Consider the following 123,790-nt stretch of genomic DNA (forward strand, 5'->3'; position numbering starts at 1 on the left):
TCGCTTAATGGGCTGAGCCACCCAGGCACCCCTTAGTTTTATTTTTATCTAAATAATAGGTGCATACAACATAAAAAGTCAAATAGTGCTACTAGGTTTATGATGAAAACAGCACCCCTTGTCTCATCTCTTCTGAAATCCAGTTCCTAGAGGCAATGGCATTCGACTAACTCCCTTGGCCATTTCTTCTGGGATTTACTTCCATATTTTTAGGTTACATGACTGTATTGCTATTTCTTACTTGCAATCTTAATATTGGCTGTTGAATTCTATATTAGGATGAATTCTGCAAGTAATGAGAATTCTGACTAGTAGTGACCAGAGCAATAATGACATTTTAATTATCTCATAAGATAAGCAGACTAGAGGTTTCAGAGTGGGTCCCATGGCTCATGGTGTCAGGACACTACATCATCCTGAACTGTGGTTTCTCTTAGCACCCCTCTCCTTTTTGGTTGCATGGCTAATCCTCCCTTTCTCACATGCTAACACATGACAAGGTCAAGGTGGATAGCAGGAAGGAAGGAGGTGAAAAGGGAAAAGCTCTTGCCCTTTATCAGGGAGGAACATCTATGGAACATCGTGTATGTCCATGCTGTGAAAATGACTTCATCCATGTTGTTAAGAAAATATAATTTATGACTATTAGCTTCCTGTGGCTACTGTAGCAAATTACCACAAATTGGGTGGCTTAAGACAACAGAACTTCGTCCTCTCACAGTTCTTGAGGTCAAAAGCTCAAAATTACTATCGCTGAGCTGAAATCAGGGTGTCGGTTGGGCCATAGTCTCTCCAGAGAGAGACTGTATATTCCTTGTCTCTTCCAATTTATGGTGATGGCTGGCATTCCTTGGCTTGTGGCCACACCACTCCAATTTTCAAGGCCCAGATCTTCAGATCTCTGTCTGTTCTGTCTTCCCAACACCTTCTCCTCTATTTATCTGTGCCAATTCTCCCTCTGCTTCCCTCTTATAAGGATACATGTGCTTGTATTTAGGGCCTACTCAAATAATCCAGGATAATCTGCCCATCTCAAGATCCTTAACTTAATCTGCAAAGACCCCTTTTCCAAATAAGGTAGTATTTCCAGATGCCAGTGATGAAGACCTGAAACCTTTGGCTTGTTATCATGACCTATTAAACCAAAGAACTTTTGGGTTGTTAATATAATTAACTGAGGCAAATGTCATAAATAAACTTGGGCTCTCTTCCCTCCATTAGAGGACAGAATTTCTAACATTTCCTTCTATTCACTGTAAAGAGATAAGGACTTTTCCTATCAGATTGCTTTCTTAAGGACATGAATGTTTACCCAAACTTAGCTCTTTTGAGACTTTTGAGAGTTTGTGAGGGAGATTTTTCTGGCTGTGACAATGCTGAGTGTGTGTGTGTGTGTGTGTGTGTGTTGGGGGGGTGTTCCTGGCATTTAGTGGGGTAAGGCTAGGGGTCCTTGCCAACCTGCTGTGTGCAAGGTCGTCTGGCCTGCGCAACTTTCAAATGTCCTACCAGATATCCTTATAGGTGAAGAACATGTTTATAATTAGAACCCAATTTATTTAATGTATTATTGTATTTATAAACACAGTATTTTTGGTGCAGTTTTAATATACACTGGCTTATCTTGTTCTTTGTTTGGTTTAGAATATTACTAAGTTGTTCACCATTTTGGAGAATGATATGGCCAGTGGTAGCAGTGTTAGTACCATCTGAGTTGCCAATGCAATAGCTCTGTATCAGTCTACATTTATGGCTGACCAGCAGACGTATTTTGCTATAAATATTTCATATGATATGTACTATTTTACTAGAAATGTCTTTATTTTTTTAAAGATTTTATTTATTCATTTGAGAGAGAGAGAGAGAGAGAGAGCACACAAGCGGGCTTCTCCTGCTTCTCCCTCTCCCACTCCCCCTGCTTGTGTTCCCTCTCTTGCTGTGTCACTCTGTCAAATAAATAAAATCTTAAAAAAAAAAAAAAAAAGAACACCTGGCAGATGGTAGGTGCTTAGTAAAATTCTAGTCGGGATACTACAGGTTCTTTTTATTTGACTTATAATAGAATTCTATGGCAAACTCTTCTAATTGCTCCATTTATTGAACTTACTATATGCCTTACAGGGTGCTAAACACTATTGTACCTCATTTAATGCTCAGAACGACCTGTGGTTCATAGCTTTTTACCAAGAGAAATTAAAACTTTTGTTTGCACAAATACCTGTGTGCCAGCTTTAGTCATAATTTCCAAAAATTGGAAGCAGTCGGGGCACCTGGGTGGCTCAGTTGGTTAAGCGGCTGCCTTCGGCTCAGGTCATGATCCCAGCGTCCTGGGATTGAGCCCCACATTGGACTCTCTGCTCCACGGGAAGCCTGCTTCTCCCTCTCCCACTCCCCCTGCTTGTGTTCCCTCTCTCGCTATGTCTCTCTCTGTCAAATAAATAAATAAAATCTTAAAAAAAGAAACTGGAAGCAATCTAGATGTCCTTCAACTTGGGAATGGAAAAACAAACTGAGGTACATCCAGACAATGTCAATCGTTGATAAAAAGGAACTAACTACTGAAATAGGCAAGGACATTGATGAATATCAGATACATTATGCTAAGTGAAAGAAGCTAGACTCAAAAAGCTAAATACCCTATGACACCATTTGTATAACATTTTGGAAAAGACAAAACTAGAATGAAAGATAACAGATCATTGTTTTCCAGGGCCTAGGGTTTGAGGGGAGGTTGACTGTAAAGGAACAGCATAAGAAAACTTCAGGGTGATGGACCTGTCTTTATCTGAATTGCGGTGGTGATTCTGTATGTGTTGTCAAAACTCAAGGAACATAAAAGAAGAGAGATTGTTGTATGTAAATTATACTTTAATTAAAAACAAAATCCAGCAATTTCACTTGAGTATATACTCAAAAGAAGTGAAAGCAGGGACTCAAATATATACTTGTACACCTGTTTTCATAGCAGCATTATTCACAGCAGCCAAAAGGTGGAAGCAACCCAAATGTCCACCGCCAGATGAATGGATAAACAAAATGTAGTATATACGTACAATGGAACGGTATTCAGCTATGGGGCGCCTGGGTGGCTTAGTCAGTTAGGCATCTGCCTTCAGCTTAGGTCATGGTCCCAGGGTCCTGGGATCCAGTCCCACATCGGACTCCCTGCTCCTATCTCTGCCTGCCATTCCCCCTGCTTGTGCTTGCTCTCTCTCTCAACTTCTCTGACAAATAAATAAATAAAATCTTAAAAAAAGTAAAAAAAAATAAAAAGGAAGTTCTGACATATGGTATAGCATAGATGAACCTTAAGATATTATGCTAAGTGAAGTACGCCAGTCACAAAAGGACACATATTTGTATGATTTCACTTATATGAGGAACTTAGGGTAGTCACATTCATATGGGCAGAAGGAGAATGGTGGTTGCTGGGGGCTGAGGGGAGGAGGGAATGGGGAATTAGAGTTTAATGGGTACAGATTTTCACTTGGAAAAGATGAAAAAGTTCTGGATATAGAGTGTGGCAGTGGTTGCACAACAATGTGAATGAATGTACTTTATGCCCCTGAACTCTGTCCTTAAAAGTAGTTATAATGGGGGGGCTCCTGGGTGACTCAGTTAAGCTTCTGCCTTCAGCTCAGGTCATGATCCCAGGGGTCCTGGGATCAAGCCCCACGTTGGGCTCCCTGCTCGGGTGGGGAGCCTGCTTCTCCCTCTCCCTCTGCCGCTTCCCCTGCTTGTGCTTTCTCTCTGTGTCAAATAAATAAATAAAATATTTAAGAAATAGTTATAATGGTAGATTTGATGTCATGTATATTTTTACTGCATACACACACAAAACTTGTTAAAAGAGAAAACAAGGGGCGCCGAGTGGCTCAGTCGGTTAAGCATCTGAGTCTTGATCTCGGCTCAGCTCTTAATCTCTGTGTAGTGAGTTCAAGCCCCAGCATGGGCTCCATGCTGGGTGTGGAGCCTACTGAATGAATGAATGAATGAATGAATGAATGAATGAATGAATGAAATAAAGAGAAAACAAAACCCAAAAATCCTTGTAGGAGGGCCAGTTGTTTTGCAAGGAGGTGATCCTCATAGATGTGAAGAATCTTGCTCAAGTTTTCACAAGGCAAATTGTGATTTGAATGAGGATCTAACTCTTTGATGTGGCATAATGGAAAGAATATCGAATTAGCTCCAGTTATCACCACCAGCTTGATGGTGGGCTATTTTAAAAAATCAGATACATCACCAATGTTGAAGTTCTGCTTTTCCAAAGGATCTTTTCAGGATCTGAAGGCCATTTCAGGAGGAAGGCTCAACCTGCAGTAGCTAATACAGCAGACACTGGCCACATGTGGCTACTCAATACTTGAAATGTAGTTAGTTAATCCAAACTGAGATGTTAGTATACAATACACAATGAATTTCAAAGACTTACTACAAGGAAAATAATGTAAAATATTAGTAATTTTTATATATTGATTACATGATGATAGTTTTTTTAGATATATTAGGTTAAAATATATTGTTAAAATTAATTTTGCTTGTTTCTTTTTCTTTTGAAAGTGGATAGCAGAAAAATTAAAAGCACATATGGGTTTTACATTATATTTCTGTTTCACAGTATTCTGACTCTCTACACCCTACCAGCATTATAGGAACAAACATAGAACTGCCCCACAATACCCTTAAAATGGCTGTGCTTGCTTGGGTGGCCAGGGGCCTGCTGCTACCCAGTCTGGGAATACTGCCGGCAGTTAGGATTTGCAAAGACACCACAGTGGTATCAAAATGGTACTTTTCTTATTGTAAAAGAATTAGAAGTTTTAAAGAAGAAGAATTAAAAGTCCAATGATACAGAAAAGTGTAAAAAAAATTAAACCCCATTTCATCCATAACCAATGTTATTTCTCTGCTGAAAAATCATATGCACCTGCATGGAGGATTTTCCCCCCTATAGCTTAGAAAGATATAACATTATACAATTACATTGTATTTTTCTCTCTTAAATTATGGTCATCCTTCCTTGTCAATAAATTCTGAACTACTTTTAGTAGCAACATAATATTCCATCTTTTTTTAAGGTTTTATTTTTAAGTAATGTCTACACCCAACATAGGGCTCAAACCCACAACCCCGAGATCAAGAGTTGCATGTTCTACTGACTGAGCCAGCCAGGCATGCCCATAATAGTCTATCTTAAGGCAATACCTTATTCCCTTATTTACAGACATTCAAGTTGCTTCCATTGTTTGCTACTAAACAATGCTACAATAAATTTATACCAATATTCTTATTGATGAGTTTTTTTGTAGACTAGATTTCCAAAGCAGGATTACTATGATAAAGAATCACCACGTTGATTGGGGCGCCTGGGTGGCTCAGTTGGTTAAGCGTCTGCCTTTGTCTCAGGTCATGATCTCCAGGTCCTGGGATCAAGCCCCACGTTGGGCTCCTTGCTCAGTGGTGTCTGCTTCTCCCTCTCCCTCTGTGATCTCTCTTGCTCTCACTTCTCTCTAGTAAATAAATAAAAAAAAATATTAAAGAATTACCACATTGAAAGTTTTGATATTGCCAGAATAGTTCCCAAGAAGGATGTAGAGTTTACACCATCATCAGCAATATGCATGTACTTTTCTCACACCCTTACCAGCAATAGATATCTTTTTTTTCCCATTTTTTTCAGATTCGAGGGTGAAAAATGTTCTCATTTTCTGAGGAAACTGCATTTCCTTGGCTACCAATGAAGTTTCTTGTTTATTAGCCACTTGCACTTCCTTTCCTATAAAATGGCCAGTTTATATCCTTGGTCCATTTATCTAATCTTTATTTTTTCTTATCAATTTGTAGGAGTTCTTTGTACAGTACAGATATTAACTCTTTAGACTCCCAAATTTATATATTCAGCTCAGACCTCTGCCTTGAACTCCATACATATATCTAATTGCTCATTGCATCTCCACTTGGGTGAGTTAGAGGCATCTCAAACTTATCATGTCTCAAACTGAATTTCTGGTCTTTCACAGAAAATCTGCTTCTCCCACAATGTCCCCCATCTCGGTAAATGACAATTTTATGCTCCCAAGTTGCTCATTGTCATCTTTGACTCCTTTCTCTCACAGTTGCATATTGTGTTAGCTCCGCTGTCCAAGTACATCCAAATCTGACCACTTCCTCCGAATTCTACTGGAGCCACCCGGATCCATGTCACTATCATCTTTCTCTTGGATTCTAGCAATAGTGTTCTGAACAAACAACTGTTTTCCGCTTTTCGCTCATTTCAATAGCAGCCAAAAAAGATATTTATAAAACTATGGAAGATAAGCCGTATCAGATGAACCCCCCTGCCCTCTGCCCTCCACAGACTTCCAGCCTCACTTAGAAGTAAAACCCAGGGTTTTTATCATGAATGGATGTTGTACTTTGTTAAATACTTTTTCTGTGTCTATTGATATGATCATATGGTTCTTATCCTTTCTCTTATTGAAGTGATGTATCACATTAATTTGTGAATAGTGAACCACTCTTGCAATCCAGGAATAGAAAATCCAGAAATAAACCCACAATTATATAGTGAATTAATCTTTGACAAAGCAGGGAAGAATACCCAATGGGGAAAAGTCTCTTCAACAAATGGTATTGGGAAAACTGGACCACTTTCTTATACCATATACAACAATAAATTCAAAATGGATTAAAGATCTCAAAGTGAGACCTGAAGCCATAAAAATCCTAGAAGAGAGCACAGGCAGCAGCTTCCCTGACATCAGCCAGAACAACGTTTTACTAGATAGGTCTCCTGAGGCAAGGGATACAAAAGCAAAAATAAACTATTGGGACTACATCAAAGTAAAAAGCTTCTAAAAGGCAACCTATGGAATGGGAGAAGATATTTGCAAATGACATATCTGAAAGAGGAGTCAAAGATGACAATGAGCAACTTATAAGTTGTATAAGTTATAATTGTATAAGTTACAATGTTATAATTGTATAACTTATACAACTTATAAGTTGTATGAGTTATATAGCAACTTATACAACTCAACATCCCAAAAAACACCTAATTAAAAAATGGACAGGAGGGCGCCTGGATGGCTCAGTCGGTAAGCGTCTGCCTTCGGCTCAGGTCATGATCCCACGGTCCTGGGACCAAGCCCCGCATTGGGCTCCCACTACCCTTGCTTGTGTTCCCTCTCTCGCTATGTCTCTGTCAAATAAATAAATAAAATCTTAAAAATGGGCAGGAGACATAAACAGACATTTCTCCAAAGACAACATACAGATGGCCAATAGGCACATGAAAAGATACTCATCATCACTTATCATCAGGGAAATGCAAATCAAAACCACTCTGAGATATCCCCTCACACCTGTCAGAATGGCTAAAATCAACAATACAAGAAACAACAGGTGTTGGCAAGAATGTGAGAAAGGGGAACCCACTTGCACTGTTAGTGGGAATATAAAGTGGTGCAGCCACTGTGGAAAACAGTATGGAGTTTCCTCAAAAAGTTAAAAATAGAACTAACCTATGATCCAGCAATTGCACTACTGGGTATTTACCCAAGGAATACAAAACACTAATTCAAAGGGATACATGCACCCTTAAGTTTATAGCAGCATTATTTACATTAGCCAAGATGATGGAAGCAGCCCAAGTGTCCATCGATTGCTGAGGGATAAAGAAGCTGTGAGATATATAGATCGATCGATCGATTGATCTATCTATCTATCTATCATCTATCATCTACCCATCCAGCCATACTGGCACTTTGCTATTATAGCATATATATATAATAGCATATATATATTTATAGCATATATATATATATATATACATAAAACTCAGAATGAAATCTTGCCATTTGCAACAACATAGGTGGATCTAGAGAGTATAACGCTAAGCAAAATAAGCCAGTCAGAGGAAGACAAATACCATATGATTTATTCATATGTTGGATTTAAGAAAAAAAAAAGGAGCAAAGGGAAAAAAGAGAGAGACAAACCAAGAAACACTGTCTCTCTCTTTTTTTTTTTTAGAGGGAGAAAGAGAGAGGGAGGTGGGGAGGGGCAGAATCTTAAGCAGGCTCCACGCCTAGTATTGAGCCTGATATGGGGCTCCACCTCACAACCCTGAGATCATGACCTGAGCTGAAATCGAGTTGGACGCTTAATTGACTGAGCCACCCAGGCCCCCCAAGAAACAAACTCTTAACTATAGAGAACAAACTGGTGGTTACCCAAGAGGGGAGGTGGGTGGGGGATTGGTTAAATAGGTGATGGGAATTTAGGAGTGCACTTGTGATGCACACCTGGTGAGGTATAGAATTGCTGAATAAAATAAACAAAAAAAAAAAAGAAGTGAAAACCAGTCATTTCACTGGCCCCCAGGATGCTACAACCTCCCCTTACATCCTCATGCTCTATTATTTACTCCGTTAGTCTCCAGCCATACTGGCACTTTGCTATTCCTTGAACAGGCAGACATAGTCTTGCCCCAGGACTTTTTGACTTGTACTTTCTGGCTGGAATGATTCCCCTTCGGATGGCTTGCTCTGTCTTTCAAATCTTTAGCACCATTTTTTTTTTTTTTTTTTTTTTTTTTTACTTTTTGCTTTTTTAAAGTAGGCTCCACACCCATCACAGAGCTCAACGCTGGGCTGGAACTCACAACCCTGAGATCAAGACCTGAGCTGCAATCAAGAGTGGGTCGCCCATCCGAATGATCCACCCAGGCGCCCCTAATACCATCTAATAGTCTGTACGTTTTACTTAATTGTTTATTATGTTTCTCTCCACCATAGTATAAACGCCAAGGTCAGGATTTTTGTCACTTTTTTGTTCACTGCTATATCCTTGGTACTAACCATTTGGTAGGTGCTCAGTATAATGAGTAGAATGAACATGTAGGTAGATATTTTCCTGAGTTTGTCACATGTATTTATGTTTTTGATGTCTTCTGCCATGCAAAATATTTTTATTTACATACATCTATTGGTTTTGAAATTTTTTTTTTTTTAAGGCTCAACTTTTCTTCCCTCGGGGACTGTTCTCACCTAATATTGTTTCATTAAACTTTTTATTGTGGAAAACTTCAAACGCACACAAGAGAGATACATCTCATTATTCCTCTTTTGGAAATTCCATAAGGGCAGAGACGAAACTCCGATTTTCAGTCTCCGTCTTCTGCCACGACTTCAGCAACATCAGGGAATGTGTTTCCAAAGAATGAATTAACAGCACGAGGGCTTTCCGGGGCAGATGCCTCTCAGGCCCCTCAGACAGCCCAGCACAGTCCTGGAGGCGGCAGTTTGCTGACTGAAGGCGGCTGTCCTGATTTCTTCCGCCAGGCCTGACCCTCTCGTAGACACGCTCGCTGCCACCTCCAGGTTTGGCGTAGGGTGCCAGAATGGGAGGAGCTCTGACTTCCGACTGAACAAAGTTTTTCCTTCGGCCCGCCGATCCCGGCCCCACCCGGGCCAGAGGCCCCGTCTCACCGACTAGGCCTCTCCGCCGCCGACGTTCCCCGCGCGCGTTCCCCCTTCTCCAACCCTTCTTTTCCCCCTCCCCCCGGCAGTGGCGGTTGGTCGCGCGCCGTCGTCCCTTTCCCGCCCCCTCCGCTAACGAGCGGGCTCCAGACCCTCTGGGATTGGCTGCACCTGAGCGCATCTTCTTTCAGCCTCTCTGATTGGATGTGGGACGCGCGGGATGTCGGCCCCGATTGGCTAGGTCAGAGCGCCTGCGCGGCGGGGTTCTCGGTCGCCAGCCATTCCTGGGGAGGACTGCCGGCCGGTCGGACGTCTCGCCTGTCGCTGGAGGAGAGGTCCCGGCTCTCCGGGAAGGCGGCTGCGGCGGCAAAATGAAGATATTCGTGGGAAACGTCGATGGGGCGGATACAACGCCAGAGGAGCTAGCAGCCCTCTTCGCGCCCTACGGCACGGTCATGAGCTGCGCCGTCATGAAACAGTTCGCCTTCGTGCACATGCGCGAGAACGCAGGCGCGCTGCGCGCCATCGAGGCCCTGCACGGCCACGAGCTGCGGCCGGGGCGCGCGCTTGTGGTGGAGATGTCGCGCCCACGGCCTCTTAACACTTGGAAGATTTTCGTGGGCAATGTGTCGGCTGCGTGCACGAGCCAGGAATTGCGCAGCCTTTTCGAGCGCCGCGGACGCGTCATCGAGTGTGACGTGGTGAAAGGTAACGCGGGGGCGCGCGGGGGCGGGGGCGCGGGCGCGCTCTGGGCACTCTGCTTGTTAGCCACGCCCCTTTCCCGGGGGTCGGTCACCGCGCGGTTGGGGAGGGTGGGGAAGTCCGCGGGAGCGAGGCCTGAGGTGTTGGGGGAGCGTTGGGTAGAGCCACCCTCCTCCCCTGCGGTCCAAGCACCATTCTCCAGATGGGAGGAAGCGGCTCTGGGTGGGTTCGGCGGCCAATGTGAGCCGAGCTACGGGGCCGGGGACGCGCCTGAGAGACTTGGGAGTGTACCGGGGGCGCGCCTTCCACTGGTCTCCTGGGCCTGGCACCGAGCGGAAATTGGGAAGTGACGGGCACAAGCCGGATCATGGAGCGGGGAAGATTTCGCCACTTCCCCACTTTCTCTCCAGACGTCGGTCAGAGAGCAAGGGAAGAGGGAAAAGGTGGGGGCTGACGCCCCAAGGCCACCCTCGTGTTCCCTCCCGATGAATGCTCCCGAGCGGAAGGTAACGGGGCCCTTGGACGTTTCTCGGGCTGGGATCTTACAGCTTTGTGTGGCGTGGGTCTCCTCATGGGTGTAGTTACTCGTAGGTACAGGAGGGGCCCCTTCCGAATCAATTTGGCCTTTCAGTATTGTTAGGTGGGTTAAGCGTGGCAACGCTGTTTTCCAAGTCCCTCAAACTTGGGTTTTTTTCCTTTGGGCTCGATTTTACATCTATAGACTGGAAACCCGGACCTTTTGAATGTGGAAGGAGGGTTGTTTTATCAAGGCCTCTTCCTTAGCTTCTATTTGCCAGCCCATGCCCTCGGGGCAGTGTTCTTTTTATAAGGTCGGTGATTTTGCGAGGGGTCATACTCTGTGGCTGAGGGGGACATGGAGAGGGGTGCGTGAGAGGTCTTCTTAAACAACGGCAAAACAGATTTACTTGCTGTTCGTCTTTGCTGGAGTAGTCTAATCCTTAGGGTAGATCCCTAGTTTGTCTTCGAGAAGAATGTATCGCTGTAATTTAGGCCTGACTTCCTTTTTGGGACCCAGTTGACTTTTGTAGTCTAGGTTCCTATCCTGTAAGTTCTTTTTCTTTTATGTTGGCAGGGTTTGGTGGGATAGCCCTTGTGGTTGTGGTCAGTTTCTTTTCCTCTGGGAACAGATCAGAGTTAACTTTGCTTTGCCATCTTGAAGGATGCAACCTGGGGGAGCATCTGATGCCCTACTCCTGGTGTTGGATTCATACCTTGCCTTATCCTGTGTGAAAAGTTTTGGGGATAGGAAATAAATGAGTGCAGGTGCTTATTTCCACCAAGACACTTCATTTGCTTTCCTGGAAAGGCTTATCTTTTGGGCCATTCTTTGTTCTTTTTATAACTGGGAGAGTGTAAAGGGTCATGGTCTCCACTGCTAGGAGCAATTCCTTGCTCTGCATTAATATTGCACTCTTTCCCTCAGCTCAGGTTATGCAAGTCTACGAATACCCGGAATCAGGCTTTCCTGCTCGGTGCTCTAAGGCAGGCTGTATGGTGCACTGATTTTTGCTTTTGTTTAGAGTTAGAGTAGGAAGGGCATCTGGCCAGGAAATGGATGGGGGTACATGACTCATTATGAGAGTTTTGTGTTTAATTGATCTACTAAGTTTCTTTTGTGCTTAGGCAAGATGACTACTAGATTGGGAATCTAGAAACTAGCATCTGAGGGGACGGTCTCCATGGAACTCATTGGTCAAGAAGCTTGCTTTCAGATGGTAGAGAAACCAGAAATTTGTCTGGATTCGCTCTGGACTGAAACCAAGTGACAGTGGTGGGGAGGGTGAAGTGGATCACTGCATGTGGTTTATAGAACTCCTGGCTCACTCTTAGTGAAAAGTGAAAGTTTTGTCTATTTTATCCTTTTGTAAACATTGAGCTAGGAGAAATGTGTTAACTGCATCAGGGAGTAGTGGTTAGCTGTTATTTGTAGTTATCCTGGTACATAACAGAGGTCCTGATATACTTTGCTGTAAGAGGCTCTGGGAAAAATTTGACTTATCATATTCTCCACTGAGGCTTTTCTGTCTCTCTGCGGTGAAAGAAAGTGAAGTTTTTAAGTTGGGAATGTAGCAGAAGAGACTGGTTCTGGCTTTATAAAAACTAATTTCTTGGGTTGGGAATAGGCATTCGATGATCGAGTCTTCAGGTGTTGGGCTGTGAGGTCTTTGAAAAGCACAGAAGCTTGAGGTTGCACAGGACAATCAGTTCTGTTTTATTTCACAGAGGAAAAACATAGTTGCTTGGTTACCCCTGAAGCTTAGATATGATTTGATTTATAGAGCAAGAATCTCCATAGCAACAGTGGATTGTAACTACTGTCCATGGGTTACATTCTGTTGGGTGTTCAAAGATGAAGTATGTAAGTTGCTGACAGCTTTAGGAACCATTTAGGCTTCAGGGGAGGTCTGAAAGGCAGAAGAGGAAACGGTTTCCTTTTTTTTTTTTTTTTGTAGGTGGCCATTTTACCCTCTTGTACACAAATCTGTAGTTTAAAGTTAGGAGATTTCTACTCTTCTCAGGATAGGAAAATTCATTTTTCTGGATTCTCTTAACTTTGATGCTAGAGGAATTGTGATGCCACCAGATCAATAGATGATCTGTGTAAAACATTGTTTGCTAGTGCCTTTAAATGCAGTGGATTTCTTTCAGTGGTTACTAGCCGCTGAACTAGCTCTTCAGGCAGGTGGGTTCCTGGAGTTCTCTAGATTTCTGGTTTTTCATCGTCCTAGGATTAAGTGGGTTCCTGGGCATTTTTGATAGGGCTAGGTCTTGGTTTGGCTGTTGGCTGTGATGGGGTTAGCCCCGATGTGATTGAATCAGCTGGACAACCCAAGTCACACTTCTCTTTATAACGTCTGGCTTAGGAACTTTTTGATGTAAATTGATTATAATTCTGTCTGATGGTTTTTTTAAAAACCAGTGACAAAAATCAATGATATAACTCATCTGGGTGGTCAGTTGAATTTTACCTGTGAAATCTCAGTTTTCAAATTTCAATTTGGTCCGTTTCTTAACAAAACCCAGCTAAATAGGGAGTAGACAGTGGGATGTCCTGTTGCTCTTGTAAACTGTTTGAAGTTTTTGTTTTTGGGTGTTTTTCCCTAGCTTGTTACAGTCTCAGGAATCTGTGGGTAGGTTAGCCAGGACTGTAATACTGTTCGTTAGTATTCTCTCATTGCCTGGAGATTTTTTTCCATTTCCCTTAATCTGCCTACAAGCTCCCATTTTCTGTTTGCCATTGCATTCTCTGGAGGGTGACGCCCAGCCTCTGCTTTTAACCAGATCTCTGACCACCAGTATCTATTTTTAGCTACCTTTACCCAAAGTGGAGGTGAGAGACCACAGGAGAGTTCTAGTACCCTGTGGCTAAGCCAAAAGGAACACGTTTGCCTTAATTGGTAGGTAAGAAATAAGGTTCTGACCATGGGGGTGTGAGGACTGAGAGTTGTGATGGTTCATTTTGTTTTTTTATCATCTCCGGCAGTTGTAAGTTTGCATATACAAACGGTATGGTAGCTTTTGTTTTTTGTTATTACAAATGAAGGATAATGTTCTGTAGGGAGAGAAGCTTATGGTTAAATAATCATCATAATCAGCCTTTAAATAATCATAATTTTTTACCATTATATAGCTATTTATATTTTGCAAGTCACTTTTATTTTCTTATTTGAATCTCCTAACTCTTGAGGTGGGTAGAACAGATTTGGCAAGTCAGTGATATCAGGATCTATAACTGAGGCTTTTAAGTGCCTAACTCAGGATTCCTTGTGCTATACCATACTTCTGACTTGTTGATTATATTTTTATTTTCATTTGTAAGAGACGCAGGTTGGTGGCATTGCCTCACATTGAGAAAAATGACTTTCTCGGAACAGCTAGAGAGGGCATCCTGGTATGAAAATTTCTAGACATTAGAGGATACTTATTTCAAGGCTATTTAAAAGGATTTCTTATCTTCAAGAATGGAATTTTAGTGATTTCATTCAGGTAGTTCTTCATTTCCTAAACTGATGTGAGAGAGATGGGGTCCTGGTACTTGGTACTAAGTAGCCACAGATTCAGATGGGTTTAAGTGCATGGCCTTATTTCCCATGAGCATGATCTTGTCATTGTTTTTCATATCCTACTGGCACCATTGTGGTTTGTGAGTTTGGACATAAATAAGAATTTCTTCCCACTCCTCCCCCTTCTAATCTAATACTGTCTTCTTCTGTGTGGTAGATGAGTAGGACATTGAGAGTAGCATCCTGTCTTAAGTCTATATCCCACCACAGCTCATTCAGATCCTGAATGAGGACCTCAAGGGTAACCTGCTTAGCAGAGCCTGCAAGCTGCAGTAATTGCAGCTTCTCACCTTGAAGCTAGGAAACCAGATCTTTCCTGTAAACAGTCGCTCTGTGAACAGGAGTGCAAGGGGTAAGGTATATTTCTGTCCTTCGAAGAGGAACAAGTAGAGGATATGATGTAGCCTGGGGGAGGGGGCTTGAGCCTGAACTCAGCCAGGAGGCTTGGTTTCCATTCCCACACCTCATTGGCTTAAATGTGTTCCAGCTTTTCCTGTTCTAAGTTTAAAATTTCTAGTCCTGTTGCACGGTCCTGCCTTACACAGGACTTCTCAGGGATAGACTGGTATAGCAAAGGGGCACGAAAGAACTGAGATTTTGTTCCTGGCTCTGATTTTGATTTAGGGCAAGCCATATAAATTCTCTGAGCATGTTTGCCCACCTGTAAAATGGAGATAATGATCTTTTGCTCTTCCTGCCTCACAGGATTGTTGTGAGGCCCAAATGAAGGCCTGTGCATGGAAATACTTTGAAAACAGAAGTACTCTGAGAAAAGGGGAGATCACATTGGAGGAATTTAATGAACTGTGTGTTGCAGTCTAGCTCTCTCGCTTTAATTGGACCCTGGGCTGAGACATGGGTCATGCATGCTAAGACATAGTGGTCATTTCTAGTGTTTCAGAGTTAAGCTTCAAAGGTGAGCAGTAGTGTTTGGTGACTTGGGTTAGAGAACACTGAATAATTGAGTGATCCAGGAACCTTTTCTGTGTTTTGTTAGGTGGTTTACACTTAGAGGAGCTGGAAAGGTTTTTCTCCTGTGTTCGTCTTCGCTCTTTCTTCTCTCGTCAGAAAGTTGGGTGAGGTAGCAGGGGGAAAGGGAAGAGTGGGGAGAAGGCCATAGGGAAAGGTGACTGCTTGGGACAGTCTGGAAGCTTTGTTATGTGGGAGCCATGTTTTATGACATACTCCTGGAGAGGAGGGTTTGGAGGCCTGGAGGTAGCTGGCAACAGCTGGGTGCTGTTGTGTGTCCAGTTTGGGACCCATCAGGTAGCATGCCCTGCCCCCCTAATTGCTAACCCTCTGTCTGCTGCTTTATCAGACTACGCGTTTGTTCACATGGAGAAGGAAGCAGATGCCAAAGCCGCCATCGCGCAGCTCAACGGCAAAGAAGTGAAGGGCAAGCGCATCAACGTGGAACTCTCAACCAAGGGTCAGAAGAAGGGGCCCGGCCTGGCTATCCAGTCTGGGGACAAGACCAAGAAACCAGGGGCTGGGGATGCGGCATTCCCTGGAACTGGTGGCTTCTCTGCCACCTTCGACTACCAGCAGGCTTTTGGCAACAGCACTGGTGGCTTTGATGGGCAAGCCCGTCAGCCCACACCACCCTTCTTTGGTCGCGACCGCAGCCCCCTGCGCCGTTCACCTCCCCGAGCCTCCTACGTGGCTCCTCTGACGGCCCAGCCTGCCACCTACCGGGCCCAGCCCTCAGTGTCGCTGGGAGCTGCCTACAGGGCCCAGCCTTCTGCCTCTTTGGGTGTCGGCTATCGGACTCAGCCCATGACCGCACAGGCAGCCTCTTACCGCGCTCAGCCCTCTGTCTCCCTTGGGGCCCCATACAGGGGCCAGCTGGCTAGCCCTAGCTCCCAGTCTGCTGCAGCTTCCTCGCTTGGCCCATATGGTGGAGCCCAGCCCTCGGCCTCGGCCCTCTCCTCCTACGGGGGTCAGCCAGCTGCGGCTTCCTCGCTCAACTCCTATGGGGCTCAGGGTTCCTCCCTTGCCTCCTATGGTAACCAGCCATCCTCTTACGGCGCACAGGCTGCCTCTTCCTACGGGGTTCGCGCGGCTGCCTCCTCCTACAACACCCAGGGAGCAGCTTCCTCCCTAGGCTCGTATGGGGCCCAGGCAGCCTCCTATGGGGCCCAGTCTGCAGCCTCCTCACTAGCTTATGGGGCCCAGGCAGCTTCTTACAATGCCCAGCCCTCGGCCTCTTACAATGCCCAGTCCGCCCCGTATGCTGCACAACAGGCTGCTTCCTACTCTTCCCAGCCGGCTGCCTATGTGGCACAGCCAGCTACAGCTGCTGCCTATGCCAGCCAACCAGCTGCCTACGCTGCACAAGCCACTACCCCAATGGCTGGCTCCTATGGGGCCCAGCCGGTTGTTCAGACCCAGCTGAATAGTTATGGGGCTCAAGCATCAATGGGCCTGTCTGGCTCCTATGGGGCTCAGTCAGCTGCTGCAGCCACTGGCTCCTATGGTGCTGCAGCTGCCTACGGGGCCCAGCCTTCTGCCACCCTGGCAGCTCCGTACCGCACTCAGTCGTCAGCCTCTTTGGCTGCTTCCTATGCTGCCCAGCAGCATCCCCAGGCTGCTGCCTCCTACCGTGGCCAGCCGGGCAATGCCTACGATGGGGCAGGTCAGCCGTCTGCAGCCTACCTGTCCATGTCCCAGGGGGCCGTTGCCAACGCCAACAGCACCCCGCCGCCCTATGAGCGTACCCGCCTCTCCCCACCCCGGGCCAGCTACGACGATCCCTACAAAAAGGCTGTCGCCATGTCGAAAAGGTACTGTATGCCCCCCCGCCTCTGCCCCCAGCTGGGGCTTAGGGCAAGGGGCTGAGGTTGGCATGGGAGGGAAACTGGAGCCATTGGCCCCTCCCTTGGTCTTCTCTCCTCTACTCCCGTGGGATGTCCAAAGGCTGAGGGGGTTGATGTCTGTGAACTTCTCTGGTCACCAGGGTTCAGGTGGAGCGTTAGTGCTCAGCCTGGGGTGGTACCAGCTAGTCAGGCTGGGATAAGTGTCACCTGTCTAGGCTAGCCCAAGTGCCATTGGAGCTACTGCCTGCAGGATTGTGGCCCCTTTCCCACCGTCTCAAGGATCCTTAAGCCTGTTATGTGGTTGTCCTGGCTTTGGTGGGGTGGGTTTGAAAGAGTAGTCCCTTTGGCACTCACTGGCTGAAGGCAAGGTGTATGAGGTGCGTCCACTCTTTGGGAAGTTGGGGACCTTGCTTTTGTCCGCCGTTCTGTTGATAAACAACCAAGGTCTTTCTGTGCAGGGCCCGGGGGGATAGTTTGTTTGTGGTTTGGGAATGTAGACCAAATCCACCTTGGCCAGTTGAGAAGGGAGGGCTTCAGTGGTGGGCTTGGTTTCCCACTGAGTTGAACCAGGCTTGATTTCTTGCCCTGGATAGGGTGATGAGCCTTCTGACAAAATCTTGTTTGTTGGAGACCAATCTGATCACACCCTCCCTATCCCCATTGGCATCTCCCCCATGCCCACCTGGAGCCCTCCCCTCAATTGTCTCATTCACCAACTGTCTTCTTCTCTCGACTAGGTATGGTTCCGACCGGCGTTTAGCCGAGCTCTCTGATTACCGCCGTTTATCAGAGTCGCAGCTTTCGTTCCGCCGCTCGCCGACAAAGTCCTCGCTGGATTACCGTCGCCTGCCCGATGCCCATTCCGATTACGCACGCTATTCGGGCTCCTATAATGATTACCTGCGGGCAGCTCAGATGCACTCTGGCTACCAGCGCCGCATGTAGGGCCGTCCTGGGATGGGACACCACAGGGAGGGAAGGAGAGGAAAGGTGGGGTAGGGTGCAGACCCAGGTTATTACCACTGGCCCATACCTCTCCTGTTTGCGGTTTTTCATCCCCTCTCCCCTGTGGGCCTTCCCCAGGAGATGGTCCTTTTGAGTGTTCGGCAGTAACCTACTTTGTTCCTTCGCCTCAGCAGCAAATCTTGCTACTGGCTCTAGATCTGCGGTTTCCCCTCTCCCCTGCCTCCCATCTCCCAGGATGGGAATTTCTTTTATGTTTTTATTTTTTCCTGGCTCCCTTTTATTTTTCTGCGCGATATTTAAGGTCGTCTGGATGGGGAAGCAACCTGCAGCTGAGGTCGGCGGCGCCTTTTTCTTTTTAGATGTGAGGGAGGCCAGGAAAGGGTTAGCTTAACCATTTCCTATGCGCCAAGCTGTGCCAGCAGTCCAGGGGACCCTGACTTTGTCCCTCTATAGACTGTGTTGAGACTGAGTTCCTGTCGGGACAGTCGGTTGGTATATGTCCAAATCCCTACTGACCCCCCGATGTTCTAGCTGATGCTGAGTGGCACAGTCCCACATCCCCATCTCCCCAAGTAGGTGGTGTTAGAAAACCTTGATTTTTTTTTTCCCTTTTGTATGGACTACAAATAAAACTTGGGGCAATTTGCAGTTTGGAAACCTGGTTGTCATTGTCTTGATTGCACTCAGTTTCAGAGGAGCCAGTTTGACATCCAGGAAGACATGATAGCTAAAGGAAAGGCAGCTGGAGAACCCAGGGCAGTTACGGAAAGGGGTTTGAATGTGGGAATTAGTGATTTTCCTGCTGCCCAGAGGGATTTAGGTCATCATTGTCCTGCTAGTCTGCCATCTTTAGGACTGGAGAGTCCAGACCAAGTTGCTTGGACTTTTCTCAGCCCTTAACTTGAATTGATCACACCAAGATGCAGTATATTTACTGCCCATTTTCTCCTAACTTGTCTCCAGTTCAGAAACAACCTGTGCTCCAGCAGGGTGGTTCTGGGGTGTGGCTTCTCAAGTGAGAAGTGAGGAAATGGGCTGCTTTGGTGCTTACAAGTCTAGTGGATCCTCCAGGGGGTGGACTTGAGTGAATGCTGGAGCTGGGACCCAGAAGGGAGCCAGTGGTGGGGTAGGGGTGATGTCAGTGTCTGGTACTTCCCTGTGGTTAGAGAAAGGAGCAGGGACAATTGGAAGCAGGTATGGGGGATCTGGCCATAGCCCTGGTATTCCGCCTGTTGAACCATCACCATGGAGCGTCCTTCCTGCGTCCTGCCAACTTCTGCCATAATGGTGCCCTGAGACTCACCCTGTCTCCATTTGTTAGGGTTTCCAGATGTTTTCTTGCTGGGTTTATAGTTGAAGGTATCCTCACAGTTTGGGAAGGGGGTGAGGTACAAGCATAACCCAAGTAGGGATCCTGGGTTAGAGTGAGGAATTGAAGATTCTTTTTATACTTTTATTCTGGGATGGGGGGCGAGGGGCTGTTGGGAGGGCCTGGCCAAAAAAAAAAAAAAAAAAAGTTCCAGCCAGGGACAAGATGGAGGCTTGGGCTTACTAATAATGAGCGAATAGAAGAAGACTGGCTGGGGATGAACCTATCGACGTTCCTTTTGGAAAGGGGGCTTTAGAGATTCGATTTGGGAGCCTGCTGGGGCGAGGCAATTTTGGGGACTTGTGTGTGTCAATCAAGTGGAGTTCAGGTGGGTTCTTTTCTGCCTCTCACTGGTTTCTTGTGAATTTGCCTGTGACAGAGTAGCTTGCCCCCAGATGTTCTCTTCCCTCTGCCCAGCGGGCAAAAGTATATGATCTTTATAACCATGAGCTCTTGTGGATGCTAACTGGGGTAATTTCAGGGGTTACTGGGGCCATAGTTCCTTTCCTTCTCTTTCTGCTCACTGCTTTGCTTCCAGGTGCTTTGCTGTTCCTTTTCATTTCTTTACAGGACTGGGAGGGGGAGTTCATAGGTTTCTTGTCACTTTTCTGCAGGGAGGGTGGGGTAATCTGAGGGCCAAGCTGACAAGCTTAGCTCTGGTTATTACTCTGGAAAATAGAGGGTTGGTTACAGGGCTGTGATTGTGGCCTGTGTATTTGTAATATTTCTTTGTCATGTGGCTTTCTGTCTCTCTTTTTCTCCAGTGAGGGTTCTGCCATTACCCCAGTCCCAGGGTTCCTGTGAAAAACAGCTTAATGTGCTCTTGGGGCCAGTGTTCTTTATTGCAGCCCAAATTCTTCAGAGTGACCTGGCCTAGATGATCACTCTTAACTGCCTGTCATCTTTAGATCCTGATGCCCTTGCTGTCTCAGCCCTCAGGTTTTTCGTTAAGTAGAAGAGACTACAAAGCTAAAACATTTGTCATTCTCTTCTTTCTTGCAGATTGTTTTAAAATTCGCTTTTCCCTCTTTTATTTAAATTATGCCACCTGTGTTAATCCTATAGCCCACTCCTCATACTTTGCTTTTGTGGATTTCTGAGTTCCTGGGTCCTATAACTTGGAGATGGTTGGGTTGAGTGAATGGGAGGACAGACATTTAATGTGTGTTTTGGGGTAAGAGGTGGGGAATATGGGCTCCCAGTGTCCCTTCAGATTTTTGCACTTCTGCACTATTACCTCTACAACTTGGCCTTCGTTGGAGAAGTTTAAGATGATTTATTCCTGGAACAAGATTAAATAGAGGCTTCTAACCTTGTCAGTCTGCTCTCTTCTGAGGTTTGGACTTTGTTTCAAATTCTGTCTGGGGTAGGCCTGGGGCCCCATCCCTTGTACTGGAGGTAATGGGACTGTCCCTGAGAGGTCAGCCTCTGGGTAGGCTGCTTTTCTAGTCATGCCCATCAGTTAAGCTCTACCAGTGTTTGCACACACTGTTGGTTCTCCAGTCATTTTGTCCTATCAAGCCAAGTAAGCTGACCGTAATAGGGGATGACTGAGGTCATAATGAAAATAAATTTCCTAGGTTTATGGACTGTATGTAATAGAAGGTTTGGGTAATAGATAAGATGGAGAGCAGGTGAGGGCCGCCTGGGTGGCTCAGTCGGTAAAGCGTCTGCCATCGGCTTAGGTCGTGATCCCAGGATCCTGGGATCGAGCCTCCTGCGTCGGGCTCCCTGCTCAGCGGGGAGTCTGCTTCTCCTCCTCTCTCTGCCTTCCCCCGTGCTTGTGCTCTCGCTCTCTCAAATAAATAAAATCTTAAAAAAAGGCAGGTGAAAAATTTATATTCACCTAAATTTTATATTTATCTTGAGAGATCATAAAGGGTAGAATCTAGAGTATTCCAAGAAAAAAAAAAAAGACGTTCTTAAAATTATTTCAAGTACGGCTCTAAATCATTTGAAATATTGTGTGTCAATAGTAGTGGAAATACAGTGTTCACGTAGCTGAGCCCTTGGGCTGACCTTGAATTTATAATCTGGGGAGGCAGGACCTACCTCAATCAACTAGTTACAGTTAAACAATACTAGGGTAGTGGAAGATGAGGAAGAGGCAGTTCCACTAGTTAAAACTTTCTGGAAATGGGATTTGTTTGGTTGGAAAATTGACTTGGCCCAGAGAGAATGACTAAGGGTGTTGGCTCTAAAATCAGGTTTCCTGAGTTTGAATCATGTTTCTATCACTTAGCTGTGTGATCTTGGACATGTCAGGAACTCTGCCTCAGTTTTTTCATCTATAAAATGAAGGTAATAGCTAACATTGAACACTTGCTAAGCACCGTTAAAAGTGCATTTCCTACAGGAATTTCATTTGATCTTCATTGCAATCCAAATGCCATTAAGTATTTTTAAACCTCTTTTATAAATGAGAAGTTGAGGCTGTAGGTTAAATAACTTTTCTTGAGATCACATAGTTGGAAAGTAGATAAAGGGATTGAACCAGTATTTTTAATTAACTCTCCAGGACTTTGCTTGTAATCATAGTATTGTAGAAGGATCAAATGAGAACATGTGTCAAGTGTAGGACCTCACTGCTCTTTAAATGCTAGCTGTCTCACAGACATGAGTGAGAACATTTTGGGGAGTTTGGGGTGGCCTAGTGGAGCACACATCTGAGCAAAGGACTTTGGATGTAGGTGTGAGTGCAGCACATATGAGTAACAGTGAAGCATTGGATTTTTTTAAATGAGTGGTACCTAGGAGTGAAGTAGGACATGGACTACACCATTTTTTGTCACTTCCAGTCTCAGGCAACACTTCAGTGTCCTGAGATCAGATTCTCCTTGGGTATGGAAAAGAAAGGCATGGGGTAGGGAACCTGCAAAGACAGTAAGGGGAGGATAAGAGAGTGTAGCTGCCAGTGGAATCAGAGGCTTAGGAAGCTTGCTTGACTGGCCTACTCAAGGAAGGCCAGTCTGGACATCCCTGGAGAATACTGGTTTTTAATTTAAGCTCTTAACTAAACCAATAACTCATTTCTGGACAGGAGCCAGAGTTATTAACATGTATAAATAATATATATTCACCCCTAAGGGTGTGAAAGTAATAGATTATTCACACTTGAATGGTTTTCACTGACATCAGTGTCGTCCCCCCCCCCCAAGTTTGGATTTTTCCCTTATTTCTCTTCAAGAGTCCAGGCTCCACGCACTTTTGTCTTTTTCAAGGTCTGCAGTGAGAATAATGTATATTTATGCTTGGCTATGACAGATAACAGCTTTCTAGATGACTTTGGACAAGTCACTTTACCTTTTAGGTGCTTGGTAACTTGATCAGCAAATTAAAAATCACCCAAATGGCATCTAAAGTGTTCTGGACACGGTGCTTTTAAAACTCTGCATTCAATTGTTTTGCATAGTTGGGTTGGTAAGGTAGAGGATTTGGACCAGATGTTTTTAATTTATAAACCTTAATGGTTTTTAAGGGATGAATATTAAGCTTCTTTAGTACTCAGTAAAATAGAGTTGGATAGGTCAACATTAGTATGGAGATGCTTGAACTACAAACAGATCTTTCTACGCAAAGCTTCAATTTTTAGCATTTGTCAGGCTGGTCATCCTGATGATCAAAAGCTATAGCATAGGTTACCCCCTGGCTTTTGGGCATCCTGCTTTTTCTGTTTGAGGGAGACTGGAAAGCATACTGGGTAATAAGGATAAAAGTGCTTGTTTTTAGAACTAAGGGTCCATGGTCTTAAGCTGATACTGACTGGAAATCCAAAGTACTTCTCCTTTTGGTTTCCAAAAGAAGTCTTGCATTCATTCACCCTTGTGTTAACTTAGTCAACAAATAATTGAGTGTCTACCATGTTCCAGGTGCAGTTAACATTGAGGATAGAATAGGGAAGAAGAAAAAGTTCCTGCCTTGAACAAGTATTTGATGGGGGAGGGAGGAGAAATAAATGGAATGAACAAATAGGATTTCAAGTGGTGGTAAGTATTTGGAAAAATAACATGAAGTCATGGCATGGAGTTCTAAGGTAGGGTTGGAGTAGGGGGACGTCTTTAGATGGGGTGGCCATCGAAGGACCTTGGGGAAAGAACATTCCAGTCTGAATGAACTTGGAACAAAAAAGGCCAGTGTACTGGAGCATATTTGGGGTTTGGGGTGTGTGGGGTGGAGCGTAGTGTGTGTGGGGGGGTGGGGGGGGTGTTTGTTAAAGAGATTGGGAGATTCTGGCAAGAACCAGGGTGAGTTTGAAAATTTTCAAGTTGCAGTGGGTTTTAAGAATCAGGTGATAATTTAATGTGCTTTTACTCAGTTGGATGAGCTTGCAAAATGAAACCTATTACTCCACCTTAAAGGCTTTCAGAAGGTAAATTAGATTGAGAGTGTTGGGGGCGGGAGGGGGGAGGCTGTGGTCTGCAAACTGGCATGGATTGTGATCCTGAGATTTATATTCCCAGTCCTCTCCCCTTTGGGCTTGGAGAGATTGATTCTTAGTTTATAGAGTGAGTGGATCTCATCTGCTTTGGTATTTTGGGAGAAAGTTTATCTCCAGGGCTGTTGGAGGACACAAAATTTGGAAGATCAAACTGAAAGGAGCTGAGAGAATTTCTATACCAGATGCGTTGCCCTGCAGATTGAGTGGTGACCCTCATTTGATGGCTGGCCTCCTTAAAAGGGCACACACACAGCTGACTAACATGGAGTTGATTTTCTTCATCACGGATTATAAGGCCTTTACTCAGTTTCAGTATCAAAATCCACAATGAAAACGGACCACGATGAGTGACCACCATCTGTAAATATTTTGATGTTTTTAGGTCTTTTGCTCTTCCCACCCTAGAGTAAGTCTTGACCAGATTTCCACCATTTGATTCCTGAGTCATGTCCGGTTTTAAAACTCATTTCCACAACTTTGACTCCTTTCTTTTTATGGCCCCCACCCCCCTTTCTGGGGCCGCTTTGGACGGTTGTATGTTATGTCATCTCCACTCATGATCCCTTTCCTCATAGATAACCTTTTAAGTTCTTTCATCCAGCACCTTTCCCACTCCCGCTTTTAACTCTCTTCAAAAGCTGCCTCGCAAAGGGTCATTGCTTGCTCAAAGAATACGGGATTATGTGAAGAAGCCAAAGGATGAGAAAGAAAATGTGATGAGGGAGCCGGACGCTCTGGAGAATGCTATTTTGATTGTATTTTGCTTATAGCTGGATGTGATTAGGCTCCTAAGGTCGGTTCTAGGAGTTTAAACCTACAGCTCTGGCTGATGGCGCCCAATAAAATAAAACAAAAAATTTTCGCTGCTCCAGTTTTTTCTCAGGGCGGGGTGGGGGCGTTTTCAATCTCCAAGGTCGCACAGAGAAGCCGTTTCTTCATCTTGGACCCACACCGGGAGGCTGGTTCCTCGCGGGAACTGGTCTCAGCGCCTCCTGAGTAACGCAGCCTCCAACCGGGCCAACTTCGAGGCCGTTATAACCTAATTGAAGCCGCGCCCATTAACCGTTTCCAGAATTCCTTTCACCATCTATGACAGTAGTTTTGATGCGAGGGGAGCTCCGGGACTCCTAGGGCTACAGTGTGGATTCTTGGGCAAAGGAGGAGGTTGGTTCTTCAGGTGGGGAAGCTTCGTTATTTTTCTTACCTGGCGTTTGGGTCTAACCTATCGTATAGCATCTTGGCTGCGAGGGGTTGGTGGTTGGGAGTGTAGAAGGACAAATTCGGAGAAGGCAGAATGGAGCGGGGGATACCGTCAGGATGTGCACGTGTCGGTGGCAAAACGTGGAAGCTTCACAAAATTGGCGCCACGAAGCTAAAGACCGCCACACCGGGGCCTTAGCTCGCTCCGCCTAATGGCGGGCCGCACCCCGCCGGTGAAGCCCACGTTTGTAGTTCCTCCCCCACGCCTACCTCTTGCCCAATCAGTGACTTCGGCTTCGCGAGATAGGCGTTCATTGGCATTCGCATAAAAGCTCCGGGGTTACTGACGTCTCCACCTCTTCCCGGCCTCTCAGGTAATTGGCGTTGGTGGTAACCAATCAGGAAGAGGATCTATGGGGACGCCTGCCTTTAACTTAACTGAGCAGCCAATCCGGTGGTACACTCACCTCCCCTTCTACCCAGAGTCACTGCTGCGGCCGCCGCCATTTTAGCGTTTTGTCAGAAGCGTCTGCGCCGCGAGGAAGAGCCCCTGCTGATTTCCGTGCGGGTGAGAGACTCCAAGCCCCTCCGCTGTCTTTTTTTTTTTTTCCCCTGTTAAATCTTACCTCACTCCTTTGGGCTGCAGGGGTATCGTAGTGGGGTCTTGGCCTGCGCACCCGTCTCTGAGAGCCGACCTCGGTGCTGGGCATTGCGCGGTAAGCCTGAAGCAGCCCTTCCCCCACGACCTCCCCCGAGAATACCCTGCTTTCTCCCCACCTTGCCTTCTGCCCGACTTGGCTCGGTTTCCTGCCCTGAGGTTTCCATATAGATAACCGCATTTTCCTTAGACTCAGGAAATTGAAACCCTTTTCGAGAATTTCTTGGGCCCTGTGACATTGTTGTCTGGCTGATGAGTCTAAAGCCCCCTTCTCTGGCCACGCATTTCCCCATTCTGCAGGAGCTCGTTAGGATGGCACCTCGGGAGAGGCGTTCCCCAGTCCTGCACTTCCTGTACTCTCCTCATGCCTTGCTCTCTGGCCCGGGTCGCCGGTTGACTTCTTCCAAAGGAAACCCGAAAACGTAGCTGTTAAAAGGCCCAGTTTTCCGGAAATGGTGACCACTCGCTCGGTTGCGAGAGGAAGAACTAATTCATAATTTCAGTAGTCAGTTCAGCTAGCCAGTAGACTTTCGTTTTCTGACCTCACAGTGGATAGAAAAGCCCAGTACCTCTAGCCCTGCATGTATTGCCCTCATTTTCATATCCATTTTGGTTAGAAGCTTCCAGCTCTTTTCAAATCCTTTGTCTACTAAGGACCTTTCTATTACAGACATTTTCTCATTCTTACGGGTTTGTACTGTAGCAGGCCTCCATATTCCCACTTTCCTTTGATTGTTCTGTGGAGGTGGGCATGTAAGAGAAAGGGAAAACTGGAAATATTTCCTAGAGTTTTTGTTTTTAATTGACGCGAGCCTTAGGTCTTTTGTTAGAAATTTTGTTTCTTCCCATGCAGGCTGTGTCGAGATGGTGAAGCTGTTCATTGGAAACCTGCCCCGGGAGGCCACAGAGCAGGAGATCCGCTCACTCTTTGAGCAGTATGGGAAGGTGCTGGAATGTGACATCATTAAGAACTACGGCTTTGTGCACATAGAGGACAAGACGGCGGCTGAGGATGCCATACGCAACCTGCACCACTACAAGCTGCACGGGGTGAACATCAACGTGGAAGCCAGCAAGAATAAGAGCAAAACCTCCACAAAGTTGCATGTGGGCAATATCAGCCCCACCTGTACCAACAAAGAGCTTCGGGCCAAGTTTGAGGAGTATGGTCCAGTCATCGAATGTGACATCGTGAAAGATTATGCCTTCGTACACATGGAGCGGGCAGAGGATGCAGTGGAGGCCATCAGGGGCCTTGACAACACAGAGTTTCAAGGTGAACCACCCTCTTTGGGAAGAGGGCTGAACAGAGGCTGTATGCAGAAAATAGGTTGGATAAGTAAAGGGAGGGGTTTGGGGTAGAGATACAGCTGTTGGTGTTGATGGTGAAGCATTATGGGTGATGGAGTTAAAATGGAGAATACATGGGATTTAGAGGCTTTACCTTAGTTAGATCAGTGTCTACCACATGGCTTTAGTTTGGAACTCCTAAGACTTTTATGCCTGTTAGCACAGAAATCCTTTCCTTTGATATCCCCAATTATCTTGTCTTTTTAATTTTTTTCCCTTTTCTTGGTAGAGCATATATCATTGGTTCACTCTGAATTTATTGCCTCAGCCCAGTATCAGCATTATACCTCATTTTACGTAAAAAGAATCTGGCAAGAGCATCCTAAGCAACATTTTGGGGAGCAGAATCCCCGTTAAACCACCCCCCCATCCCAACTCATCATTTCCCATTAAAGATAAGTAATCATTAAATAACTAGTTTTTAGATGACTGGTGTCTTTAAAGGGCTATCGTTCTTGTTGGTTTTCTGTTAATGCTTTTACCAAGAGATTCTGTTTGTGGAGGATGAGGCCCCTCCAGAATAAAAGCCTGATTTTTAGAAGTTTCTGAGGAGGAGATATTGGGGTTTGGGGGGCAATAATGGCAATGCTTTTTCACTGTACTGGAGGGTGGACTCTTAACATCCTTGGTGAATAGAGCATTTAGATGGGGGTTAACCTTAGAGCATTGGCTAGATTGTTAGTGTGCCTGGAGGGCAGCGTGAGTAATGGTATGGATTGTCCCTTTATATGGAAGGTTTTATCTTTTCTTGGTTTAAAATCTGAGCTCCTATGGCTAGAGTGGCAGTCGGGAAGGGTGAGTGTGGGTTACCACGTGGTGAGTTGCTGACTCTTCTCCCACCCCTCCACCCCTCCCTTTTGTGTCCCCAGTATCAAAAAAGAGCCTTTTCCCTTTGGTTGTAACTACTTCCAAGTTAACGGGATACTCCCTCAACTCCTTGTATGTTTTTAAAGTATATTCCAACCTTTTTAGCCCAGATAAGGTAGTTACGGCTTCCTTTCCTGAGTACTCCTTTTGTTAAGAGTCATTGCTGCTGTTTTGGGTGTTTATTTCCCTTAAATTGGACCTTTCTTAGAGCTGGAGGTCCGATCATCATTCCCCCAAGTAATGGGTGCACTGTGTCGTGGGTATTGCTGTGCATTATTAAAGAAAAGTGTCCCTGGTCTCTCAGGTCTAGTTTGTTTTTCTTTTTTAATTGGTAAGTTGAGAATTATTTGCTGTCAACTTAATTGGGGTCAAGGCTGCTTTTGTGGAGGGTTTGTGATATGATACCTAATTTTTGGACACTTTTCTTCACTTAACCCAGTTATAGAATGGGAGGCTGTGTCTGCTTGTAGTAGTTACATGTGTAAGGGGAGGCCAGTGTGTACTGATACAGGACAACTTGTCCTTATGGCATAACTCTTAGCATATGAACTGAAGGCCCTCTGGTGCTACCTGTGCTTATTTATATTTTCACTGCTTTTCTTAATATTAGTTATTTTCCTTAGTACTGTTCAGTAGAGTTCTTTGCGTACAAGGAGTAGCAGTGTTGATGAAGGTGGTCTTTTAACCCTTTTAGTGTTTCAGTGTTGGGTGTATTCTCTCTTGTTTGCTCATTTAAGAGACATCAATTGTAGATATTTTTAAAGACTTACTTTCTTTTTCTGGCTTTGGAATTGACACATCCTTAGATCAGGGCGTTAGTTAATGACCTTTATGTCATGAATGTGCAAGGTTAGTTCCTTGGTTGCTCTTGTTTTCTTAGGTGCCAGAATGGCCCCATGGGCAAATGCCAGAGGGACATAGGTGAGCACTTTAAAACAGTTAAGTACTTAATTGCTTATCTTAGCTCCTAACTTGCAGTCTATCTACACTGTAATGTTTACAGCAGGATTTTTTGGGGTAGTTTGATCCTTCCACCTCCTTTTCCCTTTTCCAGCTTCCCAGGACTTTAATTTTGCATGTGAAATTGTCTGTTTACCAATTTCTGTATTGTTAAGGTGAGTAGAAGACCTGTCTGTTGACTCTTCCTTGCTTCTAACCGTTCACTTCTCATATCTGCATGTTTGGGTACATCATAGCCAATTGCATTGGAAGTTTTTGGTGGAATTTTGCTTACCAATAAATTGGTAGATCACGTTAGCTGGAAACTTTCTGTGAAAAGATTTAACCCTTAAACTTCTTAAAAAGTTTCTTTTGTTAAGTTTTCCAGAAGTAATATTCTTTATTTCCAGAATATAAATTGTAATTTTCATCAAAAGATAGTATTATTGTGTATTCTTAGAATCTCTCTGATCCCTAGTTTAAGTAGAAAAAGTATTTTAATCTTGTAAAAATGAACTCTTTGATCCGTTATATTACTGGTTATTCTCCATTTTTCTCACCTACTTTCCCCTTTTTCTTCCATGTTTTTCAAAATCTTTTTAAAAATTCAGGCATCTTGTGAATTGTCTGTCCTGTTTCCTTAGGTCACTAAAGTTTAGCTATCAGATTTTAAAGAATCTTCGGTGGAATGACTGTCAGAACCAGCAATTTAAAGGATTCCGTTAAGGGGGAAGACAGTCCTTCAGTGTGTATTTATTGTCCCTTTCCCCCCAATTCATAAGTGTTTTCCCAGAAATCTTGAAACTTGCCTATCACGTTCAGCCACTGATCATGTTTGGGTCATATTCTCTATCGGTGGTAACTTTAGGGTCTTACTCTCTGATTTTTGGGGTGGGGAGCTAGGGGACTAGCCTTTGCATTGTGCTGCTTAATGAAATCAGTCTTGGTAGTGAAGATGGGAAATGTCAGAATCTTGTGGAGGAGTGTTACTGTAGTTTCTTTTGACAGTAGGCTATTGTTCAGGGTAGTTTTTGTCTACAGTTACTTGGCAAAGGATGAAAGTGCTTTTTTTTGGGCACAAGCATTAAACTGGTGTTAGAGCTGAAACATTTCTTCATCTAATTGATCTTTGCCTGAAATCAGGTCATTATATTGAATTTATATAGTGGACTCTTTTTTTTGTTTTTGTTTTGTTTAACTCTTTTGGCAACGAATCCTGCATTAGAGTTGTCTAGGTAAAGCCATTGCTATGACCGGTGTCTGGGGTAGGGGCGCGGGCTATGACTAAGAGTGATAGCAACCCTTCTTGCGTCTGTTTCTTCAAGGCAAACGAATGCACGTGCAGTTGTCCACCAGCCGGCTTAGGACTGCGCCCGGGATGGGAGACCAGAGCGGCTGCTATCGGTGCGGGAAAGAGGGGCACTGGTCCAAAGAGTGTCCGATAGATCGTTCGGGCCGAGTGGCAGACTTTACCGAGCAATATAATGAGCAATATGGAGCAGTGCGTACACCTTACACCATGAGCTATGGGGATTCGTTGTATTACAACAACGCGTACGGAGCGCTCGATGCCTACTACAAGCGCTGCCGTGCTGCCCGGTCCTATGAGGCAGTGGCGGCTGCAGCTGCCTCTGCGTATAATTACGCAGAGCAGACCCTGTCCCAGCTGCCACAAGTCCAGAACACAGCCATGGCCAGTCACCTCACCTCCACCTCTCTTGATCCCTACGATAGACACCTGTTGCCGACCTCAGGAGCTGCTGCTGCTACAGCTGCTGCTGCTGCAGCAGCCGCTGCTGCTGTTACTGCAGCTTCCACTTCATATTACGGGCGGGATCGGAGCCCCCTGCGTCGCGCTACAGCCCCAGTCCCCACTGTTGGAGAGGGCTACGGTTACGGGCATGAGAGTGAGTTGTCCCAAGCTTCGGCGGCCGCGCGGAATTCCCTGTACGACATGGCCCGGTATGAGCGGGAGCAGTATGCGGATCGGGCGCGGTATTCAGCCTTTTAAGGCTTGAGGTGAGAGCGGTGGGGTGTCCCCTGTTCTGGTTTTGCCATTCCTCCTGCAGCCTAAAGGCTCCACTTAGGCTGCCCTGCTTGCTTGCTTTTGCTGGGTTAGGGTAAGGTTACTAGCATGGTTCAGAGGCTAGGGAGAAGTCCTTAACTACCTAACTTTTTGAAATAAATAAATAAACATCCTTAGCCCTCATGGCTATTTTTCCAGGGCTCCTAGTAGTGGGAGTCAGTGTGATGCTATTTGTGCCTGGAAAAACAAAGAATGGTGTGATGAATCTTGGGTCACACCTCTGTGCTGTAATTGAACTGAACCTGGGACCCATATATTCAGACTGAGGTGTGCCGTTTCTCAGAGCCTTTGTTGAAATTCCTAGGTGTGCAACATTATTAAGGTTTGCAAGTTTCCTGTTCTGTTTCGTGCTATGTGAAAGGTCGGATATGACCTATAGTAATACAAAATTGATAACTAGTTACCTAGTCATCACTGCTCGGGTCCCAGTTACTATGAAGACTACCCAGGTGGCATCATCTTAATCTTGAAGCAGCATTTTTCTGACATTCCTGAACGGTTCACTCCCTATGAGCTTTACAGAAAAAACTTCTTTGATGGTAAGTTGGGGCAGAGAGCAGAAAAGGTAGCTTAATTTTTATAAAGCTTTCAACAAGGAGTCTGGGGCATAGACTCAAATCCAACTTCTCCACTCAGCTCAGATTCATTCCCTGAATAGAGTGCCCACTCCATTGCTCTATCTTTGAATCTGTCCTATAAGAGCCTATTTACTTCGTTCATTTTTTTTTTTTTTTTTTTTTAAAAACAGTCCCACAGTTGGACATCTCTACTCCACTTCTTCAAGGTATATACTAATACAAATCTGCATGAACACCAGGGTTGGGAGCTTTGCCTTAAGCAGATCACTCCCTTCATCTTCCCACTAGTTATGGGCATTTAATACTCTTGAACTACCAGCTCTACCTTGAGTCCTCTGGCTTTTTCCTCTGCTATACATTTTGAGCCTCATGATCCATTTGGCTCTACTTGAGTATATTCTTTCTGATGCTTGCCAGCTTTGGGCTCTAGGTGTTTGAGATTGCTGTTGTATTAAAGGGTGGTTCTCAACACCCTTTGTTTTGGGTACCCCCTAGTGTATCCCAGACATTACCTTCAGTCCGTAATTTTGTAATGACAGGCTGAGTGATATTCTCTCATCTTTCAGTTAAGGCAGAAGATATATGACTTACCTAGGATTATTGGATAAGAAATCACTGATAGGGCTGGAAAAGAAAGAATGACTTAATAGGTAGCTTACACATGCCCTCCACTACATTCTTTTAGTTTCTTCACTAGGCAGAATTGGATGCCCTCAGGTCTTAAAGTTTGTTCAGTTGATGCTACTTTTGCCTAGACCTTGAATGATTTTTAATTTGGAGGTTGGTAGTAAACCCAGATTCAAACGTACTTTTGACTTTTACCCCAGAGAGCTAATTGAAACCTTTCTTTTTTTCCTGCCCTCTAGTGATAATTTGTGATGTGGACATGACCTTTTCTGAGGAATGCTAATGTTAACATCAAGAGAAACGCACTGTCTTTGCTTACTGTCATGAAAAAGTATTTGCTATTTAATTTAGAGAAAGGCCCCAGCCTGGGATTGCTTGACCTTCCCAGTTACTCTCTGGGCATCAAGCTCTTTTCACTTTTAGAGGTTATTGTGGTACTGGGTATGGGTACAAGTAAACTTAAAAGGAGTGTCAAGTTATCAGACTTGATAAAGATGTTCTTTGAAGTTTTAAGTAGGAAAGCCCTTTTGAGCTTTGCTGTAAAGCCCCTGTATTGTGCTCTCTTTCAGGTGGGATGTGTGTGGGCTGAAATTCCGAGCTGCGGTTGTGCATGAGAATACACCCTTCGTGGTACCCCATCTCCGGGACGTTCTCGGCTCTGTACGTTCAGTCCCTCAGGAACCGTGGACCTTAATTTACCTTGCTAAGTTCAGACCACCTCTTCCTTTCCTCCTTCCTGCCCATTTTCCCGTTCTTCCTGTTCTTCAGTACTTCTGTAGTTTCCCATTTATGTTCTATTCTCCCAGCAGGCCTCATTGTGTGCAGAAACTGTGGTGGGGGTTGTGCTGTCTCCCCGCCTCCTGCTTCCAGTGGGTGTTGGACTTGGGAATGACCTTGATGAGAGTGTCACTGTTCCTGAGTCTTTTTGGCCCAAAGGCTTGTGGCGGGTAGACACATAGAGTTGGATAACTTTTTTTTTTCCGTGAAATAAATGGTTTTTCAACTTAGGGTATGTGTGCTTTGAGAGAGTTCTTGCTTGGGCTTGTGTCTGGATTCTTTTATTCTGGAAGAGAAGGGGAGGGTATAAAGTTTGACATTGAGCTCTGGGTGAACATCATTGCAGTTACTTTATTGTAGGTAGGACTTACAGGTGCCAAAGGAAAAAGAGGTCGTGTGCAGAAGAACCCTGGCAGGTAGCCTTATTCCAGTAAAGACTTCTTCCCACTAGTCCACCTTTGTAATAAAACCAACTACTTAATAGTAGTTTTGAGATACACGTCTTTCCCTGCTTGCAAAGCAGTCATCATGTGCCTCTTACTACCATTCTAACCACCCAGTCAGTCAGTACATCTAGCCTGATTTATTGCCAAGATAAGAGTTCTAGGAAAAGGAAGAGTTTGAAGGAATAGGTCAGCTTTCATTTTTCATGCCATATGGAAAAATAAAGTTGTGGTTCTGTCAGCATTCTGCTGCTTCTCTAGGCCAGTAAGTAACATTTTTTTGATGCCTTTCACCATCTGTTTTTATAGCTCTGCCAAAATCCAAAGAATACCTGAATGGTACCACTAGCACCTCATTAACTTGTACTTCACAGAAAAAGGACCCAACAGTGAGCTTCAGAGTATTTAATAATGTGCCTGGGGATGAGTGCAAGAACGAGCCACTGCCTCTTAGTTCCATGCTTCTATCAAAACAGAATGTCTTCCAGATTTTTTTTCTTGTCTGTACCTTGGTTCCAGTTTTAACATTATAAATAGTAAGGCTTCATGTAGGGTATTTTCTAGAACCATTCATTCAATAAATATTGAGCACCTACTGTATGCCTTTAGGAAAGGTGGGTTGTGATGGGAGTTGAAAAGGATCTGGTCATTAGTTGGGTGATTCCTCAATTTTTCTACTTAAGGCTTCTACCTGACTGGTTCTGATTCATAGATGGCCAAGATGGAAATAACTCTGTATGTATATAACTTGTAACTTACTGAATGTTTGCTCTCTATGAAACCCCGTGATTGGTCATTTATGTGTTCTCTCATTTAACACTCCCAGCGACCATTTTTCTGAATATTACGTTTTACTCCTCTAATCCTCAAAATATAAATAATTGCTGAACACAAGCTGTCTATGATTGGGGGGGTCTAGTGATTAAGATAACGGTTCCAGGAAAACTTGGTGGAGTTAAGGGGATTAAGGTTGAAAAGAGTTATTAGCTTCTACAGATAAGAAGTGGTCAATAACGGGAAGATTATGAGTAAAGTCTATAGTTACTTTACTTGCATTTGTCTCTTTTATCTTCCTTGGCTGGGTCTGCCATTCCCACTTCTTGGAGGGTGGTGCCTACTTTGATTCCCTTTTTTCTGAAAAGCTGGACCCATCACTCTTCGGCACTTTCATTGGTACACTCCTTGGTCTGATAGGTGGAATTCGCAAGTTTCAGAAGGTGGAGATTAACAGTATTCATTGCTTCAACAAATAATTTGAGTGATATTTTGCAAAGTATTGTTGTAGATGCTGGCTATAGTTTGGAGCTTATGGTGTAAGGGGGGGACAAAATGTCAAATAAGGAATTTTACTTAGATGTGAGTAGTGGGAGAAAGTTTTTCTGTGGTAATGGCATGTCATAGATTAGATATGGAGGTAATATATTTTTGCTCTATAAAACAGTGTCTGGTTAAAATTTTAAAGGGAGTCGTTCTTTTTCCTTTGAGAGCATGGTCTCCCTGTAACAGACAACCTAAGAGCAGTTTTTCATGACTGTCAAAATCTGGGCTGGTTTAATGCTTCATTCCTGCTGTGCTCTGTGATTACTGTTAAAAGGCAAAACACAATTAAGCACAGTGGAAATGAATTCTAAAACTTAATGTTGGGGAAATATCAACAAGTCCAATTTAAATAAAGTTTTTTTAAATTAGTGTTTAAGCTTCCAGTCAGGTGTACCTCTGAGTTGAGGCTACGTAGTCTGCTCTGTGTAATAGACAAAATTATACTATCACTTAGCTCAGGAGTCCTACAGTAGTTTAAGAGTAATGCTTTCATCCATGGATTTTCTGTAGCCTTCCACCATTCCTTCTGTTGAGTAAAGTGTGCTTAGCATCCACCTGAGAGCTGGCTTTGTAGTTCATGAAATACTTAACTGGTCACCTACTTTGTGTAAATACACTTGTGGAGACTACAAAGTAGCTGTCCTCACCTTGCCTCTGCAAGTAGCTTTCTGTCTAGGTCTTGGGTGTGCAGATAATTGTATCACTGGAAGTCAGGTGGGGATGGGAATGGTCACACTATTCTGTAGCGTTGGCATCTGGCCCAGATATGACCCATCTGATTCTGGATGGGTCCTAGGACTTAGGAGAGCTGTTTTCAGGGTGATACTGGGGTTTGATTTGGTGTTAGGCCTTAGCTTTGACGTAAAAGAGTCTTCCAGGCATCAAAATTGGGGTTGACTTGGGTGAATGCCAAATTAAACCAGGCTCCTTAGCCCAGAGCTACCTCAGCACTAAACTAGACTGTTAGGGGGATAGAATCCTGAGAGAGGTAGAGCATTAGCATTGTGTTCTTTTTTTTCCCTTAGATTTTATTTGACAGAAAAAGTACAAGCAGGGGGAGCAGCAGAGAGAGGGAGAAGCAGGCTCCCCGCTGAGCAGGAAGTCTGATGTAGGGCTTGATCTCAGGACCCTGGGATCATCATCCGAGCTGAAAGCAGACCCTTAACCAGCTGAGCCACCTAGGCGCCCCACCATGCTGGTATTAAGTGCTGTTGCAAACTACTGGAGTAAAGTTTGCTCAGTACTGCTGTTTTCCATGTGGTCTCATGCTGAGGCAAAAAAGAATTCCCAGAATAATGACAGTGGGAAGTCCCGGGAGTCCTTTGCTTTGAGCTTGGAGAACAGTATAGTCTTGCTTGAAGCAGGGCAAAGTAGAGTTACAGAAGGGAATTCCAAGACAGAATTTAAAAGTTCCTGGATTTTAATATTTTGAGGAAATTTTTGGTTCATTTGAAGAGTGTAGAGCTTGCATTACTGATAAGTACATAGAAAATAAATGAAAAAACAAGTGTTTTACCAAAACTTGTAAAATAGAATTATGGGTCTCAACCTAGTCATCACGGCAGCACTGTTCATCAAATAATTGTCAGCTAACTAAATTGGGAGAACGGGGAAGTGTGGATGGGTGAGTTATGAGATGTGTAAGAGCAAAACTCATTCAATAATAGAAATTAACATAATTTTAAAAAGTAAATGGAGAATAATGACAATTTTATTGAGTCCCATAAAGGTAAGAACAGCTAAAAAATTGTTTCTGGGGAGGATGAAGCAAGAGACTTGAAAACCTTGTACTCTTTGTTAAACCATGTTTATGGATTACTATGATAAAAGTAAATTTTTGTCATGCTAACAGTTCTTTTCTCTTAAGCCTGAGGTGATGGCTAAACACTCCATGAACCTTTTCAACTGACAGGAGCAGGGACTTGTATTACTTTATTGACAAGTAAATAGCATTTCTGAGATAACGGGGCAGGGATGGTGCTAGCAGTCTATCACAGAGATAAGACACCAAAGAAGGAAGTGCTTTAGCTAGTGGCAAGTAAACCTTAAAAACTGAATTGAGCATTTTATTACTGCTCCTGTTTTGTCTAACTTCTCAAGGCCAACAGAGGGAAATGGTACTTTTTTTCTTTGTCCACCAGGGCTGGTTCTTCCTTTAAGGGCTGAGCCTGCTGGTTTCATTCAGTACCTCTATCCAACAAACTGAGTTGTTCCTACTCCACCTATGCAATAAGATGGGACCTCTCTCAATTTCACTATGTAAGAAGTGTTAAAACCAGCTGTGAGGGTCTGGACCTTCCTTAGTATAGACTAGAACTTCCAGTCTTACGTATATCATCCACGCTTTTGCAAAAGGAGGAAGGTAGTTTTTATCCACTGGCTTGAGCTGGTGTAGGACCCTTCGGATTTATTTATAGACTTGAAATGGTTTGAAGAACAGGCTTGAGTAGTGAACAAAGAAGTTTTTCCTGGAAAGCCTGGAAGCTAAGGTGCCAAAAAACGTTTCCTATAGAGTTTGACCATGGTGCCATCTATAAAAATGCAGAAGACCTGGCAAAGATGGGGAACCAGATTTTGAATATATGCTTCAATTTAAAAGAAAAAAGCTTTATGGAATGAAATGAACTTCATATGAAGTTAGAGGATTACATATTTAATCAGTTCTTACATTTTCCTCACGTTTTTTAGTATCTCTGAAATTTGAGTGTATTTTGATATCCATCGTTTAATTAGCAGTGCCTTGGTTTTAGTGGTATGTAAAATAATGATGCACCTTAAAAATCGACATTTTGTATTAAATGAAATATGGTTATGTTGCATGAGTGCAAGTGTATCTGTAAGCTGTATTCATAGAGGTGGAATGGCATTTTACATTTTGGTACATGTGAGATTCTCCTCAGAAGCTATACAACTTAGGGGCGCCTGGGTGGCTCAGTCCATTAGGCATCTGACTCTTGGTTTCGGCTCAGGTTATGATCTCAAGGTCGTGGGATCGAGCTCGGCATTGGACTCCATGCTCTGCTCGAAGATTCTCTCCTCTCCCCTTTAGTCCCTCCTCCCCTCTCTAAGTAAAACCGGGCTCCCTGCTTGGTGGGAAGGGAAGCCTGCTTCTCCCTCTCCTACTCCCCTGCTTGTGTTCTCTGTCAAGTAAATAAAATTCTAAAAAAAAAACTCTTTACCAAAAAAAAGTTATTACAGTTTATATTCCCACCAGCAAGGTAATGACAATGTTTCTTAAACTCTAATCTCTAGTGCATTGTTGATCTTTTCCAACTTAATAGATGCTGTTTTTTTAAATTTATTTTTTTTTAAAGATTTTATTTATTTGATAGCACAAGCAGGGGGAGCAGCGGAGGGAGAGGGAGAAGCAGACTCCCCGCGAAGCAGGGAGCCTGATGCGGGGCTCGATCCCAGGACCCTGGGGTCACGACCCAAGCCGAAGGCAGATGCTTAACCGACTGAGCCACCCAGGCGCCCTGCTAACTTTTTATGAGTGCGGTAGATCGTCTATATTTTTAACAACCATTTGTATTTCTTTTTTGTCTTCATATCCTTAGTCCTTAACCTTTTTAAAAGCACGGTATTGGTTTTATTAATTTGTGGAAGCAATACATAAGTTTAGGAACCTAACTTTGTGATCTGAGTTGCTAGTGTTTTTTTTCCAGTTTGTCACTTCATGATGTTTTTGTCTTGTAGAAAAATTAAATGTGTAGTAGTTGAATTTCCAGCCTTTTCTTAGGATTTGAGGTTTTTGCATTATGCTTGGGATTTCTGCATTTGAAAAAGTAAGAAAATTCTTAACTTTTTTTCCTGGTACTTTTATGGTTTCGTTTTTTAAGTTTAGAATTTTAATCTTTGCATTTATTTGTATAAAGTGTGATGTAGATCTCTAACCTTTTTTTCTGGATGGCCGCTCAGTTGGGGAACAAATTGAAACAAATCTCAAGCAGTGGAACGAAGGGATGAAAATAATGCTATTTAGAACATCATATCTCCTTTTCTGATTGTAAGAAGGAAGAAATTTTAGCACCCTTTTTGACGAAAGACTGGAATGAACAGGACATGGCTGCCTCCTACCTTCTCTGACAAACCCTGCTTATCCAGGGAGGAACCACTGCCTTAGACGAATTATTAAATCATAGCCTCTAGAGGTTGGCCTGGCACCAAAATCAACCCTTGTGAATCTGTACCTAGAGTGCTTAAAATAAAGTACTTAGGCTTTACTTTATGGAGTGTTAATCAGATTTGTTGGGGTTGGCATGCCTGTCTGTAGGATTCAGCCTACAGAACTTGATGAAGAACTGGTGGTGCTCCCCAATCCGTTTGTGGCAATGCCCAGGACTTCCCTATCAGGATTGGGCCTACAGGGACCCATCTTGGCTCTTAGTCAAGATGGATGAGACTGATTTTTCTCTCCTCACCTGTTTCTTCTCTATGTTATAACACTGTTTCTAGCTCTGGTGGAAAGCATGCATACCAACTTGGGGGCAGACACGTAAGTTTTAACCCCTTAACTTTTGAAATTTTCTTTGGCAAATTACACTCATTGGCAATCTAAGACAAAACTTACTTGCTTATATTTAGTGAAAGGGCTCATTTTACTTGATTTGGCTGCTCCTGTTCCATCTGTGCATTGGCCTATTTGGTCTGTTCTTACATTCGCTCTCTTAGGAGTTATTCTTTACCCAGGTCTTACGGCCCTTTCCTTGAAGTAGGCCTTTTACAATATGTAAGTTATCTGACTGCAAAATATATCTTAGACTTGGCCCAAGTTTTTGCGTCATTATGTTGGCCTGAGTGGAGATTTTAATCTCCCAGGTTTTCAACTTAAGTGGTAGACTTGCTGAACCTTTACCCAAGTGGCTTTTCCATACTGGTTGTAGGTCAAGTTATAGATCATAGTGCTATATTAGCAAATGTCTTAATTTCTTGGGTGTCTAGAGCCATGGGTTTTTTGTTTTGTTTTTATTTTCCCTTCTTGGCATCTAGTTCTTGTACATTCTTAAGCTACAGCAGAAACAGCCCCCCTCCCTTCCTGATTTCACTAAACTAAACTATTTGACAGACTACATGGCATGATCTATTATGTAGACCAGCATTCCTATTGGTGGGTGGTTTTTCATCAGAAACTAATTTCTTATGTAGTTCATATAACTGGATTTAGAAAGTTATGTTAGAACCATAATGATGGGCTTTTATCAAACTGAATAATGGAAATGGTAGCTGGACATCATCAAAAATCAAGTTAGTCATAAAAATGTTTCTTGAAACAAATTTCCTTTAGGTTTTAGTGTTGGGTATCTTTTAAGATAGGAAGTGGGTAAATCTGGCATTATTTTCCCCCTTCACCAATGGGTAAATCACATCAGTGGTGCACCAACTGATACGGAAGGGTGTCTTGGGGGTTTTTTTGGTTTGGAAACAGTCCTTCCAAAACGTCAGCCTCTTAATTTTTTAAAGTTTACTTCCTGTTGTTATGTCAGCCATCTTGTGTCTTTCCAGATTGCTTTCTTCAATATTTCAACCCTTAGATCCCATTGGAACTTCTAATTCATTGGTCCAACTTTTCATTTTCCTCACCCTCTTATATTCTCACTTCCGTACCCAACTTGAAATACATGCCAGTCGTTATCATTTCTTTGCTTACATCCTTTTCCTTGCAAGCCCTGGGGCTACCCAGTCCCCCAGCTTCGTCATACATACTTGGCAGAACCACATCCCAGATTAAATGCAGTTCATCTGTTCACAGTCACTTGATTGATGAGGCTGAAGGTGATGGAGAAAAACAGTCTCAGTGACTGGTCTCACTTGGAAGAATGTTCACAAACCTTGTCTTGTGTAGACCCGTGGTTCTGCCAGGCAATCAGGAGCACAGGTCCCTAGTCCGTTCTTGGTCTCTTTCACGTCCTCTCTTAGGCTTACTCAGCTACTGGCCTACTTTACTGAGAAAATAAGCAATCGGAAGGGAATTTTAGTCTTCTCATCACAGTTGGGCCCCTCCAGCATCTTCAGCCACATCACATCACATTCCCTCTGGTTAGCTTGCTGCCAGTGCCCCCACTTAATACCTTAGGGCCCAACTCGCTGCTGCTGTTCTTTCCCTCCCCTATCATCCAGTTTTCCTCTTTACTGGGTCAGTCTTACTAGCATTACAAATAGTGTTATTCCCATTAAAAACATTTCTTGACTATTTTCTCTTGCTTGTTACCACCACTTCGTTTCTTCACTCCTTTTTGTAGCAAAACTCCTCAAAAGCATTTTCTATGGTTTTGTCTCTAATCATTGCCTTCCATTTTCTCTTAAACCCTCTTTATTTTTTAAAGATTTTATTTATTTGAGATGGAGAAGGAAGCTCCCCCCAGAATCATGACCTGAGCCAAAGGCAAATGCTCCCGACTGAACCACCAAGGCACCCACTCTTAAACCCTCTTTATTTCTTACTTTATTTTTTTTTAAAGATTTTATTTGTCAGAGAGCGAGCACAAGCAGGGGGAGCGGCAGGTAGAGGGAGAAGCAGACTCCCCGCTGAGCAGGGGCCGGATGCGGGACTTGATCGTAGGACCCTGGGATCATGACCTGAGCTGAAGGCAGGTGCTTAACTGGCTGAGCCACCCAGGCATCCCCTTAAACCCTCTTTAATCAGACTTTCACCCTTACCATTCCACAGGAACACTGCTTGTGATTTTATGTTGCTAAGTCATGTGGTCACTTTTTTTTTTTTTAACTGAAAAGATCGAGGCTTACTTCTTGCTCATGACTCAAGGAAACAGTGAACATAGGAAATTGTGTGTTAGGAAATAGCTTTGTATTAATTTTTTCTTTTTAAAGATTTATTTATTTGACAGCGAGAGACGGAACACAAGTAGGGGTAGGGGGCGCAGTGGGAGAGGGAGAAGCAGGCTTCCTGTGAGCAGGGAGCTCCATGCAGTGCTCCATCCCAGAGTCCTGGGATCATGACCTGAGCTGAAGGCAGATGCTTAACGACTGAGCCACCCACGCGCCCCAGGAAATAGCTTTGTATTAAACAGGGAAGAGTTGAGTATGGAGTGTTAGAGTGAGAGCAGTGTATGTGTGCAGATTATAGTGATAAATCGGGGGCCAAGCCTCACTGAGAAACTGAGATTTGAGCAGATTTGAATGAGGTAAGGGTTAGCCAAATAGACTTCTAGTATTCTTAAGTGGAGAGAACAGCTTGAACAAGGGCCCAAGGTAGGATTGTAGCAGGCCTTTTTTAGTAGTAAGGCTCGTAGGGGCAAGAGTGGAGTGACAGGGAGAGAGTAGTAGAGGAGGTTAGATCCTTAAATGATGGGGCAGATCATCTAAGACCTGTTAGGTCTTTACTTTTTTTTTTTTTTAAGATTTTATTTATTTGTCAGAGAACAAGCAGGGAGAGCGGCAGGCAGAGGGAGAGGGAGAAGCAGGCTCTCCTTGGAGCAAGGACCCCGATGCAGGACTCAATCCCAGGAGAGATCTTAACTGACTGAGCCACCCAGGTGCCCCTGGCCTTTACTCTTGAGTGAAATAGTCTTGTATTGTTTTTAAGGGTGACACACCTTTTATAAAGAAAAGAAAAAGGATTTATTGAGGTGTTCTTTCCATGAAGTAAAATAACACTGGTTTTAGGAATACAGTTTGACACATTGATAAATTACAAGATGAACATTTTTGTCACCTCAAAAGGCCCTAGTGCTGCTTTGTAGTTAATCCCCTCAGCCCCTGGTCAATTTTTAGTTCTCATCTACCTACTTGTATTTTTGGTATGAGTATTTGACATAGTTGATTAGTTTCTGTTCCTTAACACTTAATTCATTTGACTTCCAGGACACAACACCTGGTTTTTCTACCTTTTCAATTTCTTCTGCTGGTTCCTCTCTCTCTCTGATCTCTTGATGTTAGAGCCTCCATAGTTCAACTCTTGGGTCTTTGGTGATCCTGTCGATTCAAATGCCATCTATATATCAGCATTCCTAAGTCAAGTCTCTGGTCCAGATCTTCCAAATTTCAGATTCATATCCTACTTGCCCGTTTGATATTTTTGCTTGAGCGTCTGGTATTTTTCAAAACTTGTGTAAATTTGATCTTCTGATAAGTATCCCCTTCTATCACCACTCCTGTTGTACCCTTCCCTCATCCCAGTTGATGGAGACTCCATCTTTCAGTTATTCTGGCCAAGTACTTGGTTACACCCACATTCAATCCATTAGGAATCTTGCTGGTTTTACTTCTCACAGTCTTCTAGACTGTTGGCCCTCTGGTAAGAGCCACTGTTCTCTCACTTGGATTTCATAAGTTCTTTCCCAGTTGATGTCGCTGCTTCTACATTATCTGTCTGTTCACGATATAGCAACCAGAGGATCCTTTATCTACCATCTGTTCACAGTGTAGCAACCAGAGTGATCCTTTTTTAAATTTTATTATTATCATTATTATTTAATTTATTTAAGTAGGCTCCACGCCTAAAATGGGGCTTGAACTCAGGACCCGGAGATAGAATTCCATGCTCTACAACTGAGCTATCCAGGTGCCCCCCAAAGTGATGCTTTTAAAATGCAAATCAGATAATGTCAAACACCCCACCCCTTAATCCCTCTCCTCCCATCTAGGGGCTCTTCCTTTCATTCAGTCAGGGTCAGAATCCAGTGAACGGCTTGTAAAGCCCTGCATGATCTGTCCCACTTCGCAGCTCTGTCCTCCTTTGCTCACGGGGCTTCAGCCGAACAATATCCTGGACTTTAGACAGCCAGGCCCCTTCTCCCTTAGCATTTACACTGGCTCTAGATGTTCCGTAAAATCCGCCCCCTTTTTTTAAAATGGCAGGTTTGGGTTTTCAAGGTGAAAAGGAAGCTGATACGATTTCAGGGCAGTGAAAGTGAAGCTGGGGCTCTCTTTTCTCTTTTCTCTATGCTCCTCATTTTAATGGTATCACCAATTCCCTTGGCTTTACCTATCATCTGTATTCTGAAGATTCCCAGATGTGCATCTCCAGCCCCCGACTTTTCTTCTCTATGCTCAAGCAGACAGTCTGTGTCAAAAAGGCAGTGGAAGGCACTGCTGGAATGCCGTCCATTTCTGTATCAGGGAGGACGTTAGGTTTGAGGTTAGTGTTGAGAATAACTACCATGACTTCAGTGCTTTGACGAAGCCTCAGATGCGAGGCCTTCTGGCCAAGTGTCTGCGATTTCATATTGTTGGAGCGTTTGCTGTGTCCCTGGGGGTTGCAGCTTTTCGATAAGTTTGCTGTGGCCGAACCAAGAAAGAAGGCATATCCAGATTTCTACAGAAATTAGGATTCCATGAAAGATTTTGAGGTGAAGAAGGCTGGTATCTTTCAGAGTGCAAAGTGATTTTGGAATGTAAAGAATTTCTTTGGGTTGAGTTCCATTGAAGTCTGTCACTGACCTGTGTTCCTGAGCTATGAAACACGAATATTGGGTTATGGAATAGTTTGTCTTGATAAATAAACAGCTAACAACAACAACAACAAAAGGGGCAATGGAAGTTTGAAATTTGAATTTGTTCCCATGGTTTCCTCTAATTTGGATAACTGCCACTCTCTTCCAAAAAGGTATATGGAATTTTTCTTTGAGGACAGTCAGTGGTCTTCGGTATATGCTTTTGAAACTTCATGGGTATTCCTTGGTCTAGAAGGAAAGGGTCAGAAAAGAGAAACTTACTTCTTACAAGTGATGGTGGGGAGACTTCTTGATGTAGCTGTTACAGACATTGGTTGGTTTTTTTTTGATGTGCTAGAAACTGGATCTCTCAGATCTTAAAGTGAAATCACCATACCCCTTCCTTCCTTTTTGTTCCTTTTAATTCCCCTATGTATACTACCTCAGGTGGATGCTAAGTCTGGACGTTCCCAGAGTTCTCCTGGACCCTCTTCTATCTACAGTCTCTCTCTGGGTCCGTAGTTCTCAATCGCTGGTGATTTCCCCTCTTCCGCTCCCCACCATCTACTGGGACATTTGGCAATGTGAAGTTTTTAATTGTCAAAACTGGGGGGATGCTACTGGCATCTAGTGGGTGGAGTCCAAGAATACTTCCAAGCATCCTGCAATGCACAGGGACAAATTCCTCCCCCCAAAGAATTACCTAGCCCCAGATCTCAATAGTGCTAGGGTTGAAACCCTGTTCTAGGCAATTTTATTAATTCCTTTGGTTTTGTATAGCAACTGAAGTTGTGCTGACCAATAGGATAGCCACACACCTATAGGGTGCTGTGAGTGTAAAATACTCATGGGGTTTCAGAAGCTTAGTATGAAAAATAATGTAAGAAATTCATTTTTAAGTGCTCATTATATCAAATTACATGAAATACATTGAATATATATCATTTATTTATAAAATTTATAAAATTATTAAATAGTTAATTTCACCTGTTTCTTTTTACTTTTCTAAATGTGGCTGTTAGAAGTGTTCAAATTACAGTTGACCCTTGAACAATATGCATTTGAACTGTGTGGGTTCACTTATCTGTGGGTTTTTTCCAGTAAAATGCGGTATAGTACCGTAAATGTGTTTTCTCGTCCTTACAGATTTTCTTAGTGTTTTTCTAGCTTTATCGTAGGATACAATATATAATATATAAAGCATACAGAATTCATGTTAATCAACTGTTTAATGTTATCAGTAAGGCTTCTAGTCAACAGTAGGCTTATTAGTAGTTAAACTTTTTGGGAATCAAGGGTTGTATGTGGATTTTTGGCTACACAGAGGGTCAAGGGTCAACTACATATGTAGCTTGCATTTGTGGCTCACGTTCTATTTCTGTTGGATTACACTGATCTGGATGCTGAAAAATTTACTTCTCTTGTCCTAAACCTCTCCTCTGTGCTCAGAGTTCAGGGATCCAGAGACCTACAGAGGGTTCTCTTTGGTTGTCTTTTTTTTTTTTTTTTTTAAAGACTTATTTTTTAAGATTCTTTTATTTGAGAAAGAAAGAGAATGAATGGAGGGAGAGGGAGAAGCAGAGGGAGAAGCAGACTCCCTGCTGAGTGCTTGGAGCCTGACGGGCTCGATCCCAGGACCCTGGGATCATGACCTGAGCTGAAGTCAGATGCTTAACTGACTGTGCCACCCAGGCACCCCCAAAGATTTATTTTAGTGAGGGTGCACGAGTGGGGGCGCAGGGCAGAGGGAGAGGGATAAAGAGAATCTCAAACAGACTGTGCTGATTGTGGAGCCTGACCTGGGGCTCTCGTCATGAGCCTGAGATGACCTGAGCCAAAACCAAGAGTTGGATGCTTAACCAACTGAGCCACCCAGGCGCCCCTCCGTGGTTGTCAGTACACTCAGACTTGATATGTCTGAAATAGAATTCCTGAGTCTTCCCACTCCAAAATGATTTCGCCTCCAGTCTTTCCCATATCTTTATCTCTTAATTTTTAAATTTTTTTAAAAGATTTTTATTTATTTTTTGACAGAGCACAATCAGGGGAAGCCAGCAGGCAGTGGGAGAGGGAGAAGCAGGCTCCACATGGAGTAGGGAGCCCGATGCGGGGCTCGATCCCAGGACTCTCGGGGTCATGACCTGAGCCAAAGACAGACGCTTAACCAACTGAGCCACCCAGGCACCCCTCCCATATTTTTAAATAGTGTTTCCATCCACGAAATTGCTCCAAGGAGATTGCTGGTAATCATCCTTGATTCTTCCCTCATTTCTTATCAGTTCTTTTGTTCATTTTATATCAAATATTGCCACTTGTGTCCATGTCTGTGCCACAGTGATAGTCAAGACCATATACTCATCTCCCACCCAGGACTACTACATACAGTAGTAGCCTTCTCCTGGCCTGTTTTCTATCTTCCTGTTTTTCCTCTTCAATTTATCTCCATTCAGTAGCTGGGATGATCTTGTTAAATACAAATCTGATTGTTATTCCATAACTTAGAACCTTTCAGCAATTTTCCAGTTTTTTTTAAGAACAATGCCAGTCCTCTACTTTAGCCTAAAATGCTTTGAAATGTCTGGTCTCAACCCCACTCCAATCTCAGGACCTTTCCCCCTCACCCATCTTTTTTTCTTCCTTCCTTTTTTATTTTTTATTAGATTTATTTTTAGAGCGTGTGCAAGTCGGGGGTGGGGCGGAAGGGGAGAAAATCTTGCTCAAGCGGACTCCCCACTGAGCGTGGAGCCCAAAGAGGACAGCTTAATCCAGGACCAAGATCATGACCTGAGCTGAAATCAAGAGCTGGCCGTTCAACTGCCTGAGTCACCCAGGCGCCCCCCACCCATCGTTTTCTAACCACACTGGTCTTCCTTTCAGGTCCTAGTTCATGAAACATTTTTCCTCCCTCAGGGCCGCCTTTCTGTCTGGAAAGATTTTCCGCTTAACCACCTTAGGGCTAATTTCTTATCCATAAGATCTTAGCTTCAGGATCAAGCATCAGAGTCCTCCCTGGCAACCTCTAAGTAGATGCCTCCTTCCATTTTTCCCTACCATTGTGTTCAGTTTATGTGTTTTGTACTTAACCCACTTTCTTTGGTTATTTATTGGAACATTTTCCTCACAAAATTATAAGGCAGGGGAACAGGGATTTGCCCCCTGTGCCAGGCAACAGTGCCTGATGCATAACAGACAATAGTTAATGGACATATGTAAGCTATCATTTGAATTATGTGCTCCTCTTGAGAACATAATACCTTCTGCCCTTGTCCCCATCCATTCATTGCCTTAGCAGTCACAGTCTTTCAAGAAATGAGTGCCAGCATAGAACCAGGCCCTGGGGTAAGACCAGAGGATGGGTGGATAGCCACTTTTAGGGCTGGAGTTGTGCCCTATGCCATAAGAGTTCAGTCAGTAAAAAGCAGAGAAGGTAGAACTGTTTGATACCCTAGGCGGGCCCTTTTGCTTTGAGATTTGATGATCCCTAAGAGCTGAGCAAGTGGGTTTGTCTTCAGGTCTCATAACTGGGTAAGAAATGGAAGGACGGGGAGCTGGAATCCTTGAAGGACTAGAGAGAGCGTGATATCAGCTCTCCTTCCTCTATCTTTCTGCACGCATAGCCCTCTTGATAGTTTGTCATTATAGATTTGTGTCTTTTGAGAGTACACCTACTCCACTAACTGGTGAGCCTCCAGAAGGGGTGGAACCTTCTCTTTTGCTTGCCCACATCATAGTTCATTTGTGATAGGAATGGCCAGTTGAGCGCTTTGCATTTACTCCAAACGGCTTTTTTTTTTTTTTTTTTTAGATTTTATTTATTTATTTGACAAAGTGCACAAGCAGGGTGAGCGGCAGGGGAGAGGGAGAAGCAGGCTCCCCACTGAGCAGAGAGCCCGATTCGGGGTTCAATCCTAGGACCCCATGATCATGACCTGAGCTGAAGGCAGACACTTAACCCACTGAGCCACCCAGGTGCCCCCTCTGAACAGCTTTTTTTTTTTTTTAAGATTTTATTTATTTGACAGAGCACAAGCAGAGGGAAAGAGAGGGAGAAGCAGGCTCCCTGCCGAGCAAGGAGCCCGATGCGGGACTCGATCCCAGGACTCTGGGATCATGACCCAGGTCAAAGGCAGCCGGTTAACCGACTGAGCCACCCAGGCGTCCCTGAACAGCTCTTAACAGGAAGGTTATTCCCATTTTATGACGAAACAGGCTCAGAGGGGCACCTGGGTGGCTCAGTGGGTTGAGTGTCTGCCTTCAGCTCAGGCCGTGATTCCAGGGGCCTGGGATCGAGCCCTGCTTCAGGCTCCCTGCTTCCTGGGGAGCCCGCTTCTCCCTCTCCTCCCCACTCGTGTGTGCTCTCGCTCTCTCTCAAATAACAATTAAAAAAAAAAAGGTTAAGTAACATGCCTAAGGCACAGAGAGGGGTTGTATTTCAGTTCTGGCCCTCCAGTTCCAGAGCCCAAATTTTAGCCTTTAGTTCAGTGAGAGTGCTGAGGCTGGTGGCAGTGCAAGCTCTGCTCTTGCGTATGAGCTCCGTTGTGAGTTGCGCCCAGGATTCTGGCTTCCTTGTGGGGCCCGGGGCTTTGTGCCTGTCTGATGCCAGCCTGGCTCACCCAGCCTTCTCCAGTGCAGTGTGATTCCAGGTGGGGACACATACCAGCACCAATGTGGTCCCTGAGGTGTTGGCCAGTTGCCCAACTTAAATGATCTTGCCTAGAATTCTTCATTGTGTCTGTATGGAGAGGTGGGGTACAGTTCACACAGCCACTGAAGCACGCCACACCCCAAGATGGAGGGAATGTAATGGTACCTGCGGTGGAGAGAACTATTTCCCCAACCACTCACTTTCCTAATTCTCATGGCCACTGTCCTGCTTCAGAGATACCAGAGCCAAGGGCAGTCCAGGTCCACCATCGCTGGCAGTCTGGTTCACCTTGCCAAATGAAGAGGCTTAAAAAACTCCCCTTGTATCTCCTTCATGTGGATAGGATCTACCCCTAAGACTGCTGGGTCCCTTTGTCAACTGCTCCTCTCCAGTAGCTTCTTACTGTGGCTTTCTGCTATAGAGAGCAAGCACTAGGAATCAGAAGTTTTTCCCTCAGTACTGTGTTGGGGGAGGGGAGCCAAGTCATTTAACCTTTTAAACCTCTGTTGCTTTAATTACCAGGGCAGCCAAGGATGTTACCTCATTGGGTTTTTATGGACTAGCAGCGATGATGGATAAGTCATCAAATCTGTAGGGCCATTGTGCAGTTTGAATTTGGCTGGGATCTTCAAAGGGCCTGCAAAACTAAGGCACTACTGATTAAAATCATCTCACTGGACCATAACCTCTTCCCTTGTAGGTTCCTGGGGCTATTCTTTCATTTCTGGTACTTCAGTTCTCCTCAGCAGTAGAACATAGCCGAGATCTTAAAGTCCTGACATCAGTTATTCTGACAAGTTGACAGCTTTTCCTAGGAATGCGTTTTGATCTCTGCTTTCCTCCTCCCAGATCTCCTAGGGCAGGAGACTCTTCAAGAACCAGATTTGTGAGCCAAATTCTGACAAGCCATGAAGCCAATCATGGGCAAGTTGCTTCCCTTTCCTGGGCTGTCTTGCAGCCTGCCAACCCTTTTTTGCCCTTCAGACAAGCTCTGTGCAGTGCATTGAGTGCTGAGGGCCTGGTATCTTTTTGTGCTCCACTGTCTAGCTCTACAAGGCTGTGGCTGGTCTAAAAGGTGGAGCGGGGCTTGGGCTACAGTAGGACTTTTGTCAAGTAGAAGCTGTGGCAGGTCTGTGTCTCTCCTACCACCCCAGGAAAGGTGGTGTGGAACTCGGGGAGTTCTCAAATACCATCTAGGGGAATCTGGATGCCTTTCTTCTGGGCAGCAATATTTAAATCAGGCTAGGATTGGTTTTGCTTTGTACTTGAAGTGCCTTACAGTGCTGCTGCAATGGCTGGGCTTTGCGTGGGTGGATGCTCGGAATCCCCTCTCAAATCGTGGACTGTTTAGGAAGAAATTCATGGAGATGGAAGACCTGAGATAGTCTTCATTCCCATCCCCCACCCCCAGGTTGGGTCAGGGATATCCCCTTGGCCTTCATTATCCCTCCATTTTCACTGTCTCTGTAAACTGCTAAGTTTGTTTCAAAGGAGAGGGGTCTTAAGGCACAAAGAATAAGCAGTGGAGTTTTGGTAGGATTGCAGAAATAATCGCCCTTCTCTGAACTCCACACGATGCTTTTACATTTCTCCTAGCAATTAACATTTTCATCATACCATCCTCTCAGCTGAGACCTTATCTCATCTCCCCTGACCCTCAGCGGTGCCTTGTGCAAAGCCTTTGGGGCCTGGCCAACAACAGGTGCTCAGCAAATGTTAGAGTGGGGAGAGGCACAGCTCATTCTGTTATTTATGGGTTGATTAACCTCAGGGATTTAAACCCTACCCCTTTGAGTGCCCCTTGAATCGCATGCCCTTATGAATGGTTCTTTTCCTGTCTATAGGGTATTTTTTCTCCCTTTAAAATGTCACCTTTGGCTTCATGATTAGGGGAGAGAGACCTCTGTTATATACCACATAAATTTCACATTTATAATGCTATTCATTTTTTTTCCTTTCCAGAGTGATCTTTTAAAAAAAACTAATCTGGTCCTGTTAACCCCAAATTTAAAACCCTTTAATGGCTTCCAGTTAGTCTTTTAGGGTGAAGATGAAATTCCTAACAGCCTGTAAGGCTCTAATGAACTCTGCCTGTAACTTACCTCTTCAGATGCCTACTGCAGTTTCTTCTTTATGGTTCCTAATGGGTACCACGGTCTCCCTGATCAGGGGCCTCACATGTGCTGCTTCCTCACTTGGACTAGTAACTGCCCCACTCCCCCATCCACCAAAATTAGTCACTATTGTTTTCATAGCATCCTGTACTTGACCCTCCACAGTACTTGTCAGAGATGTAATTAAGGTTTGCCTCTCTGCTAGGAACCACATAGGCTGCCTTCATCACCCAAATCTTGACTCAGAGTAGGAATTCAGTCACTGATAAATGGAATTCATGGGAGCTTTTAGTGTGGAGATGCCTCATGGGACTCTGAAATGGTCTACAGTGAGAAACCTGGTCTTGGTGAATAAAAGGGGATTTATGTCCACAGCATGCAATTTCTCATGGTAATAACGGAGATTTAGAAATAAACACATTTGTTCCTACTCAGCAGTCCTCTTATATTGGCTGAAAACTAACCCTTTTCCCAGTGTTACCTATTTTGGGAGGAATTAAAGGATTTTTAAATTTTATTTACCTACTTTAAAGATTTTATTTGAGAGAGAGCACAAGCAGAGCAGAGGAAGAGGGAGAAGCTGACTTCCTGCTGAGCGGGGAGCCGGATGCGGGGTTCAGTCCCAAGACCCTGGGATCATGACCTGAGCCAAAGGCAGACACTTAACCAACTGAGCCACCCACGCACGCCGTGAAAGTTTTGTTTTTTTTTAAGATTTTGACAGAGACACAGCAATTTTATTTATCAGAGCACAAACAGGGGCAGAGGCAGGCAGAGGGAGAAGCAGGCTCCTGCTGAGCAAGAAACCCATGCAGGACTCGATCCCAGAACCCTGGGATCATGACCTGAGCCGAAGGCAGGCACTTAACCGACTGAGCCACCCAGGCATCCCATGAAAGATTTCTTCCTAATTTTTAAAAAATTTACTTTTCTTAAAGATTTTATTTGACAGCAACACAGGGAGAGAGGGAACACAAGCAGGGGGAGTGGGAGAGGGAGAAGCAGGCTTCCCGCTGAGCAGGGTGCCTGGTGTGGGACTCAATCCCAGGACCCTGGGATCATGACCTGAGCTGAAGGCAGACGCTTAATGACTGAGCCACCCAGGCATCCCGAAAGATTCTTTTTAAGGGAAAAATATTTTGTAGGATTCTACAAAGCTTTTTTTCTCCCCTCCTCATACAAGGAACTTACTTTACCATCTAAACTGTGCTGTCCAGTATAGTAGCCACTAGGCACATGTAGCTAACGGCTATAAATTGAGGACAGCACAAACCTAGAACACTTCCAACACTTGACAAGTTTTATTGGACAGAGCTGATGTAGAACTGTTTTGCAGACTCTCATTTTTTTGTCTTGCCAGTAAAGTATGTTAAACTTAAAAGTTAGTGCTCGGGGCGCCTGGGTGGCTCAGTTGGTTAGGCGACTGCCTTCGGCTCAGGTCATGATCCTGGGGTCCTGAGATCGAGTCCCACATTGGGCTCCCTGCTCAGCGGGGAGCCTGCTTCTCCCTCTAACCCTCCCCCCTTTCATGTACTCTCTCATTCTCGATCTCTCAAATAAATCTTTAAAAAAAAAAAAAAAGTTAGTGCTCGGGCGCCTGGGTGGTTCAGTCGTTAAGCATCTGACTTCGGCTCAGGTCATGATCCCAGGGTCCTGGGATTGAGTCCCATGCCAGGCGCCCTGCTCAGCGGGAAGTCTGCTGCTCCCTCTCCCACTCCCCCTGCTTGTGTTCCCTCTCTTGCTGTGTCTCAGATAAATAAAATCTTAAAAAAAAAAAGCTCATGCATACACACACAAAAACCACAGAAGAGGTACCTGAGATTTTGATGAGGCCAACAAAACCTGTACATATTTCTCTTTGTTCTGCCTGGTGACTTGTATATCAGTTACAAGGAAATCCCAGTACCTCTGCCTTTTTTTCCTTAAAACAGCCCTGCCTCTTTAGGGAATGCTGAAGCCAACATGGGCCTTGTGCACTTTTACCACTTGTTGCAAGGGTGTGTGGACAGGTTAACCTCTACAGACTACTGTATCCTACCCCCAGAACGGGGAAATTTTGCTTTTTTTTTTTTTTTAAGTAGCCTCCACACCCAGCATGGAGCCCAATGCCAAGCTTGAACTCATGACCCTGAGATCAAGATGAGCTGAGATGGAGAGTTGGATGCTTAACTGACTGAGCCACCCAGGCACCCCTATGTCAGAATTTTTTTAAGCATAAAACATGTGGGGAAATGCTATAAAATCAGATTAAAATTCACAGTCAGAATTTACACCTTAGCATTTCCATATAGGTTTCAGTAAATAAGTCCTTAAGTAGGACTGAGTCCATCACTAAACTTGTTTTTATGGGGACCTAAGCAATGATAAAATATGTCCATAAATCTTTTAAAAAATTCTATAGACACATTTAATTGCAGAATGTTGTCACTGCTAATCATTAATACCCTAGTTTTCTGTTAAAAATGTGACCTGTTCTCCTCTTTGACCTCTTATAACAATTCTTCATTTTACCTATAGTCTAAACCTAGCAGAATATTAACACCACAGGAGACCTCTTTAAGTAGCCTGGAAGTGAATTCAATTGAATATATACTATGAAGTCAAATTGAGTCAACCTGATAGGTCCTTGGTAATATTCTGGCTTAACTTTTTCCTGATACTAGGGGTTCTAACCTGGGTTTGCTAGCCTGAAAAGTGGAAGGAGTAGCTCTGGTTATTATTTATTTAAAGATTTTGTCAGAGAGAGAGACTGAGAGCACAAGCAGGGGGAGTGGCAGGCAGAGGGAGAAGCAGACTCCCTGCTGAGCACGAGCCCAATGCGGGACTTGATCCCAGGATCCTGGGATCATGACCTGAACCGAAGGCAGATGCTTAGCCGACTGAGCCACCCAGGTGTCCTAGCTCTGGTTATTTAGAAAGAAGGACCCTGCCCATGAGCAGTAGCATACTTACCAGTGTCTCAAGATGTTGGATAACTTTTCTCTATCCATTGTTGAGGCCTATTACTTAGACCTCCCTAAATCCTTCCTTCTACATCTAAATTCCCGGCATCTACTCATTCAAATTTTAGAGTTTCAGCACAACTAAGAATGAACCAGAAGATACTGGTGGTAAATAACAATCAACACAAAAAGGTACTTAAGTGTTAGAAACGTTTATTTGTCAAAATATTAAAAAAAAAAAAATGGGAGGAGTGGAGTAAAACAAGGCTAAATTTCAGCTAATGCTGTACCACGATCACAGGTCAGACATAAAAAAAACAAAACAAACAAACAAAACAACCCCACCCCCAAAACCCCAATGGTCCTAGCAGTTTCAAAAGATTAGCTTCAATGTTAGAGTCCAGAGCTAACAGAGAAGAGTAAAAGGTCGCTTGCCACTACATGGTCATTTTAAAGGGAAAGGAGATGTTGCAGGTAGACAGGGAGAAGGGTTCAACTCCTAAGGAAAGCAAGATAAGAGGGGTTCCCCTGTACAGGAAAAAGGGGATGCCAGCATAATCCTTACCTAGGGCTGCTCAGAGGCTGAGAATATAAGGAATAGAGTGAAAGGCTACAGAGACTAGTATCAGGAGGAAAGAAAAGTCAACTTAGAAGAATTAAATTAAGAAAGAAAACATAGTTGGTCACAAACTCCTTTGTTTACTGAAACATGAAGCAATGGAAACATCCCGGCAAAGGGGACCGCGCGGAGCAAGTTCTCATATATGACCGCAGCCCGAGGGTTCAGTCCGCAATTATCCTACCTGAAAGAGAGCACAACACAAGAGGCTTACACAATGCCTGGAGAGCAGCTTGGCTCCGAGTACAAGGGCCCTGGTCCCGTCCTGTATTCCAGGGGGAAAAGAACAAAGAACAAAACAAAACCAAGTCAGACTGGATCAAACTTACATCCTGTGTAATTACCAAGGAGTCTACTTATAGCTATATATAGAATAAGCAATCTATCTGGAAGACTGCTGTGTTGGTGATAAAAGGCTACTGTCACTGCCACAAAGGGCACAGAAAGATACTATCAAAAACCATAATTTAGTTTTTAAGTCCAGAAAAAGTAGATGTCAAGATCTCAAATATGGCCAATTGTACTACTCTACATTTGTTTCATTTTATTCTTTCATAGTAAACAAGTTTTCAGAAATGACAATCACAAAGGGTATCAAGGAACAGTTCATTCACCCTCCGACATACCTATATGTCATACTGTCACAGATTTAGAGCCATAACTCCAGTAGTTCCCCTACTTGGTCAAATCTCCCTTACCAAATCAAAAGAAGAAATCCTAAAATTCTCTATTCTTCCATTGATGATGGGAACTCCAGACACCAATGACTGGGGGAAAAAAGTTAACTCACACCAAGTTCCTCTACTTATTACAGACAAAGGGCCAAATCTTGGTCTTGATCTGTACCAACCGACTTCAAAAGTTGTGACGTTCTTGAATCAGTTCTGCTAGGGTGAGACCCAAATTCAGATCCCCAACAGTTCTGGAGTATTTCATCCTGGCAGCCTCATTAACATCAGGCTCCTGGGACTGCAACCAACTCAGGGTTATTCAGTCCATTTGAGGTTCACACCTGGAAGGTAAGTTTCTTTAAAAGTCATCACTAAAAAGAGGATAGTTGAACAACCACTGCTTGCAGTCAAAATTCACTTTAAAATACTTTAGCTATACCCTTCTAAAGACTACAATAAACTAATTTAACTATAAAACACATTCGAGGAAAACAGAAGTTATCTGGTAGATGATACCACGAGAAATATCCCACTTCGTGGCAGATCCAGCTGCATTAAAAGTAAAAATTAAGGCAAACTACACAAGCTGTAAGAGTATGTATGCACATGAAGACAGATCCCAGTCTTGTCATGGTCATATAGGATATAATGTATCACAGGTTCAAACCATTATTTGCTTCCCACTACATAAAAGGACAAATTCCTATTGCTTTTTCTTCTTCTACACGTATATACCAAAGGGATAACTTAGGAAGTGTGGAAACTCCCGTTTAACTTGAGTACACCTCCTATTCAAGTGATGCTCAATTTCAAGGTACAAGGAAAAACCATGAGAACAGAAAGTTGTCATGATGCCATTTCCACTCAGATGAAATTTATCTAGATAATCCTACTAATTATTCTTGCCATTCCAACATCTTTGGTATACATTTTCTGAAGTAGGAAAAATTAAATTTTCCAGGGTCATCACCAGTGGGATTTTATACACACTCAGAAATTACCTGTTTTATCTAGTCCCTTATGTGTTCCTCTTGAACAAAAGCCAAAACAAAAATTGCTGGAAAAAATGAGAAGTGCTGGGGCTCTAAATGATAGTAACAGGCCATGCAGATATATGGCTTCAAGTGCTCATGCAGAATAAGGTGCTCTGGATTATTAATAAGGAAAGGACTCCATGGGAAGGAAGTGGCACCAAAACACTGTTTTCAAGGGCCTTAGAACTAAACACCTAAAGCTTACAGGACTTTATCTGGCTTACAGATTTAGGATTAGGATATTAGAAGAGTTTCCTCTGATAAAAACTAATGACCTAAGGAGTAGTTCTACTAGCAAGTGAGAAGTCTAAACTTGTAGTTAAAATTCTCACTGTGACATTCATTACTAACTCCTTAACGTGTACTCTTCTGCTTACACAATGATTTTTCTAGTGGGAAGAGAGTGGGGTTTTGAGTTTGAATTCTGACTACCTCTCAATTATCAGATGACTTTAGGCAAAGTACTTAATCTCTCTGAGCCTTCGTTCCCTTCTCTGTAGAAGAGAAAATATCTTAGAGGCTTTTTGTGTAGATTAAATGACATAAAGTACAAAAAGGGCACTCAACAAATGTTCTTTTAACTATGTTTCTGTAACCCAGATTGCTTACACTTGATTAAATAATATTCTCACTGAGTTTGCTGTTGTTCTCTCCGAAGGAAACAAGTTGGTTGGAGTCATACACTAAAAAACCTCAACAGGCCAAATGAACCTCTGGCCTAAGACTAATACATAAATTTCTCTCTCTTGGTTACTGTCCTGACAGCAAACAAACAGGTGGCTTTAGCCTCCTCTATGCAGCACAGATCCCTTTCAAGGAAACTACATCCTCTTAACCACACCGGCCCCACTCTCACCTCCAGTTTTTAAAAGGCTGAGTACCGCGCTCGGTCCACATACTGCTCCCGCTCATACCGGGCCATGTCGTACAGGGAATTCCGCGCGGCCGCCGAAGCCTGAGACAGCTCACTCTCTGGCCCATAACCGTAGCCCTCTCCAACTGTGGGGAGCACAGCTGTGGCTCGACGCAGGGGGCTCCTGTCCCTTCCGTAATAGGAGGAAGTGTTGGCAGCGGCCGCGGCCATAGCAGCCGAGGTGGCAGCAGCACCTGAGTTCGGCAACAGGTGTCTGTCGTAGGGATCAACAGAAGTGGAGTTGAGGTGACTGGTCACAGCTGTGCTCTGGACTTGAGGCAGATGGGACATGGTCTGCTCCGCGTAGTTGTATGCAGAAGCCGCCGCCGCCGCCGCCACTGCCTCGTAAGAGCGGACCCGGTAACGCTTATAGTAGTCGAGCGCTCCGTATGCATCGTTGTAATACATGGATTCCCCGTAGCCCATGGTGTAAGGCGTGCGCACCGCTCCATACTGTTCATTGTACTGCTCGGTAAAGTCCGCCACACGACCTGTACGATCTACTGGACACTCTTTGGACCAGTGCCCCTCTTTCCCGCACCGATAGCAGCCACTCTGGTCTCCCATCCCAGGGGCAGTCCGAAGCCGGCTGGTGGACAACTGTACGTGCATTCGTTTGCCTTGAGGGAATAGATGTAAGAAGACGTTATTATAACTCACCGACATTCTTCAATCCTCACCCAAATGAAAGTAAACTAGTTGGCCTAAGACACACATACATACACACGCTCCTACAACCCTTTTTCAGCAATCCCCTCCAAAAGAAGTGAAGTTTTAATACAGATGAGAGCTAGAAAATGTGAGTCCTCGGAGACCAGTCAATACTTTCTACTTACATCAAGTAGCCGGATTCCCTACTTCTGTGTCTGCAACTTTCCCTTCCTTTCCCTTGGCCCCCAACACAGAAACTGAAAAATGTTCCACTTACCACCGCTAAGACTTGATTATACCTGTAACGATTTAAGACCTGCCAATTCTTCCAAATCAAATAGCCAACAAAACCTCAGTTATGCCAGATTTGAAAAGCATCTTACCAACCTCTCACTGATTTACTCAGGGCAATATAAGGCCTCAGCATTTACTGTAGCTTAAAAACCACGGCAATCTTCGCTCCATCTCGTTTCCTCCAGGCATTTTTGCAGGTGTCACCAGGAGGCTATGTTGGATACACAAACCACACCTGGGCTCATCATCTGCTTCACCTCAGTACCTCTAGGAGTTATGCGACCCTTCAGATTTCAACCCCACCCCCATGTTTTTCAGCAAGGGTGAATCCATGCCTACTGCGGAAAAGAAAACTTGACCAAGGTCTCTCAACAGCAAGAATTAGAAAGATACTGAAGCAGTACTGGTTTCTTAGGGACCGTGTGTTCCCATGTAATTCAGCACTTCATCCTGCCACGTAGCTTACAGTTCTTCATAGGCGATTATCTACTTGTTAGAAAAATGCAGCATTTGCCTAAAAACCTTTGGGCACCCATACAAACGAGCAACATCCATTCTTCTGGGAAATGGCGAGCACTACGAACAGCTAAGAAACAATCTTTGCTGATGAAAGCATCCAAGGTCTTGAAGAGCAGTTTGAGGAATACTGTTGGCAGCATTTAGTCCCAAACTGCCTAAGACTTTGGAGATCAAGTCAGTATTTCTCAAATTGCAGCCAAAAGGCAGCCACTACAGATGCAGAGAACAGGGGCTTTATGTCACTCTTAAGGGCTGCTCAGAACAAATCCCCCCTCCACGATCAGCAAGTTGCTCTCTCTTTAACAGACCTTGTTCTGGATGCAGCTATGCGATAGGAGGCCTCGTGCTCCACCATCCTGTTGGAAACAGCCCGACTTAGGACGGCAGCCAGAACAGCGCCATGCACTGACCCTGAGAGGGGAGCGGGTTAGTGCAGCAGTGTCACTTTAGCCACACGCAGTTCTGCCCAATGTCTAAGATTCCTACCACCCCAGCTGCAAGTAGTTGCCACCTCCAACTTAAAACCCCTTCTTTAGCAGAAACAAAAGTGCTCAGGTTTTTACTTCTAGCTGCTAGCAGAGACGCAGCATCCACACCATCACCACTGACAGCCGACAGATACCAAATGGCAGTAATTCTCTGAATGGAGCATTTAGCCACCATTGTTTTCAGAGATTTAAATACTCCCATTCTAATTCTTAGGGCCACATGCTAACTATGCTTAGAACAGAAACACAGATTTTTTTGCCCCAATTTATATGCCCAATGTAAAGTTCCCTATGATTTAGACTGGAAGACTAAAAGTTACTTGGTTTTCACACATGAATGGTGACATTAACCTGTGTGATAGACACAAGCTGTTCCCATTCTGAAGTCGGAGTAACCATGCCAATCTAAAAAGCAGCCAATTCAGAGACCTAGAAGTACATTAAAAAAAAAAAAATTCAAGGGTGCCTGGGTGGCTCAGTCGTTAAGCGGCTGCCTTCAGCTCAGGTCATGATCCCAGGGTCCTGGGATCGAGCCCCACATTGGGCTCCCTGCTGGTTGGGGAGCCTGCTTTCTCCCTCTCCCTGCTGCTCTGCCTACTTGTGCTCTGCCAAATAAATAAATAAAATCTTTAAAAAAAATTTTTTTTAAATTTCAATTTGCTTTTTACTTTTATAGATTCTGGCCCTGTTATTGGATTTTTTTTTTTTTTGAGAAACAAAACCCAGTGATTTTTCCTTGATATTTGTTACTACATCCAATCTTCATTCCTGTACTGACAGAACTCCAAAGTTTATAAACATCTGTGTTTATAATCTACCTCTGTAGCAGCTGTGAAAAGGATTCAGGTAAAAATTTTTTTTAGGGGCGCCCGGGTGGCTCAGATGGTTAAGCGTCTGCCTTCGGCTCAGGTCATGATCCCAGGGTCCTGGGATCGAGCCCCATATCGAGCCCCATATCGGGCTCCTGGCTCAGCGGGGAGCCTGCTTCTCCCTTTCCCTCTGCCTCTACCCCCACTCATGCTCTCTCTCTCTCTGTATATCTGTGTCTCAAATGAATAAATAAAAATAAATTTTTAACTAGAACTAAAAAAATCTGTAATAGAAGTGATAGTTGTTTTTTTCCTAGGCTTTCCAAAGGTGGTAACTAGGCTTTTTTTTTCTTTTAAAGATTTTATTTATTTGACAGAGAGAGAGACACGGCGAGAAAGGGAACACAAGCAGGGGGAGTGGGAGAGGGAGAAGCAGGCTCTCCGTGGAGCAGGGAGCCCGATGCGGGGCTTGATCCCAGGACCCCGGGATCATGACCTGCGCCGAAAGCAGATGCTTAACGACTGAGCCACCCAGGCACCCCTGTAACTAGGTTTTTAATTTAGTTCTTACAATTAAAAAATACTGTGCTTCTATTTATTACCTTAAGGAACCAGGGCAAAGAAAATTTAAAGATTAAATTCTGCCACTCTGCTACACTTGGAGGGGCCAAAAGTTTTTAAAGTTCTGAGAACTCCAAAAGTTAGTGAAATATGCTGCCGACATTTCCCAGAAAGCCAGCCTAATAGAAGTGTTTTCTTTTGAAAGCTGGAACAGAAAAGATTATTAAAATGCTGAGAGATGGGCAACCTGGGGTCCTAAGTGCTGAGCAGCTATCATGTGCCAGGAGCCGGAGAAGACTGGGGGTGTAGCTGATCCACAACAGCACTCCAGTTTAGTGCTTGTTTACATTTGGGGATAAACAAGACACCTAACCTCTTATACATCATTCCCAATTCAGTTGCTTGAACTGTTACTTGGGAACAGCTTTTTTATTTAGTGTCTTCCAATGCAAGCTGCCAACTCAACAGTGGTTCAGTTCACTGCTGCTTGTGGAGAGGAAACAGGTCTTGAAAGACCCAGGTTAACTCAGGTTCTGCTGCTTCCTTTTATAAGTCATAAATGCAGAAGCCTAAATAGCAACTATTGGTAAAGGTTCAAAAGATGTTCAAAGTGGCATTTTTTTTTTTAAGATTTTATTTATTTATTTGACACAGAGAACGCACAAGCAGGCAGAGCGGCAGGCAGATGGAGAAGGGGCAGCAGACTTCCCGCTGAGCAAGGAGCCCGATGCGGGGCTCGATCCCAGGACCCTGGGATCATGACCCGAGCTGAAAGCACATGCTCAACCAGCTAAGCCACCCAGGCGTCCCTTGTGTCCTACTCTTGATCTCAGCTCAAGTTTGACCTTAGGGTTGTGAGTTCAAGCCCCATGTTGGGCTCCATGTCCAGCTTAACCGACTGAGCCACCCAGGTGCCCTCAAAATGGCACTCTTAAGAGGCCACCTTCGTTACGAGCTGACTAAAAAGGCTTTATAGACAAATGTGACAATCTGGTATCTGGATTATATTTTCTGTAAAACTGCAACGTATTATCCCATGCTAAACTTTCTCTGGTCATCTGGAAAAAAACAGAGCTGGTGGGGTTGCCTGCATGGCTCAGTTCGTTAAGCGTCTGCCATCAGCTCAGGTTATGATCCCGGGGTCCTGGGATGGGAGTCCCGCGTTGGGCTCCCTGCACACGCTTCTCCCTCTGCCTGCCACTCCCCCTGCCTGTGCTCTCCCTGTCAAATAAATAAATAAATACTTTTTTTTAAATTAAAAAACAAAACAGAGCTGGTTATAAAAAATGTCTGTATGTATAACTCAGAGTAAGTGCTTTCTCCAGAGTGGACAGGCTAAGAACATCAAAGCCAAATAAAGGATTCTTCTTTTCCAATGATGTTTTTCAAACATTCACTTCCTAGAATAAACCTGCTTTATTAAAACACACTCTTCCCAAGCCAACTCCCTCCCAACTAATTGACTTCTGTATGCATACTTTTCCCCTTATCCTTTTATTCAATTGTATATTAAAAAAATAAGGACATGCGTATCACATTACTAGAACATCTTTGCAGAGTTTGGACCCGACCTAAATTGCATTCTCTTTACATTTTGTTACCTGTCAAGAGAGAACCCCTATTTTTCCCCCACACTGTCCATTTATGATCCCATCTCCATCAAGTGAAATATAATTAAGAATATTCTTAAAGCTGTCTGAAGTGCAACAGCTTTCCAAATTAATAAAAGAAAAATATAAATAAGATAGGTAAGTGAGGAAAGTGAACTATCACATTTTAAATAAGCTTCTAACCATAATGGAAACACACTCGTTGCAAACAACACTCACCTTTCATCATATAGTGTTTGCCGTCAATACACTTTCACATCTATTACCTCATTCTAGCCTCACTACCATCATGTGAGGGAGGTACTGCAGGGATCACTAATTCTATTTTATAAGTAGGGAAAATGAAGCACAGATTAAAAACACTTGTCCAAAGTCACACAACTCGTTAATGGTATCAAGTTATCTATGACTTTTGCCCTATGCTTTAGAGAGGAGCAGGACACCACTGGCTGAGCCCAGAGAGATCTGACGCAGTATTTGCAATCTACACTATTTGCAAACTTTCTTACCCTTTTCTGGTCAACTTTTCCTCTTCTGCCATTTCTTTTCTCACTGTTTTCTAGGTTTAGCAGAAGACACTTAAGTCCTTTTCAACAAACCTTTTAGTGGCACTCAGAAAAAATGATGTTAAGTGGCTGTAAATGTGTGGCTCAAGATGACACTGTCAACGAACTATTTACACTAGTACAGTCACGAATAGCCTCATGTGACTTCTGAGTGCTTCAAATGTGTACAGTACAACTGAAAAACTGAAATTTAAATTTTATTTAATAGCCACATGTGCCTAGGGGCTACCATATTAGCACAGTTGCAGTCTTCAGACATCCTTGGGGTATTAATGATAACCTATGTAGCTTTATAATTGGTAAAATTATACAATATGCTCCATGACACCCTTATTGGAACCTTTCAGAACAGGACCAACGTTTCATTCAACCTACTATTTAAAAAAAATTTTTTTTTCCCATTAGGGTTAAATAATAGTCAGTGGAAGAGAATAGTCCAGTGGCATGGGTCTGGGCCCTGCTTGTGCAGTTGACAGACTGAACACATTTGAGCACTCAAAAGATACTTCCCCAAATCCAGCTTCATCATCCAGAATTATAATATAGGGATCCCTCTAGATGTCTGTTCTTCTTTCCCACAACAACCTATCACCCCAGGCCGTAAAGAGTATAAACCCTAAGCATTTAAACTCAAATATAAAGCTTTCTGATCATAACAAAAGAAGCAGGGGGCGCCTGGGTGGCTCAGATGGTTTAAGCGACTGCCTTCAGCTGGGGTCACGATCCCAGGATCCTGGGATCGAGTCCCGCGTTGGGCTCCCTGCTCAGCGGGGAGCCTGCTTCTCCCTCTGCCCCTCTCTCTCATGAATCAATAAATAAAATCTTTTTTTTTTTTTAAGATTTATTTTGAGAGAGTGAGAATGAGAGAGAGAGTACATGAGAGTGGGGAGGGTCAGAGGGAGAAGCAGGCCCCTCGCGGAGCAGGGAGCCTGATGCGGGACTCGATCCCGGGACTCCAGGATCATGACCTGAGCCGAAGGCAGTTGCTTAACCAACTGAGCCACTCAGGTGACCCTAAATAAATAAAATCTTAAAAAAAAAAAAAAAGGTAATGCACAGACTTTTCTCCTCCCTCCTCCCATGACGTACTCATTTGCCAAGGCATATTAACTTCCAACAGCACTCAAATGAAGACTGTGTGATAAAGTAACCCAGTTTGTGACTCTACACAGTTGTTATTATATCCAGCTAAAATAGAACGGAAGACATCACCCTGCCAGCCGCCTGGTCCTGTGTTCTTGTCTCTGTCTTGACCTAGACTCCACTACTCAGTTCTGCCACCCAGACCCCAGAGCAGTTCACCTTGAAACTCTGTGTTGTCAAGGCCCCTGATGGCCTCCACTGCATCCTCTGCCCGCTCCATGTGTACGAAGGCATAATCTTTCACGATGTCACATTCGATGACTGGACCATACTCCTCAAACTTGGCCCGAAGCTCCTGGTTGGTACAAGTAGGACTGATGTTGCCCACATGTAACTTGGTTGAGGCTTTGCTCTTATTCTTGCTGGCTTCCACGTTGATGTTCACCCCGTGCAGCTTGTAGTGGTGCAGGTTGCGTATGGCATCCTCAGCCGCCGTCTTGTCCTCTATGTGCACAAAGCCGTAGTTCTTAATGATGTCACATTCCAGCACCTTCCCATACTGCTCAAAGAGTGAGCGGATCTCCTGCTCTGTGGCCTCCCGGGGCAGGTTTCCAATGAACAGCTTCACCATCCTGACAAGAGCCTGGGAGGGAAGAAATAAGATTTCCAAAAGTTAGGGGAGGAGTGGGAAATTTCAGTGCATTGCATTTGGTTTAATCCTCCAAAGAAGTTCTTGGCACCTTCAAGATTCAAGACCCTCATATAAACGTTTTATCATTTTCTTAATAGAGAGCAAAGGTTTGTACGTAAGAGTGTGAGATGCGTGTGACACCCCAACAGGAGGTCGGGGTCAGCATGCATTGCACCGTCTATCATGTTCGTGAAATGAGGCGCATTTAAGTAACAGGGTTGGCTGTTTTATGTCTTAAAATACTCTCTTGGGGGGGCAGGAAAGAGAAGAACTCAAGGGGGCAAGAAGCATATATCTCGAGTGTCCCTGGTAACGAGGTTTTGGAGGGAAATCGGTGTACCTCTCCTTCGTGCAGTATTACCGTCAAAGATACTCGAAGAATAAAGAGGCTTCCTTGGCCCCAATCCGGGACCCCCCCCAGCGACCTAACCTTCAGCTCTTTCGACCCAACAAAGACTCGACCCGACCCCTGCCCCGCCCCCTCCGGAGACCCGGCCCCGCCTCCTCCCGTTGTCTTCCCCGGACTTCCCGCAGCAAGAGAAACCCAAACCGTGGGCTGGTCCCCTCCGCCAGAGGCGCAGCCCGGCCCGCCCTCAGGCTCCCCACACACCCACAAAACCCCCTCGCACCTCCGGGTGGCGGCGGCGGTGGCGGCGGCTCCCGCGTCAGAGAGAACCCTACAAAATGGCGACGGCCGCTCGAGCCTCGGCGCGACCGGGCCCTTTCTCGCGCGCCAGCTCACGCACGCGCGAGTGCGCGCTGCCTCCTTCCCCTCCCCCTCGCGGGAGCCGGGCGACCAATCCCGCGGCCGCATACAAATGGCTGCCCCAGGCTAGGCTCCCAGTCGCCCCGGCACGGGGGCGGGGCCAGCTGGTGACGACGCTGCAGAGCGAAGGTCAGCCCGCCCCCAGCCCCGGCTAGCCAATCAGCACCCTGGAAGCGGGGGTTCGGCGCTCAAGCGTCAGAAGGGCTCCGGACGCAACCACTACCTGGGTGTAATCAGAAGTCCGGGGAGTCGCTAACCATCACAATGGGTCGTGCTATTGGGCCAGTTGGGGCGGGGGTGGGGGTAGGTAGCTGATGACAAAGGGTTACCTCACTGGGTCCTCTAAACGGGGGCTTCCTTAGCGGGCTGGTCAGCCACTTTGGTAGCTTGGGTCAACATGTTAGAGACACGGAAGAGCCACATTTTAAGCAAACGTAGTCAATTTTTGTAGAGCTTTAAATATAACTTAATATTTTTCATTGCAAGCATCTTATTCACTGGCGAGGAAACAGAACCAAAGATGGCAGAGCTGGGATAGCTCTAAGAGGCATTGTATCCAGCCTACATTTATCGGTCACATTTTGTTTGCTCATGCGTATATGTGGGCTGTTTTTCTCTCTCTAATTACAGTATTGGCTCTAATTGTGTGTCCTTCACAGTTCCTGGTCCGTGGTGAATACACCAAAGGGATACTTAGTGCAGAGGCCCAGAGAAGTTCCTTGTTTGGGGCGGGGCGGAGGGACAGGGGTGAGAAAGGGTCTCCAAGTCCACACGAGCTGCTGGAGGTCTAGGCAGCTGGGACTCCGGGCACTTTCCAGCATTCAAAATTCAGCTGTGGTGCAAGGGCGCCTCCTGGTGGTAAAAGAGAAGCTATTCGGTGGATTACTCACTGTCACTCTTGAACAAAGAATAGACGTTTGTAGAGATTGATGGATCCAGCTTATCTCTGAGTGCAGCACGCTACGGTGGTTGTCAGTCACCATTCTTCATTGTGGTGGCTCCATAGAAGCTTTTCTGATACCATCAGGCACAAATTCCCCAGGCTTCTCTCCTCCTCCCCAGCGACTTTGATATGTTTCTTTCACTGAATTCTTTTTGTTTCCCAGCCGGCTCTTTCAGAAGAGGCACTGTCCTTCCAATTTTAATACAACTCATGATTTCTCCCAGCTAATTCTATCTACCTCTCCCCTTCCCTCCTCCTCTTGGTCATTTCCTGTTTCTCTCTACATTCAGACTTTTTAAGCATGTATGGGGACCTCCTCACCCGTTTCTGAAATAGCTTCCACTCATCTTCACTATTAATGTTTTCTATCTTGGGTCCCTTCCCTGTGTTCCAGGCCAGGCTGCTGTGCAAATGGAGAGTCTGAACCTGCTATTACCAATTTGCCAATTCCCCAAATTTTCTGAGGTCACCAAAACTAATGTTCTAAGTTTTCACCCTTCTAAGGTTTTCATTTCATTCACCATCCTTTTCTCCCGTTTTTATACTGTTCCTTCTCATAGCTCTGACTGCACCGTTCCATCTCCCTCCATTTCCCTACTCTTTATTCCCTTTTATCTCCCTTCCCCTTCCCTCATAGGCAACCATTCTAGTGAGTTTAATGTGTATTATTTTGTTTGTGTTCTTGCCAGACATGTCTTTTCAGTGAGCATTTGCTTTATCCATTTTAAAAAATGTTTTGTTGTGGACATTTTCAAAAAGGCACAGATAGAGGATATTATGATGAACTCTTTTGGACCGTTTCTTGACCCAGCTTTGACAGTTATCAACATTCTGCTGACTTTATCTATCCCCTGTACTTTTTTTTTTTTTTAAGATTTATTTGTCAGAGAGAGAGAGAGAACACAAGCAGGGGGAGCAGCAGGCAGAGGGAGAAGCAGACTCCTTACTGAGCAAGGAGCCTGATGCGGGACTCCATCCCAGGACCTTGAGATCATGACCTGAGCCGAAGGCAGGCGCTTAACCGACTGAGCCACCCAGGCATCCCTGTACTTTGTTTTTGGACTGGAGTTTTTAAAAGCAAATCCTATGCAGAGAAAGGAGAACCCTCCTACACTCTTGGTGCAAAAACATGCTGGTGCAGCCACTCTGGAAAACAGTATGGAGGTTTCTCAGAAAGTTGAAAATAGAGCTACCCTACGACCCAGCAATTGCACTACTGGGTGTTTACCCCAAAAATACAAATGTAGTGATCCGAAGGGGCACGTGCACCTTAATGTTTATAGCAGCAATGTCCACAATAGCCAAACTATGGAAAGAGCCTAGATGTCCATCAACAGATGAATGGATAAAGAAGATGTGGTACACACACACACACACACACACACACACACACACACACACACACACACACACACACACGGAATATTATGTAGCCATCAAAAAAAAGAAATTTGCCATTTGCAATGATGTGGATGGAACCAGAGGGTATTATGCTAAGCAAAATAAGTCAGAGAAAGACAATTATCATATGATCTCACTGATATGAGGAATTTGAGAAATAAGGCAGAAGATCATAGGGGAAGGGAGAGAAAAATGAAAAAAGATGAAACCAGAGAGGGAGACAAACCATAAGAGACTCCTAATCTCAGGAAACAGACTGAGGGTTGCTGGAGTGGAGGGGTGTGGGAGGGATGGGGTGGCTGCGTGATGGACATTGGGGAGGGTGTGTGCTATGGTGAGCACTGTGAATTGTGTAAGACTGATGAATCACAGTCCTGTACCCCTGAAACAGATAATACATTATATGTTAATAAAAAGAAAAAAAAGCAAATCCCAGACATAATGTTATTTCACCTATAAGGACTTCACTATCTACCTCTAATTAGATCAGGACTATGCTAATATTATCTAATCTTTATATTAAAATTTCCCCTAGATTGTTGCAAATGTCTTTTTGCAATTGGTTTCTTCTAATGTGGATCTAAATAAGGTCCATCGATTGTGCATTTGGGTAAATTATGTAGATGTTTATGTAAATTGTGTTGCATGGCTCATTGTTTTAGTTTTTTCACTAAGCACCTGTGTTGCTGTGTGCTATCTAACCACTGGGTAATACTCCCTAATGTGCAACCACCATGTTTTACCTATCCGTCTCTGTGTGTAGGACACTCATGTTGCCTCCAATGCCCCACTTTTATAAACAAGGTTACAATTATTAGCATCATTACAGTAATTATGTGTGCCCTATTGGATCCCTGTGAGAATTTGAGGGGATATAAACCCAGGGTGGAATTGCTAGGTTGCTGGGTCATTGGGTATACATGGAACTAACTTGTCTAAGTAGTGCCAGGTTGTTCTCTGGAGAAACTGTACCAGTCTACCCTGTCACCTGCAGCACGTGAGGGACCCTGTATATCAATGACTCTGCCAATGTTGGACACTGTCCAGTTTTCTAATTTCTGCTAGTCTAATAGGTATAAACTGATATAGCACTGTTGTTTAAATTTGCATTTCTCTGATCACTGATGATTTTAGGGATCTCCTCTTTTTAGTTTTTTTGTTTGCTCTTCTGTAAATTTCCTGTTCATGTTTTGCCCAACTTTCTTAGTGGTTGCAATCTCCTCTTTGTTGTTGATTTGCAGGATTTTCTTGTATATTCTAGACATTGATCTCTAAATATTTTCTGTCATTCCACTAAATGATTAACTTTGTCCATGGTGCCCTTCATTGAACAGAAATTCTTAGTTTTTTATGGAATCTAATTAATTTTTGTCTTAAAGTTTGTGCTTTTGCAGTTTTGTATAAGCTGTCCTTTTCTACCCCCCCAAGTCACAAATATATTCTCCTACATTTTCCTCTATTAACAGTAATGTTTTTTACTATTTACACTTAGGTCTGTAGTCAATTTAAAGTGGTACCATCCTGGGGCTCCTGGCTGGCTCGGTAGGTGGAACGTGTGACTCTTGATCTCAGGGTCATGAGTTCAAGCCCCACGTTGGGTGCAGAGTTGACTTAAAAATAAAATGTTAAAAAGAAAAACAAAAGTAGGGCTGTCCAAACAGAAATATACGGTCAGCCATCTATGTAATTTAAAATTTTCCAGTAAAGACATTTAAAAAGTGAAATGAAACAGCTGAAGTTCATTTTAATACTTTTGAAACGCAATAAAGCTAAAATATTTCAACATATAATCAATATAAAAAGTATTTAATGAAATATTTTAAATTCTTCTTTTCCTCTTCAGTTTTGAAGTTGGTGAGCATTTTACACTTACAGGACATTTCACTTTGGCTTAGCCACATTTCAGGTGCTCAGTAGCCACATGTGGCTCATGGCTACTGTCTTGGACAGTGCAGATCTAGAGTTTGCCCTTGGAGGCCATGTTTGGTGAGAAGGCAAATCCATTTTTCTCCAAATAATCCATGTTTAGCTGTTCATGTTTCTCAGACCCGCACGTACTGTATTTTTGTGCTCTAATCTTTCTCATAGCCCTCACTGCTCCATTTCATTTGGTCTCTTTCTGGAACTTTCCTTGTCTTCCACTCATATCTGAAGGTGTCTCTCAAGACTTACTTCCTGACCTTATGTTTATTCTCTTCTATGTCCTGCCACCTAGGTGATGCTCAAAGCACATCTTCATGACTTCTCCATTCCCAGTGACTGACTGCATCCTGTAAGACTGCTGTACTTGGCTGCCCAATTTCCACATTTTACATGCTAAAATGAACATTTCTTCATTAATTTCTCACTCCCATGTACATTTCCTTCTAAAATTTCCCATTATTGCTTCCCCTCCTAACTCCCAGGCTTGCCACGTTGCAGTGGAAAAACGCTGTTTCCCTGAGCACTCTACAATGTATGACTTTTTCTTCCTTTGCACAGCTGTACCTGAAGAACAAGAGAAGGTTGTAGTGCTGATGTATTATTCCATTTAGTCCCCCAACAGATTGTTCCAGTCACATTTATCCAACATGTTGACTGTGGAATACTTCTGAATCTGCTTTTCTTAAGAGAAAGGGAGAATTATTTTGTGGGCTGTCTGGTCTACTAGATGTCATGTTTGGAGACCATTCTGGGGCTGTGTTGTGCAAGTCCCGGGCCTGCACACACCTGACCCTTAGTCATGGCTGATGATGGTCAGGGGTCTACTCAGCCAGGGCCCTTGGCCAATTATGCTAAAGATATGGCTGCTTAGGGGCGGGGGTGGGGGGATGGGTGAAATAGGTAATTGGGATTAAGGTGTATATCTGTCCTGAGGAGCACTGGGTGATGCATAGAAGTGTTGAATCACTATATTGTATGCCCAAAACTAATGTAACACTGTATGCTGACTATACTGGAATTTAAAATTTTAAAAATTTACAGATAGGGCTGCTTCTCTGAGCCCCCAAAAGAAATGGTTGTTTGTTTATGGGAAACAGTGAAAGAACAAAGCTTTTCCTGTAGGAGACCACCAAGGCAATACTGTTGCCCTGAAACTTCAACTGCCAAGCCAGAGACAAGGTAGAAAGCTACCTACTTTTTTTTTTATACTTCACCAGATCTAGAATATATTCTGTGTTTGTGTGTGTTTACACACTTTGGATGTACCTCGTGGCTTCCCAGAGTGATGTCATCTTATCAGTCAGTGGATTGGAAACTTGCCACTTATCTGACCCCTGTCTGAACTCCCTTGATCCTCTCTACTGGGGAGGAGACGGAAGATGGGGTCAGTAATCACCCCCACGTGCTCCATTCTCCACTGTCGGGCTGAGCCGTGGCTGAGACTTGCTTGGGCAATTCAGTCTTTCATTTTTGGAAAACAGTCAAGAGAGTCATGAGTAAAGAAAGTTGTGTACCAGGGAAGGAGTTGATCACTGCCTTTTAACATTAGTAGTGCTTGGTTACCATCACCCTGACCCATGGTGAACTTCTTGGGTCTAAAAAGAGGCTTGTCATTGGTCAGCCCAGCAAACTGGAGGTCATGATCATGGGGAAATGAGACCAGGGTAGGGAGGCTCTCAAAATAATGTGGTTCTTTGAGGGCTGGGAGGCTGGGGGCAAAGTGGAAACCTGACATACAGGAGACCAGAGCCAGAGGCAGGGAGGCTTGTGGTCAGGAAAGCAAAGACACCCGGAAGCAGAAAGAGAAGCTGAGCTGTTTAATCACCTCCTTGGCCAGACTCAAGGCTGTGGCTGCCCCCAAACCACTCACACCTGGAAGCCACTGAGTGTCACTGGAGATGGAGTAGCCGCTTGAGTCAGAGGGTAAGTTAGGATGGGAAGGGGGAACTTCGGCGTCTCTGACTCGGTCATCTGGCAATCTTGCCCCCAGGTCCTGCTTCAGCTCTGAGAGGTTCCTGGCTGGTCCCCAGGGGCAAGGAACTGAGGGGCATGCCCTTGCTGCAGTGGGAGAATGACCTGAGGCAGGGGCAGCCGTGCCCACATGGCCTCTGTGGAGGGTGCTGCGCTCTCTGCACCCAGGTCGGGGTTGGGGTGTAGGGCCGGGGGCAGATGGAGGACGTTGGGAGGTGGGAGTGGAATTGGGGGTCGCCTGGGTCCCACCACCAGTCTGGAATTAAATAGCGGAAGAGGAGCGTTGCCCTTGGGAACACTGACTTGTCCTCCGAGACAGTTCCTGGTGATGCGCTGACCTTGGCAACAGACCCTAGCAGCAGGCAGTTGTCCTGACAAGAGGGTGGTCCCTGTTGACGGTCCCTGGCAGTTTCCTGAATCGAGGGAAGAAGCTGGCCCAGGAGTCTTGCCCCACCCCCCCCCCCAACTACTTGCTCTTCTTGAAGAAGCTGAAGCGTTTTTCCCTCTCTCGTTCTCGGCCATCCTTGCTGCGAAGTACGACAGGCCCCTCGGCCCCAGCTGGTGACACTGGGGGCATGGTCATGGCCCGGGTCATGCCTCGGGCAGCACTGGGCACCGCTGGCTCTTCAGGCTCTCCGGAGGCGGAGGACGCCGTGGCAATGGCGGCGCTCACCACCCGCAGCCAGGAGCTCATCTCTGCCTGCACAGGGCACAGAGGGGCGGGTGCTCAGCCACAGGGCAGCCGGAAGCTGGGCCCGCGGGCAGCCAGCGCACCTCCGAGAGCTGGCAGAGAAGCGATAGGGCGATTTCATCTCACTGGAGAAAAAGACCCCTTTAAGACGGGGAAGAGGTTTTTGTGCGGCTTTCACCGACATCCAGGTGGCCTGATCGCAAAGGAGACCCTTACTCGAGGAAAAAGGGAGGAGAGGGAAGAAAGGGGAAGCTGCAACTGGAATGTTCTGAGAGTGGCGCAGAGAGACGGGGGCGTGGGAGAAGGGGCCAGCTCACCTCATCCTTGGCCTGGAATAAATACTCTTTTCCATCCTGTAAGCTGTTGGGAGAAAAGAGAAACGTCAGGGCAGAGTGAGAATGTGGGGCGGCTGCATGAGAGCTGGGGGGGAGCTCGGTTAGCAGGCCGACGCCAGGCTGGGGAACACGCGGCTACAGCCCTCAGCACCAGACCAGACACGTCCTGCACATTCTTCAGATTCCCGGGACTGTGCAGAAGCAAACCCTTCCCGTTCGGCTGCTGAGGATCATGGTGAGCTCCATCTGCACCCCAGGCCATGCCTCCTGCTCTGGCTGCTTGCTGGCAGGCGGGGGCAGGCCCTGGGAGGCCCTGGCAGCCGAGGAGCACCAGCACCCTCCCTTCAGATTTCCCATCCGGCATCATTATCTTGCTTGCCATCATCAGCAGTCAGGCCTGCATCTTGGGGCCCCTGCTCCCCTTAGGGTGGAATACAACCAGAATCCCCCACCTTTCCCTCATCTACATGGCTGGCCCCAAACGCCCAGCCCTATAACTATTCCCTCTGCTCCTAGCTTGTGGCCCCCCTTTCCTTTGTATCGCCCCCAGCTCCCCGCCGCCCCATCCCCAGGGCACCTGCCACTCCTACCCCAGCTTGAAGACATGTTTGCGCTTTCGATAATCAAAGGCGACGCTGCCCTGGGCCCTGGCCAGGCTGACAGGCACTTCTCCGTGGTATGGCACTCCCGTGCTGGCTGCCTTTGCGTCCTTATAAAAGCCGAGACTCCCACGCCGCAGGACGCAGTACACGTTTTGCCATGACCTGGGCGGGACCGTGGTGCGGGTGACACGGGTGACCAGTCTCGGCGGGGGCCTAGAACCCTGGGACTAGCTCGGATGTCTGAGGACTGCCAGTGCCACTCCTACCTTTGAGCTCCTCGTCTTTCCCCCCGCCCCGAACCCTCACCTGAGGCCCCACTCTTCTCCTGGGTCCTCCCCCTGTCCCAGAGGGCCCTCCTCCTACAGGGCACCTCCTCCCTGTCTGTGGAGGAGGAGGTTGCAGGGAAGGCCAGGCCCAGTACCTGTTGGCAGCCTTCTTGCCGAAGGCTTCCATCTCCTGTTTGCGACACAGCATCCCCTCCATCTGTTCCTGGGCAGAGAGCTCGGGGCCTCGAGGGGGCAGAGTGGCAACCCGGGCTGACTCGGATGACCTGCTCTGGGGCATCATAGGAGGGGCTGGGCCCCGCGTCCGGGTCTGCTTCTCTCCCCGGAGCCCGCTGGCGTCGTCCCCGGTGCCCAACCCCTGTGGGGAAAATGGAAAACAGCGTCAGCATCAAAGGAGCGGATGGGAAACACCGCACCTGAACGTCATGAGGCTTGAAGTCCAAGAGCTGGTCTTCCTGGTCCCCGTGTGTCCTTTGGGCCCCCGCCCTCTCCTCTGCCCAGCGCCACCACCACCACCTGGCTCACGCCCATCTGCACCCCTTCATCTCCCGGTTACTAACACCCACGCTTCCGGGAGAAACTCACCGGTCCTTCTGCGAAGCTGCCGTGCTCAGGTCTCTGTTGTTCCAACAGGGGCTACGAAGGACGAGAAGCTGTAAGAGGATGCGCAGGACGCTGGAGGGGGGGGGCAAGGTCCCGACGGGGGTGCGCAGGGCAGCGGGGTCACCTGTGGGGACTCTGCATCTGCGCAGACTCCGTTAACGCGGGCCTGCTGTGCGGACGCCGGTAGCCGGGGGTGGGTTCTAGAACAGCAGGAGGTGACACAGAATGTTAAGCCCTTGCGTCGCTGAGACTCGGCCGCCGCCGCCTCCTTCCCCAGGCGCTCGGGCTCCCACCTGTCCCAGGGAGCGTCAGGTGCCGTCTGGCTGTGCACCGGGCCCCCTTCAGGCTGACCGGCGGGGGGCTCCGGAGCAGGGGGCCGCCTCCTCCGTTCCTCCTCCTCCCTCTTTCTTTTCCGCTCCTTCTCCCGCTCCTCCAGCTGTTAAAACATTCTGGGATCAGAGCACAGACGGGCTCACCTAAGAGGACCAGGGCAGGGGCGCCTGGGTGGCTCTGTTGGTTAAGCGACTGCCTTCGGCTTCAGGTCATGGTCCTGGAGTCCCGGGATCGAGTCCCGCATCGGGCTCCCTGCTCGGCGGGGGGTTTGCTTCTCCCTCGGACCCTCCCCCCTCTCATGCGCTCTATCCCATTCTCTCTCTCAAATTAATAAAATCTTTAAAAAAAAGAGGACCAGGGCACTGGGGAAAGCCGAAAGGCCTCTGCTCTAGCCTGATGGAACAGAAAGGACAGAGAATAGAATTCCAAAAGAAGGTGGGGATTAGAAGCACCGGGGGAGATGGCGTCTCCTAGCGTCAGCCGGTGGAGGAGAGGACGGATGGCTCCTAAAGCTGGGGTGACAAGCGGCACTCTTGGCTCACATCAGGGAGAGGCTGGGCGCAGCGGGAAGAGAAGACGCATCTCCCTCAAGCAGGAGAGACCACAGGCCTGGGGCAGTGGGAGGGGGCGGGCATCCCTAGGGTCCCGCAGCCCTCACCGCGGTGAGCTTCTCCAGCGCGCTGAAACGCTCCTCCCAGGCCACCGCTGACTTCTGGAAGGCCTCGTGCCGCTTGATGAGGCTCTCAACTTCATCGACTGTGCAACCCAGCTCAGCACTTCGCACCAATGGCTCTTGGCTGCACAGCCAGGCCTCTGCCATACCCGCGTCTCTCCCAAATACGAGCACTTCCAAAACTGCAGGGGTTGGGGCGGGGGTCACAGGGAGATGGCAGGTCAGAGCACCAGCAGGGCACTGTAGCCACAGACCTCGGAGAACAGGGACACGGAGGAAGCTAGGGCCCCAGAGCAGGGACACAGAGCAGAGCCAGGCAGTGCCAAGGGTGGGCACCTTGAGTTCCATGCCCAGGCCTCTTGGTCTTACCTACTCTAGAAACGACAGGTTCTGGGACCCCCCAGCCCCTTCTCCCGAGGCCTGGTGCCCACAGCCAGCTCCCTGGCCCCCGCCGCAGCTCACCAAGCTGGAGCCAGTCCATCTTCTCCTGCCACTTGTCAGCTGTCTCCTGGCGCCGTGCCTGCAGCTGAGACAGCTTCTCTGAGATCTGGGCGGGGCAGGGGGGTGGGGAGCAGAGACGCGAGTTAGCACCCAGTGGGACCTTTCCAGGGTCCCTGGAGGACTCACACAGGGAACTGGTGACTTCTGATGTCAGGAGGCAGACGGTTCTGGGGGAAAGTTGGAATGGGGAAATCCCTGAACAGCACTGAGGGAAGAGAGGGATTTCTACGAAGGAAGAATGAGAGGAAGGAAGGAGACCCAGAGGAGCAATCAGCATTCAGGCCTCCCCACCGTGAGGATGGCCTGGCGGCGCCCACACCTCACCCACCTCCTCAGCTGCATAGTGGCTCCTGGCAAGCAGTCCCTGGCCCATGTCGATGCACGAGGAGAAGCGGTCGGCCCTGGCCTCTATCTCTGCCTTGATGCCCTGGTGGTTCTTGATGACCAGGTCTGCAGAAGACACATCCCTGGGGGCACAGAGACCATGTTACTGCTGTGCCCACAACCCTCTCCTGGCCACCAGTCTTCCTTGGAGGCTGCAGGGCAGCGGGGGCCTCACCGGGGCCGCTCCTGGGCGTCCATCTGCAGGTTCACCCCATCCATCCACAGCATCAGCTCCCGGACAGCCTTGAAGAAGCGGAACTTGTCCGTGGTGTCCAGAAGCAGCTGACGGCGGGCAGCAGAGCTTCCCTGAAGCTGGGTCCAGGCCTCGGCCACAGCCTGCATGTGACGGCCGATCTCCTCGGCCTTGTCTCCGGCATAGGCCTTCTGGAGCCGGTGGCCATCATCCTGCACCTGCTGGACCTGCGGGACCCCGGCTCGGAGTGAGGTAGCGCTGGGTGGACTCAGGAGCTGGGGTGTCCCCAGTCCCGGTCTCTGTTCTCCACCTCCTGTCCCTTTTACCAGCCAGAGAGGCAGGAGGCAGAGCAGAGGGTGGGGGGGGGGGGTGCTGGGAAAAATGAAGGCTGGTGCCCAGCATAAGCCTTGTCATACCCTGCCCTTCTGGGTCTCAACATGGGGCCTGGGGAGTGTGGGGGAGCAAGCCTTTAACGGGACCACTGGCCAGTTGAGCTTTTAGAGGCCTGTCTAGGACACGTGGGACCTCAGAGATTGCTAGAGTGAGTTCAGCTAAGAAGGGACGTGGGTAGTGGCTGACTGGGTTTAAACAGTTGGGAGGAAGAACCTATGCTTATTCGGTGGAGGCCTAGAGCTCTAAGCTGGGGGGGACCAACAGGCGGATTTTAGTACAGTATGAAGAATCTAGCCACTGGGACCATCTGAAAATGTCACGGGCCCTCCAGAAGGCTTGTGGACGCCGTGACCAGACATCCCCTGGCCAGAGAGGTTTTCCTGGAATCCTTCTAACCTCGTCCCTAAGTGTCCCTCCAGAGGATGCCATCCTCCCTGCCTTTCTGCGCCACCGCCCCCCCCACCGCCCCCCCCCACCGTTTCCCACCAAGTCTCCCTGGAGCCAGCCCCCATCTCCCCGCACCGGTGGGGGGAGGGGGGCGGACCTGGGCGCTGAGGGCCTGGATGTCGTGCTCAAAGGCGCAGTGCCGGCGCTGCAGGGCCTCGGCCGCGTTGAGGTCGCGGCCGGTCCCGTCGGGAAGCTGCTGCTGCTTGTGCTGCACCCGCACCAGGGCCTGGCGGGCCCCGTGCAGGAAACGCTGCAGCTCGTGGGCCGCAGCCAGCACCTGACCCCGCGTGTCCAGCAGCTCGAGCAGGTCAGCCCAGGCCTCGTTGAGACTGTCTTTCCACTCGGCCACGGTGGCCCGGGCGGCGTGGCCCCCGGCGATGAGCCCGTTGGCCAGTGTGTTGGCGCCGTCCACGCGCTCCTGACCGATGGTACTTGTGTCCCGGGAAAATTCTCGGAATTTGTCCCGGAGCATCTGGAGGAGACATGGACAGTGCCGTGACGCCGGTGGACGCAGTCCCCGCCCAACGTGTGAGTCTTCTCGCCCCAAACCAAGAACCCACTTCGCGCCCTGGACCACATAGGCCAAAACAGGTTTCTTCTGCAGGGCGGCCGGTTTCCATTTACCCCGGATGTGACTGATGCCCCCAGCCCCAGCAAAAGCCTTGGGGGTGCTTGGAACCTTTGGCCTTCAGACAAGGATACCCTAACTATGGTCCATATATCTGCACTCATGAGGGTCCAAGCCCCCAAACTGTGCAGCGGAACCTCAAGTCCCCCGTGCTGTTGAGAATGATTGGAGGGCGCCTGGGTGGCTCAGTTGGTTGAGCGACTGCCTTCGGCTCAGGTCATGATCCTGGAGTCCCGGGATCGAGTCCCACATTGGGCTCCCAGCTCAGCGGGGAGTCTGCTTCTCCCTCTGACCCTCCCCCCTCTCATGCTCTATTTCATTCTCTCTCTCAAATAAACAAATAAAATCTTAAAAAAGAGAGAGAGAGAGAATGATTGGAAATTTCCTTTTTGCCCACATCTACGTACAGGCCCCATGACCTCCATTGTACACAGTTCTACAAATACCCAAGGATGGCTCCTGCTCAGCCTGCTCTCATGCCCCCTGCCCCTGGACCCTCCCCGGTGGGTCCTCTACTCCTCCCAGGGCTGCCCTGCGGCTGGTGTCCACCCCGCACTCACAGTCACGTGCTCATAGTCCTGGCCCAGCTCGTGGGAGGCTGCCACCACCTCGCGCTCCTGGATCCACTGCTCCAGGTCATCCAGCTCGCGGCGGAGCTGGCAAAGGCGCAGGTGCTCCTGCAGGCGCTCCCGCCGCTCTCCAGCCAGCTCCTTGAGGCCGGCATACAGCTTGTCCACCTGGGCTTGGCGGATCGAGAGCCGCGTGCTGCGGGGGCGGGGCAGGCACCGTGGGACTCAGGATGCTGGGCTCTGACCCCTAGCCTGTTCCATAGAGTCCTGTCCGCCCTGGCCAACTACCTGCCAGGTCTCTGCTCGTCCAGCTCTCTAGACGGTTCTGTACACATGTGGTACCGAAGGCTCCGCAATCCGCGCACCACCCTGGAACCAGCTCCCGTCCCCACAGGGGCTGTTCTCCCCTTTGTTGGCCGCCGTGCTCACCTCTCTGGGTGGTTGTGGTCAATCATGTCTTGGCTGCTGGCTGCCAGCTGGTGGATGGTCTGAGCGTAGTCGGCCAGGGCTTGCTCCAGCCCCTGATGCTTCTTCACCTCCGCCTGGGCGCTGAGCTCGTCCTGGGGACGACAGTGGGCATTGGGGAGGAGGGTCTGCGGGGAGAGAGCGGCAGCCCCCGCAGCCTGAGCTCTGCCCCGCCTCTCACCTTGGCTTTCTCCTGGCCCATCATGTGTAGCTCCTGCTCACCCATCCAGGCCTCTGCCTCGGCGGCATCGCGGTAGAACTGCTGCGCCCGCAGGGCCTCCTCCAGTCGCCTTCCTCGAAGCTCCAGCTCACGGCTCAGGCGTTTCCACATTTCCTGCAGCTCGGCCAGCTCGGGGCCTGCTGCCGCCAGGCCCAGAGCACGCTGCCGCTCCGTGAGGTCTGCGATCCGCGGCTCATGGCCCTGTATCTCCTTCTGCAGGGTCTGTCCACGGCGGCGGAAGAGGACATTCTGACAGGGGACCCCCTCAGCCTCCCGTCCCCTACACCTGCTCCACATCCGGCCCCTCACTCCCAGTCCTTTCTCCCTGCGTCCTCCTCACTTGCCCCCTTCTTGGGCCCAAGGTTGGGACGGTAGCACCCCTTCGATCTGCCTGATCTGCGACGGAGGGAGCCCACCCTCCTGCGGTGAGGGAAGGCCCACCCCTCAAGTGTAGGATCACACACAGCCTCGAGCAAAGCCAGAGAAACCCCAAGGTTTTTTAAGAAAAGACAAACTTCCGAGTCTGGGAGGCTCTTGGGACCTTTTCTTTTGCCTTTAGCCTCGGCCTCACCTGGTTTTTCTTCATGAGAAGCTGGACACTGGGCAGGTCCTTGCCATGCTCCGTGGAGCTAGCCATGGGCAGCCGCTCTGTCACCCACAACTGCATGAGAAAGAGGGCGTCCGTGGAGGTGCAGGGGGCAAAGTAGGGGTTGGACGGCGGGGAGGCCTGGGGGAGGTTTTCCAGGGCTCCTGGTGTGTGTGTGCTGGGAACAGTCATCTCTGAATCTGAGGTAAAGGGACCTCAAGGGCATCCCCAAGGCATCGCCTGTGTTCAGTGCCAGAGGGAAGAGAAAACAGCACCACTGGCATCTCCCCAGCATCCAGGAAGGAGACTAGAAAGTGAATGGCAGGGAGCAACTTGCCCCGGTGACAACACTACCCCATCGCAGACCCTAGGGACTCACGATCTCGTCCTCCACGTCCCGGTGGAACTGGTGCTGCTCTCGAGAGGCTTGCAGGCGCTGGCAGCGCTCCGCCATGGGCCGGGACAGGGCCCGGAACTTTTCCTCCACGGCCCTCGAGGTCCGCTCCACCTCCCCCGCACCCTGGTCCTCCTGGGCCAGCGCCGTCGCCTGGGCCTGGATGGCCTCCACCTCCTTCTCTCGCACAGCCATCTCCCGTTCCAGCATCTGTAACCCGGGCAGGGGGATCAGCGCACGTATCGCTGGTGTAGCCAATGGAGATTTCTTATCCCCGGAGCTCACCCTACGGAGAGCATCTCCTCATGGCCTAGCTTGGTGGATCTCAAACTTTACTATCCCTAAGAGTCCGGGGGGCTGTGTGATAACTGGGCCAGTTATCAGTTTACTGCCTCTCAGGCCCAAATTCTCCTCGGTTCCAGGTCCGTCTTACCCTGTTTTGGCGGCTGACCCGGGTCCACATTTCTCATTGCCAGCTGGTGCAATGCTAGGCCTTGTGAGTAGGGGGCGCTAGAGGGTCACCACAAGGCGCCGGAAGGGAAGGTGCAATTTCTGGGTCCAGTGTGCCTTTCTTCTTGCTCCTGAAGCAAAACTGCCCATGGTGCGCAGGGAAGCCCGTGGCTCTCGCCCTCCAGCAAGTTTTGCTGGCATCCCCGTGGCAACGTTCTACTGGCCAGTCTTGGCCTGCCAGCTCTAGACCTGCTTGGTCCCATGATAACCCCAGCAAAGTTCTACAACATCCAGCGGGCCTTGGCCCTCTCCACTGAGGTCTGAAATTCAGCTTTGGGGTGGTGGTGGTAGTGGTGGGGGAAGCATCTTTTCCTCCTTGGGTACCCCTCCTCAGCCCCAGAGATAGTAGCTGCTCCGTACATCTGCTATTCCTGTACTCTTTACAGCAGGGACCAGCAAACCCAGCCCCCTACCTGCTTTTGTGAATAAAGTTTTATTGGCACGTAGCCACATCCATTACACATATAATTTTACATATTGCCTATGGCAGCTTTTGCCCTACAAGAACAGAGTTCTTGTGACAGAGATTGTATGACCTACAAAGGCCAAACTGTTACTGTCCACCCTTTACAGAAAAATGTTTTCTGATCCCTGCTTTTGATTTCTCTTTACTCTTTTTGGTGAACACCTTTTACTAACTGATACTTTTTATTAAAGTTTCCCTGTTTAAGTTGGAGCGTGGGTTCTGTCTCCCGACTTTTACTCTGGCTGATACCCACTCCTAAGAGATTCTGATACGGTGGCCCATGGACCTCGCTTTGAGAAATACCAGGAAAGATGTTGTCTGTGAGGCCTTAGAATGACCTCCCAAATCTCAAGAGCTACAGACTCCCTCCTCCTTTCTGCTGCCGTTCACCATCCCCATCACAGGCCTGCAGAGCACCTGTTGCTTCTTGAGCAGAATGTTGACGCTGGTGAGGTCCTTGCCATAGTCGTCAGAGTGCAGCTGGGCCTGCAGGCTCTCCAGCCAGCTCTCCAGGGCAGAGCAGCTCTGGGCAAACAGCTCGGCTCGGTTGGCATCGAAGAGGCTGCGGGCCTTGGCCTGGGTGGTGCTTTCCAGCCTGTCCCAGCGCTTGTGCAGGTCCCCCAGCTTCTCGGACACCAAAGCTTTCAGCTCTGGCTTCTCGAGAGTCAGTTCCCGCCCTTCCTGGGGGATGGGACACAGAAGAGGTCAGCGTCAGAATTAGGTATCACTGAACTTTACGGGTCAGTAGCAGACCAGGGAGCTAAAGGGCAGGAGGAACCTGAGGTGTAGGCAATAATTCCAAGTTCTTGGGTATTCTCCACAACACACTCATCTCAAAGGTTTCAAACCCCTTCTAAACCGCTTCCCCCCCAACCCTCCGCCGGCTGATTACACCCTACTTGTTCAAGGCCCAGCTCAAAACCTCATTTCAAGGAAGAAGCCACAGAGACCTTTACTATGTCGGGCTCCCTTGTGCTTACAGCCTCTGGGGTTAGGCACACATGGTCTTGTGTATTTGCCATGCCCTCCTGTTTCTCAGTGAGTCACCCCTCACCTGGGTTACATACACACGAGTCTCACCGCGCTCCCCCCTCCCAGCTTTTCTGCTTGAGGACTTTGGCTGCTGGGGAGGTGAGGGAAGCATGGTCTCTTGTTCTGTATGCAAGGCATACTGGAAGTGCCCGGGAGTTAGTGCCCTAGGAAGCAGCCCTCAGCCAGTGACAGACGGGGAGCCGGCGGACATTCTTGTGCCTTGGTTGGAATAAAGTGGCTGTGTGTTCTACACAGTCTCCCAAGGTGCCTCATTCGGACTGAGTGCCTGTTGCCCCCTGGGGTGGCTGGCATGGCCTCGGACCCATTATCGAACGCCTTTCCTTTTCCATCCCAGCTTCCCACCCCCCTACTAGTGTTTTCTGTGCGCATCTCCCACATACGTGGCCTGTACTGGAAGCCTTGTTTCAGGCTCTGCTTCTAGAACACAAACCAAGGCACTGCCTTGAGGCCACTTTATGCATGGCTGTCAGGATGAAGAGTTAGAGCCTAGCACTGCCTGGGTAACTTCATGAACCTTCTGCATGATCCACACGTCAATGCACAGTCCTTACGTGTGATCAAGGCTTTTCATGACCCAACCGGCCAGGCTTTTCCCATCTTTTCTCCCATTGGGCCCCTTTCCACATTCTGTGTTCCTGCCAGACTGACTTACCCCCTTGTTCCCATACAGGCACCCCACTTCCACACCTCAGGTTTCCTGTTTGCACTGTTTTCTCTACCTAGAAACATCCTTCCTCCAATATCTCTGCTTGTCCAAATTCTACTCATCCTTCAGGGACTGCCCTGGAGGCGCCTGCCTCTAGGATTCCTCTACCTCCTCTCTCCTCGTAAACAAAGGTTTATGGGCACAGAGCTTTACGGGCACACACAGAGGGCCCAGGCTTTATCAGGCCCTCTCTTACTGCGGTTGTCATATTCTGCTTTGGGTTTAACTTAGGTTTTTGTGGATCTGCCTCATATCCCGGCTGTAGTGTCATTCCTCAAGGGTGGAGCCCATAGTAGAATTGCCTTCATTCCCCCTCTTGGTGCCCAATTCAATGCTTTGCGTATAGCAGCACCCAGGAAATATCTGCTGAGCAAATGGAAACACTAGACATACACTGGTCTCCTCCTCTCTCCAACCATCATGACCTTGAGGGAAGGAAAGTGTCTTTTTATGTATCTTGCAGGGTGCTGAGCACACATAATGTCGCCCGGGAACACTTGCTGAGTTGAAATAAAGTTTTACCTCTGCTCAGCTCTAGAAGAAGTCGTGGGTTTAGAGACCAAGTACCAGGAACAGCAAGGCTTAAAAGCACGGGTTGGCAAATTGTGCTCTGGGGGCCAAATGCGGCCCCCACCTGTTTTTATAAATAAAGTTTTATTGGAACACAGCTACACTCAATCATTATGTATTCTCTATGGTTGCTTTTGCGGAGAGTTGAGTAGTCATAGCAGAAACCGTGTGGCCTGCAAAGCAAAAATATTTACCGTCTGGCCCTTGAGAGAAGTTTGCTGATCCCTGCTGAAGAGTGTCATCCTGCTCTGGACCCAGGGATAGTTACCATGTTGACCCAAAGCTGGAGCTTGGCTCCCTACTAATTTGGGCTTTCCCAAAGTTCTGGAGTCACTGTCTCAGAGACCTAAGACTTTTGTTCCCCAGACCATAAGTTTCCATCTTGGAGGTCTGGCACCAGAGACCCCATGACCTCTAACCCTGAAAGAACCATCGCCTGAAGCCAGGATCCCCCCCTGCACTGTGGCCAGGATCGTGTCCGGAGGAGGACCCAGGGCTCTCTTCTTGCTGCTGCTGTCACACCACTCACCTTATCTACTTTGTCCAACCAGTCTTTGTTGGCGGCCAGCTCGGCCATGAACGCCTGGTGCTTCTGCCATTTGGTATGCAGGTTGCGGGCCTCGTCATAGGACACGTCCTGGGCTGTCAGCATCTTCTCATCAATCCAGAGCTTCAGCTGGACCAAGCACAGAGCAGGGGTGGAGAAGGGCAGAGTACATTTCAGATGCGGTGAGGCATAAGGGGGTGAGGTGAGCTGGGAGAAGTGGTGGATGTGGGGGGAAGCCAGGCAGAGGTCCACTTACTCAGGTGATACCGCAACGGTCTTATTCTAGGCTCAGAAAGCTGGGGCACGTTAGCAAAGGGATGGCTGGGGAATGTGGGAGGGGACATGGGGGAACAGAGCCTCACCTCGTGACAGTCCTGTAGGAAATGCTGCTGCCCTCGGTTGTCCCGAAGACGGCCCAAAAGCTGCTGCACCGCTTCTTGATTCTTCTTGTGTCTGTAATGACAGTCCCTTGTGAGGCCCTCAAACTCACTGTCAAAGGGCTATGACCCTGTAACTAACCTAGAGGCCTTCAGTCCTCTTGCTATGGGGACAATGCCTTCCTGGAGCACTGCAAGACAACCCGGGATTATGGATGTCCAGCATCCAGCTAGGCCAATGGACTTCATCTCCCCTGGTGTGGGGGAAGCAGAACTTCCCAGCTCATGGCTTAGTCCCTCTCTGACCACTAAGTTCTTCCTCCTCTACTTTTCGTCAGCCCCCACCACCATCTGTCTGTGCTGCGTTCTCCAGCTTCTTCATCAGTGGAACCGGCCAGGCTGTTCTCGCTCACTTCCCCACCGGGGCTCCCATGTACCCACTGTCTTCATCATACCTCCTCTCGATGGAGTCGGCCTTCTCCTGGATCTTCTCGGCGTGGATGTTGCCCCCAGACACCAGCTGGTGCCCAGCCTCCAGCAGCCCGCGGATCCGCTCTCCGTTGGCATCCATGGTGCTCATGAAATCTTCCAGTTTTTTTATGGCAGTATCCGCAGCTTGGAGCGTCCCCGGCATCTCCGTGTGGGACAAAACGTATTCCTGTGTGGGAGAGAGGTACGCAGCTCACTTCTGAAAAGTACTTGTCGACTTTTCAGAAGGGACCTACTGAAGGATGCATCAGACGTGGAGGCCAGCTGGGGAGGGGAGGGTGGACGGTCTGGTTCTGAAGACAGTGTTGGGGGGGTGTCTGATTATGCCACAGGCTCGCAAAGTAACAAGGGAGCTGGGCAAGAGGACCTTAACAGCCCAAATCCTGTTCCAAATTATTTCTGGCCACTGATTTGATTTAACAGTTACATGACAAGTCAGGTTTTTTATTTCTTCTCAAGTCAGTTTTGGCAGGTTATATTTACATTTTTTTTTTAAGTAAGTGCTGAAGCCCAACGTGGGCCTTGAACTCGCAACCCTGAGATCAAGAGTCACATGCTCTACTGACTGAGCCAGCCAAGCACCTACATCTTGTTTTTGTTTTTTTTTTTTTTACTCCTGTATTTTTCTTGCACATTCTCCCTGTCCATCCCGGTTCCTCAATTACTCCACCCGCTGCCATTTCCTCCCCATCCACCTCTCTCTCATCCACCCTTCCCTGTCCCTAGTCCCCTCTTCTTCCTGGGTGGGACTCTGTGTCCCTGCTCTCACCTGGCTGCTGAGCACGCCCTCAGCCTGGCGCGCATCCCGCAGGAAGCCTTGGAAGCCATGGGCCTGGGCCAGGCGGCCTTGCCGGCTCTCCCACATGCGGCCCAGCTCCTCCCAGCCGGTGCCCAGGGCTTCCAGTCGCTGCCGCAGGAAGAGGCACTGAGGATCAGCCTGGTCACGGGTCACCTCCTCACCCAGGGCCCGGAGCCGGCTGTACTCCCCGCGGGCCCGCTCCACCTCTCCCCGCAGGGCTGCGTGTTGGGCCAGGAGGGCCTCTGCCTCGGGCAGGGTGGCTGGCCCTTCTTCAGAGGCCACAGAGGTCTGCGTGCGACCAAGCCATGCCTGGAAGTCATCTAAGCTGCGCAGGAAGTCCTGCAGCCTCCGCGCCTCACCCAGTGATTCCTCCCGGCGTCGCATGGTGGCCCTCAGGTCTTCCCAGCCAGCTTGGACCTCTCCAAGCCGGGCATGGATGGCAGGGGCTTGGGCGGGGTGGCCAGCGGCCAGGGCATTGGCCTCTCGAGTCAGTTCGCCCACCCGGGCAGCGATGGCCTCCAGGTCCCGCTCGGTGCCGGCCAGCTTCCGCTGCAGCGCCAGCACCCCGGCCAGGTCATTGCCCAGGCCCTGGGTGGACTCGATGACCTTGGTCTTTTCTCTCATCCAGGCCTGGGTCTCTGTGCATTCTAAGTGGTAGTTCTGGATGCTCAGGGCTGATGTCAGAGCTGCCTTCTTGCCATCGGCCAGGGTCCGAAACTGCTGCCACCTGAGGGTGGAGGGGGGGGTCTGGTGTCTGGAGCTGCTCAGCTTCCCTGCGCTGTCCGGGTATATCTGGAAGCTTCTTCCCTGCCTCTCCTTTGGGATATTCTACCACCTGCTCGTGCTGCGTTGAAGAGGCCGCTCCGGGCTCATCCTCCCTTGACTCCTTGATTACTCCCTGTCCAGGCACAAGCCTTTTTGGACTACCTTCACCTTCTTTCATTCCCTTCCTCATTTCCCACCTCTGCCCCACAACGTATTCCAGATGGCCTTCTTTCCTCATTTTTAGCCTCCGTACCATGCCCTCTAGGACTCCCCCTTCTGGCTGCCATCCCCGTCTGCTGCATCCTTTCTTGGTTCCCCTCCCCAAGCCCACCTGTGGTTGAGCTGCTTCTGGGTATTGACAATGCTGTCCTTGCCCGGGGGGTTGGCCTTCAGCAACTGTTCCGCAATGTCGTTCACGGCAGTGATCCGGGCTGCGAGGGCATTCATCTCAGGCTCCAGGGTCTCGAACCTGAGCAGGTGGAGGAGGGTGCAAGAGGTGGTCATGGGTCGTGGAAGTGGTGAAGCACCAGCCCACCTCCCCTAAATGCCCAGGAAAATGCCCCTCTGTCAACATGTGGCTGACTTATAGGAGTCTCTGCACATCTTAACCTACGAGGTCTGCAGTTATCTGTGGGTCAAGTGGGGAGCCCCAAGTCCCCCCCAGACAAGTAGAAAAACAATAATCTCTAGAGTGCTCAAGAAGATGGTGGAAGTTAAATATCAGGAACAGTTGCACAAGCCAAAGTAACGCCTGGCCCAACGCCTCATTCTTTATCAGAATCTCCCTATTCCTCCTGGGACTGACCCTTTATTTTCTATTTTTTTAAAGATTTTATTTATTTATTTGACAGAGAGAGACACGGCGAGAGAGGGAACACAAGCAGGGGGAGTGGGAGAGGGAGAAGCCGGCTTCCCGCTGAGCAGGGGGCCCGATGCGGGGCTCGATCCCAGGACCCTGGGATCATGACCTGAGCCAAAGGCAGACGCTTAACGGCTGAGCCACCCAGGCGCGCCGGGACTGACCCTTTAGGCACCTAACTGGGTCCCATCCTAATACCAGGGGTTAAAAAATGAACTGACAACCAAAAATATTTGAGTGATAAAGATGTGAAGCATAACTTCTGTGATATTCTCACAGTCTGCAAATGGTTTCCGTAAAGGGCAAATATTTCAGGCTGTGTGGGCCATAAGGTCCCTGTCATGAGTATTTAGCTCTGCTGTTGTAGTGCAAAAGCAGCCAGGGATGATATGGAAATGAATGAGCCTGGCTCTGTTCCAATAAAGATTTAAAAAAAAAAAAAAAAAAGGCAGTGGGCTGGAGTTGGCCCCAGAATTACAGTATGCTGATCCCTGCCATAGGATATCTTGAAAACTTAAAAAAAAAAAAATCTTTAAATACATTTTTAAAACCACCAGGAAATTTGACTATGGAATGAGTAATAGATGATATCAAGGAATTGCTAATTTTGTTCTATACGATAATTAATGGTATAGTGGTTCTATATGAAAAACGTCCTTTCTAAATCATTTTAAGATGTATTATTCTGTAAATAAAGCTACTTGATAAGGTTAATCAGTGTATCTGTCTAAAGGTCTATAACATCAAAGCCTCAGCTATTTTAAGTCCACACACACATAATTTACTATATTTGAGAATACTTCTTCCTATTTCTTAGAGAACACATCGTGGGGAACACAGAAGTGAAATGATAATCTGGGGATTTGCTAATTTTTAAAATGAAAAATAATCAAATATAGCAAGATACTGACAATTACTGAATCCGCGTGATGGGGTACTAGAAGTTTGTGGTATGTTTTCTCCTTTTGAGTATGTTTGACATTTTTCATGAAAGCAAAACCCAGACAACTGTTAAGACCCAAAGGGTCGGGGGTGCCTGGGTGGCTCAGTCGTTAAGCGTCTGCCTTTGGCTCAGGTCATGATCCCAGGGTCCTGGGATGGAGCCCCGCATCGGGCTCCCTGCTCAGTGGGGAGCCTGCTTCTCCCTCTGCCTCTGCCAGTCTCCCTGTGTGTGCTCTCTCTCTCCCTCTCTCAAACAAATAAGATCTTAAAAAAAAAAAAGAAGACTCAAAGGGTCGTAGCCAGAGCAGGCGGTTTACAGAAGGGCCCACAGCCCACACGTGGGCTGTCCCACTTGCCAGGCCCTCCCAGAGGGCATCCGCAGGGGGCCTACCTCTGCTGCACCACCTCCAGATCCTCCAGGCGCTCAGGCAGGGCCAGCCCGTTGAGCCACTGCTCCTTCTCCTCCACCCACAGGCCACAGGCCCCCGCCTCGCTGAGCATGGTATAGAGCGCCAGGGCTGCTTCCAGGGCCCGCGCACGCTCGCCTGCCCGGGCCTGCAGCTCCTCGTAGTGCCGCTCCAGGCTAGGCACCCTGCCCTGCACCTCTGGTGTGCAGCTCAGCGCAGGGGGCAGGGCGGCGGCCTGTTCCCTCAGGGCATCCAGGGCTGGCCGGTGGCTCCGGATCTCCTCCTCCAGGGCCCGATGCTGCCGGGCCAGGGCCTGCGTGGAGAACTCGTCGTGCCCCAGTTCGGGGCTGGACACCAGGCGCAGCGCGTCCACCAGCCAGGCCTCCATGTCGTTTGCATCGGCCTGGAACTGGTAGAGGCTAGCGGCCTGGGCAAGCCGCTGGGCACGCTCCTCTGCCAGGGCCTCCAGCCGCTCCCACTGGGCCTGCAGCTCGGCCATGCGGGCGGCAGCCTGGCTGGCCCCGGGATGGCCCTCTGCAACTAACTGCTGGCCCTGTTCCAGCGTCAGCTTCAAGGGCCCCTGCCGGCCACTCATCTCACCCCTCAGGGCTGTGTGTTTGTTGAGCAGGCGGAGGACGCCAGTCAGGTCCCGGCCAGTTTCTGCGGAGGCCAGCAGGTGTTGCTGCTCCCGAACCCAGGCCTCAGCCTCACCCACCTCCCAGAGGAAACGCCAGAGGCGCCGGGACTCCTCCAGCCGGGCCCGCCGGGCCGCAGCCAACTCGCACAGCGCCTCGTAGCTCTGCTCCAGGGAGGCCACCCGCTCTGACACCAGCTGGGGGTCGCATGGTTTGTACTCTGAAAAGGTCGGGGTAGAGGGTTGAGAGCTGTAGCCCAGCCACCCCGCTGCCCCCTACCCATCCCTGGTTATGAATCTCTACACACACCGCCCCTTAAGCCTCCCTCCCTAGCTCCGCCACCTCCATGCAACCCTCATCCTTCCTGTCCCCATTTTCCCAGTCTGGCTGTTTTCCTTCCTGAGCCGCTCCCTGCTCAGCTCCTTCCCCCCAAGGGTTCACCTTTGCCTGGGTCACAGAAGCGCAGTGCAGAGGCGCTGACGGCCCGCACCCTCTCAGCCTGCACGGCGATGTCCGCTTCCACCAGCTCGTGCAGCTGCAGCAGGTCCTCCACTCCGGCCAGATGCTTGCCCAGGTCGTGAGACTGCAGCCGGCCCTGCCGGGACAGGCGGCGTGCCCGTGCCCATCCGAGAGCTCCCAGGTCCCGCCCCGCCAGGCCTCTTTCAGGCCCACCGCACGCGCGGGCCAGCCTCGCTCCCTCTTCCTGGATCCACTGCACCTCCCAGCCTCCTTGGGTGGCTGCAGGGGTCACACGCAGATGAGCACAGCCGCTCCTGTCTGTCGGCCCCCACTCACACACGCAGTGATGCCCCAGTTCTGTCCCGGCACCCCGGCCGTCTCGTACTCAACTCCCCTCCTGTGGAACGACTGACTTTCTTACTAAATCTTGCTCCCGAAATCTCCGTTCTGACTCATCTTCTCAGCCCCAGAATTATCGCCACCCTCCTATGGTCACGGCTCAGCCCCCAGCACCCCAGCAATTCCAGGGTCTCTCCAGACCCACCCTCATCCCCATCCTTTGCCTAGATCGCTGCACAGCCTCTAACTGGCCCCTCGGCCCCCCTTGGGCTGTCCACGGCCCTCCTTCACATTGTGGTCAAAGTGACCTTTGAAAACATGAAGGCAGAACCACGTCTCTCCTTTCCAAAACCTTCTGATTGCGCTCAGTTCTCCACGTTACTCTGAACAAGACCCAAACCCCTGAGCAGGCCTGTCAGGCCCTGGGGGAGCAGGCTGCTCCGCCCTTACCTCATCCACGGCCCCTCCTGTTCTCGCAGGGCCCCGGCCCTCCTTCCTATGCTGAACACAGCACGCCCGTGCAGGCCCAGGGCTGTTCCTTCTGCGCGCAACATTCCCTGCTCACAGCCCCTGTGCCGACTCCTTGTGTTAGTCTGCGTTTCCTCAGAGGCCTTCCAGGACCACCTCACCCCGTGGCCCTGTTCAGTTTCCTTGTAGGTTCTATGTCTGCCTGCTATTTTGTTTCACGTGGGCCCAGGGGTCTCCTCCTCAGCCTCCTCCCACCACGATGTGAGCCCTGCGAGGGCAGGGCCCTGTTTGCTCCGTGTGCCCGCATCGGGGTCAGGGCCCGGCACCGAGACTTACTTCACCAAGACGCGCCAAGGGAACGGACCTCCAGTCGTACTCCCACAGTCCTGCTCCCCCCTCCCTGCCCCCTCGTCCCACTGTTACCTTCATCTCTTCCATCCAGTCCATGAGGTAGAGCAGGTCCTGAAACACCTTCTGCAGCTCCAGGTTGAGGAGGAGCCGCTCCCGCCGGGCGGCCACCATCTGCCGCAGGAAGTCCCAGAGGCGCGCCACGTTGTGCTGCCGCGCCGCGATGCGCTTGATGTCATGGTAGCGCTCGGCCGCCAGCTCAGCAGCCACGGCATCGACGGCCTGCACCCGGCCGCTGTAGGCCACGATGTCCGTCTCGATGGCCTCGTGCTTCCGCACGGCCGCCTCAACGGCCGCCAGCTCCAGCCCGAAGTTGTCCTGTGGCGGAGGGCAGGCGAGGGGAGGTGGGGGAGGTGGGGGAGCTCAGGCACCCCAGCTCCGCCTGCTCGCCCCTTCTGCTCTCGGGGGCACTTCCGCTGCAAGATGCCAACTCCACATGGTGGCTCTGTTTCCTCTCTACCCTGTCCCATCCTGGACCCTTTCTCCTGTTCAAGCCTCTGGCCCTGATTCGGGGGGGGGGGGGGGGCTCTTGGTCGTCTTCTCTATGCGATGGAATACGCCATGTTACAGGGCTCATAACCCACCTCTCTCTCTCTCTCTCTCTCTCCCACTTCTCCTGCCCACCCACGCAGGCCAAGAACCCCCCTGCCCTACCTGGGCCACGAGGCGCTGGTTCTCGCCAAGCCAGGTCTCCCGCATGGCGGCTTTGCGGTCGAAGCGGGCGGCCAACTGCTCCAGCTTCTCCTGGCGGATGAGCTCGGTGCGCAGGGCCAGCTCGCGCTCATGCTCCGCTTTCTCCAGCCGCTCCCAAGCCTGCGAGGTGGAGGGACAGCATTGGTGCCAAAGGACCAGGGCTCAGGAAGTGAGGGTGGGGAGGGGTCATCGCGACTGGGGGGCACACGATGAGTCCCAGGGAAGCTCGGTCTAATGGGTCTGCGGAATGTGGTCAGTCAGACACCTGTGCACGGAAGCATGACAAACGGACAGTGTAAGCGCCACGGGGCCACACGAAAGCACGTCTGCTGACCGATGAGGACTGGAGGGGGACAGGGTACAATGAAAACCACTGGCCTTGTTTGTGGTGGTGGGACCGTGGGTGAACCCTACTATTTATACTAATCTTACAATGCCACCTGTGAAAAAAATAAAATAAAGGCAGAGAGAGTGAATCAGGGCCATGCCGAACAAGATAAGCGACTGGGGTCTGAGTTTATGATGCGCACTTCCATGGAGAGACAGAGGGAGGAGGAAGGGGGATGTTCGGGGCGCACGACAGCATGTGTGAGTCACGGCGTCGGTACCACGGAGGGCCTTGGGCAGCCGGGACAAGCGTTCCGGTCAGGGCAGTGGGGGCTGGTGCCAAGGATGGGACATCTGTGGGGCGGGGAGGGAGGCTGTGCACCTTGTTGATGTCAGAGATGAGCCGGCCCTCGCGGGGCGTGTAGACCTTCTGATTGTTGGCCCGCAGCTTGCTCTGGGTGGTGAAGAGCAGAACTTCCAAGTTCCCCTTCTCAGTGAACCTGAGGCAGGAGGCCGGGCTGGGGTCAGAGTCAAAGGCCACACAGGCACAGGGACTCTACATTTCAAAACGAAGTGTCCTGTGGTGCTTTTCTTCTCAAGATCTCAGTGCAAAAGCCGGAAAATATGGACAAGCAAAAAGAACGTAATTTTAAAACAAATGAAAACCAGAAAGAAATGACCAGTTACACTTTGGCATGCACCTCAAATCATTCTTGGGATGTGTAGGTACAGATGTTTTCTGGATTAGTATTAGTTTTGGAGCTGAAACATACTAACTCCGAAAGAGCTCAATAATAGACAAACCAAAGTTGTAGCATGTACTGTACAGAGCTGCGTACTGGCGATCCCACCCTTGAAAAAAAGTCCATTTCTAAAACAGGTAAACAGTCAGAACCTTTGCAGTGTGCACGGCACCAGCCACACTCCCGTGTTGCTGGTGATGACCTGCCTGTCAGATCCAATCCCCCTGTCCCTAAGCCGGGAGTGGGTTCCGAAACACCCGGCCAGTAATCTTATCTGAGCAGATCGCACTGACTCTACCTACCACAGTAAGCATCTCCCCAGCATGACTTTTTTTTTTTTTTTTAAATGGATCATCATTTAAAAAATTTATCTTGGAATTGCTTCTGGCACTTTGAGCTGGGGGAAATGAGCCTTCACTGCATTTATGTCCTGCCAAATTTCCCTCCCAAAAGGCCACCCTGATTTAGGCTTCTTCTCCCATGAGCATGGCTCAGGGCCGGCATGCTGCAGCAGGGGGTGGCCCAGGAGCACCTACTTGGGTGGCTTCTCCACGGTGCGGTAGGAATTGAAGGACTGCAGCTGGTTCTGGACCCCACTCAGGGAGTTGGCCAACTGCCGGTCATTGAGGGTGACAATTGTTTGCTCAATCCATTGCAGCAGCTCTGAGGCCAGGGACTCGTACTTCTCCACCAGGCGCTCGGCCTCCATGGCATGGTCCAATACCTGTAAGACAGCGACAAGGGGGTCCTGCCTACGGGGTCCCTGGCCCAGACCTGCAGCTCCCCCCGTCTCTGCTTTCGCGGAGGAAGACCCCCCCTAGGCAGGACCTCTTTTCCAACCGCCTCACGCGGGGTCAGGGGGGTACCTTGCCAATCCTTTTGCCTTCCACAGCCAGGGCCTTCATCTTGGAGAAGTAGTGATAGTAAGTAGCCACGTAAGTGATGATTGATTTCTCGTCTGGTTGGTCCACATTCACATCTGAGAGAAAGGACCGCTCAGGTCAGGCACTGATGTTTAGAGATTAGAAACCTGCCTCCCAGAAGAACACCTGCAACTGGGATCGCCTACCCCAATCCCGGGGTCCCCCACCTCAGTCCTCTGAAACTGACATCCTTCCAGCTCCTCCCAGGGCAAAATGACAAATAAATCATTTGGACTAAAAGGACATGGGAAAGTGAAGTTTTTTTATTTTTTTTCCCCCTCCTAGGAACAAGCAGAGGACAAAATGCAGAAGCCTGAGGAGGCTTTTACCCAGTATTTCCAATGGAGACCAAAATTACCGTCGAGGGCAGGAAAGGCAAGAAAAGAAACAGTATTCCCGTTTGGGGATGGATCTTGTACTTAGGGGCTGCAAAGATGTCTAAGAAATCAGTGGATTTGGGGGCAGCAAGATGGAAGATACAAACTAAGCTTCCCGAAGCCAGGATGTTCGGAGGGACAGGCCCAGCAAGCCCTAGCAGTTCTCAGGGCCATCTTGGGGCATGGTCATGGCTATTTCTGACCTCAATCCCAAAGTTCAGCTGCGAATCCAAGGAGGTGAGTGTCCTTCAGGCAAATCAGCTTGTACCACAAAGACCAAGGCTGGGACTTGAAATGCCTGGGTTCTATGTCCACATTCGGCAGATTCCATCCTACCTACAGGGAAGACTATAGGGCTGGAAGCCCTTGTGACCCCCTCTGAAAGCCCCCAGGCAAGAACGACCCATTGAAATCATGTCATAAAGTTATAGGAGACTTTGCTCTACTTAAATGTTCTTTATCATAACTGTGCCTCTCAAATGCTTTCCCAGGAACCTATGTTTGCCTGACTTCCATTGCTAGATGGCTGATGTGTGTCACTCTGGACTGAGATGGGGCTACGGTGGGATGGTAAACAGGGAGAAAATAACCGAGACCCAAGTCTGCCCAGTGAGCTTAGGAGGGAGCGTTTCCAGCAGGGAAGCCCCTTGGCTCTTCTCTGCCTCCCGTTTCTGGCGGCACCAAGACTGTTCTCCCCGAGAAGTGGCTGAGGAAACAGGTCTGGAGTTTGGATCTCTGCTCCACCCGCTGTTAAGACCTCGGGAAAGTCACTTAACCCTTGGATAGGTCCCCATCTTCTCCTCCATAAACTGAGGACTATTAACAATGGCCTTGATTTCCAGGGGGTGTTGTGAGGATTGAGTTGAGTGAAGCATGTAGAGTACAGGGCCAGGTCCAAAATAAGAGCCCAGGGGCCGCTGCCAGTCTCACCAGCATTAAGATCAGAACCACAGGGGTCAGTAAGCAGGGCCCGCTGACCGTAATGCCAGAGCAGGGTGAGATCTCAGGGTCAGGCAGCTTAATTTAGAACCCTAGAATTTTAGAGTAAGAAGGGCCCTTAGAGACCACAGAGACCAATCTTCTCATTTTAGAGATGAGGAAAATGAGCCACAGAGAGGCTAAGCGACCGGCTCTAAGTCACAGAGCTGCTCCATGGTGGGGCTGGCCTAGAACCACATTAGAGGGCTCTTTCTGCCACAGGGCTGCCCCTCTTCCTACGGCTTTTTTTGTTGGGGGGGGATGTAATTTTCACACCATAAAATTCACCCTTTTACAGGAGACTAGTCAGCGGTTTTCAGTACATTCACAAAGTTGTGTAGCCCTCACCACGATCTACTCCAGAACACTTCCATCACCCCCAAAGGAAACTCCGTACCCATTAGTGTTCACCTCCCCCCAACCCCCTACCCTCAGCCCCCGACACCCACTCGTCTGCCTCTTTCTCTATCCCACAGCATCTTCTTTACAGCACTCTGCCCCACCTTCGGGATCCAGCAGCTTTGTGAGCCCCAGCTCCTTCTCAGCCAGATTGAAAGCATTTTGCAGATTGTAGTGTGCATTGCACTTCCTCAGCGACTCAAAATCCAGCAGATCCGGCCTACAAAGGAGGCAATGTAGAAGGTATCAAGAGCGCATGAGCTCCTAAAGAGGAAAAGTAAAGCCACCCCTGTCTTTATCCCTGTCACCAACTCCATTTTGTCCCGAACCAGGCACCCCAAACCCACACCCACTGCTCCCACGCCCCTGGGTCCCATCACAGCCCTCTGTGCAGCGTGGTGCCCCCACATCCCAGCTCTTCTCTGAATGTTCTCTTCTCTGAATGCCCAGCTCACGGTCCGTCCAGGTGTCCGTGCCCCCCGGGCCCTGAGCCCAGCCAGTGGCTCCTCACCGGTGCTTGTGTACAATGGCATTGAAGGCCAGCCCGTCCCTCCAGCTGGTGGTGAAGTTGTGCACGTTGACATTGGGATACCTATAACCGGAGACCAGGAAGAACAGTGTGTAGGGCCTAGCCCTGGTCTGTGACTCAAGGATGGATCCCCAGCTTGTGGTTCCGGGAGCCCACCCCTCCTTTACCGCACAGCCTCGGTGCATCCACCCCTCCAAGGCCACGGTCCCTGGGCAGCCTCACCCCGCAGTCTTCATCTGGCACCACAGCAGTAGGGCATCCTTGGCCGACTTCTTCTCCTTGTTGTCTTCTGTTTCCACGCTGATGTCTTGGATCTAAGAAGGAGAGAAGGAAGATCCTCACTCCCTGAACACGGGCTCCTGGAGTTATTGGAGATACTCCGCCAGACACAGCAGGAAACTGCTCTTGAGACTCCTGTAAGGGGGCGCCGGGACAGAGCCGGGGGACCTCTCCTCCTGGGCTAGGGACCACAAAACATCGGTTCAAAAGGATTTGAGGCAGCAGGATGTGGTCGGAAGTCAGAAGAGTGGAAGCACCTCAAAGCGAAGGATGCTGGCTCCTCCGGGTGGGGAGCTGCGAGTGGACAGGTGAGCACTGCCTGAGAGCTGGGGTTCCAAGGGGTTGCTGACGGAGCTCTGCTCGGGCTGGGAGGAGCAGAAGAGGTTACACCCGGGGAGTAAGGGGACAACCGGGAGAGTTGTGACGGCATGAGGACATTGGGCTGCTTATGCTCAGAGCATAAGAAGCAGTAGGAGGACTGTTTTGGGGAGGCAAGCAGAGTTTGAGGCAGAGGTGGACCAATGATCAGGTCCCAAGTGCAGTTCTCAAACTCTCAGGGGTGAAGGTCGGTCCAGTTTGTAAAAATCTCCAGTCCCTTGTGGACCAACGTGTGGTCCTACCACATGTGGCCAATAAACAGACCAGGCCACGGGGAACCTGCCACAGAAGTATGACAACACCCACACTGGTCTCTACCCTGTGTAAGGAGGAGGGTCTCCGGGTCTGCTGCCTGGATGTCACAGCAACCGTAAACTGCTACACGAGGTTCTAGACCCTCTGTGTCTTTATCGGTCCCGCCGTGGACCAAGGGTGCCTGTTCGCGGTACAGCACCGATGTGTGAAGGACACTCTGCGTGACGCTCTGCCAGGCTACCTGGAACCGAAGGATGATGGTCCAGACCAGCCCAAGGGTCAGACGGTGGTTTCCGTCCACAATGTCATGGGAGCCCATGTTTTCCAAGTGCACTTTCTGCTCCTTCAGGAACTGCAGCGCCTTGTCCACGTTCTCCAGACAGTGGATCCGCATTCGGCCTTTTGTGGGCTTTGGCTGTTGAGGGATAGGAGACAAAATGACATGGGACCATGGGCCTCCTTCTCCTTCCCTTAGCCTTCTCAGGGCCCTGCTCTGCACACCTTCCCCGTGAGCCCCCTCAGAAACACAGGCACAGCCCTCAAGGCTGGGCCAAAGTTCACAGAGCCAAAGCTGAGGTTCCAGAGGAAGCTTGGGCAGATTAAGATTCCCAAGGGAATTAATTGCACCCAGAGTGGGTGGGAAAAGAAGTGTTTTCAATGGGGCCACTGTTCCTGTCTTCGTGAAGCAATGCTCCTATTTAATCCAGGCAGCAAAGCCTCTCAAAATGAAACGATCCTCTGAGGAGAGGGCAGCCAACTGCTTCCCACTCTGTGCCATCACTCTTCTAAGGGCAACTCCCAGCTTGTCCCCCTGACCACTGTTTCTTGGGCTCCCTCCTCCTTCTGTAACCACAGCTCACCAGTGTCTCTCCCGAGAGCACCTCGAGGAGCCTCAGGAGGTTACGTCCATCCCGGAGGTCGCTGTACAGGTCTCCCACCCGGCACGTCACCCGGGCCAGGTGCGAGTTCACCCACTTGGTGAAGGTTTTCTTCTGCACGGCTTCTCGCTCATCTGTGGTGGCAACATGGGGTCATTTCTGTCCTTCAAGTACAGTGCACCTGCTTCTAAACACCAGTTGATGGGGTTGGGGGGCTGGGGGGTGCTTGAGAGCCCGGAGGTGAGGTCTGGGAAGGAGGAGGGGAAGGAAGATGCCTAAGACGAAAATCCCTAACTTAAAAAGCAGGGAATACAGAAATTGGAATGAGCTCATAAGGTAAAAAAGAGCAAACAAGCTTTGAGAAGAAAGGATGAAAGAAATTAGAAGCAGTGAGACATGTGGGGAAAGGTTGGGGTCTGGGATCACGGCTGTCCTTTAACAGTGGAGAGACACTGTTACTTCACCAGAGCCTCGCTGTCCTCATCTGTAAAACGGGCATACTACTTGACTTTCTACTTCAACCCGTGACTGTTGGTGAAATGAGACAATGTACGTGAGATGCCTGGCACACGTGATGAGTTACTCTCTGATGAGTTACAGGTATCCAGGCACGATCTAACCTGAAGGAAAGACCCAGAGCTGCTCAGGAGCAGCAGGAGGTGTGGCTGTTCTCTCTGCTGACGGACAGGGCGTGGACTTAAATCAAACCAGCAGCTCTTCCAAGTGGTCATTAGAATGACATGATATTACAGAGGGTCTAAGCCTCCTGAGTCAGCTTGCTCTCCTGGGATAATTTAAAGAAAAGACGGGCTCCTCTACTTCTGGGGTGGGTTCATTCAATTGGTTACAATGGGATCCAGTCCCGAGACATCAGCATTCCAATGCTAAGAAGGAAAACAATCCTGAGAGTTGGGAATAGGGAAAACACTGAGCCCAGAAACACAGGGGGGATAAAACAGGCAGAGTTAGGCACAGATCTCAAAGAAAGTGAGGAAATGCCTTGCTGCCTGGTCCACAGGAGAGGCTGCTGATGAGCGCATGCTTTTTAGGTTCCATGGGAAAATTAAAATTTTAGACGTTATAAATGACAAAGTGAAGGAAGAGGTCCAGGCCATTGGAAGCTGCTCCGGCCGCTCGGATTTCTGCCCGTTTTCCCCAGAGAAGCCCAGGGCTTCTGGGGCCTGAAGAGTCACTTTTGTTTCCTTCTCAGCACCAGCATCTCGGAAACCGAAAAGACTCAGCCCTGAATTTCACATTCCTGTGCACCTCACCCATAAAACATAACGACACACCCACGTCTATTCCTGTCTCTCTTACCTCCAACCCCTGTACCTAGGCCAACCTCTGGGTTGTAACAACTGCACCAGCAGACCCCGGCTCTGTGGGCCTCCTTTCAGGGTCTCCAGGCCCCCTTGCCTGAGCTGGGGATTGCCCAGATCATTGGTCGTTACTGGATCGGTGAAGACCGCTCTGATGCCAGGCACACGGGGGTGAGGCCATTTGGGCCCACAGGTGGAAAAAGAGAGGAAGACAGAATCGGTGGCAGCTAGGAGAAAATGGGGCAAAGCCAAGGACCAGAAATAAAGCATAACTTTACAAGGTGTCCACAACACCCACAGACACATCCCCCCGCCCCAAAACACAGTGGGTCCCAGGAATACACGGAAATACTGGGGCCAAGATGAACACACGCCTGCTCTGCATCTGAGCCTGTCTGTACCAACTCCCTTTGACACACTCCCTGGTTTCCACACACCCACTGCTCCTCACACACGTTTAGACACCCACTCAGAAACCCAGGGTGACAGGGACAAGCCCTGGGTGGCTCGGCCTCCCGGCTGACGGCCCTCTCTCCTAACAGGTGCTTCTGTTAGGAGGTGAAGCACCTCCTAGCAGGTGCTTCACCTCCAAACGCTCCGCGCCTCCGTGCCTCCCCGTGTGCTGACACGGGCGCCGCCACCACGCTCACTGTCCCTTCTTCCGGGGGGGGGGGGGGCCCAAGCCTTTCCCGTCTCTGTCAGCACCCATGTGTTTCCCGGCCTCTTGTAATGACTCCCCGCGCACACTGTCACCCAGCACAGACCGCCGAGCACGGACCGTGCCCCACTCGACGTGCTTCGCTCCGGCCCCTCCGGCCCGGGGCCCCTCCGTCCCCGGGGCCCCCCTGGTCCGCCGCTCACCTTGAAGCTGTTTGAAGCGGCCTTCCAGCACGCTGGCGTACTGAGCGGGGTTGATGAAGGCGGCTGGCGACAGCAGGAGGTCCCCCGGGCTCTGAGCCCCTTCCACCGCCTCATAGTAAAAGTCGCCCGCGCCGTTGAGGCCGGGCCCGTGCGCCCGGCTCACCCCGTTCCCATTCATGCCGCCCGCAGCCCCTCACGCGTCCATGCCCTGCCGGCGCCGGGCGCCACGGGTCCGCTCCCCGCCGCCCCTGGAGCCCGGGGTCCCGAGCGCCTGCGCTCCCGGCGGGGAGTCGGTTCAAAGGCAGGGAACGTGTCGCGGAGCGGGAGGGGGGGGGTGGTGGGAAACGGAGCGCCCGAGCTCGGGGGCCAGTCGGCAGAGCACACCTGGCCGCGGCGAGAGGAGACGGAGGCGGCTCCCGACAAACAGGTCGGACGGTGCCGGGGGAGGGGCGGGAGGCGGAGCGCGGCCGGCGGCGGCTGGCCCGGCCCTGCGGGGCGAGCCGGGGAACTGCCGACGCCCGGCAGACCAGCCCTCGGGCCCCCAGCTGCTCAGCGTGGGCCCCCAGAGCCAACTCCTGCTTCCCGAAGGTCTGCAGGTGGGACAGGGATGGCCCCTCTTGGGGTGACTGTGGGAGGTACCCCCTTCAGGACCCGAGCTTTGATCCCCAGCTCGGAGAGCAGAGAAAGAGAAATCCTTAAAGAGGAGAAACCAGCTCAGTAGGTGCCTGGCACTCTGCGAGGCGCTTGCTTAAGTTCTCTTATCTGTGAATTGGTGTTCCAATCTTTCCCCACTTGTTTGTCACCACCTCCAGTTCCGGCCCCTTTCCTGCCACTGGGCTCACCAGGCCCTCCTCAGCCAGGCCATCCCAGGGCCCCCAGTGCGTCCCACTACTGCTGGGACATCTGCCAGATTCTCTTCCCACCTCTCTCTGGGCTTCAGCTCATGTCCCTTACAGCCTACTCTAGCCTCTCTCCTGTCTTCATTCATTATTTATATGGCACCTACTGGTGCCACGTGCAGTGCTAGGTTAAGCCCACACAGAGATGCCTCCAGGAGAGCCCAGTTTGGTGGTGGGGAAATGACAGCTCAAGGTGGCATGTGTCACATGTGCACAAACACGGGGACAGTCCTGGGTGGCATGTGGCATGTGTACAGACATCAGGACAGTTCTGGAGGCAGCATGCATCCAAAACCGGGGTGCCAGGGAAACGTCTCCACACAGAAGTGACATTGTCCACAACCCACTGTTCTGTGTCCTCTCGTCTATAGAAACACTGATACGAGTATTTCATAAGCCAGCCTGAAGACTCAACCAGAAGGGCAAAGAGGTCCGGGAGAAAATACACGATACGGGGTTCCCAGAGCTAAGGCCACCACCACACAAGGGTGTTCGGATGCTGTGCTGCCTGAACAGAATGAGCTGGAGAGCTTTTTAAAAATCCTGATTTCTGGACCGTAGGTCCAAGATCCTAATTCAGTGTGTCTAGGAGGGGGCTTGGGAATGTGTATTTGTAAAAATGTCCCTGGATGATCCTGTAGAGAGTGCTGCCCGGTTTGGGAACCACCTCCTCAGTGTCTCCCTTCTTCCAGGAGGCCACCCACTCATGCTGGGGGCACTGCCTCCGTTGGGGGGGGGAGTAGATGTGGCCTCTCTCACTGCGTGGGGCTGGGAGGCCAGTAGGTGGGTGGCAGAGATAAGGGTGGGATGGAGGAGGGAAGCCAGACGGGGTGGGTGGCCTTAGGGTGTGTGGGTGACTCAGCCCCACGCCAGCCGCTGGTGGTGTCAGGTGGCAGCTGCACTCTTGTTGCCATGACAACTCCTCCCCGGAACGCAGGGAGGCCCGTCAGACGGGTTTGTTTGTGCTCAGAAGAGCTGAGGGAAGAGCCCAGGCCGTAGGGGAGGGCAGAGGCTGAGGCGGGTTGAGAGCAAACCCAGCAGAATGGGTGGTGCAGAAACCGGCGGCGGGTGGAGGGAACCTGCTTCAGGGAACAGGTAGATGAAATAATGGGAGGAACAGGCGGCAGGTGGAAGGAACAGGTGGGGAGGGAGCAGGGAGGATAATGGCCTGGGAGGGAGAACAGGTGTGAGAGGTGACAGAGAAAGCCAAGGAAGACCCAACAAGGGGGGGAAAGGGAGCGATGGGTGGAGATGGCAGTACTAAATGCAAAAGAGTTAAGGACCACGACTCAGGGACAGAGGGGAACAGAGCTGAGTCCTGTGCTTGCGAGAAGGGAAGCTGGGGAACATTCTGGGTTGTATGAGGTTTGGGGACCCGGGGCTTGATGGGGTAATCTGGATTAGCTGGCAGCTTAGAAAGAAAGCTGGTCTTCCCACGAGGTTGGAGGACTCTCCCTGACAAACTTCTCTCCCTCCTCAGCATCTCCCCTGGCCCTCCCCTGACCTCACCTGCCAGGGCCTTAATGCGAGACCTCTCAAAGAGGCGGGCTGAGCTGCTGTCATTGTCCCAGTCCGAGTCAGGCAGGTCCCAGCGGTTGTTGATGTCACTGTACTGGCCCTGGATCTCCAAGCTGTCGAAGTCTGTGGGTGACAGGGTGCTGCTCATGGTGGTAGGTGGCCTCCTGCTCCTGCAAGGGGGAACGTGGCTGGTGAGGGGCGTCTCAGGACCACCGAGCCCACTACTTACCATGTCCTTCTCTCCTCTTGCGTTAGATCTGCTTCACTCTCCTGAGGGCCAAAGGCTGTGGTTGGTTTCTCAGTCAACAGAGATCAGCCCCTAGTGGGAGGGGGGAAGCCGAGGTGGGGAAGCAGAGGGGCAGGAACCCAAGAGATGAACGAGGAGTGAGACAGGAAGGCAGGAATGTCTCAGAGTGTGGTGGCAAAAAGGAGGGGCTCCAGGGAGGGACAGTGGGCAAAGCCAGGGGCTAAAAATGGAGATGGCTAACAGCATGGCTCGGGAGGGCAGTGCACAAACCAGGGTAACGCAGGAAGCAGATGTGGGACCCCATGGGCAATAATGAGTATAAACTGGAGTGCTTTCATTTCCTGGCTCCACAAACCGTTCTGAGCTCCCACTCCACGCAAGATGACCTCCTATACCCAGTAAGTGATTTGAGATGAAAAGACCCTAATCCTGCTCTCCAGCTGAGATACACTTATGATACACCAGGAAGCCTGTGATGCACTCTTCGGTAAGTATAGACAAAGTGCCCAAGAGTTCAGAGAAGCACACAGTATGGTTTTCTCCTCCTTTGTTTCCTTTTGTTTGCTACAGGAAATACTTAATAGGTGCTGGATAAATGTCAGCTCTGATATGTGACTCTGCTATGTACATGCATCACCTCATCACAACCTCTATGGGGCAAGGGTTCATTGTCATCCCCATTCATAGAGGAGGAAGCCGCACCATGAAAGTTAAGTCATGGTTCAAGGTCACGTGGCTGGAAGGAGCGGAGCTGGGTTTTAAAGAGAGGCTCTTTCTGACTTTGGGGATCAAGCTCTTAATCACAGCATTTACATGTTCCTCGAAAATCCTGGAGCCCTTCAGAGCTCCCTGGGAGAGATCAGCACCCATGGCTCCCTTCTAGGGCCCAGGCTAGGGAAATTAGGACCACATATGCTTGCCAGCACTACTCGGGACCCTACGTTATGTAAACTCTGTCCTTCTCAAAACTAACAAATGAGCTTCAGATTAGCTGCTAGGGATTTAAAAAACCCTCTACTGTCTAATTTCTTGTGTAATTCAGCATTCAACAGCCATTCAAGGGAACGGAGGGTGCTGGGTCTGCAACTTTATTAGAACCCCAATTCTGCATTTCTCGTTTTCCTAGCACCTCTCAAACACAAAAACATTTTAACCCTTAGCACTACTTCCTAGGGTGGAGGCTATGATCTTGGCAGTCTCTGGTTCTGGAAAGGTAGACAAGAGAAACTCGCATGTGGTTCAGGGAAAGAAGAAGGGATGGGTGGTGACTTGTGGGTGGGTAGGGAAGTGTATTCCCCTGGGCACACAAAAGCAGAACTTGGCTTCTGTCATTAACTGGTTCCATGAAGCTGAACCTGAACCTGACCCACAGGAAGCCAGAACTGTCTGCACCTCCCCTTTCTCTCAAAGAGAAATCAGGCACAGGGATTTCCCTGGGAGTAGCATTAATGAGGTGTGAGGGAGCTAGGGTCTCAGGTTCCTAGATTGGGTTTTGCATTCCCTGTAAAAGGAAAGAGAGCTTAATTTCCACTAGCCTGGGACACTTTCTCCTTTAAAATCCATCATTTCTCTCTTTTTTTTTAAAGATTTTATTTATTTATTTGAGAGAGAGAGAATGAGAGATAGAGAGCACGAGAGGGAAGAGGGTCAGAGGGAGAAGCAGACTCCCCGCTGAGCAGAGAGCCCGATGCGGGACTCGATCCAGGGACTCCAGGATCATGACCTGAGCCGAAGGCAGCCGCTTAACTGACTGAGCCACCCAGGCGCCCATAAAATCCATCATTTGTCTTAATCCCCAACAGATTCTTTGAATTTGCTCTGTAAATATTTATATAAAAATAAATTCTAGGGCAGAACTGAGTCACCCTGAGCAAAGAGTGCTGTGGGCAAGGTGTGACCTGAGCTAGAGTCACCTAATACTGGTAGGCACTGAACAGGGAAGCAGCCCAAGCCCCAGGACCGGTACCAATCCCGTTTCTCTCAGTCCTACAGATCGAGGCTTCCTTGCCAGTAGCCACGCGCTCTCTCTCACTTAGCTCTGGGGTTGACATTTCCAGCACTCACACTCTCTCCACGTAGACCTCCCCACAAAAACTCCTACATATGATACCCTCCAGCCTTCTGTTTCCATAACTCCTTTTCCTTTCATCAGGAGTCACAGACCTACTAAAGCCAGCCCCCAGGCCTATGGCCAATAAACGGCTTAAAAATAACTGATTTTGGGGGTGCTTTGCTGGCTCAGTCGGAAGAGTGTGTGACTCTTGATCTCGGGGTCATGAGTTCGAGCCGCACGTTGAGTATAGAGATTACTTAAACAAATAAAACCTTTAGAAAACAAAAACAAACAAACAAAAATACCCTACTGATTTTGGATTCCCTTAGGTGGGCCTGCACTTTCCAGTTCTCCACAGACCCCACCATTCCCTTTTGTCTCCTTCCCAGCCATGTCACATATTTTGGTTAACTGGCGGGGCCCTGAAGAACTCTGGGGTTTTCAAATGCTCCTTTATATCTTAGTACTCCACAAAGAGCAGACACTTAAAGAGGCAGACTGTCTTACTCTGTCTCCAAACCACTGTGTGTCCTTGGGGCCCCATAAACGGCACAACACCTAAACATGAATTATTCTGGCTTCCTTTCAGTGATCCAACCTGGTCCTCCCCTACTGGGACCCAGGCCTGGGATCCAGACCTCCCAGTGAGGTCTGGTTGTTAGAGCGTCCCCATGGAATCCTATAATTTGGGGGAGAAGTATGGAGTTGGAATCTCCCCTCCTCCCAAATAAAAATGCAGCCACTTAAATGCTCCTTTGGCCAAATCAGATTTTGACACACATGCTTTGTGTCCAGAGTTCCCAGGGATGCCGTCATATAGATAAGGAACCAAGATGGCACTGGTGTTCTTAGATCATGGATCTCTATAGGGCCACATGTTGGGACCCCAAGGAGTTTGTTCCCATGGACTTGTATGTGAATGGTGCTCTCTGGTGGTGTTCAGTGCCATGGTTCTGAGGGCCTCTGAGTTTTGGTTTACAAGCATTTGGGCTCCGCAGTCCCTCGCCTTTTGGACGATATGCTGTGTTCTCTGTTCCCTGCTGCCATCTCTAGATTCCTGTAGTTCTCTATGGAGTTTCTTTACGTAGATCCTGCTCTGGGTTCCTTCACTGAGTATATCATTCCTCACCTATGATCCGGGTCTCCATACTCACATTTCCCTAGTCTGCCTGTCCAGCAGCCTCATGACCCCTTGTCTCTCTGTACACTGGAGAATCCTCAACCTTATTCTCCCCGTGGATTCCCAAACTCTGGCAATAGGACGACACAGCAGCTAATCCAGATTACAGTTTCACCGGCCCTTATTCTTAGCCACTGACCTCGAGGCAAGGCCCAAGTAGCTTACATTTTCATGCTAGAATAAAGCCAACTCCCACCAGCTACAAACCTGGGGGTCCTGCTCGATTCTCCACCGGTGTGCTGCTGGATGCAGACTCTGTTCAGCCTGCGGGGGCCGGGGCGGGGGCGGGGGGGATCCTCAAGGGCAGGTGCCCCACTTCCCCTTTCCTCCTGTTTTAGCTGTAATGCAGGCTAGAAATCTTATCCCCCAGCTAGAGCCTGTCTTGTACCCTAATTCCTCCTCTGGCCACATCCTGCTCCTGATTAATTCTTTACCACCCTCAGAGAGAGTTGACGGTTCCCTCCTCCGCGCTCCCACAGCACTTCCGCGCTCCCACAGCACTTCCGCGCTCCCACAGCACTTCCGCGCTCCCACAGCACTTCCGATAGCGGCTATTATTGCCCCCATCACATTGTATTACATTTAGTTGTTTATGTGTCTCTCCGCTAGCTCCATTGTTAACCCATTGAGGACCAGGGCTGTGTCTTACTCATGTTTGTCTTTTCCAAGCCCGGTACAATAGGTATTCAGTAAAGAAATAGTGAAAGACAGGGCGCCTGGGTGGCTCAGATGGTTAAGCATCTGCCTTCGGCTCAGGTCATGATCCCAGGATCCTGGGACAGAGTCCCGCATCGGGCTTGGGAGCCTGCTTCTCCCTCTGCCTCTCTCTCTCTCTCTCTCTCTCTCTGTCTCTCATGAATAAATAAATAAATAATCTTAAAAAAAAAAAAGAAACAGTGAAAGACTTGACCATAATTCTTTTTTCCTCTTTTTTTTTTTTTTTGCCAGCAAATTACTGTCTTTCTTAGAGCTGGAGAAAAACGCAAGGAAAGAATAAAAATGGGATTGGAGAAGACACTCAGTTGGAGTACTCTCAGGGTTAAACTCTACAGTTCAGGCTCAGGGATTCTCAAACTTGCATGAATTACAATGACCTGGAGGGCTATTAAAACACAGACCACTGGGCCCTGCTCCCCGCCCCCCCCCCCCAGGGTTTCTGATTCAGTAAATCTTGGGTGGAGTCCAGAAATTTGCATTTCTAACTTGTTCCCAGAGGATACTAAAGTACTGGTTTGGGGACGACACTTTGAGGGCACTGTTGTCCAAAGATAGAGGAGCGGTAGAATTGGTTAGAGGAGCTATGAGGACTGAAGAGACACGAAGTTTTGGGAGTGAGTGTCACCCGAGGTTAGCTTCTGGGTGGGTTCAGGCTCTATCCAATGCTAAACTCAAAATATAACTTCTCTTGAGAAACCCCAAGACCCACAAAGAGCCAGAAGCCTCAGGCGATGAGAGAGGAAATGAAGATGGAGTGGACTCCTAGATCTAATGAGACAAATAGAGCTGATGCCCTGACACAGGTGAATCACAGATGTGCGGAAGGATGACGATATGGCTGGAGATGCTATGGGGGGGGGCGGTAGAGTTGAACAAATGACAGCAGGATGAATAATAGATGAGAAGAAATGGGGACCTTGGCCAAGTAAAAATCTTATTTGACTCAAAGTACAAGTGGGGCGGCAGAGACATAAAAGGAGAAAGGGATCACAAATAAACTCAGGGCTCCTAGGAGGGCAAAAGAAAGATGCACTCAGGGCAATCAGAGACCCTTGTGGAGAAACAAACCCTAAGCCATTTCCCTCAATGCTGTATTCCTGGTGAAACGCAGGCACTCTCCTCCGGGGAACTTAAGGACCCCAGCTGAAGAGTGGCACTGAATTTTTGTTTGATCTTCTTTGGACTCCTCCACTCAGGGCAGAATTATTCAGACTAATTTTCACTCCCTTGCTACGCCCCTCCCCCAAGCCTGTACCGGCTGGTTTACATCAGTTTCTCCAAGGGACAAATCTAAGATCCATATTAACTTTTCCTTCTCTAAACCTTTCCTCTTCTGAATTGGCCAGGAGGTTGGTCCAGCACCCGACACCAAGACACATATTTGGAACTCACTCTGGCCCTTTCACCTTCAAGGAGAACTGGTTTGTGAATACCCTTGCCCATGCCTGCCTGAACCGACGGGCTCCCCAGAGCTAGAATTGTCGCTCCAGGGAGAGGGAGAGGAGGAAGGCGGCTGAGAGGCAACCCACGGAGACAGCATGCAGCAGGTTAGGAAAGGGACAAACCCGCAGCGCAGCCGAGCATGCATGCAACGCCATGGGGTCAATGGGGTAAAGTCGTCCCGCGCCAGAGTGGACAGTAAATGCCCACCGTGGTGCTGGAGTTGAAACACCCCAGCGAGGAGGCCTTGCCCGGTAGTTCTGTGCGGGGCGGACTCTAAGCCATCTGGACGTCCCGGCCACAGAAACACCTTACGCCGCTCCTTCCCCACCGCCCGAAGGGGCTTCATTCTCCCTCTGCCAGTGTTCTGGTCACCACAGCCACCCGTGTCCCCTCTCACACACACTGTGAGAAAGCATAAAGGAGAGCATGGAGCTAGCTACCAAAGAGGCGAGGAGGAGCCCCCTCGGCTCCAGAGGGAAGCCCCCAACAAGCTCCCGAGCGGGAGCCGGGCGCGACCGCAGCACCTGGATCCGCGCCGGCCGGTCGGCGGAGGAGACGCGGCGACTGGAACAGCCGGCGCTGTCAGACACGCTCGGAGCACAGCTGACCCGATCCCTCAACGCGTTTGTCAGCCCCAACTCTTGCAAGACTCTTCTCTCCGCTCCGGAAAGGCCCGCGTTCCCCACGCCTCGACCCTCACCTCCGGTACCTGGGTGGCTGGCACGTGACTCTCCATCCTGTCCCCGGGACCCGGCGGGAGCGAGGGCCAGGCGCCGCATCCTCCCTCCCGGGCTCCCCCGGCCGGCCGGCCCCGGCCCCGGCCCCGGCCCCGACCCCGGCCCCGACCCCGACCCCGACCCCGCTGCCCGCACGCGGCCGCACAAAGCGCGCCGCCCCGCCGCCGGGACAAAGCGGGCCCGGGCGCCGGCACCTACCTCGGTGCGGAACGCCGGCCGGGCAGGCGGGAGTGCGGCGGGCGGAGGCGCACCGGTCGTCGCCGCGCCCGCAGCCCGGCCGCGAGGGGCGGTTGCGGGCGGCGGCGGGTGGCCGGGCGGCTGCGGGGCGCACGGCGAGCGGCGGCGGGCGCTGTCACGGGGCGCGAGCGGCGCGGGGGGCGCGCGGGGCCGGCGGCGGCTGGGCGCGTGGCGGCGCGCGGGCGCGAGCGGCGGGACTGCGGCGCCGCGGAAGGAGGACAATAGCCTCCCCCTGCCGCAGGCTGCCGGCTCCCGCGGGAGGCCCGGGACCATCTGGAGCCGGCGGCCCCGCGGGGCTCGGGGCGGGGCCCGAATCACCCCCTCCCCGCCCGGCGCCATGGCAACCGCGGCCCCTCGCAGTTCTCCGCACAGCTCCCCCGCCCCGGGTCGCTGACCTTCCCCGGGGCTAACGCGGCGGCCGCTCTGGGACCGGCTCCCGACCCCCGCCACTTTCCGTATGTGTGCCCCCCCATAATGCCGCCTTCCGCTCAACCCTGGGCCATCTGAGTACCCCCCACAGCTTGCGGGGCTCAGGCTCCGCAGTTTGAGGACCCCCACCTTTGTCCCTACTCCTCTTTTTCTCCAAAATCTGTATCCCCGCGACACGCAATCCTTCCTTTAACGGCACTCACCGCCCAGGTTTCCCAAAATTCGGCCTCTGTTTTCCTTTTCAAATTTTCCTCTTTGGGCACCTCCAGTTCATCTCCCTTTAAGCAATTCTCTCATCCATCCCCTCTCTCGAGCATCCTTCTTCAGGCAGGTAGGCCGGCTCTCTTTCCCAAAGCGTCTCCATGGTATACGTGGTGGAGATTCGCCTGCTCGCAGATCAGATTCTCGGAATAGTCATCACTGCAGCTTCTCTCTGCTCCTTCTCAGCTCCTCTCATTTATCAACCAGGAGAATTCTGGCCTACTCACTGTCTTAAAAGGGAGTGGGGGTGGGGGTGGACATTTCTAGGCCTGGCACAGCTGGGTTTCTCCTTGGTTTGGTAGCATCTGAGTGGTCGAAGGTCTTAGGTCCTTAAGCAAGGTGAATTGCTATCTGCTTGAGAGAGAAAAGAATTATGCTCAAATAATAATAAAGTTATAAAGTGTCAGCTGGGTATTAAAAGTGCATTATCCCATGTGACCTCCCACCCCACTTTCCAGCTCTAAGAGGTAGGTACTGATCTTCCAGACTAGGAGACTAAGCTCACAGATGAACTAGTAATAATAGATTGGGCTTCATACAAAGCAATCAGAATTTAACCATTAGATTATTCTGTTCCTGAAGATGCGGGCCTATTTCCAACAGGGAAATGCCTGAAATGGCCAAGTAAGGGCAATGTGAAGAATGGGCTTTGCATGAATTATTGGGTTTAAGGTTTTATTTATTTATGGGTAATGGAGTTGTAGGATTTTGCTCCTTTCTGAAAGGGCACACATAGTGAAACAAATTTGTGATTGAAGTGTTTTCCAGTTATAATTTTGGCAAGGTGAAATTATTTGTTTTAAATTTATTTGAAAACATTTTCAAGGAAGAAAAAGAAAAAAAAAAGCCCTGCTACCAATCCTATCTGGTTTTATCATCTCACCTACCTGGCCTTGGTTTTCCCAGTCTATAAAATGGGTTGAGAGGGGTATCAGGGAGTTGCACGAAAAGATGACCCTGAAGCTCTCTTCTAGCTGTGATAGTCTGATTCTACCACTAAACTGGAACAGTGATTCCACCACCGAACTGGAACTTGATCTTCTGGGATGTACCTCACCAGTAGCTACAATTTGGGCTATTTATTACTTATTTTTAAAGAGTCACTCCTTCCAGCAATGGAATCAAAGAAGTGAGGGCATAAGCTGCAACTGTTTCCAAGGGTAGGAGTGAGTGTCTACAGGGGGAAGGGAGAAATGAGGTGTGTTTTGGTCATCAAAGAGACTTGGTTAGGGATGTTAAAGCTGTTGGGATGAGAATCAGCTGATCTCCCAAAGGAGCCAGAATACCCAACCGGCTGCTGCTGTACTGGTATGGGAACCAAGGGTCTCAACAACAGCTATTGGATTGTGACCCAGTTTAGAAGACAAGGGTATTAGGTCTTATGGGCAGCATACTAATAAGATCTTTTCTATAGTATTTCCCATTTTTAGCATTTCGTAAAATCCTTTAGAAAGCCTTGTAGGGTAAACATTATCATTCGCATTTTCTTGATGAGCAAACTGATGTTCAGACACCTAAGTGAATACCCAAGTTCAGAGTTAGTTCATGGTGGAGACGTCAGGTCTTCCAATTTCCAGTATGTTCTTTCCCTTCTGCTAGAGAGAGTATAACAGAGTGGTTAAAGGCAACAATTTTGGAGTCAGACTCTTTGGGTTTAAAAGTGGTTTTGCCACCTACTTACTGTTGACCTCGGGCAAGTTACTTAACCTTTCTGGGATTCAGTTTGCTCACCTGCAAAATGATATCATAAGGTGGGGATCAGATGAGTTATTGCAGGTAAAGTACTGGAACGGTGCCTGGCACTTAGTAAGCCCTCAACCAGTGTCAGCCATTATTATTTTACACATTATCATTTTACCATACTATTTCCTAATTTGGGGACAAAGCATGCTCGATAAAGAGAACACTGAGATCACTGGTTTCAGTTGCTTTGGCAACTTGTTATTTTGCTCTGTAGTGCATCAGTATAGTCAATGATGAAGAAAAAAAGTCTGCTTCCTTTTTATGTGAGTTGCAAAAGTGAATGGAATGAAATCCACCAACTGTGCTGAGCTTCTCACAGAATCCAGATTTGCTACTTATGTTACTGAGATTCATGGAAAGGTCTTGGTAGCACTGCCTGCCACCAAACCTACAGACGTAGCCGAATGTTCATCTCTCATTCCTGTAGCATGGAAGAGGTGTCTCTCCTGAGAATGATTCTTCTGGCTTCTGCACGAAGTGCCAACCCCTCCTGCAGTCTCGTGGCTCCCAGTCATTCTGGTGAGTTCCCTCTCTTCTCGCTCCTTCCCATCAGCATTTGAACATGCTAAAGTATCCCAGCTTAAAAAACAAGTGAGAGACCCTGGTCCTCCTCCATGTCTTGCCCTTACTCTTTATGATCACGATCTTCTTGAGTGATTTGAACGCATTGGCTCCACTACCTTTAAAAACTTTTTCCTCACAGTAGGTTGAGGGTCCAACTCTTGGTTTTGGCTCAGGTCACGATCTCCAGGTCCTGGGATTGAGCCCTGTTTCAGGCTCTGCGTTCCACAGAGTCTGTTTGAGATTCTCTCTCTCTCCCTCTGCCCTTCCCTGGAGCTCTCTCTCTCTCAAATAAATAAATCTTAAACAAACAAACAAAAACTGTCTGGCTTATGTGTCAGGCACCATGCTGGGATCTGGGGATCTAACGGTGAATAACATGGACAGTCTCTATCTTCTTGGAGCTTATATTCTGGTAGGGTTGACAGACATTAATAAAATAACCCCTTAGATATGTAATCACAAATTATAATGAATGAAAGTTTCAGGATGCTAGGTGAGAGTCTAACAGAGAGTCATAATCTGGTTGGGGGCTGTCAAGGAAGACCTCCCTTAGATCATTTGAGCTGAGATCTGACATAAGAGAAGTGTTAACTAGGCTGAGAATGGGGGATGATCGTAGCGGTAACTAACACTGGTTGGGTACTATATTTTTAATACTTTATGCATATCATTTCATTTCATTCTTGTAAAAACTGACAGGTAAATATTAACCTCATTTCACAGAAGAAAAAATGGGGGCAGAGAGAGATGAAGTGTCACTCCCAGGGTCATTTAACCAGGCTTGGGTACAGCTGGGAATTTTAACCCAGACGTCTGACACTTGAACCACGTTCTTAGCTACAGAGACACAGAGCGTGTGGATGCCAGGCCTGAAGCAGAAGGATGCATGATGTATGTAGGCAATGGAGAGAAGGGCAGTGGGAGGGAAAACAGAGAGCAAAAGGGAATGTGTGGTAAATTCTGGATGGGAAAGTCGGCAAGAGCTAGATCACGCAGGGCTTTCCAGGTCATTTAAAGAATTTTGGTTTTCACCTTTGGAGCCCTGGGAAACTATTGAAGGATTTGAAGCAAACAAGTGAAGTGATCAACTATGTATTTTATTTTATTTTTTTAAAATACTATTTTATTTATTTATTTGAAAGAGAGACAGCAAGAGCTAGAGATGGAACACAAGCAGGGGGAGTGGGAGAGGGGGGAGAGGGAGAAGCAGACTTCCCACTGAGCAGGGAGCCCGATGCGGGGCTCGATCCCAGGACCCTGGGATCATGACCTGAGCCGAAGGCAGACGCTTAATGTCTAAGCCACCCAGGCACCCCCAACTATGTATTTTTAAAAGATGACTCCAAAACTAATGATGTAATGTATGGTGATTAACATAACATAATAAAAAAAGAAGGATGACTCCAGCTGCTGTGTGGGAAATGGAGGGGTGTGCCCATTGACATGAGAAACCAGTGAGGAGGCTAGCACTGTGGTTTAGATGAGAGAGAAGATGGTAGCTTGAATGTGAATGTTGGCAGTGTGGTTAGAGGAACACATAGGTAGAAAGAATTGACAAGATGTGATGATGACTTAGATACAGGGTGGGGAAAGGTTTGTCATGGATGGATCGTGCAGCTGGAAGACTGGAGGTACCATTTGCTGAGATGAGGTGCACTGGGGGAAGACCAGGTTTGGGTGGGGAGAATGTAGTAGGTCTTGGAACCTGCTGGGTTTGAGATACCCTTGAATCAATCAAGCGGACATTCTGAGTAGTCAATGGTATCCGGGTGTGCAGCTCAAAGTGGGGACCTGGACTTATGATGAACATCTGGAAGACATCAGTGCAGAGCCAGATGGTGAGTGAAGGAGATGGATGAGTACTGATGCAATTGATTTAGTCCAACGCAATATAACTTCTATTCCTCTGCAGCTGCTTTCAACAAAGTCATCATTAATCCTCTTGCTAAATCCAGTGTTAATTTCTGATTACTGTTCCTTTTGACAGTGGTTGACTTTAATTATGCCTGCTTCTTGAAATTTTCTTCCTTTGGTTTAGGGTTGCCACACTCCTGGTTTTCCTTCAATCCCTGTGGTCCCTCCTTTGTTCCTTTTGTGAGTTCCTTTCTGCTTGTCACTTAATTGTGTTGTTGCCATTGGTGGTGGTGTTTCATTCTAGGCCCTTTCCTCATTCTGTGAGTTCTTCCTGGGCCCCCTTATCTACCACTCTGCTGCCAGAGCATCTTTTTAATACAACATTCTGTCAGATACCTCCTCTGCTGAAACCTCCTCAGTGACTCCCTAAGCCTTTGGGATAAAGTCCAGAGTTCTTAATAGAGTTGAGACACACTGCTTACCTCTCCAGCCTCATTGCTCACCACTCCTCACTTGATACTCTTATGTCCTAGACATACGGAATCCGTTTGAGTTTTTCCAGTGTTTGTGGGATTTTGGAAACTCTTCCTTTTCCATTCACCTAGGATTTACTCATCGTCTAAATTTAGGTGTCACTTCTGGACTCCAGTTCTGGGACACGGCCCTTCTGATAGCGCTCCATGTGATTGGCACTGCCCATTGTGCTCCCTCTTAGATCGAGAACTCTGTGAGAGAAGGGAGCACACCCATTTCTCAGTTGTGTTCCCAGTAGAACAGACGTGTAGATATCCGTGCAATATATTAAAGAATGACATAAAACACTTTGGGAGAGAAGGGGATTCCTTGTTGTATAAAGATAAAACTAGATGTTTCATAGCAAACAATGTTTCCTGTTTCTTTTACCCTGAATCTATCCCCCATCACTAAGCAGCAGCAAGTGCTTTCTAGATGCAGTATCCTATGCACAGGGATGATACAGAAAGATCAGGGTCAAAGTCTTGTGCTTTTGAATTCTTTTTTTTGTTTAAGATTTTACTTATTTAGGGGCGCCTGGGTGGCTCAGTTGGTTAAGCGACTGCCTTCGGCTCAGGTCATGATCCTGGAGTCCCGCAATCGAGTCCCACATCGGGCTCCCTGCTCGGCGGGGAGTCTGCTTCTCCTTCTCACCCTCCTCCCTCTCATGCTCTCTGTCTCTCATTCTCTCTCTCTCAAATAAATAAATAAGTAAAATCTTTTTTTTTTAAAGATTTTATTTATTTAGTCATGAGAGACAGAGAGAGAGAGAGAGAGAGAGAGGCAGAGGGAGAAGCAGGCTCCCAAGGAGCAGGGAGCCCAATGTGGGACTCGATCCCCAGACCCTGGGATCATGACCTGAGCCGAAGGCAGACGCTTAACCATCTGAGCCACCCAGGCGCCCATAAGTAAAATCTTTTAAAAAAGAAAAGATTTTACTTATTTATTTGACAGAGAGACCGCGAGAGAGGGAACACAAGCAGGGGGAGCGGGAGAGGGAGAAGCAGACTTCTCACTGAGCAGGGAGCCCGATGCGGGGCTTGATGGTGGGACCCTGGGATCATGACCCGAGCTGAAGGCGGATGCTTAATGACTGAGCCACCCAGGCGCCCCGGGATTTTGAATTCTTAACTAGACCTTTTAAAATCGATTGTAGAGGAGATGTTCTTTTTTTTTTCCTCTCCAAGATTTTATTTAAATTCCAGTTAGTTAACATACAGTGTAATATTAGTTTCAGGTGTAGAATTTAGTGATTCAACACTTACATACAACACCCAGTGCTCATCACAAATTAATCTGTGTCACCCATTTAACCCATGCCCCGCCCCCCCACCTCGCCTCCAGTAACCATCAATTTGTTCTCTATAGCTAAGAATCTGTTTCTTGGGGGCGCCTGGGTGGCTCAATCATTGAGCGTCTGCCTTCGGCTCGGGCCCTGATCCCAGAGTCCTGGGATCAAACCCCGCATCGGGCTCCCTGCTCAGCGGGAAGCGTGCTTCTCCCTCTCCCACTTCCCCTGCTTGTGTTCCCTCTCTCACTGTGTCTCTCTGTCAAATAAATAAAATCTTTAAAAAAAAAAAAAAAAATCTGTTTCTTGGTTTGCCTCTCTTTTATTTCCCCCTATGTTCATTTGTTTTGTTTCTTAAATTCCACATATGAGCGAAATCATTTCCATTATTTGGCTGTTGTAGATAATGCTACTATAAATAGCAGAGTGCCTATATCCCTTTGAATCAGTATTTTTGTATCCTTTGGGTAAATACCTCGTAGTGCCACTGTTGGATCATAGGGTAGCTCTATTTTCAACTTTTTGAGGAACCTCCATACTGTTTTCCACAGTCGCTGCACCAGTTTGTATTCCCACCAACAGTGTAAAAGGTTTACCCTTTCCCCTCATCCTCGCCAACACCTGCTGCTTCCCATGTTGCAGAGATGTTCTTGAAAGCTCCAGTCTTTAAATTGTTCTTGAAAGGGATTTTTTTTTTAAAGATTTCATTTATTTATTTGAGAGAGCGTGAGAGAGCGAGCGCGCGTGCGCACGTGCACAAGCGTGGGGGAGGGGCAGAGGGAGAGGGTGAAGCAGGCTCCCCATTGAGCCGGGAGTCCGATGTGGGCCTCAATCCCAGGACCCTGGGATCATGACCTGAGCTGAAGTCAGATGCTTAACTGACTGAACGACCCAGGCGCCCCTAGAGGGATTTTTTTTGTCTTTCAGAAGTTTCTCCTTAAATATCAAGAGACAGAGGGGCACCCGGGTGGCTCAGTCGTTAAGCGTCGGCTCAGGTCATGATCCCAGGGTCCTGGGATCCAGCCCCGCATCGGGCTCCCTGCTCGGCGGGAAGCCTGCTTCTCCCTCTCCCACTCCCCCTGCTTGTGTTCCCTCTCCCACTCCCCCTGCTTGTGTTCCCTCTCTCGCTGTGTCTCTCTCTGTCAAATAAATAAAATCTTAAAAAAAAAAAAAAAGAACCTGATAAACTTAAAGCTTAGAATTTATGCCACTATCTGGTGAAATGGGAAGAACTTGTGAGTTTCCCCTCCACAAAGAAATACAATCCTTTTTGAGCCTGGAGCAGAATTGGAAAAAGCTGGAAAAAGAGGGAAAGAGAATTTAGATGCTCCTTTGGGCTCTGTTTTCTGTGCTCATCACGAACAATGGTAGACAGAAGGGGCTTATGTTCCATTCCGTCCTAGAACTCTGAGAAGATGTAGCATTTCAAAGTACCCTGTGCTAACAAGGGACAGCTGCCACAGAGTAGATGTGGCATTGTCACCTGTGTAGGCAAAGCAGGTCTGAAATAAATTGCATTTCCTCACTACCCGTAGCCTTTTCACTCCCTAAACCTGAGTCTACTTGGCCTCCTTGACATTTGGAAGAAATTTGAAAAATTCCTTGGTGCCCAGCCCCTGAGATGGGTGTGAGACTGAGCTGAGGGCCAGGTGCCTGTAGGGATTGCTGTGGAGTTGGGGGGGTGAACCCCCCAGTTGAGGCTGAGGGCTGCATGACCCAAGCCAGGGGCCAGATGGAGACTCAGTAGTACCAGGAAGAGCTGAGATGGGAGCCACTGAGCTCCTCATGAATGCAGCCACCGTACCTTTCTAATCCACCCACCAGGGGACGCTGTAGCAGGTGCAGGGGCAATGGAGTCCAATGGCCAAGATCAAGTGAGGCAAGAGAAACAGAAAATGGCACTTGACCTTGGTGCCCTTCCCTGATGTCGGAATGATATGTGAATCCCCGACTGGAACACTGTGGGGAGAAGGAAAGAGAATCCTAAGAGACCGGGTTAAAGATTGAGTTGTCTGGAATTGGCAAAGTTATTTTTTCTGCCATTAGTAGAAATGTGGGTTGAAAAGCTAGGTTAAGAAATACAGAGAATTGGGAGGGGCGCCTGGGTGGCTCAGTCGGTTGAGCGACTGCCTTTGGCTCGGGTCATGATCTCAGGGTCTTGGGATTAAGCCCTGCATCGGGCTCCCTGCTAGGCGGGAAGCCTGCTTCTCCCTCTCCCACTCCCCCTGCTCATGTTCCCTCTCTCCCTGTGTCTCTGTCAAATAAATAAATAAAATCTTAAAAAAAAAAAGAAATACAGAGAATTGGGCGCCTGGGTGGCTCAGTCAGTTAAGCATCTGCCTTCAGCTCAGGTCATGATCCCAGGGTCCTGGGATCAAGTCCTGCATCAGGCACTCTGCTCAGTGGGGAGTCTGCTTCTCCTCTACCCTTCCCCCCTTGCTTGTGATCTCTCTCTCTCTCTCTCTCTCTCACTCTCTCAAATAAATAAAATCTTAAAAAAAAAGAAATACAGAAAATTGCATTAGTCCTCCCCTGGGTCTATGACTTGAGGCTATAAACAAGCCTGGTATACAAAGTAAAGGTCAGAAAGGTGGACTTGCAAGGGAGAGTTCTGGTGCCTTACAAGGACTGACCTGATTTCCTGACAACGGTGGACCAGGAGGCTTGGACAAGATTTGCAAAGAATGATCATGTATTTGAAAGCAAAAGTCTGCAGATGAGCCAAGATAAAAATCTCAAGTCAAACGGGGTGTTCTGATGGTAGGGTGGGTAGAGGAGGGGCTCAGCGGACAGAAGAATACAACCTGGAGCTCCTTTAAATACCGTAGAAAAGTCTGAGGTTCTAGGAGCCTTGCGGGGAGCATTCTGAGCTGAGCAATGTTGTGTGTGCATGCTGTTGGTGACTAAACTGAAGACACTGGAACTGATTTGAGGACATAGAAGTATGACATCCATTTGTTTGTCCAGTGTGAATTCAAAAACAGCACTTTATTTATGGATCATCCCTCCCCAACTATTTTTAACTTGCAACCCTAAACACCATTAAAAACTGGATGTAAAAAAACATTTGAATGATTTCAACCCATCTAGGAGCAGATTGGGATCAACCACGATGCCAGTACTTTTGATTTCACCTGTCAATAACGAACCACTTCTTTCTTCTAAGAAGCTTCTGCCACAAAGCCCTGAGAATACACAAATCCTTTGAAAAAGTGTCTGATCACACCCATCTGCCTGAAATAAATTTTGGCAGCATCTGCTTCATACTAACAGCTGAAGGGAAGTCTTTGGAGTTCCTTGATCAAATTGCACTGAGAAATGTGAGTTGTGTGGGAAACGTACAAAGAAGAGATTTTTTGGGTGCCAGAACCCAAAATGAGAAGATTTAGTGTACATCTTTGAAGCTGTAAACATTTTAGGTCAGTTTTCTGTATCATAGCCTAATTTACTTGTGCGGTAAACAGCTAGGTAGGTACGCAGCTAAGTAGCCAGTCATTTCAATTATTATTGGCATCTGAAACTTCCTGGTGGTTAAGATACAGGACTCTGGAGTCTTATGGCCTTGTTGGAATCTGGGTCCATCATTTTCTAATTCTGTGACCTTGGATAAGTTATACAACTTCTCTAAGCCTCGGTTTCCTCATCTGTAAATAGGGGATAATCTTTTTTTTTTTTAAAGATGTTATTTATTTATTTATTTGAGAGAGAGAGAACACATGAGAGGGGGGAGGGTTAGAGGGAGAAGCAGACTCCCCGCCGAGCAGGGAGCCCGATGTGGGACTCAATCCAGGGACTCCAGGATCATGACCTGAGCCGAAGGCAGTCACCCAACCAACGGAGCCACCCAGGCGCCCAATAGGGGATCATCTTAAAGGAGTTGTGGTGAGAAATTGACTAATGCATGTCAGGTGCAGTTTAGGGCTCAATAAATGTTAGCTATTGCTATTATTATTATTTTACCTGTTTTGTATGCAGGCAAATCTTGCCTTAAGTAAAATATAATGTATGAAAATCTAGATTTGCATAAAGTTTAATGGGGGAGATCTTTGCATTACAACAAAATTCTTCAGTCTATGAAAGAACAGATAACAGGGTTTCTTTTAGACAGTCAGCTTCTCAGTGTGTCTAAAACAATCTGATTCACACACAACTAGGTTTACACAATGCATTAGGAACATAGCTAGTGTACAAAGCACAGGACATCTGTAATATAATCATTCAGGCCAAGTCTGAACCACTGTGACAAGTTAACAATAACAATCCTGGGTATTTCCCTCTGCCCTTTATAAAAGGATTAGATGACTTCCCTGTGGTTTCAAAGAGCAGAGCTGGGACCCACGGGTGGAAGATACAGTGGGGGAGTTTCAATTCAATATAATGAAAAACTCCCTACCAAACCACTGCTGTCCGAAACTGGAATGGGTTGCCTCTGAGGTGGCAAATTTCCCAACACGAGGTATTCAAGTAAAAGCGAGATATCAACTTGTCAGGACTGTTGGAATGACTATTACATAAAATAGGGAGGTGAATTAGGGCAGTGTTTCACAACCATAAGCACACAAAATATATTGTGCAAACTAGATCAGTTCTCTACCTTGGATACCAGGGGTTGAGGAAGGAGGTAGAGAAAGGCTGTTCAGAGGAGGGCTGGGGATAAAGGAAATGAATTGGGAAAAAAAATATTGCTCCTCTGGGTGGGAAATACTAGATTAAATCACTTCTAAGATTTCTTCTAATTTAAAGATTCTAGGAGCTCCTGGCTGGCCCAGTTGGTAGAGTATGCAACTCTTGATCTCGGGGTTGTAAGTGCAGAGCCCCACATTGGGTAGAGAGATTACTTAAAGATAAAAAAAAATCTTAGGGGCGCCTGGGTGGCTCAGTTGTTAAGCGTCTGCCTTCGGCTCAGGCCCTGATTCCAGGGTCCTGGGATCGAGTCCCGCATTGGGCTCCCTGCTCAGTGGGAAGCCTGCTTCTCCCTCTCCCACTCCCCCTGCTTGTGTTCCCTCTCTCACTGTCTCTCTCTGTCAAAAAAATAAATAAAATCTTAAAAAAATAAAGATTCTAAGACTCTCAAATTATTTCACAGATGTTATTTTAACTATATTCCTGGGATAATTTTCCTATTTTAGTTGAGGAAAACTGGAACATAACACCGAAAGTGAGTGGCAAAATTAGAAAAGAATTCAGACATCCTCACCCTTTTAGACTTCTGATCCCACAACCTCTTTGCAGCTGGTGAGAAAAGAAGTTGAAGAAACAGAAGATGATAGTGGCCTTAAAGCTAGAATGGATGAAATCAAGTCAGCTTCAGAGATCAGGGGAAAATCAGCTTCAACAAGGCTCCATATTACTAGCTTTAAAGACTCCATACCCGGCATGCCTGGTAAATCCTTAGAGTACTGTAATCAGACAAAGATGGAACCAAGACTAAACATGTGGAGCCCGTGTCCTCTTGAATATGGCTTCTAGAAGAAGAATCTTTTTCCCAGTTAGCCTACTTGTTTTTCAAATAAAGTTGATCATCTGGCCTTTGGATCAATAGGTTTACTCAGCCATATGTGACCAGATTCCACTGCTGTTTCCATTCCTAAGGCTTCTATGCCACAAAGAATACCTACCATCCAGTGGACATCAGCTAGCGGGACAAATCCAACCCTGCCTAGAGAGAAAGTTAAAAGCCAATTAGAGAGAACAAGCTTTGTGATAGAGATTTTATTGGTTATCTAGGAAGAGTAGAAATTAGACATAAACGGGGAAGGAATGAAATCTCCCAGGCTGGCCCGGGAACCTATTACTGATGGATGAGGAATCAGACTCTGTACACAGGGGGATTGTCACCAGGAAAACCAGAAAGCTATCTGGTATCACATTCAGTCATTCTAAGAAGTGTAGAAAGAAAACATAGGGGTGAAGAAAATAATACTCTAGCTATACAAACTCTAGTGTTGTCTTGGGGGAGAGTCGTTCCTTTGCCCATAAGTCTTAGAATGAGGAAGGACAAATGGTGTAGTCCAAGAATTGGCACAAAAGTCAGCACCACTAATGGTGACAACCTAACATAGCTTTGTGAGAACATCCCTGTCTGACCCCGGATAGCAGAGGGAGGTGAGTAGAGAAGCTGCCCCAGATTCTGTGCTCCAGGTGGAGAAGACCTCAAGAAGGTGAAGGAATGAGCTAATCTGAGCTTCTTGGCCCCATTTCCAAGGATGTGATTAGTGGAGAGGCACCTGGGACCTGCTCCATTTCAGGAAACCCGGTTATGGGAACTGGTGGGGGACAGCCTTGGCTCAGGACCCGAGAGAAGCAGTTAACCCTTTCCTATTGTGTGTATGGGAAACAGCCTCTTTTAGTTGTTTCCCAGGGGAAAAGAAACTTCTCAAATGGATTTAGTTTTGCATTAGCCTCATGAGGGGGACTACAGGGATATTTTCCACTTAAGTTCCTATGGTCAATCTCTTCAGGGCCTTTGAATGCTCTAAGGGAGACTGAGAGCAAGGTAGACCTAAGAGGTGTCTCGGAATGATATACACAGAGAGGGCATATTCAAAAGGCAAAGACAGCTCAGCAGTTCCTAAAATGTCACTGTTCACCTGGCAGCATTTCTTAGGATGTTCTTGGTTCCACTTAAATCCTTGGGTTTGGGTCAGAATCAATCTGGGCTCTTTAGACGGGCAGAATAAACAAGATGTTCAAAGCAGACATGCAGCACTATTCCAAATGCTGAGGTGGGTGGAGAAATGCAAACAGAATTAACATGCCACGAAGTGTAAGGACTAGGGATAACTGACCCCTTGAAGACACTGATAATAAGACCCTGAACACCAGGGCTGAAAATGTCCAGAGCAGCTTCCAAAAGCTCCTTGGCTGACCTGCTTGACTAAGGTGAACTTAATCTTGGGCAGGTCACTTAATTTCTTTGGACCTCAAATTTCTTCATCTATTGAAGATAATTGATAACCTCTACAGTCCCTTCTGACTGACATTCTATTGCTCTGAGGATGGGGTCTGAGTAAAAACAATTTTAATAATGTGGAATCCAATAGTATATTGATTACTAGACCACAAGCAGGATGGAGGCACCCATTGATGGGTTGGGGAAGGGCTGCGAGCTGTGGCTCATTCAAACCTTAGTTTGTGGGAGAGAAGGGCATCTGACTTCATTGGCTCCTTAGTTTTTGAATGGAGGGACTGGCTTTTCATGGTAATGGTAATGTTTCCATACTACAGAACTCTGAGACAAACAATCACATCCAGGTGGGAGACAAACTGGGCAGCTGTAGGGGAGTGGAAAGAGATGTTAAGAGATGTTGTTTGTTTCAGATTCTGGCCCTACCATGTACAACTCACTGTCATACAACCTCTTCTCGAAACCTCATCTTCATTTTTTATAAAACAATGATAATACCTTCCATACAATGTTGGGAGGATTACTTAATATAAATAAGAAAAAGTGAAGACCACTTAGCACAGAGTAGATGCCCACCAACTGTCAAGCCTGCATCAAACCTTGCCTAAAGGGAGCACCTGGCTAGCTCTGTCAGTTGAGGATGGGACTCTTGATCACAAGGTTATGAGTTCAAGTCCCATGTTGGGCATGGAGCCTACCTTAAAAAACAAAACAAAACAAAAAAAACAAGCTTGCCTAACTGCAAGGGTTTATACTATGGAAGTCCTGATGGCAGTCCTCATATCAAAGGCTCCCTTCCTCACTTCTGTCTACATCCAGTATGGAAGGTGGCTCTGTCCTTGGCCTGTGTCAGGCCTCCTCTGACTCTAGGATGGTGCTGGGTGTTCCACTGCATGTTCATCCCTGAGTCTCACTCCAAGGCCAAGGGCTGGAAGCCAGGACAACCAACTCACCTGAAGTACTTCTGCATTGGCAACTGTTCCTCCACCCTTCATTTCCAATGCCACTCTCAAGGTGGGGCATTTCCTGCTGAGCCAGAACTCTCTATGGGAAATAGTTTGAAGAGCCATCCCCAGCGCCTTGGTTCCTCACTGACAGATAGTGAATATAGTGAAGATAATAAGTATCTCACAAGATACTTGTGAGAGTGAAAAAAAACTTGTGAAAAGAGCCAGTGGTGTTGGACAATATGCAGTCGAATACTCAATAAATGCGAGCCCTTCTCCTTGGCAACTCCTTTGCCTAAAGGAACACTGGAGAGAGAAGCAAGTGAAAGGGACAGGCAGGCTCCAATGATTCCCCAAATGCCAGCTCTCTTACCAAGTCTGAGATGGTTTTATGATGAATTTTCCAGAAATAAAAGCCACTTTTCTCCAGTAGGTCTACCTGTGAGCAGCTGAGATGGAGAGGGTGGCCAACGGTGCTGAGCATGGACTGGCCAAGGCTATGATTCAGATCTCAGCAGACATGTTCTTTGGAGTAGCACCAAGGCTGTATACTGGATGGGCACTCTGCCAGCCTCCCCATCTGTTCTGTCCAATCCTGGCTTCTTGGAGCTGGGGTGGAAGAATTTCCCCTGAAGGAAAGCAGCTAACACCCTGTCCAACCCTTCTCCTTGGGCAACTCTTTGCCTCACAGGAATCTCTTCTCACCTGTTCTTTCAGCTGCCTGAGGAACCAGCTGCCAGATTAGCAGTTTGGGCTCAAGCCCCGCTCACCTCGTCCCTCCCTGAACCTGCCCGGAGTCCAGCAGCTGGTCTGGAGTAATACCTTCCTTCTAGCGGGAGACACTCTTTGAAAACCCCGGAGTTTGTCCTGTCAGCTGGAGCCCAGGAAAGCCAGCTCCTGCCGCT

General features: G+C 48.2%; 3 protein-coding genes across 23 annotated transcripts; 1 reads left to right on the forward strand and 2 right to left on the reverse strand.

Annotated features, from left to right (window-relative positions):
- Positions 1-9,706: 9,706 nt before the first annotated feature.
- On the forward strand, positions 9,707-39,177 carry LOC113914421 (RNA-binding protein 14). Of its 14 annotated transcripts, none has more exons than XM_027579622.1 (5): positions 9,714-10,190; positions 26,570-26,992; positions 30,198-30,276; positions 30,607-30,891; positions 32,733-33,171. In XM_027579622.1, the coding sequence occupies exons 1-4, from the start codon at positions 9,854-9,856 to the stop codon at positions 30,881-30,883; spliced, it is 1,116 nt and encodes a 371-aa protein (XP_027435423.1). In that variant the 5' UTR covers positions 9,714-9,853; the 3' UTR covers positions 30,884-30,891; positions 32,733-33,171. The 14 variants fall into 14 exon arrangements, with proteins under 14 accessions (XP_027435432.1, XP_027435420.1, XP_027435431.1 ...); XM_027579624.1 differs by lacking the exon at positions 9,714-10,190 and adding exons at positions 10,262-10,690; positions 25,433-25,626 and having other exon boundaries at positions 30,198-30,891; XM_027579625.2 differs by lacking the exon at positions 30,198-30,276 and having other exon boundaries at positions 9,715-10,190.
- Positions 39,178-53,989: 14,812 nt separating this feature from the next.
- LOC113914753 (RNA-binding protein 4B) lies at positions 53,990-65,130 on the reverse strand. 5 transcript variants are annotated; one of them, XR_003517525.2, is made up of 5 exons: positions 64,935-65,130; positions 63,834-64,257; positions 56,977-57,653; positions 55,266-55,427; positions 53,990-54,599 (listed from the first exon to the last, which is right to left on the reverse strand). XR_003517525.2 is itself a non-coding variant. In XM_027580249.2 (4 exons), the coding sequence occupies exons 2-3, from the start codon at positions 64,243-64,245 to the stop codon at positions 56,986-56,988; spliced, it is 1,080 nt and encodes a 359-aa protein (XP_027436050.1). In that variant the 5' UTR covers positions 64,246-64,257; positions 64,935-65,130; the 3' UTR covers positions 53,990-54,680; positions 56,977-56,985. The 5 variants fall into 5 exon arrangements, 3 of the variants coding, with proteins under 3 accessions (XP_027436050.1, XP_027436049.1, XP_027436051.1); XR_003517524.2 differs by having other exon boundaries at positions 53,990-54,680; XM_027580249.2 differs by lacking the exon at positions 55,266-55,427 and having other exon boundaries at positions 53,990-54,680.
- A 5,934-nt stretch (positions 65,131-71,064) lies between these two features.
- SPTBN2 (spectrin beta, non-erythrocytic 2) lies at positions 71,065-109,262 on the reverse strand. 4 transcript variants are annotated; one of them, XM_035723003.1, is made up of 37 exons: positions 109,012-109,262; positions 101,757-101,935; positions 97,151-97,302; positions 96,532-96,705; positions 95,601-95,692; positions 95,361-95,441; positions 94,954-95,069; positions 93,039-93,151; positions 92,709-92,896; positions 91,812-91,929; positions 91,064-91,222; positions 90,425-90,727; positions 89,177-89,330; positions 88,085-88,955; positions 86,224-86,361; positions 85,098-85,854; positions 84,295-84,497; positions 83,825-83,915; positions 83,445-83,591; positions 81,004-81,267; positions 79,596-79,820; positions 79,202-79,291; positions 78,592-78,852; positions 78,375-78,505; positions 77,937-78,141; positions 76,846-77,220; positions 75,891-76,135; positions 75,660-75,798; positions 75,293-75,377; positions 74,816-75,012; positions 74,118-74,260; positions 73,949-74,024; positions 73,807-73,857; positions 73,359-73,579; positions 72,926-73,099; positions 72,318-72,360; positions 71,776-72,009 (listed from the first exon to the last, which is right to left on the reverse strand). In XM_035723003.1, the coding sequence occupies exons 2-37, from the start codon at positions 101,911-101,913 to the stop codon at positions 71,776-71,778; spliced, it is 7,173 nt and encodes a 2,390-aa protein (XP_035578896.1). In that variant the 5' UTR covers positions 101,914-101,935; positions 109,012-109,262. The 4 variants fall into 4 exon arrangements, with proteins under 4 accessions (XP_035578899.1, XP_035578896.1, XP_035578895.1 ...); XM_035723002.1 differs by lacking the exon at positions 109,012-109,262 and adding an exon at positions 108,341-108,461; XM_035723005.1 differs by lacking the exon at positions 109,012-109,262 and adding an exon at positions 108,106-108,209.
- Positions 109,263-123,790: the final 14,528 nt, after the last annotated feature.

Source organism: Zalophus californianus, chromosome 11, assembly GCF_009762305.2.
Source record: "Zalophus californianus isolate mZalCal1 chromosome 11, mZalCal1.pri.v2, whole genome shotgun sequence".
Lineage (NCBI taxonomy): Eukaryota > Metazoa > Chordata > Mammalia > Carnivora > Otariidae > Zalophus > Zalophus californianus.

What these genes read in the sequence shown, in the direction of transcription:
- SPTBN2 (XM_035723003.1), bottom strand. Translation starts at nt 101,913, where the DNA reads ATGAGCAGCACCCTGTCACCCACAGACTTCGACAGCTTGGAGATCCAG. An exon ending in ACCGTGGAGAAGCCACCCAA is followed by an intron (nt 91,930 to 92,708) that starts GTAGGTGCTCCT and finishes CTCCTGCCTCAG; the next exon opens with GTTCACTGAGAAGGGGAACT. An exon ending in GCAGCTTCGCAGAAGGACCG is followed by an intron (nt 73,580 to 73,806) that starts GTGAGTTTCTCC and finishes TTTTCCCCACAG; the next exon opens with GGGTTGGGCACCGGGGACGA.
- LOC113914753 (XM_027580249.2), bottom strand. Translation starts at nt 64,245, where the DNA reads ATGGTGAAGCTGTTCATTGGAAACCTGCCCCGGGAGGCCACAGAGCAG. An exon ending in TGACAACACAGAGTTTCAAG is followed by an intron (nt 57,654 to 63,833) that starts GTGAACTGCTCT and finishes TATTCCCTCAAG; the next exon opens with GCAAACGAATGCACGTACAG.
- LOC113914421 (XM_027579618.1), top strand. Translation starts at nt 9,854, where the DNA reads ATGAAGATATTCGTGGGAAACGTCGATGGGGCGGATACAACGCCAGAG. An exon ending in CGAGTGTGACGTGGTGAAAG is followed by an intron (nt 10,191 to 15,587) that starts GTAACGCGGGGG and finishes CTGCTTTATCAG; the next exon opens with ACTACGCGTTTGTTCACATG. An exon ending in GCTGTCGCCATGTCGAAAAG is followed by an intron (nt 17,053 to 17,822) that starts GTACTGTATGCC and finishes TCTCTCGACTAG; the next exon opens with GTATGGTTCCGACCGGCGTT.